Below are 144,179 nucleotides of genomic sequence, written 5' to 3' on the forward strand. Positions count from 1 at the left end.
TGGCAATGAGAATTGCCACCAACTCTGTAGTAAATACTGATACATGATTTGATAATATTCCCCCTTTACATATTTCAAATGTTTGTATATAATAAGCATATTCTGTTTTCCCAGATTTAGGGTTTTTTGATCCATCTGTGTACACCTGTAACGTATTCTTTTTTATCACAGTCCAGTTCCTTTATCTCAGTTTCCAATGTATTTTCATTTCTTGCTAAGTATTGTGGTTTATGGTTTACATGTTTTTGGTTTCTTTGTTGTGTATATTTATGTTTTTACTCTAAGGTCAAATCACAAAGTGGTTTCCTCACAAATTACTATTAAAGAACTTAGTCACTATAGTTCACCAATTATGCTATAAACTACAGCAATGCATTACTCAGATAGTAATTCGCAGTTTTGGCTTCATTTTAATTGAATAGATCATGAATGTTTACTCTCTGTAAAGTGTACCTTCACCTTCACCGTTTCAAACAAAAAACCACAGACAATTTAAGAAATAATGATTTTTAACTAGTTTTATTATATAGCACACATGGATAAGCAAAGACAACACATAATAGATATTCCAAATCTAATAGCTGTAGACAACTCTTGATAGGTTAAGAATTATATATTTACCCTTGTGAAGCTTGAAGAAAGGTTTTAAGAGCAGGAAAAAAGAGTAAAAGAGTTCATTAATTTGCAAAACTTGATTCAAGAGTCTTGGAGTTTTGTTGCAAATTATTAGATTTCCAAGAACAATGTGACAAGTTTTCTTTTAAAATCCCACATAGAAAGTCAATTGCAGTTAATCCTCTTCAAGGATATTGTCTTTTGGTTTCAGTTCAATTCAAAGTTTAGTTCCACGGCAGATAGAAGTTCTTAAGTTGAAGGTTTTCTCAAACAAGGCATCTTCTGTAGCTTCCAGATATATAGATGATTCCTCAAAGAATAGGTTCAAAATAGATCGTGAATTAATGGAAAAATCAAGACCCAGAAATCATTCAATTTCCATTCTTTTAAAATTGGCTGAGAGATGGGTGTTATGAGACACGCCAATCATTTGGGATTGACCCAAAATGACCCAAAATGTAACCTCATTGGCAGTTGTCCTTAGAAAAAGGTGTGTCCTTGATCTTCAAAGAATTCTTGTCCACGCCTTGGGTAAGGCTGTCCATCAAATATCTTCTTAAAAGGTAACTTAAGAAAAGTCTCTTTTATTAATAACTCCACTGTGGTCCTTCCTGTCTCTATAAAACCTTCACATTCATGTTGCCCACAAAAAGATAAATAACTCCATACCTTATTATATATGGCTACTCAGAGCCTGAGTAACACAAATTATATTAGGTTATAAAGTACTATTTGTTCATTTTAAATTATAACTTATTCTTTACAGATTTAACCATGTATGTGCCATTGTAAGGCACAAAAGAAATATTTTCAATCCTTAATATCATACCGACAGTTATCAAGATACAATTTGACAGACAGCAATCATCACAATGTGTATAGTGTTTGGTATTGTTAGTTTAAGAAATTTATAAACAAAATGTTAGTGTCAATCTTGTATTTAGAAAGTTTTAGGAAAATTATGTATACTCATCTAAACATTTTAAAGGTTTGCTGACTGGAAAAGCTAATTCAAAGACATTCTCTAACTCACTTAGAGTTACTCATAAATTTCAACAGACATTTTAACACCCGGGCTAGAGGGCATTTTATCAGAGTCTGACCATCTAGAAAAGCAGACACACTTTCTTGAGCCACTTGGCCTGGTATTCTTATCTAATCAACACAATCTTGTTCATTTCTTCCTGGCCCTGGCTAGCAGATCTGCAGACTGCTTTCGTAGTTTCTTTTGAAGCTTGCATTTTAAGTTGGGTGAGGGGAGATGAGAGAAAGAATGCATAAATAACTCAGCACTTACAAGAAAAATATAGACACATATTAGAATACATAAATTGTATATTTTGTCTATTTTGGCATCAATATTTAGTCTATGTTTTCCATTCTTTTTATTGACAATGATCAGGAAATTATAGTATTAATTTATTCAACGCCAATCCAGTGTTAGAGTGGGGGATGGACGCAGGTGGACATAGTCCACTAACTTTTATTTCTCCCCAACACTTCATCCTTTAATGTTCCCGACTCAACTTTTCCTTATATTTGGTGTGCGTCTGCTCTCTAAGGCACACACAGTCATTGGAGTGTTTGTACTGAAATTGATGTGACAACAGTTTTGGGCGAATATGTTCTTTTTTTGTGTGTGTAAAAAATGTAATCACATGATAACATGTTGAGTCAGTTGAGACATTTTTAAAGTAAATTAAGTGAAAATTAGCAAACCAGCTGATCTTGTTTTTTTTTCTTCCAAAACTGCCTCCTTCATTGATCCTGCATTCCTAGCAAGATCTCTCAATTTGCTGAAAATAATTGTGAAAGCTTATAATATAGTGAAAGTTATTTAATATCATATCCGTGTTTAATAAGACACTGCATGCCCATTTTTATTAGGCTATAATATAAAGCATTCTGTTCTTTAATATTTTACATACAGTCATGTATTTTTTATTTGGGACCTGCTATTTTGATCGATTTGTAATGTTTTTTTTTAATCGTGCATTCTGTTGGCTTGTTTCTTATTTCAGTGATCTGTGATACTATATGTAAAAAGCACACAAGTGTTTGGTTGTTTGTTTTTATTTGACATCTGCAGTTACATGGTCTGTTTTTTATGGCTTTTTCTTCGTAAAGAGCTTAAGATCCTTATAATGAAAGATGCTATCGAACATAAAGATTATGATGACAGATATATTATTATTATTATTATTATTATTATTATTATTAATAATATAATAATAATAATAATAATAATAATAATAATAATAATAATAATAATAATAATAATAATAATGATCAAAAGCGGGAAGGATGTTCTTCCTTACAGTGAATATGTGACTTCAATTCAAGGACTTGTTATTTGCCTCTCTCTTTTTGTGGACGATAGATATATCTTTATTCCTTTTCAATGGAATGACAACCATTACCGAATGGGAAGAGTCCTCTCTTACCGTCAATCACTGAGCATATATAAAAAAGCTGCCCTATCAGGGCCCTGCTGTGAGGGGGAAGTCCCTCCCACCTCTTGCTGAGGAGGGACGTCCTCACAGTAGCATATGGCCATTTTCTCTCTCACTTCACTGAGGATGCTCACCAGGGGACAGACAGTCACTGGAAGTGTCCCCTGGGGCACATTTCCTGGCAGTGCAGTTTCTTAAAGGAGCTGGAGGCTTCGTCCTCCCATGAAAAGTATAGTCCCCAAATGGGATCTAGAACTGGTACTGCGGGTCCTTATGGGTTCTCCATCTGAGCCCATGGCGTCAGTAGAACTGTGCCCTGTTTCATTGAAGGTGGCGTTTTTAATAGCCATTACGTCTGCCAGACGAGTAAGTGAGCTTCATGCGCTGTCCATTGATGACACATGCATGGCTTTCACAGGAAATGACGGGTGGGTAACATTAAGAACAAATCCATCCTTTTTGCCAATGGTGGTATCCCCATTCCATATTAAACAACCAATGCTTTTGGAAACTTTTAGACCTGCCCCGCACGAGTCAGAAGAGGACCGTAGACAACACATGCTATGCCCAGTTCGGGCTCTGCACTGTTATCTGGATAGGATGGAGTCCTGGGGACAATCCAACCAGCTGTTTGTCTGCTATGGGTCCCGCTCTAGAGGTCAGGCCCTATTGAAGCAATGTCTAGTGCACCGGGTGACAGATGCTATACGAATGATGTATGAACATATGGACTTCCCGTTACTGGGGGACATTACAGCTCATTCTACCAGGGGCCAGGCAACTTCGTGGGCTTTCCTTCAGGCACCTCCTTAGATGAACTATGCAATGCTGCTACATGGACAGGTAGTCAGACATTTGCATGTTTTTACCGCCTTGATGTTGCAAAACGAGCGAGACCCTCTTTGGGCTCTAGGGTGTTGCAGGCGGCATGCCCTTAGGCGTCATGTGGTGCTTTAAGGCTATTGCTGTGAGGCTGTACTGTCGTTAATCTGGAACCACGACAGCTTTGGTACAGCTTCCCATTCGGTAACGGTTGTCATTCAATTGAAAGGGAACGTTAGGTTATTACCATAACCTGGTTCCCAGAAAGAGAATGACAACTAAGACCCTTCGAGGTCATGTCCTCAGCTGACCTGTTTTCGAAAGAAAATGGCGATATGCTACTGTGAGGACGTCCCTCTTCAGCAGGAGGTGGGAGGGACTTCCCCCTCACAGCAGGGCCCTGATAGGGCAGCTTTTTTATATATGCTCAGTGATTGGCGGTCAGAGAGGGCTCTTCCCATTCGCTAATTGTTGTCATTCTATTTCAGGGAACCAGGGTTATGGTAATAACCTAACGTTCTCCAGTTTTAAATAATATTTGTGTAATCCTAACATTGTTTTTGAACACTATACCAGACATTTTATTGTAAATGTTTAAACACTTTTCTTTGGGACCAGTTAATGTGAATAGTCAGATTGTTTTCCAAATGATGTGGGCACAACAGGCATTAACATTTTTGAAAATCCAGTATTGGACCGAATATAGCCTTGCAGCTCAAAACTGTTTAGAGAGTGAAAGTCTTCTTTTCTTTATTCTGGGCTGGTAACCTTTTATAGACAATCTACCCAATAGTGAGACTGGCAGCATTTTACAGTTTACCATGTTCTACTATTAGTTCTAATTATTATACAGATTATTGGTAGCCTAAAACAGTTCCAGTCTTCACATAATATAATTCTTTACATGCAAATATTTTTCCATCCAATTAACAGTTTGATTTTTCATGGACCCAGGCTCCCCAATTATTAATATCGTCATCTTTTTAGGTTTAAAATGTACTGCACTAACAGTGGAAATGTGAAAGAATCTCCAGGGGACTTTACCCCTGGACCCCACCCGAGACCTTATAGCCTCGACCCCTTGCGCAAAGAAAAGGTGCACCGTTAGTCCACCTTGCGTAACCCTAGAATCTACTGATTGTTTTCTGTAGGAGTCTAACCCTGCGCCAACCCATAGTCCCCCTGCTGTCAGTCGTACAATGTGAAATACACCGGTGGTATTTACAGTCAGGCGCTCGTTGGCCACCCTCTTGGTTTCATCTACAGCAATGACGTGTTTATACAGCGCTTCTTCAGTGGCAGGCACACTCTGAAGTTTGAGAGCGTCGCAAGTGCTGGAGGAGGGTACATTTTGTGTCAGGTTTAAGTTTTGGTGTAAAAAGAAATGGCTCTCCGGGTTATTAGGCTGCTTACCCCTTCGGGTTCAGCGGCACTGAGCGCCTCGACTCGGATCGGAATCACAGTGCAAGCAGTAAGTATAGTCTCAGGATTAAATGTTTTGTTGTCATTGTATTTCTGTCTCACCTACAAGCCAAGGACATGAAACTATGTACATAAGAATGCCAGTGTCACAGACAGAGTGTGATAAAAAAGGTATCTTGCATGTGTTTTATTTTTTTAATTTAAGATAATTGCTGGTATACTGCTAGCGTATAGAAGCTGTTTTCCATTCCATGTTAAAACAATACTTCCAGAATATGGGTTCAATTACAGTAAACACTTTAAAAAAAGTATATTTACAAAAATAGTAACATATTCTGCAGGAATAGACTGTAAAGCATGACAGGATGATTGTCATATTAATTTTATGTATTGATTGCGTTATTAATAATTGCAAAACTTTATTGATACAAGGGGCGCAGATTCATACCACCTCCCTATTCATCATTTGTAGACAACAAGTTGCTACATTGTGCTTTTATGTATCGCGATGTACATCCTCTGTCACACTGTGAAGCATCACAGTTAGAGTAGGTAGTTTTCAAATGTCATTTGAATTGTGTTTTCTGTCAGTCATTCTGAGTGATCTGGGCTCTGTTTCTTCAGTATGGGGTTTTCAGATCTTCAAATTCTGAGCTGCTCTAGCCTTGTAGGTTCACTAAATTCAAGATACACAAAAGGTTCCCTGTGACCACACTTCACCTTAACAAATTTCTAACATACTTTAAGGAAATGTTCTTTTCAGTGCAGTTTGGAACACATTTGCTTGTAAATTCAAGTAACATGCAATACTTTGAGTTATTTAAATATAAAAGTAGCTTCTGCCAGTTTTTTTGTGAATCTGCATTTTATTTTAAAATAATAATAATAAAATGATGTATAGATAATCTCATACTGTAAAGCCATAAATATTTGCAACCAAAATATTTGGTGAATCACACCCATAAAATCTGTTTTGTTCAAGAAATGTTGACGACCTGTTGCAATGTATGAAGTAGGTTATATATGGTTAGTGGAATCTGATATTCATGCCAAAAATGTTTGCCTTTTTTCATATGCGAAAAACACATAATAAAAGGCTTGTAAATATTTATGGATTTACAGTATAGCATTTAATTTCTATTATTTAAACATTCGTCAGTTTTCATGTTTTAATAGTTTCAATGACCAACTAGGTTAGCAGTTAGCAGTCTTGAAATGTTTTTAAATAGAAAACTTCATGTGTTGTGTGTGTGTTTTTTTTTTTTTTTTCTTTTATAGACACCCCAACAAGCACACGCTTGACCACAAAGTAGACTCCACACAAGACCATTTTTTTCTAATCCATCTTAGTGACTGGTGTGTTTTTTTTTTGTTTTTTTTTACTTTAGTATATTGCTGCATTTAAATTACAGTATCATGTATTAAGAAAGCACTATCTGTTATTTGCTAATTTACAAAAAACTTAAATAATACCTTAAGTTTAAAAGATTAGTTTCTGCCTTGCCAGAGGCTCTGTTGGCAGCCATTTCCAGGTTTATTTGTAACCAGTGGAAGATCAGTTTTTTTCCACAGCCAGCCAATCAGAAGGGATTTGGTGGGATGTAAATACTTTTTAAAACGTTTGTGTATAGGTGCTAGACTTCTGTAATTCATTTTTCAGAAACGTGTGGTTCTCTAGAAATAGGCCTATACCTGGTGTATTTTTCTAGCAACAGAAAGTACATAAGAAAAATAAGTAAATAAAAAAAATATTTGTCCAACGGGCAAAGTAGAGAAAATATTGTTGTCCCGGGCTTCGGACAATGAGCTGCACACCCCTGCAACGTGTCTGTGCCCCACATCCTTCCTCATTCCATTCAAATCAACTGTCAGCCCCATGTAATCTTCATTGGTATAGGCAGAGCATAGCCTGGACTGACAGAGTGGAAAGGTTACACTGTCACATTATTTGTCTGTCTGTTTAGTGCATTGATGATCTCTAGCTCAAGTTCTAAGCCAAGTAAAAGTAGATGCACAACCTGTCATGATAGTATATATGAAGTATCCCAGTTATTCAGTACGTCAGGTAAGTGTTAAAACCATTTAGAATTTTTGCTAAACGTTTAACCATTGTTAGTTTTAGTGTACTGTGCTGGCCAACTTATTTAATACTCAAATATTGAATATTTACTATACAAATAAATGCTATACACATACAATCTTATGTTGCAGTAATTTTAAATTGTGGCTTTGCTTTACAAACATTGCCAATGTGTTAACATATAAACAATTTATATACTAAAGATTTTAGGAAATAAAATGGAATCTAGCACCCTAGTAGTTGTCAGGAGACAACTACATGGATTGCCTCTTTATAAACTGCCTCTCTGCTCCCTTCAGGCACGGATCCATGTTGGTGCCCAGAATAATCTGCAGTATGGCTGGTGGGCCTATGCTCTGGGTGAGAGAACCACCCCCAGGTTCAAGGAGAACAGCAAGATCATCACTATCGATGGGAACCTGGCCTCTGGGAAGGGAGCGATGGCACAGAAACTTGCAGACAAGCTAGGTAAAGTATCCAGTGACACTGTACAAACCCTGGGTATTGCACTAGCCTATAGACTAGGATACACCATTCTGGATTTTTACCTTTGAATGCATGTCAAGAAATGTTTGTTTGGATATTTGTCCCAGCCTTAGTACAGGATATGTCTTCCAGATATGTTTCAGATTTCTTTGCAACTAGGAGTGGGGCATCGAACAAAAAAATATTTAAGTTCCTGTAAGCAGAATTTTATTATTATTATTTGTGAGGTTTCATTCCAAGGTCAAAAACATTATGGGTTAATTTGTTTGTTTTTAGTGTTGTTCTTTGTAATCCTCATGCAATTTCCATTAAAATGACACCTAACACAAATCTGAAGCACAAACTGTTTATGACTAAAATGTCTTAAAGGTGGGGTGGGGGGTGCCAAAGTTTTGACCCCTTGAGCCGATCAGGCTGAAAACGTTTGCATTTTATTTGCTTTACAGAGCAGCACAGAGCTTAGGGGAGAGTGTATTACCTGTTGGGCAATTTGTCACGGAATGATCTGTGAGTTGTTTTGAAATAGTCACTGCACTTAAACTTTCCTGGAGAGCAATGATTATTTAACAAGTATAATAAAAGTAAAATGAAATATGTTTAAAGCTAAATTAAACTGCTAAATTCAAGTAATTAAATTAGATCAAGCTCTGAATCTGCTTTGCAATGTAGCCTAATTTGGATCAACAAAACATCACAAAGTTAATCCATTATGTTTTTCTTTTTTTTCATGATCAAACTGATTAAAGTAATCTCACCTTCAGAACTGTTTCTCTAAGTAATAACATTTTAAACCTTGTAGAAGTATTCCTGTAGCTCACCATTTTTAGAACGATAGAAAACATCCTAAAATAGTCAGGGCAATGTCATCTGTGCTAGCTACTCTCAAGTACTTCGTAGTAGTCATAGTAGGTTATTAATCTTCAAGCTCAATAATAAAACATTTTTGTTTTTAAATTGTAATGTTCCCATATTATTTTTTTATAGACGGTAACAATCTGCTTAAATCTGTGAAAACTGTTTTAAAAACTGCTACACTAACTGGCAGATAATTAGAAAATTGATTGTGGCTTTTAATTTATAATGGTTCATGTCCAAACAGTAATTAAGAATTTAACATATTTCCTTTATTTGATTCCAATATTCAAAAGTTACACGCATATTATTTAAACATCATCTTTATACAACATAATGTACTGTAGTACTAGTTATTAAAGAAGTAAAGTTAGAGTTCAATCCCTCTGGGAGCGACTCAGCCACAATTTTAAGTCCAGTGGGAGGACCTGGCGCGCGTCTCAGTTTCTCTGCTGTGCTGTATTTATATGCATTTATGAAGCTGTGAGCTATAAGCTTGGGGTGTTGCCAGCTGGTTATTGGTAACTTGATAATTGTAGTCAACAGCAGTGTTTCCTCTTGTTCAACCAAAGTGCACCCCCATCAGACAGACATTCACCTTAACCACTTCAACTCCAGATGCACTCCTTCTCAAGTACCAGATTTTGAAAATAATAATGTTTTCAAACCTGTAATTGCAATAAAATGTTAACATACGATGAGTAAAACACAAGTAAGTGAAATACACTGATTAACCCTCTATGCTCCTGTGTACTACATACCCATGTTCAATATAGAGAGAGAAAGTTTTTTTTTTTTTTTTTTTTTTTTTTTTAACAAAGAAAACAAAAGCGCTGCTAAACACTAATAACAGTAATTATCAAATAAAAATCAAACAACATCAAAATGTGTGCCACATCAAAATGTGTGCTCTGTGCCATTTATTGAAATGTTCAATACAACAGAACCCGGGGTTGCCTTCACAACCACTGCACATTTTTCTTGTGTCCTTTCTTTTGTTTTCATTTTCGTAGCAGACCCTGCACCTTTTATGCAGTCTCTGCTTCCCTTGTGTTGGAGCGATAGTCACAAATGCATGTACACAGCTACTTTGCACAGGGATTGTAATGGATCTGGCTGCCGCAGATGCCTGCTTTATTGCTTTGTACCCAATGCTATGTTGTGATAGTATTTCATTACAAACAGCTTCCCGTTTGCAGCTGGCTTACCTGTAAAGTAGCTGCATGCTCTTTTGTTTGTACAGTTTGTACTGTTCTTGGCTCCACATCCTCTTCATCATCATCGCTGAATGATAACTCAGCATCACTGTTGCTGGTATCGAAATTCTCCAAACCAACTTCACTCCTGTTGTAGCTCTCCACGTACGTTGCCTTATTTAGCTTTTCCTAAAAACTATATAAACTGCAACTAAAATAATAATTTAAAAAACACATATAATATATATATATATATATATATATATATATATATATATATATATATATATATATATATATATATATATAATTAGTACCAGTCAAAAGTTTGAGTACACCTGCTTGAAACCAGGTTTTTCATGATTATCTATGCTTTTAACTGTATAAACTTGTCTATAAACACTTAGTATTTAATTATATGATACATGTACTTATATAAGCTGATAATCATAAGTGAATTGCATTCAAAAATTTTATTTTTTAATGAAAATGTAAATCTTGTCAATTTCAGTGAAATGGTCACCCAAAGCAAGTCGGTTAAAAGTCTGAAATGTGTCTAACACGGTGTTAGAACACTGGCATAAAAGTATAAAAGTGTCTTTGTTAGATGTTCTCTGAGTTAACTGGCATGTTACCTAATTAACCCTTTGTCACCAATTATTGTTAACAAGTGAGGGTCCATGATTGCTGTAAATATAGGTAGCATAGGCACAAGTTTGTCATTCTTGAATGTAAGGGAACAGAAAATGGCAAAATACGCTCAGTTAAGCAAAGAATAATTACTTTAAGAAATGAAGGTCAATCTTTAAGACAGATCGCAAGAACTTTGCAAGTGTCTGTAACTGCTGTGGCCAAGACCATTAAACTATTTGAAGAAACTGGCACTCATGAGGACCAGGGGTGACCTCAGAATCAGAGAAGAAGTTCATTCGAGTCACAAGTCTGTGAAACCGGTGATTAACTGCCCCTGAAATACAAGCTCAGCTAAATGCTACTAGAAGTACAGATGTTTCAACATCAACTGTTCGGAGGAGATTGCATGAAGCTGGCCTAACTGGAAGAATTGCTGCAAGGAAACCATTGTTAAGAGTGCAGAATAAGAGGAAGAGACTTTTGCCTAGGCCAAAAAACACAGAAACTGGACGTTTGAGGAGTGGAAGTCGGTCTTATGGACCGATGAGTCAAAATTTGAAATAAGACACAGAGAGGGTGAGTGCATGAGTTCTGCATGTGTGGTTCCCACTGTCAAGCACTGAGGTGGCAGTGTCATGGTCTGGGGTTGCTTTGCTGGTGACAGAGTTGGTGATCTTTACCAAGTCCATGGCAAGATTAACCAGCATGGCTATCATAGCATACTTCAGAGGCATGCCATTCCATCAGGATTACTGCTACCTGGGCAGTTCTTCATTCTTCAGCAAGATAATGACCCGAAACACACATCAAAGTTGTGCAAGAACTATCTGGCCAAGAAGGAAAGTGAAGGACAACTCATTCTAATGACCTGGCCTGGCCTGTGTGGCATGGAGCATTGTCCTGCTGGAAAAACAAATCCTCACACAGCCAGGTCAGTCAAGGTGTGGATGGAGGACCACCAGATCAAGATCCTGTCATGGCCAGCCCAATCTCCAGACCTGAACCCTATTGAAAACCTTTGGAATGTGATCAAGAGGAAGATGGATGGTCACAAGCCATCAAACAAAGTCGAGCTGCTTGAATTTTTGCACCAGGAGTGGCATAAAGTCACCCAACATCAGTGTGAAAGAGTGGTGGAGAGCATGCCAAGACGCATGAAAGCTGTGCTTGAAAATCTGGGATATTCCACCAAATATTGATTCCTGAACTCTTCCTAAGTTAAAACATTAGTATTGTGTTGTTTAAAAATGAATATGAACTTATTTTCTTTGCATTATTCGAGGTCTGACAACACTGCATCTTTTTTGTTATTTTGACCAGTTGTCATTTTCTGCAAATAAATGCTCTAAATGACAATTTTTATTTGGAATTTGGGAGAAATGTCAGTAGTTTATAGAATAAAACAAAAATGTTCATTTTACCCAAACACATACCTATAAATAGTAAAACCAGAGAAACTGATAATTTTGCAGTGGTCTCTTAATTTTTTCCAGAGCTGTGTGTGTGTGTGTGTATATATATAATATATATAATATATATATATATAATATATATATATATATATCGTATATATATCTATACATATATATGATATGATGCGTGCGTAAATATATTCACACACCGCACACGCACGCACCAGACTCATAAGTTGAAATGTCGGAGTTGAAGCACATTATCCCATAGGAACAATGTTATAAATTGAGACTATGTTCCTGACTCTGGCCAGATAATATATTTTTACAAAAATGATCCGTTATATTGTACTCGTGAAAATATTTAACTCTTTACACTTACCCCGGTGGGTACGTGCATATTACTTAGGCATCTATATGGCTTGTTTAAAAGTACAGAGTAGAGGCTTTCTAATGACATGCTCAGTGTGTGTATGTATGCAATACTCCTAGCCGGAACTATGATCGCCTGAAGTTAAGCCTCTCCTCATGTGACAGAGTTCACAGCTTAGGTTTCGTTTGGTGGTACAATGGTGCTCCTCCCAGGGGTAGGACAGTGACAGGTGATAGACAAAGGTCTGAGTTGTTCAGGTCTGGAATTCTTCCATCTACTATGGAGCCAGCCTTGGATCATCCTCCCAACCTCCTTATGCCATCTGTGTCTTTGTACCAAGTGTTGCACCAGGAAGGGAAGGAAAGGAACACCTTATCTATTCCTGGTACCAGTGGGAGAGGCGCCACCTGCAAGAGACCCAGACATACAAAAAGAAAGAGGCCCCATGCTGCTGAGAACAGCATAGAAAGATTCAGTGAAGGCCGTTACTATGCAAACAGCAAAGTTCTAGGGAGAAAGTTTGAGAATGACATGAGAGAGTTTAAAAATATTAGGAATAATAAGAATTTAACCGACATACATATATATATATATATATATATATATATATATATAATGTTTAATGGCTTCCTGCAACATATCTTTTTTTCTAAACGCCCACCGGTAGGTTGGAATTGCTACATGACACGCAATTGGATACCAATGTCACCTGACCCACTCCCCGACTTTCATTTCACATTCCTCATTACTAGCAATGCCTTTAAGAATGAAACATGAAATGCTAGACTGAGAAACTGATCATAGAATAGAATGGGAATCTTGACGTACGCACGGCATGCTACTGTAAGTGGGTTTTCATTTGACGTGCGTGTGTACGTCACGGTGTTGAACTGGTTAAATGTCAAACAGCAACTTTGTTCTTTTCCTAAAGGATAGCCTGCATTCTTAATGTAGTTGTTTGCTACGCAGACAAAAACTATTTTCCTATGAAGACAACTTATGTTTGGTAAATTCAGTTTCCATTAATATGAACCCTTTCTTAGTTCATCTCTAACCCTGCAATGTATAAATTAATTTATCTTGCAAGTAGATCCAAGAGATATTCTGTAATATGTAAAAGTTGCATCTCCCCGTTTCAAGTAAGGTCCTGAAAAGAAACCAAAAGCTGTCTTTTCAGTGACCTCCTTTTTTTTTTTTATTGGTTCAGGCATGCTGTACATTCCCGAGCCAGATGCCTATTACTGGGACAGGAAGATGGGGGAGAAGGAGCTGCTTGACACCAGGTTTAATGGGAATTGCAGCCTGGAGAAGTTCTACAAAGACCCCAAATGTGCCGATGGGAACTCCTACCGCCTGCAGTCCTGGATGTATCACGTTCGTCTGCTCCAGTACTCCGATGCGCTGGAACATCTTCTCACCACAGGTACAAACCCAAAAAAATATGTGCAAGGTGGAGCTGTTCAATTGCTTAAAAAAAAAAAAAAAAAAAACCAAAAAAATTGTTAAACAAAACCACATTTACACACGTCCCATGTCAATGAACAGTGAGACTTTCATTGCATGATATATCATCTTGTAATACTGGTATGTGTCATTTTGTATTGTGATACAAGACCAAGAGCACAACATGGCTCGTTGTTCGCCAAATGGTACTTGGAAGAACAACATGTATCGTGATGCCCAGGAGCCCGTTTTCATAAAGAATTGCGATTGCAATTTGCTATGGAGCTATGTGCAAGCTTGCAGACACATGAGCTGAAAAATCAGTCACTTGGCAGTCGACTGTAAAGCCACTAAAGCGATCTGTGATATCACAATTCGCCCAAATGAAGCTGTTGTGTGTACTCAGAGGGCATCAAATGACAGCATCTAACAAGACATTTTGGCGTCTGAGATCACATGAATATTAATGGAATGAAAACCTTTCCTGCATACGTACAGGTGCTCATTCTCAGCAGGGGACATAATTTGTATCTGAAATCCATCTACGGCTCCAAGTAGCATGCTTTTGGCAAACTGCATGGTTTAAAAAAGTCAGTCATTACCCTCTTGACATACGCTTTCCTGTAAAACCCGACATAATCATCTCAGTGTGGTTAGACAGAGCTGTAGAAACTTTGAATATGCATCTAGAGTGGCCTTACTTATACCGTGACAGTCAGCTACTACTTCCTGAAAACTACCGTCTGTATAGAGAGCAGTTAAGACGTGTTAATGATATGTGTACCATATACCCGCTTAGAAAATTCCACCAACATGCAGCCATCTTTCCCTTCTATTAGCAATTCAAGGTGCTGGACGCATGTGCTGTTAAATACTGATCGATTGTTACCCCAATCAACAGCCTGTCCTGTGATCTGTGATGTATTTTTGACAGTGATTTCACGTTCTATCCAATTCCGTTATTTTTTGAGTCGTAGTTGTAACTTTGTAATTTGTACCCGTAGCTTTTGCATCGTACTCCTTTTTTTGATTTGTACTTGTAACTTTTTGATTGGTACTTGTATTTTTGATTTGTAGCTGTAATTACAATTCTTTTTATGCATACAAATATTTTTGACAGTGATCTCCCTCCATACCCGTTGAGCTCAAAGTTGATACCTGCAAGACTGGCCTTTGTCTTTCAGGGATCGGTAACTTGCTAATAGATGCTCTCAAGCTCCTGTCAACAGCCGTTTCTTGGTAGTGATCTGCAGTATAGTTGCGGGACGTACAGAAGAGCTTACCTCAATTGAGGTGTTAAACTGCTGGATACAGCTTTACATGAACTGCTGCAGGCACATTTTTTGCCTTTTTAGAGACATCTGTTTTCTTGTTTAAAGTGTGTAGTATTTTAATTTCTTGCCTAGATTGCATATAGTCACATGACAATCACTGCACAGCACTATATGCATGATGAATAGTACACACAGCAGAGCTGTACAGTTTCATTAATGTGATTTTTATTTTTTAAAAAAATTATTTATTAATTTTTTTAATGACATACAGATAATTGAACAAAAAGAATATTGTAAAAATCATGGTATTGGGCTGATTTCACGATTTCCGCATAGCCCCTGAAATCTTGATTTCCACAGGGCCTTAGTCATAGCACGTTCATAAATATTGACACATGGTTTTTGAGAGGGAAAGGCAGAATTTTTGGGGTAACAGACAGCAATGACTTTTAACCCCATAAAGACAGTTGCCAACAAAAACATTGTTAGTTTAATTTGTGACCATTTTAATCAAGTCTGGAGCCCTGTAGAGTATTGGTTAAATGTTTGCAATGTGGTCCAGTGGTTAAAGAGAGGAAATCCAAGCTCAGCCATTGACTCATTGTGTGACCCTGAGCAAGTCACTTATCCGCCTTGTGCTCTGTCTTTCGGGTGAGATGTTGTTATAAGTGACTATGCAACTGATGCATAGTTCACATACCCTGGTCTCGTATCTTGTAAAGCGCTTTGTGATAGTGGTCCACTATAAAAGGCACTATATAAAAATTATTATATATTATTATTATTATTATTATTATTATTACACCGTGTAACAAATGTATTTTTTTTTTTTTGTTCCTGGATAGTAAGTGTTATTTTCTAATTGCTTATGCCTCAAAAGTATAGAAAATGGCTATTATTCCCCACAAACTATACTGTAAATACAGTATAATCGTAAATCTCGAAAAACTACTCGCTTCTAAATCTTTTGTAGTCATTTTTGTATTACTTTAGTATAAATACATTTTAATTTGGATTCATATGTTTTTTTCTGACTTTATGTGAACGTAAAGACAGACATTTGCCCGTTTTCCCATTGGAAATAGTGATATTTTGAAATATCGCTGTCCTGGTCACAAAAGCAAAGTTTGTGGGGAATAATAGCCATTTTCTATATTTTTGAGGCATAAGCAATTAGGAAATAACACTTACTACCCAGGAACAAAAATTGTGTTACATAGTGTTATTACATCAGAAATACGCAAGTGAAATGTGATGTTTATACAGTGGTAAGTGCAAAGCTATTAATTTAATACACAGGCATGCATTCACGTTTGAACGAGTAAGTTTAGAGTTTAAACATTTAGGAAATGAAATTGAATCTTTATTCTTCTGAACATTTAATCTCCTGAGCTGTTGTAGGAAGTTGCTGCAGTTAGGAAACAGTTGGACATTTTAAACAAATGAGAACTAAAAAACAGGGTGAATAATTGGGCACACTAATGAACAAATTAATCAAAACCTTCATTATGTATGTGCTTTAAGAAACAGTACTAGTGCAGTAAACTGTTGTGTTTTTTTTGTACATGCTAGCTTAAATGCATTCTTCAGTATGTGTTTTTTCTCCACGATAGGCCAAGGTGTAGTGCTGGAGCGATCTCCGTTCAGTGACATGGTGTTCCTTGAGGCCCTTTACAAGCAAGGCTACATCAGGAAGGAGTGTGAGTCTCAATTTACACGAACCTCTTGTTCCATTATCTGTGCTGTTTAAAATCTGCAGAGCGGGGAAAGTTCTTGGTCAACATGGAGATGAAATCGAACAAACAAACCATTTGGGAAGTAGACATCTCTGTCTCTTTTTGTAAAGCATCATTCTACACGTATATTGAGGACACAAGCAGTTTCATTAGTTGGATACTCAATAAGAAGAGGTAGAAATTACAAGACACCTGTATGGTCATGTTCTCAACGTTCTGTTACTTCAGTTGTAAGTGTTTAAGAGATGTCAAGTTACTATAATCAATACATTTAATTAAAACCAAAAAAAAAAAATCACTTTTCATGTGATTCTTTTCTAGCAGGAATTGTGGCAAAAGCAGCTCATTTTAGTTGTGGGGCTTTGTTACTAACATAATTTTGGGCATTTTGAGGCCTTGTAGTTGCAGAACACTGACAAGTGTTTTAAAATAAGACGAGTCATTGTTACGTGGTTTGTTTTTTTTATCCACTGCGAGATGATATTTTCTAATAAACTTTTCTTGTTCCATATGATTAAAGGTCACCTCATTCCAAGTCCTGAGACGTTCTAGAATGTATGTTGCAATATTGGCACGGCACAAGAATGAAATGTTCTATACAAAAAATAAATTGAAATGTAATGGATTTTCACATTAATAAACATCAAAAAAACAAATGGGTTTACTCAATTCACAATGAAAAAAACTGGTCTCCAGTATAATTGTCAGTCTCAGTAGTTAATAATTGGGATTGATAGTGCCATTGTCTCTCACCTTTTTAATTTAGGGGTTTTAAAAGTCTGTACATCAAACTTGAGATTGCAAATATATCTAGAGACCTACTTTATACAATTATGATGAAACTTGCTAAGGATATTCCTAATTTTCCAGTGGCGTATAGGGGTGTCGATAATTTGCTTTTCTATGTTACTGATGTTTCTGATTTTGTATTTACAGTCGAGCTAGGATGAGTGCCACTGACATGCTGCTTTTTTTTTGCTGCAGGTGTGGATCACTATAATGAGATCAAGGGGATCAGTATCTGTGAGTTCTTGCCCCCGCACCTGACCATTTACATTGATGTCCCTGCAGAGGAGGTGCATAAGAAACTCCAGCAGTCTGGCAAGGTAGGGATACAGTCCTGCTTCAGGTCTTCACTTCAAATGCAAAAACGATTATGTATTGAACTTCATCATAATGGGTTTAGAATAGAAGTGTTAGATTCCATTTAATTTCTTAAACATTTAAACTCTAAACTTAAACTTGTTCAAATGTGAATGAATGCTGCGTATTAAATGAATAGGTTCAATTGAGACTGACCTGTTCTGTAAACCTACTGACATGCACCAGTATTTACACATGTCCTCTGCACATCCAATACACACTAAAAGGGCAATCCCAAAGTGTCTAGGAATAAGAATATTAAGAATATGCTCTAAAGAAAGTGATTCTGTAAAACAAAGAAATGTATTAAAAACAAATCTTAAAAGAGGATACAAAGAGAGAATTATAAAGACAGAATTAAGAAAAGTGGATAAACTAAAAAGAGATGATCTTCTAGATTATAAAAATAGATGAAAAGATCAAGAGTCCCATTAGTAATGACTTACTCTAAACTTTTGCCCAATATTTCTAAGAGTTTGGAAACACTTGTGGATTCTACATAAAAAAAAATAAAAAATGAAAAAGTATTTCTTAAGGCCCCAGTTGTATCATTCAAAAGAGAAGCTAATTTAGGTGACATTTTAGTTTGCAGTAAACATAAAATAATAATTGACAGAATAGGTTCTACAAATACTTGCACTAGTACATGTAAAGTTTGTAAATACATGGACAAAAGTAAAAATATAATTAAACATAAGAACAACACATATCCACGAAATACTAATATCTACTGTAAAAATAGCAGTGTTGTTTATGGAATAGCCTGTGAAAAATGTGATGAAATAAAATATGTTGGAGAGACTGGAACAACTTTATATAAAATAATTCAGAACCACCATTCATTAATTAGAAAAAAATAAAAATGAATGAACCAATAGTACAGCACTTCATCAGTCAAGGACATGACATAAATGATGTAAAGTTTGTAGTATTAGAACAGCTAAAATTAGACAATGCGACATATAGATGAATAAAAGAAAGTAAATGGATAAATAGACTGAACATGATTATGCCAGTGGGACTCAACAGAAAAGAATGAACAGATTAATTCCAATAAATATATGTAAAATAATTAAATAAACAAAATGAATTCAGAAGTTGGGGAGGCCAAGTTGGGGCCGATCCTCAGGGCCAGCATTGCGTTATAATATAAATATAAGTTTATATAAAATTATGTTAATTAGAATTAATATCAATTTAAAGATAAGTAAAAATGATGTCACAATATATAGAACACCATTACATCATGTAAGAATAAATCATGGATTTGAATATAAACAATAACAAGTAGTTGTCAAAAGTATCGTCTATCTATCTGTATATAATGTGTGTGTGTGTGTGTATGTGTATATATATATATATATATCCACACACACACACACCCATCTATATATATATATATATATATATATGATGTATAGAGACCGCATAATGATGTGTTAGACCGCGCCACCCTCAAATTAGACACCCATGTATTGTCGGCGCAGTCATATATCGGCTTTATAATAGAGGCCGTATGTGTGTGTGTGTCTATATATCTATATATTTATATACGCACACACACACACACACACACAGTGGTTTGGATAAGTATTCACCCCCCCTGCAAAGTTTTCACATTTTGTTGGCACCTGAGCCATGAGGCTTTCAAATTAGACTTTACATGTCAAATCAACACAAACTACTCTGTATTGATAAAGTTAAAAAATGCATATAGAGTATAAATAAGTAAGATTTACAGAGAAAAACAGATTAATCTTAGCTGCACAAGTATTCAAACCCTTTGCTACTGCAGCCCTAAATCAGCTCAGGTGCAAATGATTTGTTTGAAAGGTCACACATTAGTGAAATGGTTTCAGCCTGTGTGTACTCAAAGTGGTTTAAATTGTAGATAATTTCCCTCAGGTATATACAGACTTTCAAGCTGCAACTCACATAGTGATCCAACAAAGCAACCATGAAGACCAAGGAGCTTTCTAAACAAGTCAGGGATAAAGTGGTAAAGAGGCACAGAGCAGGAGAAGTGTACAAGAAAATTTCAAAGGCACTGATTATCCCTCTCAGCACAGTGAGGTCCAGACACTACACAGATCAGGTCGCCATCCCAACCTTAGCAGCCAACAATAAACCGGTCCCTACAAAAAGCTGGCCTGTATCCAAGAAAGAAGCCATTACTCAAAAAGCCTCATCTTAAAGCAATATGAAGTTTGCGATAAAACATGTAGATGATACTGCAGATATGTGGAAAAAGGTCAGACGAGACAAAAATTGAACTTTTCGGTATAAATTCCAAGTGTAACATCTTGCACAAGCCCAACACTGCACATCACCCAGTCAACACCATCCCAACTGTCAAGCATGGTGGTGGCAACATAATGTTATGGGAATGCTTCTATTCAGCAGGGACTGGGAAGCTTGTAAGTATAGAGGGGAGAATGGATGGTGCAAAGTACAGGCGAATCCTTGAGGAAAACCTGTTTGAGTCAGCCAAGACTCTGAAACTGGGGAGGAAAGTCACATTTCAGCAGGACAATGACCCAAAGCACAAAGCCAAAGCCACACGAGTGGTTGCAAGAAGATAATTCATGTTCTTGAGTGGCCCAGTCAAAGTCCTGACTTGAATCCAGTCGAAAATTTATGGCATGACTTGAAGATTGCAGTCCATCTACGATCCCCAACAAACTTGTCAGAACTGGAGAAGTTTTCCTGTGAAGAATGGGAAGAAAAATTTCACCATCCTACTGTGCAAAGCTAGTAGAGACCTATCCAAAAAGAAATTGCTGCAAAAGGTGCTTCTACCAAGTACTGACTTAAGGGGATGAATACTTGTGCAACCAGTAAATTTCATTTTGTACATTTTCTTTGCAAGTATTGTTGACATTTAACCTCCTCCTCATATAAGTGTTCAGTTTAACCGCTACAGTTTTAAATAAGTTTGAAAAACTGTGCATAAGTTATTTGCAATTCAACAAAATGTAACATTATTGGGAGGGAGTGAATACTTCTGCAGACCACTGTATATAGTTGTAGTCAAACATTTACAAACTCCAATCGAAACTTATACTTTTTCACAGCACTGTAGCATTTTGGAAGGTGAGTTAACACAGTTTGTGTTCTATGCCTTATCTAATCAGCTTTGTAGTAGATTTGGCAAAGAATGCTCTGGAATCTGTTAACAACAAAATTCCCACAGCATGACAATACAGACAACAGAATTAAATATCTGAGAAATGCTTATATTAAAATGAACTTAACCGTGAATTTCCTTGACAACTCTTTTGTCTTAATAAGAATGTGTATATAACCTATGCCTCCGAAACAAATCATTTTATGTTGCAAAACATCTGGAAACTGTATTGATTGTTTGAAAAAAGCAGTAACGCAAGAAGCACAGTTTTTTGGCATGTTCAGCAACCGTGTGCAAAGCGAAATTGATTAAAGAAAAAAATAACAAAAAAAAATACTTGAGGATCTGATTAACTTTTCATGTCAAACTTTTCCTGTTGGGTTGATTTGGGATTCTAGCTTGTTGGATTAAGATTTGGAGGCCTTTGAAACGATTCAAGTCAGATTGATTTTGAATAAGTTTAGCTTCAATTTAGTATTTTTCCTTTTTTTTTTTTTTTTTTTTTTTTTTTTTTTTTTTTTTTTTTACTGTGTTTTACAAATTAGATAAAGACAGAATACTGAATACATGAAATAAACATTTACATGCAACTGTACTTTTTATTCACAATATCATTTCATTAACTTGCTCCGACAGTTTTCCGTTCATTTTGATTGTCCTTTCGATGTAATGAACCCCTTGATGTAACGAACAAAAGGCTTGTTATAGTGAAGGTGTGCTGTACATCTACTCTCGCTGAGAATGATTTTCATGCAAACACCACCACTTCCTGTCCCCCCCCCCCCCCCCCCCAGAGTATTTAAGGTACGCAGCTTGCGTGCGTGTGTGTGTGTGTGAATACATAATTAGATGATAGAAAAGCTCTTTTATTCACAAAAATGTGAAAGAATTGGAACACGAAAAACCCTTGTTCTCACAGCACTAAATATTAAACTTAAACCTCTTGCATTCTACAAATGGTATATTTGACAGGAAACACATTATGGCATTATAAACATGGGATTTCAATTACTGGTGTAATAAAAAAACAATGTAGGGGAGACTTAGCCTTTTAAAACCTGTTATTTTATTATAAACAGACATTGTTCTGGGAACTTTTCTCCTCTAAAGAGTTTCTGTATATTGCTGTCGACTACGGCTTACTCCACTGCAGAAGCTATAATAACACTAAAGGGTGAAGACTCGATAACTTGAGCCTGAGTGTCAAATTTGAATACATTCAACCATGACACTCTGTATATCACTGGAATAGTATAAGTCTGTAGTTTTTAAATGTATAAAATTTTTTTAAAAAATCCCTGCCTCCCTCAAAGAAAATACCTAAAATGTATATAATTATACATGCCTGAGCATTGCAGATATGACCAGGAACAGTCCACACTTGCAGAACTGTGTTCCAACAAAACTAATCCTTCCCCTAGGTAGTTTACCTACTGTAAGCGGGTCGGTATAGTTTTTGTAAAAAGACAACCAATTGTTTTTTTCTCTTTTTAATACTGTCTAACAACATATTTGGTGTATTATATTTCATATAGCATTAATATTACATTTTATATAGATGAATTGAAATTGTTTAGTCTGCATTGAATTTGTATGCTGTTCTGTTTTTAAGCACTTTAAGATCCACCACTCCAGTGCTGAGACTAAGGGCGCAAGTCAATCAAACTACACCCTCCTTAGCATAGTACTGAAAGTTCCCAGTAAGAACTTCCTCTAAGTCGTTCAACCTTAAAAATAGTGGGGAGTTGCAGCAAAGTAGTCGCCCTCCCCCCATACAGTATAGCAGTGATACCCTTTTACAAATTGCATATGTGTAGAGTTCAGATTCATAAATATCGTCATAGATAAATTTTGCTCAAAGGCATCTGTACCATGTGCAGGGTTTGCACAGGTCCTTGAAAAGCGTGACAGTCAGTGAATTTTAAAGTAGCAAATCCAAGGCCATAAAAATGCTTGAAATTTCTTTACAAGGTTCTTGAAAGTACTTGATTTTTGTTTTGTAAATTTTTGTATTACTGCAAATTTGAAAGAAATGTCAATGAAATTTATTAAAATGCCAACTATTAATTATCGTTATATACTTCTCTGTGCGCAGTAACACTGCATGTATAAGCAGTATTGTAAGCTGCAAGGTCTGAGGGTTTTCATGTGACGTCTCCGGCTGCTGAGATGTTATTTTGGCAGGCAAGAAGCACTGTATAACTTAAGCACAGTACTTAATTTATATAAACAAACCACAATGCTTTTAGCAATTAAGGGAAACAAAAAACGAAAAAAGACTGGATCCATTACACGTTTGTGAAGTGAGCACTTCATAAGGTTAATATCAGTATTGGTAGTTGTGATATTGTACGTTGTTATTGGTAGTAGTCGTATTATTAAGTTTAACATGGTATGTGTTTTTTTTTCAGAAATATTAGCTAACTTACAGTTAAATGGGATTACACTGAAGCGGGTCAGTGATTTTACTGTTAACACAATATATAATGCTACATTAATCATCTTGAACTTCAATATAAAATCAGAAAGCCATTTATTGTTGTTTATAAGCACAATGAAAATGGCACAATGTAATGCTATAGGTTACTTGCATATTAAACTAGTGTTTATGCATGTACCTTAATTGATGCTATGCTCATTTTTGCCTAGTATTTTATAGTAACTAAGCTATCACATGTTGATTTTTACAGGTACGTTCTACAGATTTCAGTTACTAACGCTCCCTAGTTTTTTTTTTTTTAAACTTACCTAAGTTACATGCATCTATTTTTTATAAGTAGTACGAAAGTTGAGTTAACAAAAGACTTAAACGCTTATGTGACTGCAACCCCTCAATTAAGTGTGGAGCATGAGTGACCTGGCTCTGGTGGGTTCTGAGTGAAATGGCGTGAATTCATGAGGAGGTGCTGAAGAAAAATCATTGAGCATTTGTCCCGTCCTTTTATGTTTATAAGTGGTTTTTTTTTGTTGTATGTAGTGTGTTTAATGTTGGTGTTTATGTATAAAATACATGGAATATGGGTTGCAAGCACAAGTGTTTAAAATGTATGTTTTGTATTTAGGCATGAGGATTGCACAGCACTTCACGTGCAAGTAAAATAATATGTGAGCACGGGGAATTGCACTTTATTAATTCACGTGCAGTTGTATCGAGACTCCAATTGAATGATTGATTAGCAATCGAGTCTCGGTACAGCTGCATAAAAGCTGCATGTTTTCACTCACTCAGTGTTATGTGTTCGGTGAGTGGAGAACGGGATTGGAGACAGAGGTAATAAGAATAGTTAATATTTAAAATACAAGCTCACCGTGTTTTGTCTGTGTAGTCCGTTTCGTTTGTCTTTTTGTTTTGGCTACGAGTGCTGTGTCCTGTCTCTTGTTTATCTTTCAACCTTTTATTTTCTGTCTGTTTCGTTATTAAATACTGAGCGAGAACAATCGCTCAGCTGCACCAAAGCACACCTGTATTGTTTATTTCCTGGTTCTGGTCTGACGTCACCCACTGCAGCCGTCTTTGTGACTGCATTATATTATCGTATTTCTTTTTAGTTTCCCAGTTAAGCACATTTATTTAATCTCATCCACAAAATGTCGGGGAAATGTGTATTTAACGACAGGTGGCTGGTAACGGAAAAGTATAAGTCATGGTTAAAAAAAGATGTGACAAACCCAAGCAAATGCATTCCTTTCAAGAAAATGATGAACTTATCTGCGATGGGTGAATCTGCATTGTCATGCAACGCTGAAGATAAGCTTGAATAATATTTTTAGTAGAAGGAAACTATATATAAAAATGGATTGGTTTAATTTTCAGACAGACTTTTTGTAAGATTGGTTTCAGAGCTGTTGGTGGCCTTGACAAAATCAAATCTCAACTCAGCCTCTGATTACAAAGTAGTCATTTTTGTTTGACAGAGACTTATCTGTATAACTTACCTCAGAAGGAAAGGGTTTTTGTGATTTGCTATTATTGAGTCAGAGTTTTGATTTGGTCCAGACTTTTGAAAGTAACCTGTCCTAATAGCTTTCTTTAAGTACTGTGCTGTCTATAGAGAATAACACAAATTAAAAAGAATAAATAAATAAATAAATAACTGTTTACCACTGGAGAAATGTGGGGTAGATTTCTCGTAAGTGTAGTGTACTACTGTAATTTAATCATATTTCTTTATCTAGAATAAAAAACTAGAAATAAGCATTAGTTTTTTAAATAAGTTGTTTTACAGTTTGATTGTGATAAGCAAAACTAAGTTACTCGTGTTGAATTTAACAAGGCAACTATATTTATGTACTCCATTTTAAATACAGTTTTTAAAAGATTGCTAGGAAAGCCCACATGTATTTTAAAACATAAATGTTAACAAAACTATTTTATAACGTATGTTAAAATTATCGTTTTTGACAAGATGTCGCGCATCAACCAAGTGCTGTAAAAAACGTGTGCCAGACTTAAATCATAAATTGTCTGGCTTATAAAAATACCTGTTGTTGCTCATTATTACATTAATATATGCTATGATGTCTTGCTTTGTAAAGATTTGCACATTGTTTGGATGGGTAGCCTTCTAAAATTGTATCGGATGAATGTTTGAAATCTCCAAGTTATGAATAACGAGTGCTAGTTTTAATTCTTATCTGCATTCTGTCAAATAAATGTTCAAATTGGTATACAGAGCTAGACTCTATCATCGTTTATTGTTCATATTTCAGTACCGATATATTTAGCAGGTAGGGCTACTCGTCTGTCAATTTATGTACTTAAATGTTGTATTTTTTTGTTTTGGTTATTGTTTTATTTTGACGAAGATGGGCTAAACACTATGTTAATAATTAATCCTGGCAAAGTAGTCAGCTTGATGTGCTCATCAGATTCTGGAGTGAGAACTGTGTCCAGTCAAGATACCTGACATCCTACTTCATGGGTCATCATACATCTGAGCAGATTTATGAGAAATTAGAAACAGTATGTGGGGACTTGGGCTTCAGTAATCTTGTGCAACTCTCCATGAATGGACCTAATGTTAACTGGAAGTTGTACTCCATGTTGCAAGAAAATGCTGAAAAGCAAACAAGTAAGAACAAGGTTAATGTGGGGAGCTGTGGCTTAAATGTACTGCACAGTTCATTCAGAGTTGGATGTGCAGCAAAAGATTGGGAAATTGAGCGTGCTCTTTCAAGTCTGTGATGGACCTTTTAAAGATTCACCAGCTTGCTGTGAAGACTTCATAACTGTGACAGGTTGCACATCTTTTCCCCTTGATTTTTGCAGACACAGATGGTTTGAAAATGTTGAGGTTGCTGAGAGAGCCCTTCAGATCATGCCTTATGTTGAACAGTATTTCAGTGCAGCAAAATCTGAACAAGTTACAGAGAACAACAAATCATTTAGCCATGTCCAGACAGTTGTTAAAGATGTTTTTTTCAAAGCCAAGCTAAACTTTTTCTTGATTGCAAGAGGTCACACCATTCTTGAAACTTTCAGACAGATTATCCAATGCTACCACTTCTCTCCAGTGACATGACATCTTTCATCAAGAGACTGATGGAAAGGTTCATCAAACCTGAAGTAATGAAAACTGCCACGTCTGCATTTGAACGTCAACAAATTGACATCCAAAATGCACCAAACCACATGGATGTGTCCAGACTTAAGGTTGATTTTGTAACAGAAAAAATTCTGATGGAACTTAAAGGAAAGCAGCAAACATTTGACAAACAGCTTTTGGAAATTGTTTCTTCTGAAAATGGTCTCCAAAACTGGTAGAGAAATCCCCACTGAAGTGTGCTCTAGCGAGAAACTTGAACTTCCTTGATCCTAGCGTCCTCATCTCGAGTAAAGAAGCATGCAACAGAAAACTGACCGGTGTTCTGAGGTTATTAGCTGAGACAGGCCGCGTCCCAGAAAGCAGCTGCGATGAAATTCTGAAGGAATTTAGCAATTTCTATGATGCTTCACTTTCTGTAGATTCATCTTCCTTTACTAGCTTCAGACCTGAGGTTGATAGATTGGACACATTCTTCCATGACCGGTTGGCTAACAAAGCTGAGCTCAGACATCTTTGGGAGATTCTGAAGATTCTGCTTATACTGTCGCATCGATAAGCAACAGTAGAGCGTGGGTTTTCAGTGAACAAGGAAGTGATGGTGTCAAACCTTGCTGAGCAGTCCCTGATAGCACAGCGTATCATTCACAATCATGTTCACAATGTGGGAGGTGTGCTTAACATCAGTTACTCGAAAGAGCTGCTCCTTTCAGCAGCAAGTGCTAGACAGAAGTACCAGAGATACCTGGAGGACTGTCGCAGACAAAAGGAGGCTCAGAAGAATAATCTCCAGAAAAGATCTTTGATGGAGGAGATTGCAAACATCATGGCAAAAAAGAAAATAATGGAAGATGTCCAAGTCCTCTTAAAATCAGTTGACAAAAATGCAGAAAAAGCTGAAGTAACTGGAAAACTGAGTTTCATTTCCAAGTCAAACAGTTTGAGAAGAACTGCCAAGCAAAAGCAGGAAAACCTTAAATCTGTAGAGGTGGAGCTTGAGATAAAATTGAAGGAACTAAAAGAGTCAGTGTAGTTGATGGAATAGCTTAGTGTAAAATCTAATTAAGTGATTTATTTTGTTTTTATGTTATGTTCAAAATCAGCTATGCTGAACTGGATTTATTTTTATTTATTTTATTCTTTTGATTTGTTATACTGCATTTAAAGCACACTTCTACAGCAGCACTTCAGTGAAAAAGATGGGGGAAGTTACTTTCAAACACATAATTATCTGGCTCTAGATACTATAGAACTTAATACCACATAAAGGTTGTTAGTCCAAGGTTCCAACAGCAGTGTAGGACTGGTATGCAAAAACAACTGGCACATGCAACTGATCAAGGATTACCACTGCCCATTCCAGCAAAGAAGTGAGGTTCATGCACTTGTCAAGAGAGAAAGTTTACTGGTCCACATGTAGAGACACAAGCATGGAGACCAGTCAAAAGTAATTTTAATGGAGTGTCCAGTTTCGGATTCAGTCACCCACTTGCAGTTGAGAGTAGTAGCCAGGCCACCCAGGGGAGCAAATAAGTGCCCCCCGCACGGTGCTGCAAGGGACAAGAGAAACCACGGGTAGAAGCATCTCTCTTACAGTACAGAAAGCTTCCAGCTAGAGAAGCAGCAAAATGTCAAATTAACTTGTCTTTTTTATATGTATATATAGTTTGTTAAACACACAACACACAAAAAAACCCAGCAAAAACCAATTCACACCAATGTGTTCATATAGGGCCTTTAATGAAAGGATACATGTAAGGATATATTCAAGATAATTTTGCTAATAATTCAACACTTTTAATAATTATACTGTTCTAGTAGTACAATAAGGGTATTCATAGAAAAAGGCTGCATATAGGTAACTTTATTATTGTTCAATTGTATCGTTAGTGTTCAAGATTACCGTCTGTAGTGAAAATGTCTGGGTTTTTTTTAGCCTCTAAGTATATTCTAAATAAAATTTTTAAAAAATTCTCTGCTTGAAAGGTGAGCTTAATTTTCTTTAATTTGCTATACTAAAGTGTTGTTTTTAGAGTTGGTTATATTACTTCACTGACTCTGGAATTATACAATGAAGCCGTGAACAGCCTTGTCAATGCTATATTAAATAAATAAATCAATTATTTAAACAAACATAATGTACTAAATCCGTGATAAGTGATGTATCATTTTACAATAAACTTAATGTTAATCAATTACATTTAATAATTCAGACAAATGTAAATATAGCACGTTGAAAATGTGTGCTATGCTGCAAGGTTTGTAGAAGACATTTCTCTAAAAGCTACGTGTGACGTCAAAAAGACAGTAGCTAAAAGCAGCCGGGGCAGCAAGCTCTAGGTAACAGAACGCAGCAATTGAAACGTGTATTCTGTGTCATTGACCGTTTCCTTCAAAACCATTATCAATATAGTATCAGTTCACAAAAAGATCTTCCTCAGACAATTTGCTAAGGCTGCAAGTACCATCGCTTGATTTAGAAGAAGTGTTTTTGCAGTTGAAAATTGCATTAACCATTGTATAAAGGAATTACAATAATTGCAGTGTAGAATTAAAGTAACGGCATTAATACCGTAATGTACCTAAACCGAAAAACCGGTATACCGAGCCATCCCTATTGCCTTACCCTGCATCATATACTTTTTTAACATTATGGTGCAGAGAGGTTGACAAAGGATTGTGATGCCAAATGTGTCGTTCAAGTTGATCCAAAACATGCTCCGTTGGATTGAGATTGGGGGATTGTGGTGGCCATGGAAGATACCTGGGGTCTCTGGCAAACCGTTTGTACGCAATTCTGGGATGGCTGATTGGTGAATTTCGTTTTGAATGTAGCCAACCCCATTAGAGGAGTAGTGCAGCATTGCTGGGTGGATTTAATCCTCAATGATGCTTTATTAACGTTCGTTCAGGCTTCCAGAGAAATCAAGGGACCCGGGATACACAAGGAGAATGTGCCCTACACCAGGACAATGCCAAATAGTCGTGTAGAGTGGTCCTAATAAAGTGGCCAAGCAGCACATTTCTCTACCCGTTTAGCAAGGGTTAAGGTACTTTTTGGAGGGATTGGTTTTACCTCCTCATCTGAAGAATGTGGTCTCTGTTTGGATATCCTGGGTAAGGAATGTCTTGGATTAAAAAGTTTCCACCTGCCTGACTGATTTACTGAAGTGGCTGATCACTTACCAATGTATAATTACATTGAGAGCAAATGGGCCGGAACACCAGTTGTAATTATTTGCCTAACTGGAAACTGTTGATCAGGAAGCTTTCATGTAGCTTTTGTAATTAAATAGCTGAACAGATTTTCAAGCAAGATTACATTGGGGCCCCCATTTGATATTTCCTGGGCTGTGTGAGGCACACAAGGTAATGTACAGCTATGGCCAAAAGTTTTGCATTAACTTCGAATACACACAGCTCTGGAAAAAATTAAGGGTTCTCTGGTTTTACTATTTATAGGTATGTGTTTGGGTAAAATGAACATTTTTGTTTTATTCTATAAACTACTGACAATATTTCTCCCAAATTCCAAATAAAAATATTGTCATTTAGAGCATTTATTTGCAGAAAATGACAACTGGTCAAAATAACAAAAAAGATGGTGTTGTCAGACCTCGAATAATGCAAAGAAAATAAGTTCATATTCATTTTTAAACAACACAATACTAATGTTTTAACTTGGGAAGAGTTCAGAAATCAATATTTGGTGGAATAACCCTGATTTTCAAGTACAGCTTTCGTGCGTCTTGGCATGCTGTCCACCAGTCTTTCACATTGATGTTGGGTGACTTTATGCCACTCCTGGCGCAAAAATTCAAGCAGCTTGGCTTTGTTTGATGGTTAGTGACCGTTCATCTTCCTTTTGATCACATTCCAGAGGTTTTCAGTGGGGTTCAGGTCTGGAGATTGGGCTGGCCATGACAGGGTCTTGATCTGATGGTCCTCCATCCACACCTTGATTGACCTGGCTGTGTGGCATGGAGCATTGTCCTGCTGAAAAAACCAATCCTCAGAGTTGGGGAACATTGTCAGAGCAGAAGGAAGCAAGTTTTCTTCCAGGACAAACTTGTACTTGGTTTGATTCATGCCAAAGCTGCCTGATTCCAGCCTTGCTGAAGCACCCCCAGATCATCACCGATCCTTCACCACATTTCACAGTGGGTGCAAGACACTGTGGCTTGTAGGCCTCTCCAGGTCGTCAACTAACCATTAGACAACAAGGTGTTGGGCAAAGCTGAAAATTGGACTCATCTGGGGGTGCTTCAGCAAGGCTGGAATCGGGCAGATTTGTCTTTGTGAAGGACGCATGAATCAAGCCAAGTACAAGGTTGCCCTTATCAGAATCTAGGTCATGGTCTTGCTGGGTAATGAAAACTGTGGGCAGTATTCAGTCTCAAGTATGCACATTCTTTCACTGATTTCCAATGAGTTGCTTGCAGACAGTGCCCCCTGTCCTACCAGGCAATCACCCCACCACACCTTTGCCCCCATAAGTCCCTGTCCCTTCCTCAAGACCACTACCTGTTAACACCTATCCCTGTAAAATGCCACAGGAGGAGTTTTATTTAAGTGTTTAATACTTTTATTTTTGGGGGATCAATTTAGTATATAATTTTTTCTGACCATTTTGAAATGCCCAATCTGAGCTTCACCTCACTGCTGCAACAGATTTACCGGTCAGGAGCACTGACGATCTCACATCCCTCTGTTAAGCCAATGACTTCTTTTCAACTGTGCACTGGAAGTGAGGCCCAGCCATAAAAAAAGTGTCTACTTGACTTTCTTATAAGTTTTACCTTACACTAATTGTAGCTAACAAAATAATTATGTAAATTTTGCAATTGCATTAGTTACATAGGTTGCAAATGTACAGCTTTTAATAAACCACATGTTATAGCAAACATGCATTTTCATTTTAAAACACCTGGTACTTCACTAGGTTAAAGAAAGTTTGCAAACAGAATTCTTTAACCAAGTGTAGTACCAGCTTGTACCATATATATATATATATATATATATATATATATATATATATATATATATATATATATATATATATATATATATATATATATATATATATATATATATAGATAGATATATAGATATAGATATTAGTAGTCCACTGCATAGCATAGAAATGTACCCCTCACTTCAAAACACTCCAATAGAGTATAAGCTTAAACTTAGTTACACTGTTCAAGGCCATAAAGTTGGTCTGCTTGACTTTTCTTACAAGTTTTGCATTAAGATATTTACCAGTCTTATTTCAGTGAAGCAAATTAGTTCCAGTCTGTGCCAGTGTTCTGAGATAACAATCAATCAAATTGGCAAGTGGGATTTCTTTTGTCGGGTTTAGAATTGAAATTGTGTTGCATGAAAAGCCTAAAAAACAAATGGAAAGTTCTGGTTTTGACAGATGCCCTAAGTGAGGTTTGACTTTAAAAATGTGCCAAATGCTCAGTAATTGGTCTCGGATGTTAGAAGATGCTGGGGGAAGAAGGGTAACTCAGTGAAGTTTATCTTGTATCCTGCCTAGTCCACTCCTTTGCAGTGCTTTTTCAAAGTGTTTAAAGCTTACTGCAGGATTGACTTTTTTACGTTTCTGGTGGGATCGTCTTTGCTGAAAAATACACCTTTTTTGTATTTATTTTTACTGTGAATAACAACTGGTGATCTTTTTAAACTGATTTGTTCTTTCTTTCCTTATTCTCGTTGTAATTAGTTTCAGACTGACCTGTTTAATATCACTTAGTGCTACATGCTTCATCACAGAAATTAAATATCCCAGAGTTAATGGATGAAATCTCCTGATCATTAGGGTAAAAAAAAAAAAAATATTGACTATTAAAGTAGATACATTTATCTGTACATTTATATGCAATTCAAGATATCTCTAAATGATAATTTGGCTTTCCATACATCCACACACAAACCTTGCGCAGAAGGTGACCATCTCCCGAGTTAATTCATTGATTAATTGTTGCTAATCTGAAAGCCTGCCGCTTTCTCTGTTCCGGGTGGGTTGGTCGGAGGAGGAACTTGTGTGAGAGAGAGAGATGGGAAAAGGAAAGCAAAAACATACCCCAACGAAACGAAAATAAAAACAACTGCTATGAGTGCTGGAAGCTCCAGCACCGTATTAGCCTAATTAAGATTATTTTGTGTTCGCGACTTGTGTATTATTTTATTTTTGCTCTATGAGCATTTTTTTCTGTTACAACCTTTTATTTTTGTGTTTAAATAAACCTGGTGCCGCCACGCCTTTGCAACTCAGTACCTGCCTGCTTGTTTGTGTGTCTCTCTGGCCTGACGTCACCACACAGCCATCTGTGTCGCAGGGTGTAACAATTCATTGTGTATTGATGAATCGCAATACTTTCTTTAGATGATATATCGTATTGTAAGAGGTATGTTATTTGTTGTCGTAATACAAGACCAAAAGCACATTGTAGCTTGCTCAGTTTAAAAGTGTTTTTTAGTTGGTATGAATACATACTCGCCCTAACTCCTTTACTTTTGTCTTTTAACAAAGTTAGATTTGATCTTAATATGCATTATACAAGTAGCCTGTGCCTCCACAAATGTCATAAGCATTTTCACTGGACCATTTTCATATTTTAATTTTTAAGGAACATACTTTCAATCTAACCTGACCCAAGTTAGCTGCAATATTGGGATCACATGATATGTTTCCTGATCCTAATGCTTCGAAATATTGACTTCACAATTTATTTGTAAAAACTGAACTGTCAGTACACTTGTAGAGGGGTGGATTTCAATGATCTGTACAGTGGAAAATCTAAATACAATAAATAAAAATAGGAACAACTCTGACATTTTACTTGATTTTAAAGACAAAAATACACTAGAGAGACACACACATACTGCATAGTATTATTTTTCACAAAGTCCCCTTCTAGTTGTAGTTTAAACAGCAGTGTCTTTTAATTTGGTACACAGCTGCATTCTACGATTCTTTCAGTTACCATTACTGCCCCTTTTATTTTAACTATATCAATGACAGATTTTTTTGACATATGTATGGTACATAGACTTGTGCTCAACAGGGTAGTGGAGCCTTAAACTCGCAATTTTTATGGATTTGGGAGAAAGTACACATTGATGCGCAGGTATGCAGCTATGGCCACAAGTATGCTTAAAGGGGAACCCAAACACCTCTACCTAACTATGCTAAATTACTCTTTTATACATCTAAAAACAGAATTTATAAGTAGTTTTCAAATTTAGTATTAAGAAATGGTTCATTTTAAGGTTAAAAGTACATTTTTCACACACTGGTATTTCCGTGACCAATCGGTTCGATGATGTCATAGAGTGAACATATTTTCATATTTCTGACTGTTACCATTTATTTCGTGGTGTAGAGTGTGTGAGAGACAGCTAATTAAATTGATCATTGTGTTCTGTCGATATGTCGCAGGTGGTTGTAGCAATGCAAATGAAGGCAGATTTAAACTGCACAAGGGGCCAAAGGCTGCCAGGGTTTGGACAGCATTTGTCCAGAAAACGTGAGCATTCTGGAAGAAGCCGACAAAATGGTCACATTTGTGCTTTGCACATTTTGAGCAGCAGTGCTACGAAACAACAGATTGCTTGGTCCTGTGGTATCCAGCCTCGACTAAGAGTGTCGATGCGTATCCCACAATTCAACTAAAAAGGCATCAACGGTAGCGAAATCAATACCATCTCATCATAAATGTGTGAGCCTCTTGACAAAACACGGCGGGCTGAGCGGGTCTGATTTTGATACCAGTGAGGGCTTGTCTGCGGGTATGCCTGCTTGTCTGTCACCATTAGATTTACTGGCGTAAGCTGCCGTTTCTGTGACCCACAAAGAGGAAGGCAATATGAATCTGGACCCCAGTTTTTCCACAGTATTCACTTCCACCCCCAAATTAAAGAAAAAATTACTAGGTGGAAGATCAGCATTTTGAAAGAGAGAATAAAATGGTATTACTGTATTGCCCCTTGCTTTATGTATATTTATGTAATCCGTACTTTAAATATTATATATTAATGATTGTAGCCTATGTTCATTTTTACTTTATTGTTTTATGTGTTTATTTACAATATTTGTCAGCAGACACGGCGTGTATATTGTATTAATATTTTTAGATAAGGATACGGTATGCAGAACGTTAGAAAACAAACAAGCAGTACTGTACAGCACACTATCACCTGATTGCAATGTAAAATGTACTATTAATGGAAACTCATCATTCATTACATCATTTTTTCTTCTATTTCTGCGTTTGTGTTATTTGTTAAGTTTAAAAAGACATTTATCTCCAGACAGAACGTGTTTTACGAAGTAAAATGAAAATGAAAAAGAAAAAATGCAGAGTGCAGCGCTTGCGTCCTTCACAACGAGAGTAAAGCGATCAATTATCTTTTGTATAGCTAGAAAAAAAAAAACCTCATTGTTTCGACATCGACAGATATCCTTGATTTAATTAAGAAAAGGAGATAGACTAATACTGCTAGTTACAGTTTTAAAGGGAGGTAGAGGGAACAGAAATAAACGTAGAAAAGTAACAAGCCTATAACGAGTATTTAAAAGAAAGGCATTTAACCAACTATGATTATTAAACATAATATAATAATTAATAATAATATATATAATAAATTAATAATAATAATAATAAATCATAATTTGTTTTGTAATCCATCGTTATAGGAAGGGTTTTATCCAAAGCTGTGTACCAATTTATATAGCTGGGTATGTTTCACCTACTGAGCAATCTGGCTCAAATTGATAAGGCTGTATGCCACACACCAACAACGAGCCCACTGTCATCAAGAAAACTGTCCTCCCCATTACAGTCATCATTTTCATTAACTTCTGAAAAAGTATAGTCAGTGAAATCACAGCTTCTCGCCAACGTATTTTCAATAATATTCGACATCTTTTCCCCACCGAGTTCACTCCGTGATGTCAAAATAAAAGCATGTTTTTTTTTTTTTTTTTAAATAAAAATGCAAAGTAAAAATGTTAATTGATGTTTCCCTGCTACAAAACAAACTGGTGTGAATTGTTCTCATACTTGACTGATCTTTTTCATGTATTCATATTAAAGAACGCTATTTCTTATCTAGGTGTGTACCCTATTACCTGTACTGCATGATTCTCTAATTTTGCTTAGGTCATGATTTGCCGTACTTTACATTTAAAAAAAAAAAAAAGAAAAAAAAAAAGAAAAAAAAGTAGTCTTGAGGCTGTGGGGGAAGCAAATTGTTGTTGCACTATTCACAGAAGCTCATAGGTAAGCTTGCAGAGGGTAATATGCTTCCCCATAATTAGCCTTGAGGAGATTATACTAGAAACATGGCAGTAACATTTTTAAGTGGAATCAATAGAGAATGATGCAGAACACACACAGTAGGATATAAAGAGTGGCGGGCAGCTACATGTCTCACTGCAGTGTTATTGTTAAAGATGTCTTCTCTTCCTTTGCCACAACAGAATATCCCTGTGGCCTACCTGAAGAGCATAGAGGATGCCTACAAGAAGACCTTCCTCCCCCAGATAAGGTAAAGCATACAGCCAGCAAGGCTGACACATGCTGGGCTGGAATAACGTGTCATGGGGGTATATCCACACATGCTGTGGCTTTTCTAGCCTATGTAGAGTGCTGAAAGTTGGTACTGGCACAGAACAAGCCTTAGAGAATAGAGCACTAAAAAAACAAGCCCAAATGTTAATTATCTGTAAAAGTAAATTGTCACCATTAACAAAACATTATATATATATATACATACATACACACACACACACACAATGGCTCTCAAAAGTATTCACCCCACCCCCACCCTTGGACTTTTCCACATTTTATTGTGTTACAACGTGGAATCAAATTGGATTGAATTAGTTTTTGCCACTGATCAACACAAAAAAGTCCATAATGTCAAAGTGAAAAATAAAATCTACAAATTGTTTAAAACTAATTACAAATACAAAACAGAAAATAATTGATTGCATAAGTATTCACCCCCTTTGCTATGACATACCTAAATAAGCCCTGGTGCAACCAGTTGTCTTTAGAAGTCACATAATTAGTTGAATGGAGTCCACCTGTGTACAATTAAGGTGTTTCACGTGATTTCAGGTTAAATACACCTGTCTTGGGAGGTCCCACAGTTGGTTAGTACATTTCCTAACAAAAACTACATCATGAAAACAAAGGAACATTCAAAGCAAATCCGGAATAAGGTTCTTCAAAAGCACCAATCAGGGGTAGGATATAAGAACATTTCCAAGGCACTGAATATCCCCCGGAGCACAGTAAAGTCCATTAGTGAGAAATGGAGAGAATATGGCACAACTGTGAATCTGTCTAGGCCAGGCCATCCTCAAAAATTACGTATCCGGGCGAGAAGAAGCCACCCAGAGGCCTATGGCAAATCTAAAGGAGTATCATTCTTCCACGGCTGAGCTGAGACACTGTGCATATGGCAACAATAGCCCAGGTGCTTCACAAAACTGGCCTTTATGGGAGAGTGGCAAAAAGAAAGCCATTGTTGAATAAAACTCACATCAAATCTTGGCTAGAGTTTGCCAGAAGGCATGTGGGAGACTCTGAGACCAAGTGGAAGAAGATTCTATTGTCTGATGAGACCAAAACAGAACGTTTTGGCCTCAACGCTAAGTGGTATGTTTGGCGCAAGTTTAACACCGCACATCATCCTGAGAACACCATCCCTACCGTGAAGGTAGGGATTGGATTTGGCAGCATCGTGCTATGGGGATGCTTTTCTGCATCAGGGCCTGGAAAGCTTGTGAAGATAGAGGGCAAAATGAATGCATCAAAGTACAGAGAAATCCTGGAGGAAAACCTGCTGAAGTCTGCAAGAGACCTAGGACTTGGGAGAAGATTCATCTTCCAGCAGGACAATGACCCCAAACATACAGCCAAAGCCACACTGGAGTGGCTTAAAAACAAAAAAGCCAATGTCCTGCAGTGGCCCAGTCAAAGCCTGGACCTCAATCTAATTGAGAATCTGTGGAAAGAGTTGAAAATTGCTGTTCACCAAAGGTCCCCATCCAACTTGATGGAGCTTGAGCAATTTTGCAAAGACGACTGGGCAAAAATTGCAGTGTCCATATGTGCAAAGCTGGTAGAGACTTAACCAAATAGACTCATGGCTGTAATTGCTGCCAAAGGTGCCTCTACCAAATATTGACTCAAGGGGGTGAATACTTATGCAATCAATTATTTTCTTTTGTATTTGTAATTAATTTTGAACAATTTCAGATTTTTTTTTCACTTTGACATTATGGATGTTTTTTTGTGTTGATCAATGGCAAAAACTCCTAGAGCCACTGTATAAATATATATGTATGTGTGTCAACCTCTGTTAACTCGACTGGTGGATAACTCAACACCTTCGCTTAATTTGACAGTCTTGAGTCCGAATTTTTTTCATGTAAAATATATGCATCCTGCCTCATTTTTTATTTTTAATTCGACATGACACTTTACCCATAAGTACACAGTATACAACTTTGTATATTCTTTTTGTAAATAATGCAACATAGTTCTCAAATATTGGACATTTTGACGGTCTAGCAAGTCTAGTTTTTCCCAGGCTAATCTAGTTTCACCAAGGGCTTCTCGGCGAATCCCAAAGTTAGCACTTTTTTTCGGTACTTACCCACGTCCAATCAGGTGAATCTAGATTGGCCCAGAATTTGAAAAAGAGAACTGGGCAAAACTACTCTAGTTTCGCCCAGTGCTTTAACATTGATGTTGGGCCAATCTAGTTTTGCATTTATACACTCCTCTGCTAGCTTCCAAGTGCATGCCAGGATACCTGCCTCGCCCCCACTTCTAATAACAACGTAGCGACTGTGTGCTGGGTGCAGAAAAGGCAGGTCACCGGGTCTGTTTTTAACAGCGATTTAAAACCAATCTTTTTATTAGCTCTCTCTCCCAAAAAGTTAAAAGTTTTGCTCCTCCATACATGCAGGCAATTTACAGTGCGATCGTGAGTCAGGAGGCTTTAGACAAATACAATCTAAAATACACTTATTTCTTAGCAGATGCCCTTATCCAGGGAGACTTGGTTGTTACAAAGTATCACATGACAAAATATCACATTTATAGATAAGCATGACCGACAGGTTGCCACCAATGCCAGCAATATGACAAAGGAAGAACAACGTTCTTCCATCCAGGGGTGCAACCTCCAAGAAAAGGTATTAAAACCAAAACCCTTCTAGGACAACTGGAAGCTGCTATAGACTGGAAAATGCTGGCAGATGTTAGACAACAGCTTATTTTCCCATCTGAGATTGCCACTACTAACCTTCAACGTGATATTGTCTTGTGGTCTGGATTAGCACTCTTTGTTCAGCTGGTAGAGTTAACAGTGCCATTGGAGGATGCTATGAATGAGGCGTATGAAAGGAAGAAACTTTGGTACGCTCAACTGGCTGCTGAAGCAGAACAGTGAGATGGAGAATCCAGGTTTACCCAGCGGAGGTGTGTTGGGGATTTGTGGCACACTCCACAACCCGGTTTCTCAGAGACATCGGATTCAGTGAAGAACTTATCTGAAGCAGCAGAGAGAAGCAGCAACTGGCTCTGGTTGAGATGAAAAGATCATAGTTGGGGACCTCAAGTACATTAGAAATAAAAAATGTTGATGTAAAGGAAGGTAGGTAAGCTAGGCTTAGCTGAATGGGGGACAGAGGGGGGGTGATGCTGGGATTCCAGAATCACTGTTGACCCCTCTTAACACTAGAAATACTGGAGCTGTCTTTTTGGAGCATCACGTTTTCTAAATGTATTTTTCTCCACTGATTTGGTAGCTAGGCACCTGTGCTTTTTGACTTTTCCTAAATATACAGCTCTGGAAAAAATTAAGAGACCACTGCAAAATTATCAGTTTCTCTGGTTTTACTATTTATAGGTATGTGTTTGGGTAAAATGAACATTTTTGTTTTATTCTATAAAGTACTGACAACATTTCTCCCAAATTCCAAATAAAAATATTGTCATTTAGAGCATTTATTTGCAGAAAATGACAACTGGTCAAAATAACAAAAAAGATGGTGTTGTCAGACCTCGAATAATGCAAAGAAAATAAGTTCATATTAATTTTAAACAACACAATACTAATGTTTTAACTTAGGAAGAGTTCAGAAATCAATATTTGGTGGAATAACCCTGATTTTCAAGCACAGCTTTAATGCGTCTTGGCATGCTCTCCACCAGTCTTTCACATTGATGTTGGGTGACTTTATGCCATTCCTGGCGCAAAAATTCAAGCAGCTCGGCTTTGTTTGATGGCTTGTGACCATCCGTCTTCCTCTTGATCACATTCCAGAGGTTTTCAATGGGGTTCAGGTCTGGAGATTGGGCTGGCCATGACAGGGTCTTGATCTGGTGGTCCTCCATCCACACCTTGATTGACCTGGCTGTGTGGCATGGAGCATTGTCCTGCTGGAAAAACCAATCCTCAGAGTTGGGGAACATTGTCAGAGCAGAAGGAAGCAAGTTTTCTTCCAGGACAACCTTGTACTTGGCTTGATTCATGCCAAATCTGCCCGATTCCAGCCTTGCTGAAGCACCCCCAGATCATCACCAATCCTCCACCACATTTCATAGTGGGTGCGAGACACTGTGGCTTGTAGGCCTCTCCAGGTCTCCGTCTAACCATTGTTGGGCAAAGCTGAAAATTGGACTCATCTGGGGGTGCTTCAGCAAGGCTGGAATCGGGCAGGTTTGTCTTTGTGAAGGACGCATGAATCAAGCCAAGTACAAGGTTGTCCTGGAAGCAAACTTGCTTCCTTCTGCTCTGACGCTTCACCAACTCTTCAGCTTCACCAAACTCTACATCTCTCTCTCTGTTTATTTTCCTGTTTCTGGTCTGACGGCACCCACTCCTGTCGTCTTTGTGACAAGTACCCTACTCAGTTCAGTCGAGACGATTATCATGTTGATACGCTAGGGAGGCTGCACTGTGGTTGATCCCTGGAGCCAGCATTACACTTCAGCCATCAAAACCAAGCATAAGGATATCTACATCATCAGATGGAAGGAAACGATCACATTAGTTTACAGTAAAATAAGCTATTTCTTAGTTGGTGCTTATCTTGGCTAGAGCAGAGTCCAATATCAGCATGACGTTTCAACACCTACTCTCATGTAATGGAAATTAGAGTAGTTATAAAATACATTAATCAGTAGAAAACAAGATCAAATTCAAATAACAAAATAAAGAGCAGTTAACTTATATTTGGTTATATGAATAAAGTCCATTAAAAGCACAAAGTATCATAAATGGTTGAGAATTATTTCAATTAACAAAAACGTGAATATGGATACCTGTAAGAGTACAATCAAATACAAGATACAGGAAGTAGTTATAAATAAGAGCAGTGGTAGAATATGGCAAGTTATGGAGCAGTTCAGTGCAAGTATAAGCTGATGAAAGTACTGGTATAGTTGGGTGCCATATAGTCCAGTATTGTCGAGAGTTGTGAGGTTTACAGATGTTGTATGAACAGGTGTCTTGAGGAGGTGCCAGAAAGGGTTAAGGGACTGTGCAGTCCTGATATCTGTTGTTAGTTTGTTCCACCACTGAGGGGCAAGGGTGGAGAAGGAGCAGGCTCTGGAAGCGGGGGAGCAGAAAGGGGGTACAGCTAATCTGCCAATGGTGGAGGAGCGGAGTGGGCAAGAGGGACTGTAGAGAGAAATGATGGTCTGGAGGTAGGGGGGAGCAAAATGGTCGAGACAGCGATAGGCCAGAACAAGAGCTTTGAATTGGATGCAAGCAGTAATAGGGAGCCACAGAAAAATCAATTAATCAAAAATAAACTATAAAATAGTCTGAGTCAGTGTGGACATTTAGAGAGTCCTGTAAAATATTCACATAACTTTAAGCATGAGAGTTTGAAATCATCCAGTAAATCATATGGAGCTCAATCCATTAAGAGTAGCCAGAATCTAGATGAGAGTTACAACATGTTTTTTATCACTGTTTTGGAACACTTCAGTAACAGTCCTCCAAGCGAACAAAGATTGAATGTGAGAAACAATATTAGTAAGGTTATCTTGTAGTTTTATGTTGATATCAAAACAAGATGAGCAACTGAACACTAGCACTAAGTGGCAACCATCTAGTTTAGCATATACAATACAGTGGTGAGTATGTTTTAATGAATTGTAAGTTTGGAGGCATCTTTTTTGTTGCATTTTAGTTTGAGTAACCAATAATGCAGACCTTTATACAGGACTGGGAAAGAGAACTCCACTCAACATTGCAATCTGCTCTAGTCGTATAGTAAAGATACTGTAACTTCACTTGAAACTGCAGAGCGTTCCAGTAGTATAGGAAAGTGAACTCCACTCAACACTGCAGAGTGCTCTGTACTGCAACTTCACTCGAAACTACAGACCAGTAAACTAATCTACTAAAGTGTACTGATCATCATTTATATTTATTTCCAATTTAATAACCTGAAACAATTGAATTAGTTATCCTTGGATAATTTTTCTGTAGCGTTAATAAGCACAGAAAGAGCTGAACGTTTAATTCTGCATTTACATACTACTCCAGTGTGGGTAATGTTTCTTTTCATTTTGCATTTCAGTGAGACATCAGAGGTTCTGGCGTACGATGGAACTCAGTCCCAAGATATCGAGAGGGTAAGGACTTAAATGCCCAAACAAGGCAACCTAGTAGTTATATCTCGTTCTGGTTAGCTTTTCATTGGAAGTAACTGGGAGACGGGGGGGTTTGGAACTTACACTGGTAAAAACATTGTTAGCCAGTGATTTGTCTGCTGGACTTTAGTTTCTCATTGTTTTACTCAAACTTATTTTATATAATATACCAACTGGCAAATATTGAAGACTGCTGCGATGTTCTCATGTGTATTTTCACATCCTCTATTCAGTCTGCCGTGGTAAAAAGTACAAATAAACATTCTTAGGTAGCAACACTCAGTGCTGCTAAACAAAACGCAAGGAATGAAGGGGAGTTTAGATGGATGAGGTAGGGGCGTGACATGGGTTAGACAACACCAAATAACAGGCTTGAATAACAGCGTGTAACGTATATAATGCAGCATTATTGGCCAGGACTTCTCTGGCATTTATTTTGCCAGTATTTTTTTTTCTATTGACACCACCTTACTATAGAAATTACAATATACACTACCGGTCAAAAGTTTTAGAACACCCTCCATTTTTTCCAGTTTTTATTGAAATTTAAGCAGTTTAAGTCCAGTGAATAACCTGAAATTGTACAAAGGTAAGCGGTAAACTGCCAGAGATTAAAAAAAAAAAAGTTTAGGTTACCAAAAACTGAAAAATAATGTACATTTCAGAGTTATACAAAAAGGCCTTTTTCAGGGAACAAGTAATGGGTTAACAACTTACAGCTGTTCTGCAGCAATGGAAGTAAATTAAGCCTTGAAAGTTGATGCTAACAATTCCTACAGGTGTCTCATCTTTTGTTGATTACTTACAAATCCTCTGTCTGTATAAAAGCAGTGTTGGAACAGACTGTGTTACTATACCCTCTTAAGCATTATTTGGACAGTATTGTACTGCAGGAAGTAGTATATTGCTATCATAATGGCAAGAAAAAGGCAATTAACAAAGGAAGACAGACAGACCATTATAACCCTTAAAAGTGTAGGTCTTTCCATTAGAGAAATTGCAAAGAAAGCCAAGGTGTCAGTAGTACAGTTTCCTACACCATCAAAAGGCACTTGGAAACTGGAGGAAACTCTGACAGGAAGAGGTCTGGCAGACCCAAAGCCACAACAGAATAAGAAGATAAGTTTCTGAAAGTCGACAGCTTGTGTGATAGGCGACTCACTGGACAACAGCTTCAAGCACAGCTTAACACTGGTCGAAGTAAGCAAGTCTCAGTTTCAACTGTGAAGAGATGACTTCGAGCTTCAGGTTTGACAGGTCGAGTGGCAGTAAGAAAGCCATTGCTAAGATGGCAAAATAAGAAAAAGAGGCTTGTCTGGGCCATAAAGCACCGCCAGTAGACTACTGAAGACTGGAAGAAGGTCTTAAGGACAATGAATCAAAATTTGAAATCTTCGGTTCATCGCGCAGGGTTTTTGTACGCCGTCGAGTAGGCGAAAGGATGGTTCCTCGGTGTGTGACACCAACTGTCAAACATGGAGGAGGAAGAGTGATGGTCTGGGGCTCTTTTGCTGGATCCAGAATCAGCGACTTGCACAGAGTGAGTGGCACCCTGAACCAAAACTGCTACCACAGCATTTTGCAGCGCCATGCAATACCCTCTGGTAAACGCCTAGTTTGTCAGGGGTTCATGCTAAGCAAGATAATGACCCAAAACATACCTCCAGGCTATGTCAGAACTACCTTAGAAGAAAAGAACAAGACGGTAGGCTTCAAATCATGGAATGGCCAGCACAGTCTCCAGACTTAAACCCCATCGAGCTGGTTTGGGATGAACTGGACAGAAGGGTGATATATCTGCAAAAGGTGGCTACTTTGAGTCAAAAATTTAGATTCAATTTTGTTAAATAAAAAGATTCCATGATTTATTTTTTATTTCCAATTGTTTATTTGTTCTATACTTTTAATTTTAGTGTACATTGAGACATTAAACTGCATTAATTTCAATAAAAACTGGAAAAATGGAGGTGTTCTAAAGCTTTTGACCCCTAGTGTATGCCAAACATGTTTTCCTAATTTACAGAGATCAAATGGATAGTTATCAGTTCTGTATCACTTTAAAATGACTGTCAATGGAGAACAAACTGTTTAAGTGAGTTTTTATTAGAAACTCAATTATGGGCAGCACACAAACAAAATGAAAATCCTTGTTTTTAGTTTAAATAACACGATGTATAGGTGTTCCCTTGTACTGTAAGCAAATCCTTGTCAGTCCTTTCATTGGTTCACAGTATTTGATAGACAGTTGCATGTCAGACAAAAAAGGTGTGTTAGAAATGGAATGTATCCGCCTATTTTGTCATCAAATGATTTTACATTTATCATTTCAACCTCCTATTCAATATAACTTTAGTTACATTCATTGGAGAAGCATATGAATTTCACTTCCATTTTCTATACAAAATTACATTTACAAGCATATAAAATACATCATAATGCAATCAAAGGATAAGTTTTAAAAAGTTATTTTATAATATTCATTTAAAACACAATAAACACTTCAGATTTATTGGGAAACTTACTTAAAATAACTATTAAACTTGTGTCAACAAGTTATGTAATTAAAAATGATTCTTAAAGCATTTAAACTAACGTTTAACACAATAATGGTACAACTGTATTGTAGCTATAGCTTGCCTTGGTAAGTTTTATGACCCCTTACAATCAGATAGCATTTTGGAAGGTGACCTTCAAAGAGTTAACAGTTTGTGGCTTGTGCCTTATCTAATCAGCTTTGAAGTAACAACTCAATCCCCACAGCATGACACACAGACAAGAGTCTGAATTAAATATCTGGAAAATGCTTATATTAAAATTAATTTAACCATGAATTTCCTTGACATCGCTGATGACAGTGATTCTGAGGAGGACACTGAAAGCAACAAAATAAAATGTGAGCTGGACATGTACATGGCGATAAAGCCTAAACCGCTGGATACAGATCCACATGATTTTTGGGAAAAAAAAAAAACGAAGCTGCCTTCCCCAGAATGGCTGATTTTGTGACGAGGCGCCTTTGGGTTACAGCCACCTCTGTATGAAAGACAGTTCAGCCCAATTAAAATTTGGACTCTTAAAGTTCCCCCCCTTTTTCACCCAATCACAATCACCAAGACTCTCCTCCAAAAACACTATCCAGCTATAAGGCAATTGCAGGATTTTTGATGCAGCACCAAAGGGTCCCTTCTGAATCCCTGTAAGTTACTGTCAAGTTGTCGGTAAAGTAAATAGAGTTGCCTGTTAGATGTGATAAATGCGTTAAAAAATAGCATTAATAGGAAGTGTTACTTTTAATTGTCTTTCAGTACAATTTAATGCAGTTTCACTGTAATTGCATGTTATACAAGAGGAATAAGATTAATCAGTTGTGATTGATCAAAAGAAAATGCCACGATTAAAACCCCTAATTTTATATATATGTGTGTGTGACACACACCATGTGTAGTTGTATATATATTATATATATATTATATATAAATATATATAAGATAATAGATATATATATATATATATATATATCTATATATTATACAGTATACATAATGTACATACAGTGTAGTTAATGCATAACGATTATCCCAAGGGATGCTTTGTTTTTGTTCACAAACTCCAATTTCTATTTGTGTAATTTAAAGAACAAGGGTCCAAAGATGGGGATTTTGCCTACAAGTGACAGCAAAAATGAAATATCTACTACGGAAGTCGCTTCACCTTTAATGGATCTACTATGTACATGTAACTTAATGTTTTTCCTGAAACATATGTAATTTAAATGAGAGTGACATCTTTACACAATACCATCCTTCTTAACAAACTCAGTAGTAATACACAATGATTACCTCTCTGCAATTCATTTAAAAAATAATAAAAAAAAAGCATTTGGTCATATTGTGTAATTACACAGAGCTTTTAAAATGAATGGGGCGTTCCCATATTGTGCTGCTCTGGCATGTTAAAATAGAGAAAAAAAAAAGCCTGTGCTTTTATAACAGAACGCACCATTATTATCCAACTCATTTTTTGTTTTTGTTTTCTAATGGAAGTTGCTTTCCTTGTAAAGAGACGCTTATGTTAAACTGTTTTTGTGTCTGTCGCACTTTGAATTTACAATTATGAACCAATTCCAGAAAAAAAAAGGATGTCCACTTACAATTAGAGACTCCTGACTCTGGTTTCAGTATTAAACCTTTGGGAACCCTGTAGGCAAAAAACTGTTATTTTACACAGGCTTTGTATGAACTGGTTACTGTTTCTACAAGAGTCAGTGCATTTAAATGGTTTCTATGCTCTTATGTTACCATTATGAGGGGAACAAAAAATTGGGGAAGTTTGCCTGGATATAGCAAGCTAACCATTTTGATTAATTTTCTTTATTTTTCTGAAAACCCTAATATGTATCGCAGTTCACGAAATGAGAACCAAACGGGCATAAATTAATTCTACAAAAAATACACATTCATTGGGTTTAACTATTGTCTTCTCTGGGTTAAATAAGTAATAACCAGGGCTTTTAAAAGCCATTTTCTTTCATTATTATTATTATTATTATTATTATTATTATTATTATTATTATTATTATTACCACTATGACTACTGTAGTTTTAACAGTTCAGCGATACAGAGCTTTTTCATATATCCATTTTAGTTCATGTTTATAAACCATCGGATGTGACCCTTTAGATTATGCCCCTGCGGATGCTTTTGTTTTAGTTCACAAGGTTGCATTTCCATTCTCACTTGGTAGGATATGTCCCCTGTGATTCAACTATTTCCACTGGGATCCTGTGGGACAGCGGTTCATTTATGTTAGTTAAACAATGCAAAATGCAATGTAAAAGCTAATATTCAGTACTGCAATGATCAGTTAAATTTTTTTAATAGTTGATTATTCGAAAAATAGGACCATGGTTATTATTGAAATGTGTCAGTCGGGTGCATGTACAAAGGAGAATGTAATCTGAAATGGCAATTCAACGATTCCTGAATGTGATTCCCAAGATAGTGTGACATGTTAAAGAATGTGTACGTTTTAATAAGAACTAGATTCTTAAGATACAGGACATGTAAAAATGTAAGTGTGACAACAAATGGACACCTCCATATACTCCACCCTAAAATCTGATACTCCCAATTGTGCTAAATAATGTTAGTACAAAGTTTCATCACAAATGAAAATCTGGTTTACCAGATTAATGGAAAATTGCGATGTGTGACATTATGCATACGTGCGTACAACCGCCTTTACTATATTGCAAGGGGCTCCTTTCCCTGCTGAGGATTACAATGATGGAGTTATTCAAAATGTGTGCTGACTTGCTTTGAAATGCAATGCTATTCTATACACTGCCAAAAAGCATTTCTGAGAATTTGAATATGTGAATTGAAAATTAAAGCAAATGCCAATTTACTCTTTGCCATGTTCAATTTCTTGAAGCTTCAAACACTAACTTATAACACAAATCAGATGTGTTTTATGCATTCCACAGAAAATTTGGTGAGAACTAAAACTGCTAGTCCTTTGCTTCTGTTGCTGAACCTGTTGCTTCAAAAGACATTAGAGGTGCAGCATGCTGGAGTCTATTCAATAAATGCAAATGGTGGTCTACCTAAGTATTGTTGCTTTAACAGTGCACATAAATTCACTGAAACAGAAATTTGTGTCAGTTTGTCATGAGAACTGCTTGTTGCTAATAGAGATTTTACATAAACCGTGGTATAAACTGCTATGGTTTTGAAACCGCAACCATTTTTCTATATCATAATTACTGAGATCACGTGGTTTAAGGTGATATGGGCGCGTTTTCTTTATTCACTCTTTGTCAATCGGTGAGGCACTGTGTTCATTGCAACTAACTAATGCAGCATTATTTTGCTGAGCCTGTGTGAGCTGGAGTGAACACTACTTCCAGTGAGGTAGTGCCTGATAGAACTGTAGTACCAGTGTGTTGTGTTTGTTTTAAAACTTTAAAGTTATTTTTCTTGTTAAAAAATTACTTGACTTGAGTGTATTTCTTTAAATAGACATTTAAAAATTTTAAGCAATGCAAACTTAATTTAACAGTCACCGTTCCAAGCAGGTTATCAGTCAGTCACATTTTACTACTGCTACAACTACTAATAATAATAATAATATGAATTTACGATTGTAAAGTGGCCCCAGAGATTGGATGTGCCTCCATGATACATCAACAGTCACTTGAACAGTTTGCATTCAACTCTTATTTTGGTCGTCTGGGCATTTAACAAAAAAAAAATCCCAAACAGCAGAGGGGTTTTGAGATGACATTTCTTTCAATACAGATTACGCCATACAGCGCTTTGCTGTCGAGATGTTGAATGAAGAAATTTGCCTAGGTTTAACACGAGCTGGAGGGGGAAGGGAGGGAGGGATGGACGGTGCTCAGTTTTTCAAAATTAAAATTATTAGTGTTAGCGTATATTTTGTTTGTTTTCAAACATATTCTACAATAGCACTTGTACACTAGGGATTCAGTACATATTTTACTGAAGCACTACAACCGCTGTAGGTTCCCCCCTGCAGTGCTTTAGATAATATGCCCTGCTCCATACACGGCAGCGGCACCATGTAGAGTTGCTACGATATGGTTGGATTTTAATACAACTTTTGTTTTAGCAACATGCATTGTACAAATAAAAAGATCGGATTTTGCATGTGAGTGACATTTAATGTGGAATTTATAGTAGTCACACATTGTCAAACAATTTCTGTTAACAAACCTTCTAATACAGCCCTTATATATATAGACACATACACACACACAGTGGCTTGCAAAAGTATTCAGACCCCTCACCAGTTCTGTCATATTACTGAATTATAAATGGTACATTGAAATTTCATTCTGTTTGATATTTTATTTTAAAACACCTGAACTCAAAATGAATTATTGTAAGGTGACATTGGTTTTATGTTGGGAAATAATTTTAAGAAAAATAAAAAACTGAAATATCTTACTTGCATAAGTATTCAACCCCCACACATTAATATTTGGTAGAGCCACCTTTTGCTGCCATAACAGCTTTAAGTCTTTTGGGGTAAGTATGTACCAGTTTTGCGCACAGTGTTGGAGTGATTTTGGCCCATTCTTCTTGGCAGATTTGCTCCAGGTTGTTCAGGTTGGTTGGTCGACGCTTGTGGACCGCAATTTTCAAATAGTGCCATAGATTCTCAATGGGATTGAGATCAGGACTTTGACTGGGCCACTGTAGGACATTCACCTTTTTGTTCTTGAGCCACTCCAATGTTGCTTTGGCCTTGTGCTTGGGATCATTGTCCTGCTGAATGGTGAATTTCCTCCCAAGCTTCAGTTTTTTAGCGGATTGAAGCAGATTCTCTTGCAGTATTTTCCTGTATTTTGCTCCATCCATTCTTCCTTCAGTTGTAATAAGATGCCCAGTCCCTGCTGATGAGAAGCATCCCCACAGCATGATGCTGCCACCACCATACTTCACTGTAGGGATGGTGTGTCTTGAGGCATGGGCAGTGTTAGGTTTGCGCCACACATGCACTTTGAGTTTTGGCCAAAAAGCTCTATCTTGGTCTCATCTGACCACAAAACCTTTTCCCACATTGTAGCTGGGTCACTCTCATGCTTTCTGGCAAACTCCAGATGTGCTTTCAGATGGTACTTTTTGAGTAACGGCTTCTTTCTTGCCACCCTCCCATACAGGCCAGTGTTATGCAGAGCTCTTGATATGGTTCACTAGTGCAACATTACTCCACTCCCAGCCACTGAACTCTGTAGCTCCTTCAAAGTGATTGGTGGCCTCTCTGTGGCTTCTCTCACAAGTCTCCTTGTTTGAGCTCTGAGTTTTGAGGGACGGCCTTTTCTTGGCAGTGCCTGGGTGGTGTGATGCAGCTTCCACTTCCTGATTATTGATCCAACTGTGCTCACTGGGATATCCAAACACTTGGATATTATTTTGTACCCTTTTCCTAATCTATGCATTTGTATTACTTTATCTCTAACTTCTGTAGAATGCTCTTTGGTCTTCATTTTCCTTCAGATTCACAGCCTTACCAAAGATCCTTCAACAGTGGGGTCTTTATCCAGAAAATGTGACAGCAACTTTAATGGTTCACAGGTGGAGGCCAATGTTAAGGTAATTGTGCCCTCATTAGAGCAATTTCTTTCATTGGTGCAAACTGAGACTTTCCACAGCACAGGGGTTGAATACTTATGCAAGCAAGATATTTCAGTTTTTTATTTTTCTTAAAAATATTTACCAACATAAAACCAATGTCACCTTACAATAATTGATTCTGAGTTTCAGTCTTTAAAAATAAAATATCAAACAGAACAAAATTTCAGTGTACCCTTTGTAATTCGGTAATATGAGAGAATTGGTCAGGGGTCTGAATACTTTTGCAAGCCACTGCAGATCTTTATTATTAAACCTTAACCTTAACTGAACATTTTTTAGCCACATGGAAAACCTTTAGTCACTTAACAATACTATAAACAAGTTATAAACATACTGTTTCAGCAAGGGAAAAAGATGTGTATTATATCTGAGAACATCCAGATATTTGCCAAATAACGTCAGACCTTGCCATTTACAATAGACATAAATATTATATTTAATTTGCAGTAGAACTCTCATTCCCATTTAATAAATGCCAAACTTAGTCCCACATGTAAAAACGTTACAGATTTCCTAAATTCTGAATAAGTTTGCATTGATATTAATGTACTGCATAATCCTTTACATTATTTTGATTGTGATTTGTTTTTCTTTTCACTACAGAATGGTAAAGCAAAATTAGTGCTATTAGTGTATGTCAATATTAATGCCTCCCTGACCAACCGCAGCTCTGGTGACACAAGATTGTACTAATGTAATTAATAATATTAGTAGGATTGTACAGACTACTGACAGTAAAATATTGCACAGATTCTGACATTAAAACTCAATAAATCATAGTGAGACGAATCTTCTTTTTAAAATAATAAATGTGTTTATTTTATTAAATTATTCCTTCCTCGAATCCACTTTGTTACTATTTCCAAAATATACAGTGGCTCTCAAAAGTATTCACCCCCCCCCCCCTTGGACTTACATTTTCATTCCATGTTGGATTGGATTAGGAGTTTTTGCCACTGTCCATAATGGCAAAGTGAAGAATAAAATCTACAAATTGTTCTAAATTAATTACAAATATAAAACAGAAAATAATTGATTGCATAAGTATTTACCCCCTTTGCCATGACATACCTAAATAAGCTCTGGTGCAACCAATTGTCTTTACAAGGGGGTGGGGGGGGGTGGGGGGGACTTAGCTGTGATCTGGAAGCTGCTTGTTTCTGGCTTTTTCTGGCTTGCCTTCTGTGAAAATGTTCTTTTGTGACCAGAGTGTATGTTTGAAACCATGACTGCTTCACCTTCCTGTGACTAATACCACGGTCATATTTTAGTTGTGTGTACATGGGTGACTGGTATTCCTTGGGCTGCGTCGTTTGGAACGTGATTCTGGTAATTGGTCTGTATAATTAGTTTTATAACATTTTTTTTTTCCCGTTTGGATGCCATGTGGGTTTTTTGTTTTTGTTTGTTTGTTTTTTACAAGCAGCCCAGTCTGCTGATTGTTTCTATTAGAGCCTCTGTCCTCCCGTTTGTGGCATGCATATGTTAAGTGATCAAGCTAAAGAGCCTTCATTTGGCAAAATTAAATCAAACTAAACTAGTCTATATTGACTCATGTACCAATGCACGCTGAATGTGCTGGCGGTCTTACATAAGTACATATTTCAACCACCTTCACCATTGTGGTGAACTTCGGAAAATAGTTGAGCCACAATGGAAAACGTTTCGCTTGTGGCGACATGGCGAGCGGCTAAACGTAGCATAACAAGCTGGGTTAAATAAATAAATCATTCAGACAAAGAACAGGATGTGTATTCCAAACAGTTTTGAGATTAAATCTTCTTTTTTTTTTTTTTTATTTTAAGTTCGGAAAAAAAATACAGTTCCACAGTTGTACAAAATCCCTTTGTCTGACTTCAGTTTCCCATAGATAGATTTTCATATAGTACGTAGGTTTTAAAATATAAAGTATGGGGCATAGTACATGTCCTGTTTTACTTGCGATAAGTGGGGAAAAAAACGTTTGTTGTATATTCCTTTAATTATGGAACAACAGTGACAAACAGGTTTTCCACTTATTCTAGCAAGCCCAAGTGTAAGTTACGTCTTTTAATGGTGCAACAACCATATATATCGGAACAACGACAACAAAAACAAAACTCCACAATCACATGATCACAGTAAAGTTGATTAGAATATTTAAAATGTGAGATGATTCACGTTATTAGTATAGCTTTTTTTAGTAATCAATAAGTAACTTAGATTTTAATTAATAATACAATACAACTCACATGCAGAAACTATTACTATGCAGTAGGCTACGATTGAAAAAAAGTCATGAATTAAATAAGAGTTTAGAAAACCTAATATTTATGCTATTTTTGGAAGAAGAATAAAAATAGCACTAATTATAGCCACATAATCGGAGGCCATTTTACTGTTTTGAAAGGTAAAAACAGGTTTCTCAGTCAAACAGAAACTATAACACTATGGCAAAAATCTAGTTTCCCCTCAGTGGAATGGCATACATGCGTTCCTAGGGAGTATGTCAGCCTATGATGCAGACTCTGCATCAACCTACTTACAACCATAGATACAGAATATTATCCTGACAACTGCTTCCACAAAGCGTAAACATGTACATGACTTGTCCTGCCTCGTCTGCAGGAGGTTGCGAGGATCTCAGTTTCTTGCCCAGCCCGCTGCTCCTCCCACCACCACGCTGTGAGAACACTGTGTGTGTGTGTGTGTCTATATGTATATATATATATATATATATATATATATATATATATATATATATATATATATATATATATCATATATATATAAATACGGTATAAAGACCAGTTATATATAATATAGTGTATTTTATTCGACACACTTTTTCTGCCAGTTCTGTGTTTGTGTTTTTCATATCACACTATTTTGCACAGCTGTGTGTATTTCCATGCACTGGGAAGCATAAAAAGATAGCTTGTTTAGAACCGTGGCCTCATGTCTTCCTTTTATGTCAGCTGGCTTGGTTAAGACTTTAAGATTGTTCTTAATAATCTTTCTTTTATAAAAGTACACTTGGATTGGTCTTAGTGTTTCAAAGTGTTTCAGCATGCCCCAGTAGTTGCTGCCGACATTCTCTGTCTCTGTGCTGTGAAGACTTGCCAATACATTGAGACTGTACCGCAGGTTGTTTGAAGCGAGGTGGCTGAGCTAGACCGTACCTGTAGTACTGATTTTTAACTTGGCTACAACCAAGAGGAATACTTTTTGTCTGCGCTGACTTTCTAATTTGTTTTCTTCAAGCTGTTACTTATTTTACAGCCTCTGTAGTAGCCTTTCGTTTAATATTTGATTCTGAAACTAAATAGCGATCAATCAGTATTTTCTCCAAAGTCACATTACAAGATGTGCAAAACAATTTACCTGCATCTGCATGTAAAGTTTCTTTTGGAAATTTCTTGACACGATCAACAGTCGAAATATACTTTTTTTTTTTTTTTTTTTTTTGCCTTTGTCGTCCGTTTTTTGGTATTTTACCTCCAATGCTGAAAACTAGATTTAAGATTTAAGTTAGGTTGCTTTTTTATTCTCCGTACTTGCCCAGTTGCATTGGCCCCTAAAGGAGGTGAATTTTGCGGTGGCCCCTCAACTTCAAGAACTCTACCCCAGAGTGATGCCTAATCCAATTGATCGGTCCTGCCAGTGAATATCTAGGGAAGTGTTTATTAAATTGTGATGGAACTTTGTTAGAACATCTTTTTAACACAAATTCAGAATTTGGGGGTCTGCATACAGTGGATATAGTGTTATCTACTTTTTCATATTACTGATGTTACTGATCTGTAATGTTGTATGTATAACCGTGTCGGTTGATTAGTTTGATTTAAATTTATTTATTTTTTTTTTAATTATGGATTTTTTTTGTAGTAGTAGTAGTACTGTAGTTGGATGTAGCTCTACAGTACCTCCAAACTATAAATTTAAGGATGTTGGAAATGGTGGTTTGTGAATAGTTATATACCAAGCTAAATTACTCAATCTTAAATTAATACATAAATAAAGCAAATTATTTATCATTGTGGCATCCTCTAAATGTGAACTACAACATGTGAACTACAAGAATTTAGTGATGGGAGTGCACCAGAGAAAAATACCCTTAACTCATCCCAGTCAGTCTTTTCTTTTACTTTTCTTTCTTTGATTTCGTCTTTGTGTCAGTCCAAACACACACAGTTGTTACTTAGGACTGCTTTGCTTTTTATAGTGTGTTCAATTGTTAAAGTTCCTGATTGCACCACTAAATAAACCTGGTTTCAGTGGGTCTTGACACAGAGCTCAATTGTTTATTTGGGACCCCATCAGAATTGCTTCAGCGAATGTGTTAATAATGGGGCAGGCGCTCGAACGGGGTAAGACATGTCTTCAGGATACCATTTCAGTGCAGTATTTTGTTTTTTATATCTTTTCTCCATTTATGCACCACAGAATCGGGTACACATTTGTGCTGTGATCAGAATACAGCCCTAAGAGTTTTAGTTTGATAGACAATAATAGTTTAAGATGTTTGTGTTAATAAAAGGTTCTTAACTTACTTTTCATGTCTTTTCCTTTAGAAACTATATAAAATAGGTAGTAAATGAAAAAAAAAAAAAAAAAAAAAAAAATCAGCCAACCCTGGTTACTGGCCATACTTGTTTAAAAAAGCAACACATTATTAGTGGTTATAATTTTAGGGTTTTACCCGATTATACCCCAATTTCTGCACCCTAATTGGAACTTGATTTTCATCCAAAGAACTTCAATCCACATGCTATGACCGGTAAAGGATCAATATCCCTTTTGATAAAAAAAATGAAATAGTAAACATTGTAATTTAATTATCTGAATAATCAAAGCAAGTATGAATAGATTTGACTATTTTGATAGTCAACCAACTGTTCCCAAAACAATACAGACAGTTGCATTTAGAACCTTAATTATACAAGTTGTTACACATCACATTATAAAGTTGCAAACAGCTGCAAGATAATTCACATAATGAGTGGCAGGATCATGTGGTGTACATTTTTTTATGGTTTCTTTGCACTTGACAGATTCAGCACGCCTTACTATAATGCATAGTTTCTTGTGGTATGGGGAGGGAGGTGGAGAAGAGGTGTTTATACTTGGCAGACTTCACCTGGAACTTGGTGGGCAGTCAAGTGAAGTTTACAGCAGAGTTATGGTAGCAGTAGCTCATACAGCTAGCATATACTGTATGGGAACAGTTGTGTTTTGTTTGGGCAGTGATGTATTTTTTTCCCCAATGTATCTGCAATTACTTTTTTGTCCCCTTTATGACATTTATTTTTAACATGTATGCAGTTGATTCTTGGAAAGCTGCTCTCCATTGAAGAAACTCAATGTAGTGATATTGTGCAGAACAAATATCCCTTCCAGTCTGTTCTGCATTGGTTGTTAAGGATATGGAAATGCAATGACTCCTGAGTGCAGGACCTTGATGAGAGCTGTTTGTACTAGTGAGGGAGGCATTTTTAGCATTATAGCTAAGGATATGATTTTGTCACGGAGGTCACATAAAATCATGATTTTGAACTAAAGCCATTGAAATCTTGGAAATGGATGTAAAAACACATTTGGCTATGTACTGCCTTTATTTACTTTTAAAATGCAGTATGTCACACACTGAAAATACAAATATGTGAGTATCTGTGAATTGTTTGGTTCTGTCTGCACACAGCATTTATATGTAGGTTAGCAAATGAGATTTGTGTATTTTAGCTGAGCGAGCATATAAATGAACAGATCGTATTTTACTGTAAATTCTCGGTTGCGATTGTCACGTACATACAGCGCTTGTTGTTTATTTTTTTTAAACTAAAATGTGGGCTTACATCTTCAAAAAAATAATCATGACATTTCTTGAAACTTCATACAATGTAGCTGTAGTCTGTTGAAAATAAATACTTACATTTTCTAAAACTAAGCATTGCTAAACTAAACAAAATACTTTAGATTGCCATTGAACATATGTTTTTATTTCGTGCAAACTGCAGATAAAACGAGAGGTTTATCTGTTTCTGGTCTGTTTTTCTGATCTTTGTGATTCCCTTGTTTCTTGGACACGGTGCTGCCTGTGTAATTTGACCTTTCAACTCTTTTTGTTTTTATGTTTAAAGGGGCAGTGCTCTTTAGACTACTCAGAAACAACCAATTTAGAGAATGTTGGTTAAGACGTCTTAGACCATATTGAATTATTATATATATATATATATATATATATATATATATATATATATATATATATATATATATATATATATACACACACACACACACACACATACATACATTTACGCCGGACGCACACAGAGAAATAGGAGCACGGTTTATTTCAGACAGTCTGTTTCGCTCCACGGTGTGAAAACCTGCATTGTACAGTATTCTTTTAAAAAAAAAAAAAAGTTTGTGTGAAAGGACCTTTACTAAGTTTTGTACTCTAACATTTCAACTTGCCAGTAAAAGCAGTAGTCTTCATATTATTGGTTTATGTGTATTGTTTAAAAGCTCTTGTGTATGTTGATGTTGCTAAACCTACATTATTTGGTGGCCTTTCCGTGACATTTCTGGGAATTCTTGTTTTTTTTTTTTCCGCAACTTGCTGGTGAAATGTACTAAAAATCACAGTGACAAAATCGTATCCTTAATTAGCCTATAGCATTTATGTAGCAAGTGTTTTTTGAGCCTGGCAACTGTAGTCTCTGACTAAGCCGTAAGTAAAACGCAGTGTGTTTTTGAGTTCTAAAAAAATGGGCAAATGTAGAAATATAGCCATTGCTGACAATTTGTAATATTCGAGCAAGCACAGAATAATTAATTACATTTTTTTTTTTGAGGAGCACATTTGTATTTTCAAGATATACCAGGATACATTCCCAAACAGCAAACAGAAGAATTTTTTAGACCAAGTTACTGATCTAGTGTCTTGTGTTAAATGGAGGCTATCTGTCTGCCTGACTGCCTGTTCAGGTCAAACTGACATTTCTATATTTAACCTATAGAACCTCTGTATGTCCAGTAATGATAACCTTCAAAGGATATTATTTTGCAGTTATTAGACGTTTCGAGATCAGTCTACCTGTTGCATTCCATGTATCTAGAACAGTACTTGACTTGTGCATGTAGGTTGTGGTGTTCAACTTTTTGATGTTACCGATAGCTGAATGTTGCATTTGGCATAGAGTGAATGGCACTGACATAGTTGACAATTGTATATGTTTTACATACTGTATTTGTAGATAACATCTTATATAGCAGTGAGAAAACTTGGTCATGTCATTGAGAGTATCAGAACTGGGGGATATAGTGCAGTATATTTCGGTGCATATGTCCCAGTTCACATTTTCACATGGGCGTACTGTGTGTGTAGTTCACTGAGATTGTATGTAATATGCATGTACTTACTAACATATTAAAGTAATATTCTGCAGAATGAAAGAACAACAAAACATTTGCATGTGATGAGTTAATAAAGCCATTGCATAAGTGAAGACAGTATGTGTCCGTTTGTGTGGAAAGTGGAACGGTTGACAGTACCTGGGAGTTAATTCCCTGACAGTTGATGCCCCTTCAAGGTCAGGGATTGTGTGTTATGTTCAGTGTCATTTAAGAACACTTTAAATACTTTCATCTGCAGTCAATTAGATTGGCTCCCAATGTTGACATGATGTGTGGGCCTTGCAGACACAAAACAATATACAAGCACAGAAAATTTATGATTGCCATGAAGTTCAAAATGCATAATTCTTAAATGTGAATGAGGAGCCAGATATGTTAATGAAGATCCATTGTTTGTTGTGTGTTTTACTGCCGAGTAAGATGCATCATGATGGTGAACTACTGTACTTTATAATTGTTTTCTAGTAAAGATCTGGTGGATTCGGGGACAGGAGGATGGTATGTGATGAGTTGTAACAGGTGTCTGGAAGAACTGTTTAACAAGAAGAATGTGAATGGTATACAGTAGTTGTTTTTTTCTTTTAAAGCATAAACTCGACTTAAATAAATTTGCCAGTTAATTTGCTTAAAGCACTAACTTGGAGGCATGGGTTTTAATAGGAGTTCCTAAAATAAATACCAAATATTGGATAGACGTAGAGACCCACTATCCCCTTGAGGGTGTTCCATCAAGTCCAGGGCAAGCTTGAGGCATGAAGAGTGAACTGCTCCCTCACCCCCTATGAGAAAGGGTGCTCCCTGCAGTCCAGGGCATCCTTGGTGCATGCTTTCTGTGTTTGGAGATGCTTGCATTCCCTTCTCCTGTGTTATCCAACTCTGGATAAATTCTTTGTCTCGGCACATGATACTGCCAATCCTTTTGTGAGCATCCATTACAAAATTAAAAACAAGTGCAGCTGATCAAAGTGAATGTATGTGAGGCCGAAGTCTTGTGTGTTCCTCAGGCCCATTGACTTGGCAAAGCTTAAAAGCTCAGCACAATGGCAAAGGCATTACTGCTGGCTCTGTATATTAACAGCTGTTAACAGAAGTGTTTGTGCCATGCATTTGACATCATGCAAATTCGGTAGTTTAAAAATAATTTTTTTGAACTTCGCTAATCATGCAAACTGATATTTTGATTTTAATTTGAAAGAAATTTTAAGATACAGTTTTGTGCAGATTTATTAAAACACCCAATTTGCTTCTGTAGTTTTGATTTGTTGTGCATATGAAATAAAACTGTGTAACTAATGTAACTGAATGCCTTGTAAAATTGCCAAAATAGGCAAATAGTGGTTGTCAATTGAATTGATGACTTTAATAGTCCACACATGCAATTCATTAAAAATAGTAAGAAAGAAGGAACACATAGTTACTAGGGATGTAAATATTGTTTAATTAGGTATTCGATTATACTCGTGTTACTTTGATAGTTTAAGAACATAAGAACATAAGAAAGTTTACAAACGAGAGGCGGCCATTCGGCCCATCTTGCTCGTTTGGTTGTTAGTAGCTTATTGATCCCAAAATCTCATCAAGCAGCTTCTTAAAGGATCCCAGGGTGTCAGCTTCAACAACATTACTGGGGAGTTGATTCCAGACCCTCACAATTCTCTGTGTAAAAAAGTGTCTCCTATTTTCTGTTCTGAATGCCCCTTTTTCTAAACTCCATTTGTGACCCCTGGTCCTTGTTTCTTTTTTCAGGCTGAAAAAGTCCCTTGGGTCGACACTGTCAATACCTTTTAGAATTTTGAATGCTTGAATTAGGTCGCCACGTAGTCTTCTTTGTTCAAGACTGAACAGATTCAATTCTTTTAGCCTGTCTGCATATGACATGCCTTTTAAGCCCGGAATAATTCTGGTCGCTCTTCTTTGCACTCTTTCTAGAGCAGCAATATCTTTTTTATAGCGAGGTGACCAGAACTGAACACAATATTCAAGATGAGGTCTTACTAGTGCATTGTACAGTTTTAACATTACTTCCCTTGATTTAAATTCAGCACTTTTCACAATGTATCCGAGCATCTTGTTAGCCTTTTTTATAGCTTCCCCACATTGTCTAGATGAAGACATTTCTGAGTCAACAAAAACTCCTAGGTCTTTTTCATAGATTCCTTCTCCAATTTCAATATCTCCCATATGATATTTATAATGTACATTTTTATTTCCTGCGTGCAGTACCTTACACTTTTCTCTATTAAATGTCATTTGCCATGTGTCTGCCCAGTTCTGAATCTTGTCTAGATCATTTTGAATGACCTTTGCTGCTGCAACAGTGTTTGCCACTCCTCCTACTTTTGTGTCGTCTGCAAATTTAACAAGTTTGCTTACTATACCAGAATCTAAATCATTAATGTAGATTAGGAATAGCAGAGGACCTAATACTGATCCCTGTGGTACACCGCTGGTTACCACACTCCATTCTGAGGTTTTTCCTCTAATCAGTATGTTAACCACTCCCTAATCCATGTACATGTGTTTCCTTGAATCCCAACTGCGTTCAGTTTGAGAATTAATCTTTTGTGCGGGACTTTGTCAAAAGCTTTCTGGAAATCTAAATAAACCATGTCATATGCTTTGCAATTATCCATTATGGATGTTGCATCCTCAAAAAAATCAAGCAAGTTAGTTAGGCACGATCTCCCTTTCCTAAAACCATGTTGACTGTCTCCCAGTACCCTGTTACCATATAGGTAATTTTCCATTTTGGATCTTATTATAGTTTCCATAAGTTTGCATATAATAGAAGTCAGGCTTACTGGTCTGTAGTTACCTGGTTCAGTTTTGTTTCCCTTTTTGTGGATCGGTATTACGTTTGCAATTTTCCAGTCTGTCGGTACCACCCCTGTGTCAAGAGACTGCTGCATGATCTTGGTTAGCGGTTTGTAAATTACTTCTTTCATTTCTTTGAGTACTACTGGGAGGATCTCATCCGGCCCAGGGGATTTGTTTATTTTAAGAGCTCCTAGTCCCTTTAACACTTCTGCCTCAGTTATGCTAAAGTTATTTAAAACTGGATAGGAACTGGATGACATGTGGGGCATGTTGTCAGTATCTTCCTTTGTAAAAACTTGTGAAAAGTAATCATTTAACATATTTGCTATTTTTTTTTCTTCCTCTACGATTTTGCCATTTGTATCTCTTAAACATTTAATCTCCTCTTTGAATGTTCTCTTGCTGTTGTAATATTGGAAAAACATTTTGGAATTGGTTTTAGCTCCCTTAGCAATGTTTATTTCTATTTCTCTCTTGGCCTTTCTAACTTCCTTTTTGACTTGCGTTTGCAGTTCCGTGTACTCTTTCTGCGTACTTTCTTTTTGGTCCTTTTTTAATGCTCTGTAAAGTGCCTTTTTTCGCTGAATATTTTTTTTAATTGATCTATTAAACCATTTTGGCAATTTAGTTTTACATTTAGATTTGTCTACTTTAGGGATATAATTGTTTTGCGCCTCTAGTACTACATTTTTGAAGAACAACCATCCTTCTTCTGTGGGTGTTTTCTCTATTTTACTCCAATCTACTTCTGTTAGTCTCTGTTTCATACCTTCATAGTTTGCTTTTCTAAAATTGTAAACCTTAGCTTTAGTCTTTACTTTTGGGGATTTAAAAAACACTTCAAATGAGACCATGTTGTGGTCTGAGTTTGCCAGTGGTTCTCTGACCTCTGTTTTAGTTATTCTATCTTTGTTATTTGAAAAGACTAAATCAAGGCATGCCTCCCCTCTAGTGGGTGCCTTCACAAATTGTGTTAGGAAGCAGTCATTTGTGATTTCCACCATTTCTGTTTCATCCTTCGCGCTACCCACCGGGTTTTCCCATTTTATCTGGGGGAAGTTGAAATCCCCCATTAGTATGGCTTCTCCTTTGCTACACACATTTCTAATGTCATTGTATAACAGATTATTGTGCTCACCGTCTGAATCTGGCGGTCTATAGCATGCTCCTATTATTATGCCTTTTGAATTTTTGTCTGTTATTCTGACCCATATTGATTCGGTTTTATTTTCTTTGTCCAGGTTTAACACCTGGGCTTCAAGACTGTTTCTTATGTATAGCGCTACCCCTCCTCCTCTTCTGTCCTGCCTGTCTTTCCTATACAGTGTATACCCACAAATATTATATTCGTCCCCATCACTCTCAGATAACCACGTTTCTGTAACACCTATCACATCATAGTTACCTGTTAGTGCAGTAGCTTCAAGTTCTAGCATTTAGATAAATACATTTAATGGTTGTCTTACCTGAGTTGTTGTTCTTGTTTTGATGCGGTCTCCCTTCTGTTTTTTTGTTGATTTCTCCCCCCTTCCTTTCTAGTTTAAATGCTTCTGAACCTGCTCGAGGATTTTTTCTCCAAGTAGAGTGGTTCCCTTGTTATTTAAGTGCAGTCCGTCCCGTCTATACAGATAGTCCTCGTTGTAGAATGTGGTTAAGAAAATATTATAGTTTAAATGATTTAAATGTTTATACTAGTACACCCCTAATAGCTACAAATGGTAAAACGTATGACACTTTAGAACTTTTGGAACCCTCCGTGAATTTTTCAGTACAGTCTGAACTTTGCAGTGATGTTACATTTGTGGGCACATCTAGTCAACTAGTCCAGCGGATAAGCACTTTTACCAAGTAACGTGAAACTTTGCATACTTATACAACTTTACTGATCAGAGCCCCGTTGCAGCCTGTAGCGCCATCTGGTGACCAGTATGAGCAAGCACTTTACCAGTTGAAATATTTTTGACTATAGTTTAATCAATAAAGGCTCAAGATGTCTGTGAATGTTGGTATGAATGTGGGGCTTATCATACATCAATTAGTAAAGCAATAGCTTGTCAGCTGTTGAATTAATTGGCAAGCATGTACATTTTGGCCTGTGGTTTTCTAGGTTATGGATCTTGGCACTTAAACTATAAATCTGCCTTCATACTTGTGGATTAATTTTCTCTCTCTCTCTCTCTCTCTCTCTCTCTCTCTCTCTCTCTCTCTCTCTCTCTCTCTCTCTCTCTCTCTCTCTCTATATATATATATATATATATATATATATATATATATATATATATATATATATATATAAACAAGTAGCTTTTGAGTTAAGGTGAATGAAAGCAATACATTTAAAAACAATGGGTTGTAGGGAAATATGAAAATAAAAGCAACTTTCACACGATTTGATTGGCTCTTGTAATGCTTTATTTGCATATTTCCCTACATCCCATTGTTTTTAAATGTATTGCTTTCATTCACCTTAACGTGAAAGTTACTTGTTTTTACTTACTCTCCTGAGCCTTTCCGTAGGTAAAGTACTGTTGTGCTGTACTGATAAGCCCCAAAAAGTGCGAAACATATATGCAGCTACTGGATTTTGACTTTTAAAACACTGTGACTGTAGAACACATTAGGCAACTTTTACATGATTTGATTGGCTCTTGTAATGCTTTATTTGCATATTTCCCTACAACACATTGTTTTTACTTGTATTGCTTTCATTCACCTTAACTCAAAAGTTACTTGTTTTTCCTTACTCTCCTGAGCCTTTCTGTAGTCAAAATACAGTTGCGCTGTACTGATGATCCCCAAAAAGGGCAAAATTTGTGCAGCTACTGAATTTTGAATTTTAAAACGCTGTGACTATAGAAGCCATTAGGCAACTTTCACATAATTTGATTGGCTCTTGTAATGCTTTATTTGCATATAGATAGATAGATATAATAATCTTATTTCAAAAGTTTATGCACTGAATCGGAATTGAAAAATATCAGAGCTACGTAATTTTTTAAACGGTGCTAAGAACAAATAAAAAAAGGTAAAGATGTACACATCATATGAGTGGGAGTTATTATATTTAAATACAAAATTTTAGTATTAATGGACTGGAATTCTAATTGAATTCAAATTGATTAAATTGAACTGTCATTGGAATTGGAATTGAATATTTATGGATTGAATTAAGGTGGAATTTTAATTGGAGTTGGAATTAAAAATAGGAACTGATCCTGACTCAGCATTGCAGTTTTTATAGTCCTGTACTTTTATCAGTCAGTGATGCACTGCCTATCACATGCACAGAGGGCAGTACACTGAAGTCCTGCTTTTGCACAGCTATATCGGCTGGAACACCCTTTTATGCAACCACAACAGACCAGTTCCTGGCAACTCTTAATTGCTTCAGCTAATGTTGTCCAGAAAAGGCAATACATGTTCCCTTCAAGTTTCCATCCCCAGCAAGCAGGGTGGGGAAATATTGGTTCAGTAACAGTACTTTTCTCCCCAGACGTGACCACCTTAATATATCGCACGCCTAACATGCTGTACCAGTGCCGCTTGGGTAGGAGGGATCCCTTCAGTAGATCTCCCTTTCTTTTTAAAGAGGTGTTTCTGGGCATCATTCACTTGTAATGTCAAACATACCACAATTTTACAAGTTATAAATTAATAGATAACAATGCAAATATGAGTGTGCGTGTTACAGGAATGTTTTTTTTTTTTTTTAACTTTCCTATAAGTGAGTGTATACAGTAAAGTCATGCTTACTTTATCTAATTCACTAGTACAATCATACAGAAGCACAGTGAATCTCTCCAATACAGCCAGGGAGTCATCCGGAGATATAGATGTTGCTTTATTGTAAGACATCCAGACATCCCATGCAAAGTATCTGAATTTATTTCCTGTCCCAATTACAATCCATCATTCCTGAACAGGTAGCTGCTGGTATGTGGCAATGGCAAGCACAACAACATCAGTGTCCACTGTTCTTGTCATTATGTACTTGTGGCCTTTGTTAGCAGCACCTTTACAGTGCAGGATGATTCGTGTATCAGCCTCCTCATGTGAACATGGCGAAAGCTGCTATAGGTCCTTGCAAGCTGGTGTACACAAGACATCTTGGCCATATGTTGAAAAGTTTTTTTTTTTTTATCATCATGGATCTGGATGACATTCTGTGACTGCAGATGGAATAGCTCAGTTTTGTTTTGCCAATTGCAAGACAATGGCACCAAACACAACACTCTGCGCTTATAACCTTCACCTCATTTTTCTCTGGTTGATGATTTTAGCTGTCTTGCTTGTAGATGTCCCAAACCAAATCCACTCTGTTCACTTTTACCAGCCACCATGCGACACAAGGCACAAACATGTTCACTGTATTCTTAAAATGTTTTTGGTTTGAGAATCTGCACCATTGCAGACCCATAAATGATAATTAGCTCTGGCTCATCCTTTCTGGTCGTGTGAAGATTCTCAAAGCACTGTAGAAGATCAGATTTAGATGTCTGTCATAGTTTACCACCATAAGCAGTGGAAGGAGGGCATGCCTGGTTTTCATTGGAAAAGTCGTCATTAACATTGCAACCTCAATTTTGACACCCTGTATAAAGCCTGGAGAACGATTGACAGTCATTCTTTGCAGATCGGACCTTCAGCTTACCATCTGGATGTACTGAATTATTTGGCCGATCTATGAACATTGCCAGCTTGTACATTCAATGAGTCTCTTTTACAAAAGGTTCATATTGCTAGAATCCCACCGCTTTGATTTCTTTAACGGTCTTCAGCATCTGACACATCAGCATCATCATCAGTGATGAGAGTTCTTTGCTATCATCCGAGAATGTGTTGCCAAGAAACCATTGCCACCGTAGAATGCCAAGAATGGGTTGCCACTGTATAATTGACATTTGACGTTTTGAACCTTGCTTGAAAACCAGGTACTTGCTCATGGTGTTTGGACTGTGCAGCACTACCTGCTGCTGTTTGCAACATGTTTGCATAATATATATATATATATATATTATATATATATATATTTATATAATATATATATATATATATTATTGCTGTTGTACGTTTGTCGCACGTTTTAAGAATTCTAAGATGGCACCGGTGGCAGTGGTTTCTCTCTATATTTTTTTTAAATTTAGTAGTCTCCAGTTTTTTACCCCAGTTTTCTCCCCAATTTAGTGTGCCCAATTTTTATCTGTGTCCTCGGCTCACCGCTCACAACCTCCCTGCCGACTCGGGGAACGGAGGCTGGAGCACGTGTCCTCCGAAACGTGCTCCTGCCAATCAGCCATTTTTTCGCACTGCGCCGGAGGACAACACAGATCTGGTGGCTCCACTGCAGAACCACAGGTGCCCTATCGGCCACAGGGGTCGCTGATGTGCGGTGAGCTGTGGATTCCCCTGCTGACCTAAGCCCTCCCTACCCGGGCAGAGCTCGGCTAATTGTGCGCCACCTCCTAGAAACTCCCGATCACCGTGACATAGCCAGGACTCGAACCTGCGATCCCCACGTGGAGTGCTTTTACTGGATGCGCCACTCGGGAGCCCAGAATGTTGTCTTTAAATTTAATGTACGAGTTTTGCAATTTCTGAACCACCAATCATCCACTTCTGAACAGCTTGTGGGCTTTCTATTAGGCCAATTGCCCTACCACCCCCTTTCACCATCTTGTTGTTTTGTGCATGGGCCTGATCCAATGGCAGTACCGAAAAATGTATGGTCTGTCTTTCGAAATGTGAATTTCCCAGCTTCAAATTCTTTTGCAACTCTCCAATCTTATGAAAACTTATTAAGTCACCTGCAACAGTGTTGTAACCTGAACCAATATCTTTACGATTTGACTCAGCTGGACATATTAGTCTCTTATTTTTGGATTCCTGGCAGAAAATGCACATTGACCAGCCTAGTGTATCAACCACATTTGAACCACTGTTTGTGCAAGCCAACATCAGGCAAACATGTGGCCTCCATTGTAATGCCTGTTATGTAAAACTGTCAAACATCACCTAGGTTCAACTGCAACCTGAAAGACATAAGAATATCCCTATTCTGTCACTCTGTCAGTCTCTTTCTCTCTCTCTCTCTCTCTCTCTCTCTCTCTCTCTCTCTCTCTCATTGCTATGGTAGCTGCCCAACAATTTACATTATATCAAAACACAGTACACTCTAATTTGCTATTTCTTTAATACATAAACAAGTAGGATGCAGTTTAAATTTTACATATAGGAAACTGTCACTGAGACAATAATGGTTTTACAGTTTTTCACAATTGCATTTTTAGGTACTACTGAAACAGTCAAGTACTGTATGTGTTTGAAAACTCCTCATACACTTTGTGGGGGAAAAAAAAATCAATATATCACATGCAGCATCCTATTGCATTTAAACCCTCAACCAAAACCCTTTAAATGCTTTTTAACCATTCCAAGTTCACACCAGGACTGTATTTTACAATTACATCATTCTGTATAATTTCCACTGTCAGGCTCTCATCTTTGTCTGGCCACAATATTTCATCCACATCGCAGAGGATGTTCTCTCTCTCTTAATTCCTCATGGGAAGAAATGCCCTGTATGCAAATCCACCCTTGTCAGGCTTCTGTCCCAATTATTACCAGTATCACAACCTTGATCCGTTGTGTAAGCGTGACTTGGTCATAGAATAATTAAAAATGGTCATGTGACTCAAACCATTGCAGCACCTACATAGCAATAGCATGATGGAAATTGGCAATACCACTTTTTATCACAAGGGAGATGTGTTTGATTCTGTAATTACAGTAAAGTAGAAGTTGACCATCACAAGTTTAAAAAAACAACAACAACAACAAAAAAACAGGGTCAACAACTGTGTGTGCATTTCATTTTAAACACATGTAGAGCTTGTAAATGGTTTTGCAATGCATGTGTTAATGAGTGAAATCTGACTAGTTTGGGAGTTGATCTGTGTTCTCTCTGTGGTGCAGGGGCTATGTTTATTGCTCAGATCCGCCCCTTTTTTTTCAGCTCCTATCGGTCTCACTCAGCCATTGAAAGGTTTTCTCTGCTTTTTCCGGAGAAAAAAATGAGTAGAGACATCGGACTGGAAAGGGAAAATTGTAATGTCGGACCTGGTCCAACATAGGATCGCAAAGGGTCAGGGTTGGGCAGAATACTCTGGAAATGTATTTTCAATACAAAATACTTAGAAAACAATGTATCAAAATACAAATTACTTTGGAGTCACTGTATTTTCCATACAAAATACAATTTGAAATTACAAAATATAGTTAATAAACGAAACAGATTTTTTAAAATATATTATTATATATTAAAAAGAGACAATTACTGTTCCAAGCACCTTTTATTTTTTTGCTGTCAAGCTGCAGTTTTAAAATAAATACCAATTTTCAACACTGAAGTTTTAGAACCTTTTTTGTGGTGGGGGGTAGGGGGAGTAATTCTATAGCAAGCAAAAACATTGGAATATTCATGCAATATTTATTTAATGTCTAACATTAATGTAGTTTTCAGTACATATTGAAATACTGGACTGATGTGTGGAACTGTATAGTTCTCTATCGGTTCTCCTTCAACAAAACAAGTTTCTGGAAGAGGTCACCCGACAACCGATTTCTTTGGAGGCTGAAAATCAGTACTACATATGTCTATCTAAATCTGTCTATATATCTATCTGTTTGTACTGTATCTAATCTACCTATCTAATAATAACCTGTCTCTCTCAAACTTTCACCAACATCTACGATTTCACTAGAATGTCTTGTTGATTTAAAGTTAATCCCAAGACGAACTAGCGTGTGCTTTTTATTTTTTATTTTTTTAATCGAATACGCAATCACTATAATTAATTGTCAAATGTAGCATATAATCTCAGCAATTAAAATTCTATGTGTTTTTTTATTTATTTATTTTTTAAAACAGCTTTGCTTACTACTAGGCTACATGACTTGCACTGCTGACGCTTGGGAATCTGAATTATATTTATAGATATTATTCATTATATAAACTGAAGCAAATATATCAATTTGACATTTAAATACTACAAACAGTATATTCATATTGGAGTAATGGATTTTTACATGTTTAACATTTCGTGGCATTTTGAGAATTTTGATGTTGAATGGGAGGGGGTTTTGGCAAAATGCTCAATGCAGAAACTTTTAAAATGATAATATTACATATTATTTTAACCCACAAGTATTCATCCACATTCATAGTTCTTTACAAGTACCAAGAACTATAACCTAGAAAACCACAGGCCAAAATGTACATGAAACAGATATTATGTAGCAATTTTCACTAATTTTCGCCTCTTTTGCTTGCCAATTCAAGAGCTGACACAATTGCTATATTATAATCCCCACATTCATACCAACATTTTGAGCCATCTTGAGCCTTATTTGGACAGTTATTGATTTAAACTGTGGTCAAACATTTCAACTGGTAAAGTGATTTCTCGCATTGGCCACCAGGTGGCGATACAGTCAGCCACAGGGCTCTGATCAGTTGGCACTATAGCAACTTAATTTGTATAAGTATGCTAAGTTTCACATTTCTAGGTAAAAGTGCACAATCTTGGCAATTTCTTGTGCTTATCTGCTGATACTCTATGGTGGCAAATTTATGTCAATTTACAAGATACATTGTATTTATGGGACATTTCCCTGGAAAAGTTATTTCTTAACATGGTAATAAGACAAATTTTTACATATATCAGAGTTAACGGTATGTTGATATATATCTGAAGAAAAAAACACTTAAATTTCGAATTTGCCACGGCTTATCTTTGGTAACATAAATAAACATAAAAAACTAGAAATCCCTTATATTAAATGATGTTGCGATTTTCTCATATTTATGTTTTAAGGAATATAAAAACTACATTTTCTAAAGCTGTATAAATACAAAATTCAAACCACTTTTGAAATGACATTATTTTGCTTGGAATAAAGTACAAAACAAACTGAACATATACATTTAAAAATTTTAATTTGTATTTTTGTTTTCCTTTATTCTGTTTTTTATATGTACCCTCTGCACATACTAACACCCAAGGAAGTTTGGAAAACTATATACTCCACTGAAATGTAGGGAGAACGTTACAATGGTACTAGACTCAAACATATTGTAACTTAAAAGTAAAAGTTTTAATCTCAAATGGTGGACATGCTAATATTCCGAATAAAAATCAAAGATTCCAACCTCACATTATAAAATGTTTTTCATCTTTTTCAAAGGTTGAACTTGTATTTTTCAAAAAGTTTTACAGAAACTAGAACATGTTATACTTGTTCAAAGCTTTTCTTGCTCTAAAAGGGCAGAATATTGATGTTAACCATACAAAAAAACAATATGCAAAAATCACAAAACTTAATATTTACTCCCAATGTTGTGCCACGAAAGCTAGATACATGAATTGCAAATGTAGATTTCCACGTTCTGCAGGTTGTAAGGTTTGCAGGGATACCAAACACGTTTTAACTTTTATATGAGGTTCCTGGCTGCAATAAGCCTCAAAACAAGACACACCTTGGCAGGCATTTTCCATGATAATTCTGCCAATGTTGGCATGTGGCACCTCCCCACATTTAGCATGGACATTCCATAGGGTCCCTATTGTATGTAAAAGTAATTAGGGGTGTTTATACATCTTAATTCCCTACACATTGTAGAATTTTGGATGTGGGGGATTTCAGACACCCCTAAATTGTTAGAGGCTATAATCCGATTTTATGCAAACTACCAATTTTTACTGTTCAAATATAAATCGAGGTGTCAACACGGGTTTCCACATTGTGCCCCCAAAGGATGTAACATTTCCACGTTCTGCAAGTTCATATAACTCAAAGGTTTTGGGGGAGGGGGTTATTTTTTTTTGGGTAACTTGCCTATCACTTCCCTATAAAGGAACGAAAACCCCTTGACACCCCTGAAACAAGGATTTCCTTAAGTGTACTGGATGCTAAAGCCGTTGTTCCTCGGGATGTCACTTTCTGGATTAGTATATGGCCTGCCCCACACTTATCTCCCATGTCACATACCACAAGTGGCTTGAATAGCATCCGGTACAGAATGGAAATATCCATAATTTTGAAAGTCAAGCATATGCCACAGCATTAGTCACTGGCGTTTGAAATACAAATGGGATCGTGCAAACTGCAGACTCTTTTGTCGTAATAACAGTTATCTGGAAATGTGTTGTCCTTGTCTGTTATCCAATATGTTATGTATATATACATCGGTTTTTTAAATATAAACCCAAAAAAATATTTGGCAGATAATACGAAGGATAGTATGCTTTCTTATGTAATGTTGTTGTTTTTTGTGTCGGCAGAATCAGCACGCTGCACACACAAAGAACAACGTATTTATTTATTTAAATAAATAAAATTTTGGGGGGGGGGCCCAAGTGAGGCAGGCTGTGTTTTAAAACACCTTGGATTTCTTGAAGAAACCCAGTTTCAAAAGCTGTTCGATATCAGTAAGTCTCACAAGGCCAAATTGGAACTCAGGCACAAACATAGTGCCTCCCTTATTTTAATATGAATTACTTTATTTGTATTTGAACGAGAATTTCCCAACCTTGCTCTTAAAGAAAACTGCACAGAAACACACACAACCCAAAACTACAACCCGAAAGTACTACCAAAATAGAGTGAGAAAAAAGGTGAGACTTATTTTTATTTTTCCATGGAGATTGCCCCACTGTAACCCGTATAAACCTAGGTCATTTCCTCCTGTTGATTTCTCTCCAATGTATTTTCCGAAGTACTGGTACCTTCACATACATTTGTTGATATTGTATTAAAATAGTGTGTCAGCGTTGGTGTTTTGTTTAACATATCTTCCGCGATGACATTGTACTTGTTGTGTTTCTGCTTTTCAGCATCACTCTCATACTTCCTAGGTGCTGCTTTGTCAGATATTTACAGGTTCTGATCTGCGTCATGTTCGCGTCACAGCACACTTGATAAAAGTGGCACGTGACTTGATTTCATGTCAAGCCCCAGCCTTAATCCGGTCCTGGTCTTTACGTATACCTTTCTTTGCGCACACCCTGCATCTGTTTTGGGCCTGTTCTTTTCTGTTTTTTTCAGTTCTGGGACATTTTGTTTCTTTCCATTTGTGGGCACAGCAGTGAAGCCAGCAATATCCACCTTTGGACCTGGAGTACATTAAAGCGTGGCATGTCTGGCTGTACATTATTTGTACATTATTATTACTTGGTCTCCTGGGGCGTGCAGGCTGTGCCTCAAGCTCACTTTCTGAGTGACTGAAAAAGGTCCATTTGGGACCCTTGCCACCTACTCTGCAAAACCATTTTGTGTGAAAATGTACAGGTGCAGTCATTATGATTTCCCCCGACAACACTATTCTGTGCGTTTCACAGTATGTTGTCACTGTGTTGGGGCTTGTTAAGCATCTTTCATACCACTAGAGGGCAATACCTAGTTAGAAACTGTTTTGACTGTAGATTAGTAGCTGGGTTGAGGTCACGTGCCAAAACTAACGAATAGCAAAAGGGCAAAGCTAACTTCTAGTAATAGCAATAGTCCAAAATAAATAAACTGTACAGTAGCATGTATCAATAAGTTAAAGCGTGCTTTTTCTTAAATGCACGTTAAGGTGGTTTTACGTTTTCCTAGTTTTTATAAAAAGTAAGTTGTCTTTTTTTTTTTTTTTTTTTTAAGAAAACAAAATACTATGGTAGGCTACTAAAACCATTCCACAAGTATTTGCTTATATCACTAATAGCTAATAAAACAAAACTTGGGGTAGCCACAGTTTGACACGTAAAAACAGAATTTGACTTATGTTTTGCCAGGACATTTGGCAGCGTTAACTTAAAATAAACAATTCAAAGGTTTGTACTTACTGTTTATAAGCCACTTCTCTTGCACGTTTTTTTAAGAACATATTCTGTGGTAGAAAGGTAATCCTTATGCAGCAGTATTTTCTTTATGATGCAGTAGCAATATTACAACCTTGGCCAAACCGAACATGCAACACAATTGTTTTGTTTTTACACTTTGCAGACAAAAAATACGACATCAAATAATAAAACTATGTAACACAGTTTTTGTTCCTGGGTAGTAAGTGTTATTTCCTAATTGCTTATGCCTCAAAAGTATAGAAAATGGCTATTATTCCCCACAAACTTTGCTTTTGTGACGGGACAGTGATATTTTGAAATTTACCTATTTCCAATGAGAAAATGGGCAAATTTGTGTCTTTTCGTTCACATAAAGTCAGAAAAAAACAACATATGAATCCAAATTAACATGTATTTATACTAAAGTAATACAAAAATGACTACAAAAGATTTAGAAGTGAGTAGTTTTTCGAGATTTACGATTATACTGTAAATCACTTTCACGAATCAGCCCCCAAATGTAGTCTCCCATCATGTTCTTGTTATACTGTCCTTGGTAGCGGCGTTCAAAGTCCAGTATATCCTGGTGGAAGCGCTCGCCTTGCTCCTCCGAGTATGCTCCCATGTTCTCCTTGAATTTATCAAGATGAGCATCAAGGATATGGACTTTGAGGGACATCCTACAGCCCATTGTGCCGTAGTTCTTCACCAGAGTCTCAACCAGCTCCACATAGTTTTCGGCCTTGTGATTGCCCAGGAAGCCCTGAACCACTGCAACAAAGCTGTTCCAAGCCACTTTCTCCTTACTAGTGAGCTTCTTGGGGAATTCATTGCACTCCAGGATCTTCTTTATCTGTGGTCCGACGAAGACACCGGCTTTGACCTTTGCCTCAGACAGCTTAGGGAAGAAGTCTTGAAGGTACTTGAAGGCTGCCGACTCCTTATCTAGAGCTCTGACAAATTGTTTCATAAGGCCCAATTTGATGTGCAGTGGTGGCATCAGCACCTTCCGGGGGTCCACCAGTGGCTCCCACTTGACGTTGTTCCTCCCCACAGAGAACTCAGTCCTCTGTGGCCAGTCCCGCCTGTGGTAGTGCGCCTTGGTGTCCCTGCTGTCCCAAAGGCAAAGATAGCAGGGAAACTTGGTAAAACCACCTTGGAGACCCGTCAGGAATGCCACCATTTTGAAGTCTCCTATGACCTCCCAGCCGTACTCATCATACTTCAAGGCGTCCAGCAAGGTCTTGATGCTGTTGTAATCCCCTTTTAGGTGCACCAAGTGAGCCAGGGGAAGAGACGGGTACTTGTTAGCATTATGGAGCAGCACGGCTTTGAGGCTCCTGGATGAGATGTCAATGAAGAGGCTCCACTCATTCTGGTTACAGGCGATTCCGATTGCCTTGAACAGACTGGTCACATTGTGGCAGAAGCAGAGCCCATCTTCACGGGTGAAGAAGCTGGAAAAAGGTTGGTGACGCTTCCTCTGATCTGCGACTTGCACACTTTCATCCAACAAGTTCCACTGCTTGAGCCTAGACGTCAAAAGCTCGGCACTGGACTTGGTGAGACCAAGATTTCTAATCAAGTCGTTGAGGTCTTTTTGGTTGGGGTAGTATGGGTTTCTCTCCTCAGCTCCACCTCTGAAATTGTCATCTGGATCTACAACGTCTTCCTCGCTCTCTGACTTGCTGCTCTCTTCTAAAGACGGCTGCTCTCTGTCCCTGGAGGAGTGGGTACGGGGAGCTCATGGCAGTGTTGCACCGGGGTGTGGGTGAAGGAAGGTCCGGATACATGATAGCAGGTGCATTCTTGCCAGTCCGACGTTTGGAAGGGTCCACCATGCAGAAGTAGCAGTTGCTTGAGTGCTCAGTGGGTTCCCGCCAAATTTTTGGGGTAGCGAACTTCATGGCTCTCTTTTCCCCTCTGTACCATCCTACAAAAATACATTTATTTCACCCATGACTAATGTGTAAGAGATTCTCGCAGCATTTTTCATATATGATTGTGGCAGAGCAAAGCTCTGCCCTTTTTTAATTGGCAGGGATGGGGTTAATTTCCCCTACCTGCCTGGGTTTGTTATGTTCAGGTGGCTGTGGTTGATTAGTTGGTTAATTAACGATCAATCAGCGCCCAGCCACCTGACATAAAAGGAGGCCTCTGCTTCTCATTTGAGAGGAGGGAGCTGAGGAAGCAGGTTGGTGTTTGTGTGTGATTTTTTGAATTTTGCTAAAACCAATGAAGGCATTGCCCAGCCTGGAAACCTTTATTTTTGTGAGTTTTTGTTTTTGCTTTATTTGTGTTTGAGTATCTGTTATTTTGCCCTTGTGCACCCTTTATTTTTGTTTATTTATAATAAAATTAGTATTTTTTTGAACTGCAGACTGTCTCAGGGCCTCTATTCACTCGCCAGCCTGCCAAATTGATATATTTTTTCAATAACATTGAAAATTGTAAAACATTTTAAAATTAAAACTTTTACAATTTTAAAAATTAACACATTTTATAACATAAAATTCCAAGTAACAATTGTCCATCTTACCTTCCAGAGTTTTTTTGCAGTGCTCGCAGGTGAAATGAGGTGCCCAGGGTTTGTCTTGATCCCCGACAGGCATGCTGAAATATGCCTTGTAGGCCTCACACATCTTAGCAGATGCTTCCACGGAGTACTTTTTCGCTCTTGTCTTGATAAATTGGCTGCAGACATAGCAAAATGCGTCTGCCGGATGCTTGCAGCCTCTTGATGCCATCTCAGAAAAATCCAGATATGTATCCACCTAGGCAGCTGGAACTAAACTGAACTGGTGGGCTTAAGGCCCCTGTATTATACTACTATTTATATTACTGGAAAGTTCTAGAAGTTACTGCAAGTTTACTCAGCACTGAATATATCTGGAATGTTCTGGAAAATAGGTACATTTCAAAATATCACTGTCCTGGTCACAAAAGCAAAGTTTGTGGGGAATAATAGCCATTTTCTATACTTTTGAGGCATAAGCAATTAGGAAATAACACTACCCAGGAACCAAAAAATATATATATATTGTTACACGGTGTAATCATTTGGATATAATTTCGGTATCTTGTGCTGTTTACAGTTTGCTTCTATCATGTGTGCATCCAAAGTTATTAAACTTTTTAAAGTTGACATTTGAGCTTTTATTTGAACTACAAACCAGAGCTTGGCAATTTGCATCACTCAGTACGTTAGATACCGTAGCCAAAGTGTTGATGTTTTTGTTTTTAAACACATTGTCTTATGTGTTTTTCACATTTCCACATTAAATGTCCCATTATGACTCATTAGTTGGCTAATCTTCTATCTAAAACTGTCATTGAGACTGTAAAGAGATATTCAGGGTAAAAACAATAACATGATTAAATATCAAAAGAAAATAACATTTTGATGAATTAATCCCTTAGTCTTTTTAGGCCCTGTACCCCTTTCCAAAAAATGTAGTCTACCGCGTACCCCATCTGAGATAGGGTCATAATATACATATACAAACAGAAAAAAATCGAATTACTAGGTTTAAGTACTTACTGATGTTAACTGAATGATGTGTGTGTGTGTGTGTGTGTGTGTATATATATATATATGTGTGTGTGTGTGTGTGTGTGTGTGTGTGTTGAATGCTTACCTACCATTGTGATGATGTGCCTGCTTTTTATCACAGATTCCAGTAAAGCTACACCCTGATTAGTAAACAATGCAGCCCCTAGTCAAGGGTATGTTATTCTGTGTTTTATAATGAATGAATAGGAATTACAAAAGTCCTAAACAAAAGTTACAAAAAAATGTACGTGGGTCAGTAAAAAAGTAAAAATAAACAGGACTAGAGTGACTAGAGTTCAGTCAATTACTGTTAATGGAAAACTGCCGTTAAACTAATTTAAATAAAATACAGTTAATTAAAAATGCTATGTAAAATTATTTCAAAATCCAGACCAACAAGTGGCAAAACGAGTCGAAAAACAGGTTATGCTTTTGAAAACAAAATAGGGTTCTAATTTAAAAAAAAAAAAAATCAGAAAGCAATTCGCAACAAAAGTCACGCATTTCTTCCAACAAATGCAGAAGTGTAGAGAGAAAACAGATGGGGCATTTTGCATAAAAAATTTTAAAATTTAAAAAAAATCTGGTAGCATGCGGAACTGTGTGAATATTGAATAACACTTTGAATATGTATGTTTTCTTTATTTATTTAACTCGAATGTTATGGTTTAACACTTGAGCTGGACATTTAAAATGCTATGTGTGTATTGTGCAGTATCGAATCCAGCCAGTATAAGCACATTGTTTTGAAGTGAATATTTCCAAAAGCTAAATTTGATTATAGTAGAAAGGTAACATTTATATCATGCAGTCAAAAATGCCTTTTAGCAAAATGCTTACATGTTAGTGTTTAGTGCAATCATCTGTTCATTTTAATCAGCTGCCAGACAGCTTGTTGATGGGCACTCTGTAATGATCCCCCGTTTAGTGGCTGATGGGTTTATAACGCTACCATCAGCATAAGACACGTATTTTCCTCTCGACTAGAGCTTGCTCTTTAGTTGACTGGTAAGGCGTTCCTCTTTTAACCACAGGTTCGCGTCCCGGTCCTGCCGTTCCATGCAGTTCAATGGAGTGTAAAACCCAAAAGTTACAACTTGCTATGATATGAACACACTCAATAGGTCTGGAGTAGGGAATCCAATTTCAGACACTTCCCAATCCAGGAGTTAGTGATTTGATTATTTTATTTTTTTTACATCTATGATTCCATTTTTATAATAATAATAATAATAATAATAATAATAATAATAATAATAATAATAATAATAATAATAATAATAGTAATAATAATAATACCATGCTTTTGCTTTTATTAGCCTAATAATTAGCACTGTACATGTGTAGGCTAATGGAATTACTCGACAAAGGAGTTCTTCAACAAATTAGTCATAGCGAAAAAACACAAAGAATTGCAAGTAAAGATAATGAAGTCATGCCGTGATTTCACTTTCTAAGTAGGGCGGCACAGCTGCCTGGTAAACTCAATAATACTGTTATTTAAAAACAAACTTAGGCAAAACACACTGAACTGATTAAACTAATCTACAAACACTGAACATTTAAACTCCAGGAACCAAAAGTACCTAGTAAATTCAATAAAAAAAAAAAAAAAAAAAAGTGAAACGTTTTAATTTATTAACAGATGACAGAAAATAAAAGTATTTTACCAATTTGTTTAATTGCAGGTTTTTTTTTTTTTTTTTTTTTTGAGAGGCTTTCTAATTCCATACAGTTTAAAAAAAAAAAAAAAAAAAAATCTAGTTTTTCTATCTCCAAATTGTTTCTTCTCTTTCAGGATTACATTTCTGTAGTGTTTAAGTATCATGTTGTAAGTGACTGCAGCTGATGCATAGTTCAAACACCCTAGTCTTGTATCTTATGAAGTGCTTTGTGATGGTGGTCCACTATGAAAGGCTCTATATATAAACAAATTATTATAAAGTTATTATTAACATGGTGACACCCCTCTCTCCCTTCTCTTTCTATTTCCATGCTACTGTCAAAAAACTGCTCCTGTTCCTGTTCATTCACTTCTGTAACTTGTTCGAATACAATAATTGGTTTAAATGATAGAATACTAAGGTGATTTAAGATTAGCAATTAGCTTTAAGGGTTATGCTTTTTGAGCTAAAGGAATAATAATGTGTATTATTTATTTACAGAGTATAAAGCGAAGGTTTAACAAAACGAAAAAAAATTGTGTGTGTGTGTGTGTGTGTGTGTGTGTGTGTGTGTGTGTGTGTGTGTGTATATATATATATATATATATATATATATATATATATATATATATATATATATATATATATATATATATTTCCCTTTTAACCCTATTGTCTCTATGTTCTTACTGCACTTGCTTAGTCATTATTTATTTCTTAGCAGTGAATATACAATTAACCTACATGTAATATATGATAGCGAAGGCATGCGTCAATGAGTAACAAATTAGAATTGGCATTCAATAAAGTTGCGTTTTACACAGTAACAAATAGCTGTTTGAAAATAAAAATAACAGCGGCCACAAATGTATTGATTTTAAAACATTCTACCTTTGTCTGTCTGATACATCTAAAATAACAGTAACACTGCTGGCAACAGTTCTTCTGAAACTGAATCTGTTACGCCCTCCTGAGCAACCCCACTCTCTCGTGTACCCCAAGTTTAGTTGTTCTTTTCAGATTGGTTGGAGGACCACCATCAATTTTTGAAATTTTCCTCTTGATTGATTTTTTAGCATTCTGCTCCATATTTTTGTGTCCATATTCTGCACGTCTTTTAGACTGCTTGCTCTGTGGATTAACGTTATTCATGTTCTTGGTAATTCTTCTGTATGCTTGGTGTTTGTGCACTTGTTAGAAAATGTCCCTAACAGTGTTCATTCTTCAACATTGTACTCCTCTAAAAGACATAATTGTTCAGCTGTGGTGAACTGCATACATCTTTCTTTTCAAATGTTGGCCATTGTTTCTTTCTCAGTCAGTGTCTTAAATTACCCAGAACACTCTGTTGGTCTGGCTCGTTACACTGGTCTTAGGTAAGATGCCTTTATGCAACCGGCTATTAAGTCTATCTTTATGCAACCGGCCCATGGACTAACAGTTCTGTTTTCATTCTCCTAGGTGGCAGAAGATATTGAATACCTGAAGTTTGAAAAGGGGCCCTGGTTGGAGCAGGATGATGTCACCTTTCATTACATCCGGATGCTGTAAGTCATATTGGAAAGGTTTCAGGTGTACAGTTTCCCATTGTATCTGTTTTCTCGGCTGTGTTGAAGTAAGCTTTCTTTCACAAGCATATTTTTTTCATGTTGGCAATCTTTCTGAGTGGATTTGCATTATGTTGCTTTATTATTGAATTTTCTTTTTTGTTTAAATCAGATTTGTAAAAAAAAAAAAAAACAACAACAAAAAAAAAACAATACTAATGTTGTTTCAAAGCAAGCTGTTTGGGTAGTTTTTAAATAATACAAGTAACAACATTTGACCAATGACTTTGCTGACATCTTGTGGTTGGTTTGTGGATGGTAAAGATATTTTTATAAAAGTGGTAACCAACTATATTGTATGATTTAAAGGTCAAGTTCAGTTGTGGTTATGAGAAAAAATAACCCTTTTGTGTCATTTAATCTTGGAGATCATTTGAGATAGCAACATCATATTTGCAGGATTATATAAAAACGAAAAAAATCCATGCAGAATGTCTGTATCTCTGGCTGCCATATTGAGATCCTGTGTCTTTTTTTTTAGGTTTTAGCAGTATGGAGTACTTTTGTATTTTGTACTCACTGTATTCATCTTTTTTTGTTATGTCCCAGGGATACTTTATATTGTTCCCTTTTCAAAAATGGGCCTTTCCTCATTCACTACAGGGACCATTTAGTAAGTGAATACACTTTCCTGGTCCTGGACGTTAGAGGGAAGGGTTAAAAGCAGGCCCCTTGGGAAGGAGTTTATTGCTATGAAATGTGCAATGCTCGGTGTGTATCACTACCACAACTATGTACAGACCAAGGGAGGGCATAGCTGCTGAGATTTTATATATCAGCTGCCTGTATATTTAAAGTTTGATACAGTACTAAACTGCCTAGTTGGTGAGGCATCAGCAACCCGTACTGTACATTTTTTAGTTTGCTCTACTAAGCTGAACCCAATTTGCGTGTCTGTAGGGATTTTTTTTGTTCCATTTCTGACCCAGACTTACTGAATTTGAATCCCCCCCCCTTTGTTTGTGAGACAGCAAGAACATGTTAACGACCCCGCAATAAATCAGAAGTGAGTTCATCCTCCAATTAAATCTATCCTCTGATTTTAATTTTAAAGCTTGGACTCTGGGTGAGGATGGAGAGGAGTCAAACCGGCAGTAGAAATGAGTATTGAGAGCAGTTCCATATAAATACAATGTGGGTCAGTGCAAAGTGACATTTAAAACTGTTCATTTAAAAAAAATAGCCAGAACTTAGAAGCCCTTCAATTTGAACAGTCTGGTCCTGTTCACAAGGCTCTTTAAGGAATGTTTTGTTAAGGAATGTTTTTCAAAGCCTGTTTAGATGATTCATGATATATGGACCATTTAGGCTGCTGTACCTTGTCACCATGTAAACTGTCATACATACTTTACCATGAAACATGTATTTATTGATCAGTCCATAATTGGATAAAAAAAAGAATGTTACCTTTGCATTAAACAAATGTTAATATATTAGACTTTATGCAGGGCAGAAGAATTGTTGGTGCCAGTGTCTTTCTCTATAGCGCTGTACCTGTATTGGTGTTGGCACTCAGTTTACACAGATAGTCCCGTAGGCTCACCCTTGTTTGTTTGGATTCTCTCTAGGGTTGAGGATAAGCAGAAGGTGGCAGACCTGACCTGTATCCCCCGGTATCTGCCAGAAGTGACAATCGGCGCCCATGACTATGACGAGGCCTATTATGCTTTCAAATCGGTAAGGCGAAGAAAATAAAATGCACCTTTTTTATTTCATTAACACACAGCCATCAAGCTTGCAGATGGTTTCTCCAGTTTATAAGAACTTTTTTTAAATATAATTTAATAACAAAAACTTGATGCTACATCATATGACTGAACTTAAAAAAGCTGTTGCAGTCATAATTCTACTGATTGATTAAAAATTATGTCTGAAATAACTTCACAATTTAGAAAGGGGGCCTCCATATATCTCCAGATTCAGATACACTCAATAACTTTTGCTAAAGAATGTCCTTGCCAAGTTCTATTACAACTGGATAATCAGTTACCTAGAAATATAGGGTAAAAGTATGATTAGTGTGGACAGGCATGTCTCTTTATCTACTTAGAGTCTCACAATATCTTGTGTTAAAGAATGTACTTAGCAAGTTTCTTCACAATTGAATAAGCGGTTCTGTAGATTTAAGTAAAAAAAAAATTAAATTGTATGTACTTGGTGTTCACGTATGTGCCTTCTGGACACTGACCCATATACAAACCAAAATCAAAATGGTTGGTTGGTTAGTTGAAGGATTTCCACAGCACTGGTAAGCCTGTGGTACCTTCTAGCAGCACAGTTCCTTTTAACTTCGTACAGGGATGGTACCGAGCCACCTTTTCTGCAGCACCTGCTTTCAGCATCAGAGCTCGTAAGAATCTTAGGCTCCAAGGCCATATGGCTGCAGACAGTAATCTGGGCTGGGAACCCCAGCCAGTTTGCTATTAAAAGGACTGTTCCACTGCAACACATGTATATAGTTTTACCTTGGTGAGCATTTTCATAAATGTACTGTACAAATAGGCGCATATGTTTATGTTGGGATTGCGCATACATACAAGAAAAGCTCATGGGCATGTTTTTAAGGAAATAGTTGAATGCAAAATAAATAATGTAAATTACAAGACTTTTTACTAAAACAACACTGTTAATTTGTAAACATCTTGGGTCCCACGCTTTGCATATGCAGTCATCGTCAACCAGGGGTGTCTATACTCGAACACAGATGTGTTAGCATATATATGAAACCAAAGCAGTAACTGCGTCTTACCCAAGTATAAACCTGTATGCCCATTTACATGATCTTATGCTGTGTACTGTGGTGCTGGAGTGGAGTTACAAAGTGACAGGTTCTGCTCCTCTGCAGCCTGGCTCCCCCCTGCACTGCAGCCCCTTCTCTTGCAGGGCAGGGTTTGGCTGCTGTCAAAGTTATTTTTGTTGTTTTTGTTTTTTTGATGAAACAGAGCAATCAGACTGGGGCTCGGATATTGGCTAGGATTTCAGAAAGTTCTGTAGTGGGCTAATTTACTTTAATGGATAGGCCTCTCATTGGTTTCCTTTATAGAACTAGTAATTTGCACTAACAGCATTTAAAAAAGATATTTAGGCAACAATTACCAGAGATTACAGGTCAATTTGTTCACCTATTATACTGTTTGTTATCTGTGTAGTACTTTTAAGAAGTCCCTTTTAATAGTTCAGTATAAAAAATAAAATAAAAAAAACACTAATTAAATATAATTATAATTATACATTTTTAGATTTAAGATACCCCAAAATAGATGCTGTATTTAGCTTGTTTTGGCAGCTCTTGATAGACACATTAATCAAATGGAAGGTTTGCTAAAAACCTCACTACAGTCTGTTTCCTTTTGAGTGATTATGGACTGTTTTTTAGAGTTTGAAATAAAACCCATGTTATTTATAGTGAAAATGTGAGTGGTTTAATCTGATGAAATAGTTCCATAAATCTTACTTGTCATGCTCTTTTATTTGTGATTTATTTCTCATATGTACAGTTTTGAAAGAAGCACATGTTTTAGTAAACGCATTTTCATTTTTAAAAAAAGTATATCTGCTACCATAGTAGACACAGTTGTTAGTACCTGCCTTCCATGTATTCTGTTACTGTTTCACTTTCTGGATCATTTCTCCAGCAGGTTAAAGCATGTCAGTAATTAAAGAAAACAAACGGTTGGTAAATAACCGGTGAAGTGTAGGATTGGTGGGGGCGATTTCCAGGTGAAATAACAGACAGTACAAGACCACCTGAAAGTAAAGCATGCAAACAGAGCTTTTATAACCTAGTTTAGCCTAATACAGTACCAGATATTCATGTCAAATCTTGTTTTGTCGAATCTCGCTTGTGGGCATGACGCAACAAAGATGAGCGAGAAGCGACACTCAACATATTTAGCGGTCGCCACAGAGAACCTATGAAACCTATACAAGCTGCATCTCCCTGGTGCAAGCCAGCTTCAGTCATGATGGGCAAGACAGAATACCAGACAGATTTTAATGGAGGACTGGCAGCAGGGCCTCTTTTATCAGGTACAACTCTTTTTATCATGTCCAACTGCAGCTCTGAAAAGTGATAAACAGAATGTGCTGCAGATTTTTAAAACCAGCTTTTCAAAGAAAGTACAGTGTTGCAATGATACTAACACCTCATGCGCTTACCTAATGACATCCAGGTCTTAGATACCATTCTTTTCATTCAACTATTCATTGCCATTTCTTATTCTATACTAATACTGTACGTCATGGTCTTGAGTGTTTCCGTCATACCGATGGCTCTGATTTTGAATTTACAGCGATGGCACAAGATGTATATTATTGATATAGTAACTTATTTTAGACATCTGCTTACATTTTTATGACTAAAAACAGAAATTATTTTCCGACTGTGGTATTTTTATTTATTTATTACATTTTTTTAATGTGGTGTGTTCTTTCAAACTAATGAGTTTTTTGTTCTATTTTTATTTAATTTTTTTTACAAGAAACTAGAAACCCACAGATATAAGAAACTATTCAAGCTACTTTAGTCTAACAAAAAGCATAAGGTGCAGAATGAATATAAATGAACAACTGTAATTACACTCACACAATTCCAATGTATTTGTTGTGTTTTGATCCCTGTTATAAAAAGGATGCAGCAGTTAATCAGATCCGAGACCCATTTAGTGACTAGTCTTTGAAACATTGGTTGGATGTATGCAGGGCTTGCATTTGGAATGTGCAAAGAAACACGGATCCTGCTTAATTACTGATGCTTTTGAAAAAAAGCTTGCACTTTATAAGCATTTAGTCACAAAAACAGTTAAACAACAATACAAAATAGTCAATCGTAGAGCTATAAGGATTCGTTGTGTATCGATGAATAGTGGTACTTTTTTTACATGATATACCGTATTGTAATAGTTATGCATCGTTTGCATCGTGATACAAGACCAAAAGCACAACCTGTAGTTTATTGTAGTCCACCAAGTGGTTCTTGAATGAAGAGGAAGTGTGTTTTTGAATGTAATTCATTCTCTCATTAACTTAATTTCATTTTTGTCTTTTAGCAAAGTAGTCCATTTTTAAATGATCATCTGATCTTCTGATCTTCTTATGCCTCATACTACAACCCCGTGAGGATCATCGCATACATTGTGATATATCGGTGTAATTACAGAAATGTAACGTACGGCATATTAACTGTTTTGCTTTTCTTATCTGTCTGATCGAGTGGCTATCTTAAACCAAGCAAAAATAATTAGAGCAGGTAGCTTCCAATGACATTGTCTTGTTTGTGTTTTACTTGTTCCCTTATTTTATGATGTTTGCAGTCATGCTGAGTTGTTCACATTGAAATTGTTTACTCTGTTTAAATATATTTTTTACTTTTCTGCTCTAGTTGCCTGCCACAGACTGATCTAGTCTATGTAGCATAGGCTAGATTAGCCAAAGTCTTTTATATTAGTAACCGCCAGCACCCTCTAGTGCAGAGTAGTGTATTTGCAAAAAAACTAAATGGCAGATCATGCTGTTGCTGGCTCTAACTTCTATAAAGACACTTTGGCAGATCTATCCTATGTTGCATATCTATGGCAGGCAATTAGAACTGAAGAGCAGCACCTGACGCAAGTGAAAGCACCTGAACAAAGACTCATCAAAAATAAACAATGCAATAAATGCAGTTAAGAATGATTTGCAGATATCTCAAAACGCTAATAAGACAGTGACATTTGGGGCTGTAGTCTGACAAGTGCAAGTGCAAACGGCACTTGCCCCCAATTCTGTGATGCAAAAATGGAGTGGAGACATAAAAACACCCCACTGCGCTGAAATGGTATTCTAAAGACATATCCTGCACCGTTATATAGCACCTGCCCTATCGCCACATGTTGGCATAAATTTCATGGTGTGGTATCATTAACATATTCGCCAAAGAGATTCTGATGACGGCACAATTAGGTCCCAAATAGACAATTGAGCACCCCATTAAGACTTGATAATTAAAGCCCTGGTTTGGGCTCCGGGAAATATTCCATGATAATTAAAGCCCTGGTTATATTTAAACTCTAGTACATTACAAGTTCAGAGGGAACTTGATGTGACACTTCATGCCCTGCTAGGAAATGAATCAGCTGCTGCTACTGTAGACAGGTCAGGGAGGATAGTAAATATTTTACACTTTACATGTAGTGTGTCAATGCCATGAAATAATGCACCTTGTATAATTATTATAAATAATAAATGATTGCCCTACGTGCCTCTACCTCGTCTATTAATATAGCCGTTAATGTAGTATTAATATAGTATTACTTGCTGTTCTGACTTGCACTGTTTTTTCTTGTTCTGTGCTACTGGTCCTAGACATGTTCACCACTTCTACATTTAAAATGGGAGTCTTGCGGTGACACAAGCGCATTCTGTCTCTTTATTGTTGCCTGGCCCAGATTGGACAGCAGAATCCCCAACCTACTCAGCATTGATTGCCTGGGTGATGTCACTGCGCCACTAAACACGCTTGCACTGTGTTTTTATTTTGATTAGCATCACATTTTTGGAGAAGCCATGCCTTACAGGGCAGATGCGTTTGACTTTTAACCACCGCATAACCACTTTCATCAGAATCGAGCCCTTGAAATGACTTCCTCTTTAAATCTGTTATTCTCATCATCTCTTTGAGCAAAGGGCAGACACACACATAAACAGGAAACAAAAGTTTGACTAAGGCTGAATACCCAGCAAGGAAACACTACATTACCAGATTAATCATTTATTGGCATACTCATTGTATGAGTGGAGTTTGTTAAAACTCTCTGGTTCAGATACAGTTTTTACTGAACCCGTTGGATCAACAGAACCTTATATTTATTGATCCTGCACACATTTTACTGTTTTGGATCATTGCAAGAATGCATTTATTTCCAGCCCTTGGTGAATGCTGGAATGTACACACCATATTGAATAGTTTACTGTAGATTGGATATTGGATTGAATACTTCATATTCAAAGAATGAGGGATTTGCTGCCTTAGGTTTACAAATGTAGAACACTGTGGACAGGGCATTGGTTGGGAAAATTGACTATTTGAATGTCAGTGCACCCCAGACAATAGCATGCACCTCACAGTGTTTTCTCTTTTCCAGCTTCCTGGTAAGAGGTTCAGCCCAGGTTACAACGAGGACGTCGGAGACAAATATATCTGGTTGAAATGAAATAAGCAACTGTTTTGGAAATTCGTTGAAAGATGAGGACTACTGGAACAGATGGATGACCCAGGATCAAACTGGGGTTTTGAATAGGACCTTAAAAGGGGGGGGGGTTCAGTATACTCCTGGTTGTGTCGTTTCAGATTGTATTATATCTCTTAATAAACTTAATTATTAAAATATGTTGATGTATTAGCCATTCTTTATGAGCATTCTTTCCATAATGGTGAATTTAAAGCCCTTTAGTCTTCAATGTGTTTCTTATCATTATGAGAAGTGATGAATATTAAAAGATGATACTTTTTAAAGGTGACGCTTACATTAAAGAATGGAGCAAAGTAATACACATTACCTTAGAACTGAGCTTACATAGGATTCTATACACAACTAACATTATCTACAAATACACCCTTTGCGGTCCTATGTCGGACCTGGTCCGACATCGTGAAAATCCCTTTCCGGTCCATTGTCCGACATTGATGAAAACCTTGATCTAAGACAGCATATGTTGCGTTTAAGCCAGAAAAAGCCAAGGCGAGGCCTTCCCTAATCGTCTCTGATCGGAAAGAAGGCAGAGACAACCGAATAGACCATATACAGGTTGAGCAAAGCCGAATTGAACAGACGGAGACTGAGATGCACAGAGTGAGAATGGTGCAGAGAAAGTCAAGCCAGCCTGAAGAACTTGCACTGATGATGGATGAGGCTGAAAGTACAAATGAAAGCAGTTTGGATGATGATTTTGATCAATCTATTAATGAGGAAGTAAATATTTTTCTTACTGAGGTCTCTGAGGAATCTGAGGAAAGTGACCACGAACCAGATGCGCAACCAGAAGGCGAGTGGAGATGCACATCGGTAAGTGCAGATGCTTTCACAAAACTCCCATTTACTGTGGTAGGGGATATCAAGGGAGTACTACTTTGAGGACTGCACTGGAGTTTTCTCAACTTTTTTTCACAAACGCATTGTTTACTGAAACCAATTGATATGCGAGTGTAAAACTAACAGGACCTCTGCGTCAAAATTCTATTTGGAACTCCTGGAAACCTGTTACGGTACCAGAGATGAAGGTGTTCTGCTGAATATGGGACTGAATGTAAAAACGGACATTTCTCAGAGGAATGGGACGACAGAATGCAGTTTTTCAAAGATGTATTCGAGATCACGTTTCTTGCAGATCTTTTGGATGCTACACCTTTGCCCTCTCCCACCCAGGTGCCTTAGGCTGCTTTTGTTAGCAGAGGACAAAAGGTCAGGAATGTGGTCAGCTACATAGACACAAAATGCCGTGAGCCATTTATCCCCGGTAGAGACATTTTCATTGATGATAGCACTGTTGGCTTCAAAGGAAGGATTCAAGTGCTGCAATCCTCAGAAGCCTACCAATGGGGGATGCATGTGTTTGTTTTAGGTGACTGTGAAACTGGTTGTCTCTGCTATTGTTGCTTACTTTGGTAGCCCACCAACAGACTCCATGTTGAGACCTGACATGCCATTTTCATCAAGAACTGTTCTTCACCTGTGTGAAACATTGCTGGAGATAACAAATGGACATGGCTTTCATTTGTTTACAGATCGATTTTACACAGGTTACAACCTGGCCATATTTTTGACACTGAATGTTATCAGATCTTCAACCAAAATCTAATATTAGATAAAAGGCACCCTGAGTGAACAATAACGCAAAATTCTGATACTTATTTCATTTATTTATTAAAGAAAGTTATGCAACACCAAATGCCCCCTTGTAAAAAAGTAATCACCCCCTTAGACTCAATAACTGGTTACGCCACCTTTAGCAGCAACAACTGCAACCAAACACTTCCTGTAGTTATTAATCCGTCTCTCACAGCGCCGTGGAGGAATTTTGGCTCACTCCTTCATGCAGAACTGCTTCAACTCAGTGACATTTGTGGGTTTCGAGCATAAACTGATAATTTCAGGTCCTGCCACACAACAACATCTCAATGGGGTTTAGGTCTGGACTTTGACTAGGCCATTCCAAAACTTTAAATGTCTTGTTCTTCAACCATTTTGATGTAGACTTACGTGTGTTTCAGATCAGTGTCTTGCTGCATGACCCAGCTGCACTTCAGCTGACAGACGGATGGCCTGACATTCTCCTGTAGAATTCTCTGATACAGAGCAGAATTCATGGTTCCTTCAATGATGGCAAGTCATCCAGGTCCTGATGTAGCAAAGCATCCCCAAATCATGGCACTACCATCACCATGCTTGACTGTTGGTATGAGGTTCTTACTGTGGAATGCAGTGTTTGGTTTTTGCCAGACATAACAGGGCCCATGTTGGCCAAAACGTTCCGTTTTTGACTCATCTGTCCATAGAACATTTTTCCAGAACTCTTGAAGATCATCCAGGTGCTTTTTGGCAAACATGAGACGAGCATTCATGTTCCTCTTAGTGAGCAGTGGTTTCCGCCTTGCTACACTCTCTTGATACTCTGCCATGAATCCTATTTTTGCCCAGTGTCTTTTTGATGGTGGCGTCATGAACACTGACCTTAGCCTAGGCGAGAGAAGCCTGCAGATCCCTGGATGTTGTCTAGGGTTCTTGTGACTTCCTGGGCAATTTTATGCCTTGCTCTTGGAGAGATTTTGGCAGGACGGCCACTCCTGGGAAGATTCACTACACCCAAACTTTCTCCATTTGAACGATATGGCTCTGACTGTGGTTTGGTGGAGCCCTAGAGCCTTGGCTTTGAAACCCTTTCCAGACTGATAGACATCAACAACATTTTTCTGGAGGTCTTCATGAATTTCTTTTCATCGTGGCATGATGTGCCCCTAGAACAGTGGTACACAACTCAGGCAATGGAGGGCCGGTGTGCCGCCTGGTTTTTGTTCTAACCATACCCTAAATTAGTTAATTGGACCAATTAAGCTTCTAATAAGGTCCAATAAAGTACTTTAGGGTGCAGTTGGAATAAAAAACATGCAGGGACACTGGCCCACCAGGACTGAGTTGTGCACCACGGTAGTTTAAACCCTCTGCAACTGAATTATATATATATATTTTTTTTGTTTGTTTATTAACCAAATGCATCTGTTTTTCTTCATCAGTTTTTTCAGTCCTCACGGATATTTGGCAAGCTTAATAAAGTCACCAGTGAGGTGGAATTTCTATTATTAGGGGTACACAAAGGAGGGCACTGGGAATTGTTAAATATGTCCCTTTGCTATTTTACATGTGGAAGAGAGTAATGGCCGCTTGACAATCTCACAAAAGGGGTCGAAACCATCTCTAGTCAGTAAACTGACAGGAGAATCAGGCAGGAGCACTCTCAATAATGCTCGAAAGCGTGATTTTACCGTCAAAGAAAGCACAAGGCAATCTGTGACCTGTTTCAGTGAAGTGAGAGAGAAAATGGCGATATGCTACTGTGCGGATGTCCCACTTCAGCAAGAGGTGGGAGGGACTTCTTCCTCACAGCAGAGTCCTGACAGGGCAGCTTTTTTATATATGCTCAGTGATTGACAGTTAGAGAGGGCTCTTCCCATTCGGTAATGGTTGTCATTTCATTGAAAGGGAATGTGGAAGGCAGACACACGTTGTCTTTGGACATAGTTGGGGTCAAAAAAAAAAAAAAAAAAAAGGACAGGAATTAATTGTTAGGCATTTACGCAGCAAGGGCATTCTCAAACAGCTGCATTAATACTATAACATAGGCATAACGCAGTTCATGGTAAGTGGTTTTATACAGAACTGTAAAACCACAAGAGATGCACAACATGACAGACCAGACACAGGAAAACACAATAATAAAAAAAAAAAAAAAGTCGCCGGCATTATCATTAAGGTGAACTACAAAACTGCTAACCATAAAATCACCCACTACTGCCCACCTTGAAATCCACAGTAACAACTGACCTGCTCCCTTGCAATATTTATAGTTAACAACAAACATGCTCATCAACATTTACACGTGAAATGCGGGTTTCCATGCGAAACTGGGCGTGGATTTCCCGTGTGTTTTGTTATTTACACAAGTAAATTACATTTACCCCATCCCTCTCTGTGGCAGTTTTTTTTGGCCACAAACTTGATTTACTCAAGTAATTCTCCCAAACGTGCATGCGCATTGCCATTTCACATGTAAATTGACCCGCTTGGAAACCCCATGATAGTCAACATTGGTAACGTGTTTTCCTGCCTGAGTTATAACAGAAAAGAACCTGAAATACAATATAATAGTAAAACATAATGGGATTCAACTGATGAGTAATAATTCCTTTCTTTTTTTTTTGTGATCAATTGTTTTTTTTTATTCTTAATAACATAAACAAAGCATACAAAATAAAAATAAAATTAATTATTTACAACATTGCCGATGCTTGCCCATTAAAAAAAAAAATGTAAAAAATAACTAAGAAAAACTTACTACAATATTGTTATCTAAAAATAAAATTACATACCAAAAATAGAAGCTAGTGTGAAGGTAATGGAAAGGAAGCCCACCTCATTTAAGGGTCTATCCAAACCTGTAAAATTGATTTGTTGGCTGCAGTTAACCCTGCCAGAAGTATCTTGCTCTAGTGTAGAGAAGGGCCTAGGGAGGAGTCATTATTCAATAGAAATACAACCAGATTTTTTTATGATTTGAACCTCCGTCAGCTCAGTAATAGTTTGAGCTACACTGTCCCAGAACGCAGCCACAATCGGACATTCCCAAAACATGTGTAGGTGTGTGCCCACTGCACCAGCCTGACAAACTAGGGGATTAGGGGACTTTGTCGTTTTAAAAGGTATGTATGGAGTAGCAAATACTTTATGGATAAGTTTAAAGTGTACTAATTGATGAACTGGGTTCTTGGAAGGTAAAAACCTATTGTTCCATACATTGTCCCAATCAGGAGAAAAGCCCAGCTTTTCCATTTCACGCTCCCAAATTTTTGTAACTGGCAGAGTATTATATGCTTGTTTTACCACCTGTCTATAGATAGTTGAGACTGTCCCTCGTGAACAGCTGTCTGTCAACAGCCAGTCTACCAAAGGATGAGCACATACATCTGAGTCTCAAGGAACCCCATAGGCACGTAAAGCAGACCTTAGTCTTAAATATAGAAAATAAGAGAAACCTGGGAAAAGAAGTCTTCCTTGAGTTCCTGGAACGTTCAAAGACCTTTACTGTTAAAAATATCTTTAAAACTATGCACACCGCTATTTGACCAGACAGGGTATATAAAAGGCTTACCTCCTGTCAGTAAATGATTATTATTCCAAATAGGAGACGAATGAGAAAACTCAAATGAACCTCCCATAAGTTTTTCCACATTGTACCAAGTTTTTAATGAATTTGCAACAATAGGGCTAAATTTAAAATTTAAGTTTTTCTTGGGGATGTCAGTAAATAATAAGTAGTCTATGTGGGTGAACTATAACTGCTTCCACATTGCATCAGGCAACCTTTGAGTCTATGTTGGTCCATGTTTTTAAGGCTCTAACTTGAAAAGCCCAATAGTATAGTTTAAGATCAGGAAGAGACAATCCACCACTGACCTTTGTGCATTGCAGTACTGTTAGACGAATGCAGGGATGTTTTTCATTCCAAATAAATTTAGATAGAATAGAATTGGCTTCCTTACAAAAAGTAAGATATGGGGATAGGGGTAACATAGAAAATAAAAAATGAATTCTCTGTAATATGTTCATTTTAATCGTGGCTATCCTTCCTTGTAAAGATAAATGCAAGGGAGACCATCTCTGCAGGTCTTTTTTAATTTTGTCAAAGTAGTGTAATTAACTTTGTTTATAAGTTGCAGTGAGGGGTGAATCTGTATTCCCAAATATGTAAATTTATTATCAGTTGGGACTGTAATAGGGAGTACTGCATTCTTTGCAGCTAGATTTAGAGGCATTAAAATGATTTAGCCCAATTAATTTTATAACCAGACATACTGCCAAATTTAGTAAATAGTGCTAGACAACGAGGAGTTGATTCTGAAATATTTGAAAGATATAAAAGAATGTCATCTGCGTAAAGAGAAATGTAATGTTTTGAGCCTGTGGTTGTTATTGGAGAGATATCTGTACTTTGTCTAACGGCTTGAGCTAGCGGTTCCAACGATAGAGCAAATAGCAATGGGGAGAGAGGACATCCTTGACGTGTTCCCCGTTGAAGTTTAAAAGGGGAGGATTGACAGCTATCAGTCATCACAGATGCCAAATAATTGTTATATAGTATTTGCACCAAATGAATAAAACCTGGACCAAGCATTCCAAGACCAACCAGAGGTAGTGCCACTCAATTCGATCAAATGCCTTTTCTACATCCAGGGAAATAACTGCACAAGATTCAGAGTGGGAAGCAGCATCACAAATGACATGTAGTAATCTACGAATATTGTCAGAAGCTAGAGCCCTCTCACGAAGCCTGTTTGATCAAAGTGTTGTCACATATTCAAGTGTAGATGAGATAAGAATACAGTCAATCCGAGAATAGGTTTTGTGTCGAGTAGAAAAGAAGGTATAGTCCCTTACATTATCATTCTTCAAACGCCAAATATCCCGCAAATTAGTATCTCTAATAAAATTATTAAAAACCACTGACGAATTCAAACCATTATCAGCTGAATTGGGATTAGATTGATCTAAAACCGGATTATTTATTGTATTGAAATCTCCTCCTATTACACTATGTAACACAATTTTTGTTCCTGGGTAGTTGGTGTTATTTCCTAATTGCTTATGCCTCAAAAGTATAGAAAATGGCTATTATTCTCCACAAACTTTGCTTTTGTGACCAGGACAGTGATATTTCAAAATATCACTATTTCCAATAGGAAAACGGGCAAATATGTGTCTTTTCGTTCACATAAAGTCAGAAAGAAACAACATATGAATCCAAATTAACATGCATTTATACTAAAGTAATACAAAAATGACTACAAAAGATTTAGAAGCGGGTAGTTTTTCGAGTAAATACAGTATAATCGTAAATCTCGAAAAACTACTCACTTTTAAATCTTTTGTAGTCATTTTTGTAGTACTTTAGTATAAATACATGTTAATTTGGATTCATATGTTGTTTTTTTACTGACTTTATGTAAACGAAAAGACACACATTTGCCCGCTTTCCCATCGGAAATAGTGATATTTTGAAATATCACTGTACTGGTCACAAAAGCAAAGTCTGTGGGGAATAATAGCCATTTTCTATACTTTTGAGGCATAAGCAATTAGGAAATAACACTTACTACCCAGGAACAAAAAAATAAATAAATTATTTGTTACACTGTGTTATTAACCGGTGCTCGGAGAAATCTAGACAAACATTCGCTATACCAGGAAGAACGTTAATATCATAGTCATTAGGGGCATAAATAAAAACAAAAGCAAATTTAACATTGTTCAAGGAACTAGCAAATAAACAAAACGCCTTGATCGTCACCCCCAGATCCTTCAACAGAAAGTTTTAGTTTCCTATTTACCAATATAAGAACCCCCTTAGTTTTATTATTTGCAGAAGATAATGCTGCAACATGAAAGTGTTTATTTTGAAAGCGGTGAATATCCTCAGATTTAAGATGAGATTCCTGTATTAATGCAATCGATATCCTTTTACGGTGCAAAAAACTCTAAACACTTTGTGCGTTTAACAGGAGTATTTAAGCCACGGACGTTCCAAGATAGAATATTAATATTAGCCATCATGGTGGATCAACAAACAAAAACCTCTCTCTCAGGAAAACAAAAAAAACTAAGACAGACATAGGGTGTATTCTACTAGTTGCAGCAAAGAGCACATTGTGTGAAAAGATACTATACCAGTTAAAATAGATAGATATCGGACAGATATGGTATGCAAAAAAGTACAATATAATCGTAGGCATGCACTGGCAAATTGAACAACAATAAAAGAACAGATTTGTAAAGAACAGATTCGTACACCTAGCCTCGAAGAAAAAAAAAGTCACTTTACAGTATAGCACAGATGCAACCACATTAACAAATAATTTGTCAATAAGCAATGAGCAATCTGTAATGTCACTGTTGTCAAACCTTAAGTCCCGGTTAACTTCAGACATCTCTTCACAGTTCAGATCCCTTGCTGAGTTGCTTCCATTGCTGAAATAGGACCCACAAACTCCAAAGAGACTGCAAAATCTTCTTCAACTTCTATAGGTGTTTTAAACAGCCAGTGTTTCCTCCCCATGAAACACCTTAACCAGAGCTGGATAAATCAGGAAAGACTTGATCCCCTTGTGCATCATACATTTCCTGGCTTGCATCATGTCCCATCTCTTCTGAGCTGTGACATTGCTGTAATCCGGGATAAAGCGAACAGCCACCTTGCTGCAGGGTGGAGCTGGTCCGAGCTCCAGAGAGAACGGCCTGGAGGTCGTTGTAACGCAGCATGCTTGAAAATCAAAGTGTGCGGCCTATTTCTACAGCCTTCCTTTCCGCTGTAGATGCGGTGGGCTCTTTCGATCAATAGATCTGCTCTCCAAAGTCAGAATCCATTTAGGAAGATTACGTTGGAGGAATTTGATAGGGTCATCCTTCTCTTCAGCCTCGTCTAACCCAACAAGCCTTAGATTATTTTGCCGCTGTTTGTCCTCGTACTGGACCAGTTTCTCCTGCAATCTATCAACCGTGAGTCTGCTTTCAGCTGACTCCTGTTTGACCACCCAAACAGTTACCTGCATATTGTCATTTTTTTTTATTTTCCAAGGATCTGAACCTCTCAGTTAAACCGTGAAGTTCTTCCCGAATCACTTGCCTCAATAGGGGCTGCAAATTCCTGAGCTGTTGTTTCAGCAAATCCACAACAGTAGCACTGTCGTAGAAATTCTAATAAAAGGAAGAGACTGCGAGTTTCAAACACACAGGCCTTTATTTCTTAAGTTTGCAAACTGAAAACACTCTCAAAAACACACAGGGTGCTAGATAATCATCGAGTAGTGTTCCAACATACAGAGTTAGATCAGTTTCTTATATACCTTGAAACTGTCAGCACGGCAGAGGGTTAGCCATTGTTGATTCAGATATTAGCATATAAAGGAAACAATTTATAACTATGCATACGTGGCATATAGCTAAGCAAGCAGATAACAGAATGGCTGCTTTGGGTGTATATGCAAAGCTCATCCTATTATCCATTGTCTCACAGCTGCAGTGTAGGCAAAACTTTAACTTAAGCAAAGCATACAAGGTTATGCAAGCAAGGTTATAGGAGTGCGTTCCATATCGAGCCAATCCTATTTTCTATAACATTTCTATTACAGCACGCAGCAGTGATCGGGGAGGTCGGTACTCATACTCATATCCTTTAACTTAAATAGAGCTACTACGAAGACAAATGCTTGTTTGCTTTTCTGTTTGCAAGAGTGACAGACAGCAAAAGCAGGGACGTCAGAGGTGTCAATTTCACGAACAAACGGTTTATTGTTGTAAACTGTAATGTAATAAATGAAATATAAGGACAAAAACTTATTGCAGAGAACATTTAGTGAAAGGTACAGGTGAGTAAGAAAGTAACATGAACTAAACAAACATCCAAACACACACAAACACCACACCAATACAAAACCAACACACCGACAGGAAAAACATACAAAAGGTGAATGAGTAAGTATATGGGGAAAACAATTACAAAGACAGTCTTGATAGCAATGGATGATAAATAAAATTTAGGCCTAACAAGTCCAGTGAAGCAATGCACATGAAATCCAAAGTAACAAAAGAACAAAACCAAAACTACAGGAACCAAAGTATCAAAGTAGAAGAAAAAACAGCAAACAGAAAAGGAATAATCTCACCAACAAATAATGAAGTCTCGAATAGAGTCCTGTACTGATGATGATGGATGAAGATTGACGACAAAATAGCGATCGTAGAAAATGATGAGTCTGTCGAGTAGGACCGGGTTGAGTGGTGAACAGACGTTTGGAAAATACCGGGAGAATAAGGAACAAAATGGAGACTGAACATGCTAACAAAAACAACCAAAAACAGACCTTGAACAGCAACTAGACTTAAACAAGTACCAGTCTAAACAAAAAATGAAGGTTTAGACAAAGTACAAGATTAAAAAAAGAGTAAATGGATGCACCTGTATTTAATCTAAAATAAAGTTAAAGTTACACTGTAATTAAGTAATGTGCTGTTTGTTTGTAAATAGATTACTCAAGAGAAAAGGGAGTCATTTCCTGGCTTAGCCAGCCAGCTTTAAACAGGAGATTGGAGGAGTGGATATCTGAATGAGCCAATGAGGGAAAGGATGAACAGAGGGTGATAGTAAAGAACTATGGGAATTTGAGTTTTAACCTGGCCAGGCTACTGACCCTAATAAAAGGAACAGGTGGGTGAAACTTACACCCACTTTATGGAGCAAGTGAATTGCTAGATCCTAGCAAGTGAAGGCACCACTGTATTCTGGACGTTGTAGTTTAGTCTAGGACCATGTCATCCAGGCATGTGAGATATCATTTAATATACCCAAGTCTCCTGTTTCATTCATTCATTATATATATATATATATATATATATATATATATATATAATATATATATATATATAATATATATATATATATATAATAGAAATTTTCTCTCCAATTCAGAATGTCCAATTATTTTTAGGCTCAGCTCACTGCTACCACCTCTGCACTGACTCGGAAGGGGTGAAGATGAACACACTCTGTCCTCCAAAGCGTGTGCCATCAGCCATCTGCTTCTTTACACACTGCAGGCTAACTGTGCAGCCACCTCAGAGCTACAGCATCAGATACAGGTAAGCCCACAGGCACCCGGCCAGACCACAGGGGTTATTGGTGTGCGGTGAGTCAAGGACCCCCTGGCCAACCTACATTGAAACCGTAACGCCATCTGTTGAGGTGACCAAGTAATATGAAACAAACGAAACTTAGGAACTGACTCATGTCACATGACTCAAGCCTAAATTTCAGTTCGCTATAATTTTACTTAGGAATATGTGTTTAGGACACACGATGCATCATTGGAAAGCTCCAAATCTGTACTTTAAAACAAACCAGGAAGCTAGCTATTAAGGTGCCGGAGATATTCATGGAAGAAGGTCAGGCCCGTCAATACACTACTCCGGGGGTCCATACAGACCCCAAAACTAAAACAATTTGGGAAATTCAACTAGGCTATCTGGACTAGAATTATCCTTTGCATAGTGTAACAGGATGGGTGCCTGAAAATTACCTAAAAAGGAAACTAAAATCAAGTCACTAGATCCACATAATAACTGATACTAAAGCACTGTGGGGTCTTATGAGGGTTAAACTGGTATAGCTAAATGTTCTTAAAAAAAACAAGGACAGTAATATAAAATGTACATGTGTTGCCATTCCTCAGGGGTCTATATTTTAGGTGGATGGTACCTCCACTTGTTTGTAGAGTTTTATGCTTTATGGGTTTTAACTGGGTTGGGCAGACGATGGTTTCAGTCAACCCATACAGAACTATTTTGCTTAAAAGTTTTTCCATTGTGAGTTTTCCCAACAAAATAAAAACTAAAAAAGTTATTCTCTGAGTTACACAAGTGGTGGAAAGATCTAATATCTACAAAAGGGGCCACGTTACAAAAAAGGACCAACCTAATACAGACAGTTGAAACAGAGTTTATATTTCCACACAGGCAATGGGACATTCTATATGACAGGCTTCACTGTGAATGCCTAACACTACCACTTAACACAGTTCTGCTCTGTCCAAGAAATATTTTCACAATTCACTTTTCATGTAGAAAATAAGTTTCCAGCAATTTGTACAAATTAGTCTGAAATCAATCCAGGGCACAATAGGGGGGCGTTCCCCATTAGCTTCAGCACGTACTATTCATTGATTGTTGTTTCCTGCAGTGATGTCACCTGATTGATCTACACCCTAAACTCTCAGCAAAGTTCATCACGTCCACACTCATCGTGTTAGCTTGTAATACTGACTCCACGTCAGGCATGGCATGGCATGGAATTTCTTCACACATCAAGCTTGAATATAGAAAGCCCAAAGACAATGCTGCATGCAGGCCATATCAAAGTATCTGCTCTGTGCTGAAGAAATGCAAACTCTTATTATAGAATTTTAACTTTTTTTTTTAGACTTTGCTTTTACTTTGAAAGCATATTTTTCGAGTGCTACAGGTTCACTTCCTGTGTTACAGGAAATAAAAGCTCATTGGTGTCTTAAACTCACATCCTATGCTGCACATACCATAGGAATCTAGTCAGATGGGGCCCCATTACTGGTAACACCGGATGTGAATCTGCTGCCTCATTCAAAGGAACAATATTCACAAAGCTCATGCCCTATCCCACGAGTTTGTTAACCCTATGCTGCCAGAGCACTCTAATTTCAGGACTTAAATCCTGATACCGCAATCTGTCTTCCGGTAATAATAAGTCGGGGGACAATCGAATCAGTCTTTCTGAGCCTGGTCATTGGATAAAGCTATGCACTAGGAACAAAAAAATAGTATTCTCTACATGCTCATTTTGATGATATACTTCAAAAACGCAGACACAGGAAACGTGTCTACCAGCACGTATTTTGAAGTGGCAGAGGAGGACAAGATCGAGAGCAGGCTTGTACTTGACAGTACATACACTGCATCACTTTTATTTATGTATTTGTTTGTTTGCTTGCTTACAGGGGTGGCCACATTTATTGTATCACCCCATTATCTTTACAATTACTGTTTTATGATCACCACATAGTTAGGGATCTACTTAAATCGTGATAAATTTACGTATTTTTCACGAGTAGGTTATGGAATAAAATTAGGATTTTATGCATACATTGAGACTGCACGTTCTGCATCCACTGAATTTGTTGGACATGTAAAGCAAATCTTTGCCAAGTTATACAGATGTGGAAATTGATTGAAATTGAAACAAGGGCATCTGGCATACTTTAATAAAGGCAATACATGCAGCATGTTCGTTGTCATGTTATTTGTCCCATCCAATAATCTGTTGTATTAGTACCGAGTGAAAACAAAAAAAAAACGTGCCTATTTGGGTCTACAATACTAACTGTGTTTAAAATGCAAGCAGCAGGTTGTTTGACACGAGGTGGCTGTGCTAGATCATACCTGTAGTACTGATTTAACTTGGCTACAACAAACAAGAATACTTTCCAGTTTGTTTTCTGAAAGCTGTTTATTTTGCGTTCTGTTCAGCAGCCTCTGTAGTAGCCTTTCATTTAATGTGTGATTCTGAAGCTAAATAGCAATCAGTCATATTACAAGATATGCAAAACAATTACCTCCATCTGCATGCACAGTTTCTTTGGGAAATATCTTGATCATCAGCTGAAATATATTTTGCTTTTTTTTTGCTTTGTCGTCCATTTCTGATATTTTACCTCCAATGCTGAAAACTAGATTTTAGTAACCTAAATCAAAACAATGCAGCACTGCCTTTCTCCCTCCCCCTACTGTACAGTACAGGTCATGGAAAAGCCAGTACAGACGCACTGATAGGCTGATTAAAACATAATTGTCATTTGAACAGTAAACAAGAATGTTAACCGCTTTGGAGTATTTTCTTTAAAATGCTATTTGTCTAAGGTCGACGAAGGAATTAAAAAAAAAAAAAAATCTACAGAAGGAAGATATGTAGTTTGCGTCGCTTGCATTGTGCAGTAGTTCATTTAAACAAGGTTTCTTTTTTTTCTCGCCGTACTTGTCCGGTATGCGTTGGCCCCTAAAAGAGATTAGTTTCACGGTGACCTCTCAATTTCCTGGATGTTCCAACGCAACGATGATCCAAAGGACACTACTTCCAATGATCCAAAGGACGCTAAATCTACTTCAGAATGGTTAAATACGAATATAATTAAGGTTCTGGAATGGCCTAATCAAAGTCTTGATCGGAATCCGATTGGGAATCGTTGGTATGAGTTGAAGAAGGCTGTACACAAGAGAAGTCCATGGAATTTGATGAGCTGGAACAATTTTGTTTTGAATGGTCAAAAAAATCACTAAAGAACCATGCTAAAAGCTCATTGACAAATATCCTAATCATTTTAAAGAGGTTATTATTGCCAAAGGTGCCTCAACTAGCTATTAATTTCATTTTCCTTGTCAGGGTATGAATACTTTTGAATTCGATATTTTTGGAGTTTTACAAAAACAATTGCTGAGATAAATAATTGTAGTCATCTATTTCTTGTAACTTTTTTCCCTCATTCATAAAAGCAAAACTTTTGCTATAAAAAAAATGTTCCTAAAATTATTTGTTTCCGAGAAATTTCTAAAAATTATAAAATTTCCATTGGGGTATGTAAGCTTTTGGAATCGGTTATATCGGTTAAAAGGCACAGATCAGGGGATGGGTATAAAAAAAAAATATCAAAAGGCCTTAAATGTCCCTTGGAACACGGTCAAGATGATTATTAAGTATGGCACCAACAAGACCCTGGATCCCAAATCAGGCCATCCCTCCAAACTGGATGAAAGCAAGAATGAGACTGATCAGAGAGGATACCAAGAGGCCAATGGCAACTTTGCAAGAGCTAAATAAATACAGGCTTTTATGGCCAAGACTGGTCAAAGTGTGCATGCGACAACAAAATCCCAAGCACTCCACAAATCTGGCCTGTATGGTAGGGTGGCAAGAAGGAAGCCATTACTCAAGAAAGCCCACATTGAAAACTATCAGGAGATAGTGTAGCTATGTGACAAAAAGTTTTGTGGTCTGACGAAAATAAAATGGAACTTTTTGGCCTAAATGCAAAACGTTATGTTTGGCGCAAACCCAACACAGCATATCAACCAAAGAACACCATCCCTACTGTGAAGCATGGTGGTGGCAGCATCATGTTATGGGGATGTTTCTCATCGGAAGGGATTGGGGCACTAGTCAGGATAGAAGGGAAAATGAATGAAGCAAAGTATAGAGAAGTCCTTGAGGAAAACCTGCTGCCCTCTGCAAGAAAGCTGAAACTGGGAAGGAAGTTCACCTTTCAGTATGAAATGACCCAAAGCGCACAGCCAAAACTACACTGGAGTGGCTAAGGAACAAAAACGTAAATGTCCTTGAGTGGTCCAGTCAGATCCCTGACCTAAATCCAATCAAAAATGTGTGGCTTGAAGATTGCTGTCCATCAATGCTCCCCAAGGAACTTGACAGAGCTTGAACAGTTTTATAAAGAAAAATGGTCAAATATTGCCAAATCTAGGTGTGCAATGTTGGTAGACACCTATCCCAACAGACTCACAGCTGTAATTGCTGCCAAAGGTGCTTCCACCAAATATTAATTCGGGGGTGGACACTTATCCAATTATGATCGTTCAGTTTTGTATTTTTAATATATAATTCTCAATAAAAACATCTTTCCCATTAACAGTGTGGAGTATGGTGTGTAGATAAGTGGAAAAAAAATCCTCATTTAAATGCATGAAACTCTGAGGCACTGTGTGGCGCAGTGTCCCGCCCCTTTATGTTTATAAGTGTTTTGTGTAGTGTGTTTAATGTTGGTGTTTATGTATAAAATACACGGGATATAAATATGGGTTGCGAGCACAAGTTTTTAAAATGTATAGATTTGTATTTAGGCACGAGAATTGCACAGCACTTCACGTGCAAGTAAAATGTAATAATATGTGAGAACAGGGAATTGCACTTTTATTAATTCACGTGCAGTTGTACCGAGACTCCAATTGAATGATTGATTAGCAATCGAGTCTCGGTACAGCTGCATAAAAGCTGCATGTTTTCACTCACTCGGGGTTGTGTGTTCATGAGTGGAGTGTGTGGGGAGAGAGAGCAGGTACTTGTCTGTTCGTCCACTGTCTTGTTCAGTGTTGTCCGTTTTGTTTACCTTTTTATTTTGGAAGTGCCAGCACGGTACTTGTTATGTCTGGTCTGACGTCACCACTGAAGCCATTGAGTTCTTTCTTTTTTTTTTCTCACTATAATATATATATATATATATATATATATATATATATATATTTTATATATATATATATATATATATACACACACACACACACACACACACACAGAGAGAGAGAGAGATGGATCCAACTGATCCACCACAGAAGAATTGAGTTCTTTCTTTTTTTTTTCTCTTTATCCGACAAGGCCCATACCATTTTGGAGCATGTTTGGCCGCAAATACTTCAGTACCTTTAGATAACTAAAATTTTCTTACCCACACTCTATAATTTATTTGGTAATGCATATCATAATACTTTTTTCTGGTGCCATTGGGCTTTGTCATATTTTGCTTTAACAACTGACGAATACAAACAACTTGATCCACATACTGTTGGTGATCCACAGCCCTAACTAAGTGACATTCTAAATATCAATCCACAGGACTTCATAACATCTAGTGTTTTGTTTAGCAGAATTTATAGCAAATCTAAACTCTGCAAGCCACTGATCCCAGTTGGCATGTTGATCATTCACATAAGAATGCATCATACCTTTTAGAGTTTGATTCACTCGTTCAGTCAAATTTGATTGATGATGGTAACTAGTTGTAAAGTTTTTCGCCACACTCCAGTCCTTACACAACTGCTTCAAAATATTACTCGTAAGCTACACACCCCGATCAGACAAAAGAAATTTGAGAGTATGCCATCTAGTGAAAATCTCATGTATCAAAATGTTTGCAATTGTTGGAGCAGTGGCTTGCTTCAATGGGAACAACTCCACCCACTTCGTAAAATAATCATCGGCCACCAACAGATATTGATAACCTTTCTTACTCCGGGGAAGAGGTCCCATCAAGTCAATGCCCAACATCTGCCATGGTTCCTGCACCTCTGTGGGAACCATTAAACCAGAAGGTTTTTGATTTGAAGATTTAACCTTCTGACATATTTGAAAAGTTTTGACATCTTTCCTAACCCTTGGCTAGCAGGAACTCTCATATCAATAATGTTAACAGTTTTATAACATAACTGTGAAGCCAATCTTGGATTTGCATTTTTCAAGATCCAAGACATAATCTTCTGTTCTGACATTTCTGGATCTAATTTAACCCATAACTCCCACACTTGATATGCAAAGTCTCAATTTTCTGTTGGATATGTTCTCTCAACCTATCTGCCATTTCTTTATAATTCACAGACAAGAAAGCTTCCAAAAACTTATCTTTGAATTGATCCCATGTCCAGATCTGGTCTCGACCAACAAACCACCAACTCCTAGCAGTGCCCCTAAGGACAGTTCAAAGTATTGCCAACATCTCACGATCAGACATAGTTCTGAAGGCAAGATAATCTTCACAAACTTAAATGTAATTCACGGAATCATAATTATCTATATCATCACCAAAATAGGAAAACTTCAAATGAATGGGTAATTTACCAGTTGGTATATGAGTGACTGGACTGGTATGCAACTGCACACCCTGTTTCAACCCTTAATTAGTACCCTGTTTCACTTCTTCAATTAAGTGTATAATCCTTTCAAACTTCATCCCATTTATTTTGACATTTTACAATTTCTGTTTCCACAGCTATGAACTCCTGGTCATTATTCTCTCTCCAAGCCTGCATTTGAACCTTAAACAGTTTAACTCCAGAGTCAAGCTCCAATAATTTACTATAATTAGTCTGTTCATTTGACTCTACTGCAACAATTTTTTTCAAACTATCTAACAAATTAACTTGATCGCTCCCATCAGCTACACAGGTTTCCCCTGGAATTCTAATTTGAAAAGCCTAACATTAGCCCCTTTTCCAAACTGAGTAATTTCATACTTAGGTTGCAAAAACACAGGTGTCTGAATCAAAGCTGTACGAATTGTTTTCTTCGTGAAGCATTAATGCTTCTAAAGGACTACACAAACCACTTTTCCTACCCTCCATTATAGAGAATTCTATATTTATAACAGTTTCTCTTTGAACTGAATCATCACTGTTAATTGAATTCAGGCTTACCTCAATAGTTTATTTTAATTGAACCACCAACGTTGTCCCATCTGGGGTGCTAATTCTGTAACTGGCCAAAGTTGTACTGATAATTTTATTTATTATGAAACCAAACAGTTTAAGTAGTTATTTATAATCATCAGCACTGGGTATAGCCAGAATAACACATCTTTAATTTGGACAAACCCTCATGTTCACTCACGGTTCCTGGCTTAGGGCAATCTCTTGATGCGTCCAAAGGAAATCCTGTTTAGTGAAGCAATTCAGAACTGTTTCTGTAACTTACTTGTCCTTCTATTTGTAATCCACGGCTTGGAAAAATAACAACCTCTAATTGGTTAAACAGCATCACATGACTGTGCATATATATATATATATATATATATATATATATATATATATATATATATATATATATATATACAGTACCAGTCAAAATTTTGAGTACACTTGCTGGAAACTAGGGTTTTTTTTCAGAATTGATGTTTTACGTTGTATATGTAAATACTTGAAAATGAAAACACACGTTACAATATACAAAACAAAACATAAAGGGTATCAAAGCAATGTTCAAGAAAATGGAAAATTGTCTCTAAATCTTGGATTCCTCAAAATAGCCACCCTTTGCCTTAATAACAGCCTCACAAACACGAGGCATTTGGTTAACACGTTTCAGCAGGAAATCGCCCGACATGTCTTCCCAGCTCTTTTGCAGCAATTCCCAGAGATGTAGGGCACTTCTGGGTAGCTTTGCTTTGACTCTTCTGTTCAGTACATCCCATACAAGTTCTATGGGATTGATGTCTGGAGACTGGGCAGGCCAGGTCATTAGATTGAGTTGTCCTTCACTTTCCTTCTTCGCCAGATAGTTCTTGCACAACTTTGAGGTGTGTTTCGGGTCATTATCTTGCTGAAGAATGAAGGACTGCCAAACTAGCTGTAATCCTGATGGAATGGCATACCTCTGAAGTATGCTATGATAGCCATGCTGGTTGAGCTTGCCATGGACTTGGTAAAGGTCACCAACTCTGTCACCAGCAAAGCAACCCCAGACCATGACACTGCCTCCTCCATGCTTGACAATAGGAACCACACATGCAGAACTCATGTGCTCTCCCTCTCTTCGTCTTATAAATACTCTGCGTTTGGACCCAAATATTTCAAATTTTGACTTGTCCGTCCATAAGACCGACTTCCACTACTCAAACGTCCAGTTTCTGTGTTTTTTTTGGCCCAGGCAAGTCTCTTCCTCTTACTCTGCACTCTTAACAATGATTTCTTTACAGACACTTGCAAAGTTCTTACGATTTGTCTTAAAGATTGACCTTCATTTCTTAAAGTAATTACAGTATTTTTTTCTTTGCTTAACTGAGCATATTTTGTCATTTTCTGCTCCCTTACATTCAGGAATGACAAACTTGTGCCTATGCTACCTATATTTATAGTAATCATGGACCCTCACCTGTTAACAATAATTGGTGACAAAAGGTTAATTCGGTAACATGCTAGTTAATTCAGAGAACATCTATCAAAGACACTTTTATACTTAGGCCAGTGTTCTAACACCGTGTTAACACATTTCAGACTTTTAACTGACTTGGGCTTCAAACTGAAATCCCCTTGCTTTGGGTGACCATTTCATTGAAATTTACATGATTTACATTTTCATTTCAAAATTAAATTTTTGAATGCAATTCACTTATGATTATCAGCTTATATAAGTACACATATCCTATAATTAAATATTAAGTAAGTATGTTTAGTTAAAAGCATAGATAATCATGAAAAACCTGGTTTCAAGCAGGTGTACTCAAACTTTTAACTGGTACTGTGTGTGTGTGTGTGTGTGTATATATATATATATATATATATATATATAATATATATATATATATATATATATATATATATATATCATATGGCTTGCATACTAATGAGCCGCTTTACCCTGAATAAATCACTACTCACCACTACATTCTAAATTCCATGATAAACTACAATTTTATTTGTTATTAGTTACAAAACCACAGCCAAAAATGAGTGGCATTTCACCTATTTCCTTTAATATATTTGGGGATGAAACTTCACATAACTGGTATAATACCAACTTTCTGAAAGAAGACAGCAGTCCATTTGAAATAAATAAATAAGTGCACCCTCAAGAGTAGACACATAACAGTAGATGAGGAACAGCTAAATGAAATAAAAGAAAACAAAGATTGAAAAAACAAACAAAAAAAAACTACAGCATGGGCGGGTTAATGTACTTAAAGAAAAAAATCGCAACAACATTAAGGGAATTTTATGCCAGTGAAAGAAGTTCAACTGGGGACCAGTATTCAGTCTCCAGTTTTATAACGCTGAGCTGGACTAAATACATATTTTAACAGTAGAAACTAAGGTACTGTCCCCCAACACCACGGTCAGATTGGTGCGTAAAGTCTGCTTCAATCATCAACTTAATCTGGCATGACTTGGATACAAGGGTGTCCGACAACTAACAAAAACATATTTTGAGATCCAAAAAGATGAAAACATACTAGAATGTGTGTGTCTCACATATAACAAGTTCACAAACTCACTTCAAAAAAGGCTTCAGTCTCAATTGCAGCTGCTCCCCTTACTTCCTTAATGCCATTTGAAACTCCTCCCATCATCACAGCTTGTGCTCAGTCCTCTAGTTTCTAAGGTGAGATTGCACTTTTGATGCAGAAATTCACAGTAAGCGAACATGTGCAATTTATTTTTAATAAGAGATCAATAAAAGTACTGAAATTAAAGTTGGGACTATATTACACTGTAGATGTATACACAATAAAAGTTTCTGGTTTTGTTTATTTAAATGTGTTTTAATATTGAAATAATTGTTCTTCCCACAAATGAGAGGTAGCCGTGTTGTAAGTGGTGGTAGGAAAGCCCTGCTGTTTCAATATATTGTTTGTTTATTTTTAGAACAGGGTCTCCTCCTCTGCCCCTTTGTTATTTTATATTTGTTTATTATTTATTTATTGTATATGACAGCGTGTTGTTTATTTGTGTATATTTGGTATATATGACAGGGAAGCACTGTATGTTTTATTGCAATGTGTTCTGGCAGAACCTCATGCAGCAAGTGGCCATCTCCCTAATTAAGGGATTCATTTGTTGCTAAATCGGGAGATGGTCACCTGTATAAAACTCCATGTTCGAGAGGCGGAACGAGAGCGAAGAGCGAGAGAGAAATTTAAGAAGTAATATATAGGAACAGTGAAGGCAATCGCCCAGCCAGACCTATATTTGTATATTTGTGTTCGAGACTTTATTTTTGTTTAACTTTTAATTTTTGTGCTCTGTGAGCAGTGTTTGTTTTTGTTTACATATTTTATTTATTTTTGTTAATGAAAATAAACGCTGCACCACGCGTCTCTTTTTCAACTGCAGTAGTTACCTGTGTGTGTTCTTCCTTATTCTGGCCTGATGTGACCACTCAGCCATAGCCTGTCACACGGGGTGTTCAGAAGGGGAGAACGGGAAAGCGAGAGGAGAGAGAAAAGAAATTTAAAAATAATAAAGAACAGTGAAGGCTACTGCCCAGCCTGATCGTATTTTGTGTTTGTGATTTGTTTTTGTTTATCTCTATTATTTGGGCACTGTGAGCAAGTGTTTTTTTGTTCAACCTTTTATTTTATTTTTGTGTTTGAATAAATAGTCCACAGCACATCTTTTGGACTGCAGTTACTTTGTTTTCTGTTCTTGCATCTGGCCTGACGTCACCACTCAGCCATTGCCTGTAACATGCATGTATTTCTTTGCTTTACAGTGGTGGCCACATTTATTGCAGTAGTCCAATATAGTTAGGTTTACTGCTTTGTCACCATCTATACTATAGTTAGTTTTTCTATATACTTTTTGTTCTTATTATAGTATGTTTTTCTATAGACTTCTAAAAAAAAAACGTTTTGCTATTTTTAAATATATTGAAATCTATGGAAGCCGTAAAACTGCCTGGCAGTTCTAATTATTATTATTGTTATCATTATATACTGTATACCTTTATTTCACAAATAAACAAATTGAAATGCATTTAATTGATCACAGATTAAAAGCATTTTGCTATATTTGAATTCCATTGGCCCCAGGATGAAGCCTACCAAGTTAGGAGTTAGTTGGTTAAACAGTTTGCAAACAGAAGCAGTTTGTTTGTGTGGCTTTTGGCAAATTTGGTGGCAGCCATTTTGATAGTAAAATTAATTGCAGCAACTTCTGCTTCGCAAACTTGAAGCGGGTTTGGTTGCTGATGACATATGCAAAGTTTCAGCTCAATCGCTTCACAGGTTCCCAAGAAGATTTTGAAAGTTTTTTACAAAAAATACATCAAGCCACCATCTTGGTTAACGCCGGAGAGTTCATTTTTTGCATCTGAACTGTGATCTACACGGGATGATACCTGCCAAGTTTCATATTGATTGGTTACACCTTGTGTGAACATGAGCAGTTTAAAAGTTTTGGGAGTAAAAACGACAATAATAATAAAAAAAAACTTGAACTGCCAGGCAGTTTTACAGCTCCTAAGCCCCAGTATCAGTACCCGTCTAAGCGTGTTTAGTTTTCAATGTGCAAAGTTTGAAATCAGCAACTTCAACAGTTCCACAGAAGATTTTGAAGGCGGCAAGCTTGTTTAACGCACAAATGCAATTTTTGAAAATATAAGTTTTACTGACACAGGCATGATGGTTTTCAGGTTTGGAGTTAATCAAGTGAACCATTTTTAAACTGAAACAGCTTTAAATATAAGAAGAAAATGTAGGAGTGGCAGCCATATTGTTTCATGAAACATAACCATTCTGACATATTTGTATTCCACTGTCAACGGAACAATGCCTACCAAGTTTGGAGTCTGTTGGTCAGACGGTTTTCAAATAAAAGCAGTCTGCTGTTAAGGGCACATTTCGGTGAAATTCGTGGCAGCCATTTTACTATTGAATTGTATCACAGCAACTTCTGCTTTGCAAGCAAGTTTGGATGGTGACAATATATGCCAAGTGTCAAATCAATCACTTCAACGGTTCCACAGAAGATTTTGTGAGGTTTCAAGTGTCATTTTGAGAGGTTTACAGTGTCAAGGATGATGTGAAATTTGAAGTCAAGTAAAACGTTTGTCAACTGAGGCAGTTAAAATTTCAGATGTAAACACACACCTGGTGGCCATCTTGTTTATAAAACAACCATTTTGACATATTTGTATTCCATTGTTACTGGGACAATAACTACAATGTTTGGAGTTTGTTGGTCAAACAGTGTTCAAATAGCAGCAGTTTGATGTTAAGGGCACATTTTGATAAGATTTGTGGCAGCCATTTTGACATTAAAATTTATCGCAGAAACTTTTGCTTCGCAAACTTGATGCGGGTTTGGATGTTGATGATATATGCCAAGTTTTAGATTAATCGCTTCACCGGTTCAAAAAGATTTTGAAAGGTTTTATTGAAAAATGTGTCACGGTGCCAATTGCTAGGAAGCAGCAGCAAATTTTTTTCAGCATCTGACAGCCAATGTATCCAGCTTCTTACCTGCCAAGTCAGAACCTGATCAGTCACATAGCCTCGAAGCAGCAGCAGTTTAAAGTTTTGGGGAAAAAAAACACAAAAAAACCCCCACTTTAATAGGCTTCCCAGACTTTGGCTAGGAGGCCTAATAATAATTTAAAAAAATATTTTTACAATAACAATAAGCTTTCCAAACCAGTACTAAATAATAGTAAAATCAGTTCAATTTATGGTGTTTTGCTGTAAAACAACTAAATGGGCTTTTAAATCTTCTAAGTCCTTACCTTCGTATTGTGATAATGATAGAGGTAGAGTAATCAACGGGAGATATGTGACGGCAGACATTTTGGGATTGTGCCCTCATACAAAATGGCTGACGATTAAACAAAATGGCTGACAGGGAAATCTGCCCAGAGACAGGTGTCTTGGGAAAGGTGTGAATGGGGCAATTAAACTCTAACCACCTGTATAAGTAGAGCAGGAATAACCACAAAGGTGTGTGTTTGGAGGAGAAGGTTGTTTTGCTGTATTTGTGTATGGAGACAAGGAGAGTTATTGTGCTGTGAAATCTTGATCACCTGCGTTTGACTTGGAACGTTTGGACTACACTGCTGGCTGCAAGACCCTGTTATATGAAAACCTGTAGTGTGTACTGAACTTTGCAACTTAAACTGACGATCCCTCTACCTGGAAACAGGGAGAGAATAAAGAATCAGGCCTTGCCCTGTTTGAACTGAGACATCAGTATGTGTTACCATTCTCATACCAATTGGTACACAAGACTGCTGTTGTGAGCCCTGCTTTGCTACATGAGGTGGAGAATGCGGGCAATGTAAATAGGACAATGCACACAAACAAGGTCATGGATGCACTAACAAAAGTGCTGTCACAAACAGTAACAGCTCAGCAGGAAACAAACAGGATGCAGTTATCGGCTCAACAGGATGCGATGCGGATGCACCAAGAGGCTCTGCAACTACAGCATGAGACCAACCAAGCGATCCGGGAGGAACAGAGATTCACTGCTCAGGAACTGCGAGAGTCTCCGGGAACTGGGGGCCCGGATTGGAACTGCACCACTAACATCCAATGTGGCTTGACGGGTCAATCATTTTTTACAAAAGATGACACCCCAGGATGACCTGGAGGCCTTCCTAATGACCTTCGAGAGGGCCGCCGAGTGTGAGAAATGGCCGTGGGAGGAGTGGGCCAGTCTGTCTACCTTGCCGGGAACGCCCAGAAGGCTTACCATGACCTGGAGCTGGACAAAGCCCAGGATTAGAAAAAGCTGAAGGCGGAGATCCTGGCCCAAATGGAGTCACCCCCACCATGAGAGTACATAGTTTCCACCAGTGTAGATATACCATGGACAGCCACCTCGAACCTAGATGTTCGATCTAATACACTTGGCCAGGAAATGGCTCCAACCTGAAGCCCGTACCTCGGCTCAGATTGTGGAGCTTATGGTATTGGATCACTACCAATGGAGTCTACCCAAGGAGGTTCGGCACTGGGTCGGGCAGAACGAGGTACTTACTGCAGATGCGCTGGTAGCCATTGTGGAACGGTACTACATGGCTGGAGCAGGAGAGACCTTACAACCAACTGTACCCCCGACCCAGGAGAATCAATGGACCTGGTAAGAACAACCAACTTCTAAGTGGGGAAACTGAGCAGGGGGGGGGCTGTAAAAAAAAAAAGAATGGGACTGGGGTCAGTGAGAGCTGACAAGGGATTGTACTCTAAAGAGATAGGCCCCCGTACAATAATTTGTTATCACTGTAACAAATCAGGACACATTTTGGCTTACTGCCCCTGAAGGATGAGCCCATGCAATGTAATATGTGTAAAAGGCCAGAAACCTATGATGTATTTTGTGCATGTCCTGTGGTTACTGCAATGTCGATAGATGAACTCCCAAGGAGTAAGCATATGTATATGGTAATTGTAGCTGGAGAAAGAGGTAGCTGCACTGCTTGATTCAGGAAGCATGATAAGAGAATGACAACCATTACCGATTGGGAAGAGCTCTCTGTCTGTCCATCACTGAGCATATATACAAAAGCTGCCCTATCAGGGCCCTCCTGTGAGAGTGAAGTCCCTCCCACCTCCTGTTGAAGAGGGACGTCCTCACATTAGCACATTTTCTTTTGAAAACAGTGGTCAGCTGGGGACACGACCTCAAAGAGTAATTGTTGTCATTCTCTTTTCAGGGAACCAGGGTTATGGTAATAACCTAACGTTCCCTTTCAATTCGAATGACAACCATTACCAAATGGGAAAGCTATACCAAAGCTGTCGTGGCTCCAGATTACCGACAGTACAGCCCCACGGCGATAGCATCAGAGCCCACATGACACCTAAGGGCATTCCGCCTGCAAAACTCTAAAGCCCAGACAGGGTCTTGTTCAGTTTGTAACATCAAGGCGGTAAAAACGCACAAATGTCTGACTACCTGTCCATGTAGCAGCATTGCATAACTCATCCAAGGAGGCTTCATGAAGGAAAGCCCACAGTTTCCTGACTCCTGGTAGAATGGGCAGTAATGTTCCCCGGTAACAGGGAGTCCGTCTGTTCATATGCCAAGCGTATCACATCTGTCACCCAGTGCGCTAGACGTTGCTTCGATAGGGCCTGACCTCTAGAGCAGGACCCATAGCAGACAAACAGCTGGTTGGACCGTTATGTTCCACATAACAGCGCAGAGTCCGAACTAGGCATACTGTATGTTGTCTACAGTCCTCCTCTGACTCGTGCGGGGGAGGTCTAAAAGTTTCCAAAACCACTGATTGGTTAATATGGAATGAGGATACCACCTTTGGCAAAAAGGAAGGATTTGTTCTTAATGCTACCTGCAAGTCACTTGCAGTGAAAGCCATGCGTGTGTCATTGATGGACAGCACATGAAGCTCACTTACTTGTCTGGCAGACGTAATGTCTATTAAAAATGCCAGTTTTAATGAAACAAGGCGCAGTTCTGCTGACGCCATGGGCTCAAATGGGGGACCCATAAGGGCCAGTAGTACCAGTTCTACATCCCACTTGGGGACCATACTTTTCATGAGAGGACAAAGCCTCTGAGCTCCTATAAGAAACTGCACTGCCAGGAAATGTGCCCCAGGGGACACGGCGTCAATTTTGTCATGGCACACTGATATTGCTGCCAGGTATACCTTGAAAGTGGATGCTGATTTTCCTGCATCAAACAAGTGTTGTAAGAAGGTTAATATCATCTCAATTGGGCAAGTCACCGGATCGTGACCTTCGGCAAGGCACCAGTCTTGGAAAACTTTCCATTTGTAGGAGTACTGGGCTCTAGTGCTTGGCGCCTAGCAGACTGTAGTGTTTCTACTAGTGCATCTGGCAAACCTTGTCTGAATAGATGGCTCCGTTCAATGGCCAGACCCAGAGTCAGAGCTGGGCAGGGTTCGGGTGCCATAATAGCCCCTCCACTTGGCTCAGGAGGTCCCTGCGCAGCGAAAGCTGCCACGGCTCATCCGACAACATGTCGGAGAGGAGAGCAAACCATGGACATCTCGGCCATCAGGGTGCAACCAGCAAAAACTGTGCTCTCTCCACCCTGATCCTTTCTTATGTCAGGGGTAGTAATGGTAGCAGAGGGAACGCATACAATAGTCCCTGTGGCCTGGGGTGAGCTAATGTGTCTACTCCCAAGGGGCAAAGAGGTCGACTCGTGCAGGTTGAAACCTCTCCCAAATCTGTTTCACCACTTGAAGGTGCAGCCTCCACTCCAAGCAGTCTGGAGCTCTCTGGACAGGAGGTCTGCTGAGCTGTTGTCCACACTGTGGAGGTGAACTGCCCTGATGGAACGCAAGTCTGTGCGCTGCTTGGTGAAGGCCCTGTGAGTGCAGGCAGCCTTCGTGATTTATGTAGGCTGCCACTGTGGTATTGTATGTCCGGATTAGCACGTTTTTGTGCACAAATTGCTGTCAAAAATGGATAACGCCAGGCTCACTGCTTGCAGCTCTTATGCATTTATGTGCGCTTGCTGCCAATGAGGCATCTGTAATGATTACTTCCTTTCTGTGAGGAGATCCGAGGGGAGATCCGAGGTGCAGATTGCCGGGATGTAGCCACCACTCCAGTGTCTTCCGGCACTATCTGGACACTCATACCAGCCGGTACTAATCTCGGGCCGGGTGCACCTGGAGCGTATTCACCCAGGCTTGAAGCGGGTGCATTCTCAGCAGCCCTAATGAAAGGATTCTCGAGGCGGCTGCCATCAGCCCCAACAACCTTTGATATATTTTGACCTGTAGGACAGCATCCTGTCTGAATAGGGAGAGTGTGGTCTCCAATGACCAAATCCTGTCTTCCGCCAGTGAGGCAAGCATGCTCACAGAGTTCAGTTTGATCCCCAGGAACACTGTGGACTGACCTGTTTTGTGTGCGCCTCTGCACATGCTTTTGACTGCTGTGGGGCTTCTAGGTGTATCTCCGGTCCTTCTAGTGTTAAAGCACATTAAACACCCATGCTGAATTTTTTTTGTTTGTGTTTTTTTTTTTTTTTCTGTTTCTTTGTTTGCTTCTATTTCGTGTATCTGTTCCTCATCTACTGTTATGTGTCTACTCTTGCTGATGCACTTATTTTATTGATTTATTTTTTTCAGATGGACTGCTGTTTTAACTCAAAAAGTTGGTATTGTACCAGTTATGTGAAGTTTCATCCCCAAATATATTAAAGGAAATAGGTGAAATGCCACTCATTTCCGGCTGTGGTTTTGTAACTAATAACAAACAAAATGGCAGTTTGTCATGGAATTTAGAATGTATTGGTGCGTAGTGATTTATTTAGTGTGAAGCGGCTCATTAGTATGTAAACCATGCTATACACTATATATACACGTACGGCCATGTGATGCTGTTTAACCAATCAGATGTGGTTATTTTTCCAAGCCTTGTTAAGTTTTTATTTATTTATTTTTTTCTGAATGGCTCAGGATGCAAATATAGCCTTCATCCATGGATAGAGATCTCTCTCTCTCTCTCTCTCTCTCTCTCTCTCTCTCTCTCTCTCTCTCTCTCTCTCTCTCTCTCTCTCTCTCTCTCTCTCTCTCTATATATATATATATATATATATATATATATATATATATATATATATATATATATATATATATATATATATGCCCATGGACGACACCTGCTGTCTAACAGATGCTCAGGTTCTCTTCTAACTCTTTTAAAATATGCCCCTGGACACTTGACAAAATACAGCAATAATAATAATAATAATAATAATAGACTGTGATTAGCTTCAGTTGTGATATTTTCTGCTTCCCATGAAATTCAGTATCCCCTGAGCCTGATCAATAATTACACATGTTTTACTGTCTTGACATGGCTTAAATTAAACTAATTATTTTGTTTCTGTTTAAATTAGTTTTTTGTATACAGTAAATTATAGCCTACCAGATATATTCAATTAAACAGTGATATAATTACCACTGCCATTTAAAACAAGTAAAGTTAGTGAAAAGGTAATGAAATGGAGATATCACAATCTGAGTCTCTTTAGTATATTGTCATTGAAAGTAAGTAAAATGCCAGGATAAGTATTAGTTTATTATTTTTGATAAGCCACTGTATGTATTAACTGTTTTGTTTAGATTTTTTTTGTATTTAATATTCCATTGTGTACACTCCAGCATGTGTATATGAGTCTATTTCTATACCATTGGTGGTCTCATATGAAGTGCTTTTTAAAATCCAAAAAGTAATGACTAAAGCAAAGGTTTACAATTTTAGAAAGGCAAACAGTGAAGGTATGAAACAGAGACTAACACAAATAAATAAGATTAAAAGAGAAAACACACAGAAAAAGACTGGCTGTTTTATTTAAAAAGGTAGTACTAGAGGCACAAAACAATTAGATCCCAAAAGTAAACAAATCTAAATCTAAAAAAAAATAGATCAATTGAAAAAAATATTCAGCAAAAAAAGCCACTTCTCAGAGCATTTGGAGACAAACACAAAGTACACAGAAAGAGTACTTGGAACTGCAAACGCAAGTGAGAAAGGAAGTTAGAAAAGGCCAAGAGAGATAGAAATGAACATGGCTAAGGGGGCTGAAACCAATTCTAAAAAAAGTTTTTCCAATATTGTAACAGCAAGATAACATTTAAAGTTAGTAATAGTAAGCAAACTTTAACGCAGGCAATACAAATGTGCATTATAAATACGATATGGGCGATACTGAAATTGAAGAAGAAATCTATGAAAAAGATCTAGGAGTCAGTGGTGCAGTAGAAGGTATACGCAGGTAAACAGTGCTTACCCACTTTAAATATGGGCAATATAGCATTTACCAACTTCTTATATAAGGGTTACAGAGTTTACTCATTCTTAATCTCCTGTGTTAAAAACAAGATATTTTTTACTATGTTATGTTGTGCGCGAGACAGACAGCAGAGAGCTCTGTCAGAACTGCAGCGTGACTAGAGGGGCGTGGCAACTGGACTGCTTGTTCTGATTGTGTGTGTATGAGTGTTCTGTGATTTAGTTGTTTATGTTCTGTTAATATTGTCTTTAGGGCTGTAATCGCAGTTAACTTCTGTGGTAAACGCATTCATTTTTTAACACACATTAATCGCCCTCAGTCTTGACCCTCTCAGCGTGCCGTAATTTATTTTAACATACTCGTGCATGCAACTCGAAGTCCAGTCACTGTTTGAATAGAGTGCATGTTAATGGCTTTAATTTTTGCCCCTGATGTCCGTCAAACCCAATAAAAAAAAAAAAAAACAGAAGCAATGGTCAACCTAAGTTCCTACCATCCCACTGCTTGGCCTGGAGCACTAAACAAGGGAGTTTACCCACTTTTTTATTTATCACTAGGCCACTGCTAGGAGTTTTCATCTTCCGTTTGCCAGAGTGGAACGAGCTGTGGTGCATTTTACTTAGCAAAGCAATAGCGTTCCAGGTATTTGTTCTTAGTGAAAGTTAGCACACCGAGTAATCTCTCTCATCTTCCCAAGCACCATTTGTAATTACAGTTTTATAGGATTAACAACCCAAACCCCTAACCATTGTCACCATGCTTAACAGTAGGGATGTTGTTCTTTGGGTGATGCACTGCATTTAGGCCAAAAAGTTCCATTTTAGTTTCGTCAGACCACAAAACTTTTTGCCACATCGCTACAGAATCTTTTTACATCACGTGAATCACTACAATTTAACAGAGGTGGAGGCCACTTAACTTGGTGTGTGATTTTGAGGGCGATTGGTTACATCTGAGATAATTTAGGATTGGTATTACAAGGGGTATGGACACTTATCCAGCCAAGCTATTTCAGTTTTTATTTCAACAGTAAATGCAGCTATAGCCTGTTGAAGCTCCCGTATTTGGTTTCTTACCTGACAATCATCATCTCTATTTTCCACGAGAGCAGGGGCTAGCCTTACTCTTTCAGGTTCTATCTCCTTTCTTGGGGGATTAGATTGGGTGAGCAGGGCAATCATCCCTTGCTGCAGATCTTGGATAACCCCTGCACCGCTGTAGCATTCAGGCTGGAAGCTGGGGTAGTTTGAAGGGCATGCACAGGGAAGTCTCCTGCAGCTCCTCTTCATCCCTAAGTTCTTTCAGTAGTGTCAGATAGGAAGGGGGTTTTCCTTTCTTTCACATAGGCGAAGATGAATCAGTATCAGATCAGACTGAGGGGCCCCTCGGGTTAGCTGCTCCACTCTCATACGGTCCATACGGCTGGCATCCACCCCTCCTCTTTGAGCTGCTTTCCACATCAGTTGTTCAGTTCCATTAGAAACTTATAACCTATCTTTGGGTAACTGCCGAGTGAAATGGAAATGGAAGTACAAATCCTTGCCACTCTCCGAGCACCCGAGTGTTCTCTAATGCCTTTAAATAATCTTGGGGTGTGGCATTGGGGTCAATGTCTAGTATAAGCTGTATTCCAACGCCGGACTCTACAAACTCTCTCCCAAATGCTTGTGCTTCTCTCTATGAGACTAATCACACTTACGGACCATCTGCTTGGCCTGGTCCATCCAGGCCAAGCAGATGTGTATGCACAAATACATACACAGAGATGTGTATAGCAAATTAAAAAAAACTAAAATATAAAACTTTTTTACATACACTGCCAGCTCTACAACAGATGTTTGCATTTACACTCAGGATAGTCAAAACAAAACAAAACAAAAGTCTATCAGTGCACTAACTGGTATCTGGGTTAATTTACTGTCACAGGCTTGGATCACAGCTGGCGTGCGCTCACCGTGTTTGTTTAGTATAGTCCGTTTTGTTTTGGTGAAAGTGCCATGTCCAGTGTGTTTTTGTTTGTCTTGCAACCTTTTATTTTCTGACTGTCTGTTTATTTATTAAATGCTGAGCGGTACCAATCGCTCAGCTCCACCCAACTCCACCTCTCTGTCATTTATTTCCTGGTTCCTGTTTCTAGTCTGACGTCACCCATCTCCAGCTGTCTTTGTGACACGTGGTGTCATCGCGGGATTACCAGCACCTTCTAGACGCAGACCAGAGTGGAAACCGCAGTTTAAAAAAAAAAAAAAAAAAAAAAAAAACACCAAAAATGAAAGCCTGGAGAGATGGCTGCACGGAGCTAGAAGAGCTCCTCAGTAGTCTGGAGGACCAAGGCTGGTGCCTTGTCTGCGGGGTGTACTGGCACGTGGTGCTGTCTGCCCTTACCAAGAAGGAGAGGAGGAACTGGCCCAGGAGAGGTAGGTGAGGAGAAAGTAAGTTAAAAGTGAGGGAGAGCCTCCGTCACCAGGAGACTACATGCCTCCGCCACCTCCATCGGCAGGAGCAGAGCAGCAGGAGCTGCCTCTGCCTCCGCCACCTCCACAGCCAGGAGACTACACGCCTCCGTCACTTCCACCAGCAGAGGGTGAATGATTCCTGGGTCACTGTCCACCAGCAGAGGGTGAATGCCTGCTGGGTCCCCGTCCAGCAGCAGAGGGTGAATGCCTGTTGGGTCCCCATCCACCAGCAGAGGGTGAATTCCTGCTGGGTCCCTTTCCACGAGCAGAGGATGAATACCTGATGGTGTCACTTCCACCACCAGCAGAATGAATGTCTGCTGGTATCATTTCCCCCACCAGCAGAGGATGAATGCCTGTTGGTATCACTTCCCCCACCATCAGGGGGAGAGGAGCAGGAGCTGCCTCTCCCTTCACCAGAAGGACCAGGACTAGATGCTGGCTGTCCTCAGCAGCCTGTGCATAGGCTGCTGAGGGAAGTACGGGGAAGAACTGCCCGGCCGCAGTGGCTGAGAAGAGGACCAACACCCGCACCCCAGCTTGTCCTGACTCCCAGTCTCGCTTTGCCCAAGGATGCCTGACTCGCTTTGTCCAAGGATGCCTGCCTCGCTTCGCCCAAGGATGCCTGCCTCGCTTCGCCCAAGGATGCCTGCCTTGTTTCACTCAAGGATGCCTGCCTCGCTTTGTCCAAGGATGCCTGCCTCGCTTCGTCCAAGGATGCCTGCCTCGCTTCGCCCAAGGATGCCTGTCTCGCAGCGCCCAAGAATGCATGCCTCACTTCGCCCAAGGATGCCTGCCGCTCCGCATAGCCTGGGGTTGCCTGCCGCTCCACATCGCCTGGGGTTGCTAGCTGCTCTGCATTGCCTTGGGTTGCCAGCCGCTCCGCATCGCCTGGGGTCGCTGGAACTGCTTCGCCAGGGTTTCAGTCAGCTCTGCTTGGCCGCAGGGGTCAGTGTGGCCGGAGCCCCACCAGAGGGAGCTGCCTGGCTACTGGCAACATTGCTGTCCATCAACCCCTTAAAGTCCCTGTTCTTGGCCCAGGACTTTGAGCGAGACTTTTGGGATTTTAAGGGAGGAGGTGGCCATTGAGGCCATGTGTGCTTTGCACAAGGGGGGGTATATGTGGCAAAGTTCCCAACCCTGTGTGTATTTTGTGTTGTATGTTGTGTGTTAATGTTGGTGTATTGTCATTGGTACACGGGATATAAACGGATCTGTGGAACACAAGTGTTTCAAATGTATATTTGTATTTAGGCACAAGGATTGCACAACACTTCACGTGCAAGTAAAAAGTAATAATATATGAGCATGGGGAATTGCACTTTATTAATTCATGTGTAGTTGTACCGCGACTCCAATTGAATGATTGATTAGCAATCAAGTCTTGGTACAGCTGCATAAAAGCAGCATGTTTTCACTCACTCGGAGTTGTGTGTTCAGTGATTGGAGACTGAGGTAATAATAATGATAATAATAATAATAATAATAATAATATAATAATAATAATAATAATAATAATAATATAGTAATAATAGTTAAAATATAAGCTCACCATGTTTGTTTAGTATAGTCCATTTTGTTTGTCTTTTTGTTTTGGCGAAAGTGCTGTGTCCTGTGTTTTAGTTTGTCTTGCAACCTTTTATTTTATGACTGTCTGTTCATTTATTAATTGGTACCGCTCAGCTCCACCCAACTCCACCTCTCTGTCGTTTATTTCCTGGTTCCTGTTTCTGGTCTGACGTCACCCACTCCAGCCGTCTTTGTGACAGAGGTTTATACAGAACATACTTTAAATAAATACTTGCAAAAGTAGTTGTCAAGGCTCGCCATTACCATAGACATGGTTTGAAGTAAAACGGAGCTCTGACTAGCACTTGCGCAGATGTATAATTTGAAGCGAGTCATTTGGGAATTAAAATTGTGATGGAAGAGAAGTGACGTTTGTTTCTAAAATGCCTAAATCATGCATAACAATTAAACAATACTGCAGAGAATTTGAGCATGAGGGAGTGTATGCAGCTGACGGTGACAAAATAATGATGTGAAGATTTTGCAACTGTCAGCTGGAATGGGAGTCGAAAGATACCGTCGTTAAGCCTTAGCTATTGTATTTTTATAGAGGGCATGGGCAGTATTTACTGTAAATAAGCAGTTGATTGAAAAAGGTGGGGGACTGTACATTACTGTTACTGTCGCTAATGAGAAACTATGGTAACTAAATAATTTTTCTGTGCAAGGTCTGTTTGTCAAAATGTTTTAAAAAATCAGATGTTTAATAAAAAATATGTATGTAGTTAAATCATCATGCATACTATAGTATCATTGATATCTAATTGAATTGTTTTATTAATGTGTATATGTACTAAAATGACATTTGTGAAAAATAAAACAAAAAATTATAAAAAATAAAAAGAATTTCACGGGGCTCTAGTTATATACATTGCTGTGCGAAAGTCTTAGACATGTTGCATTTTTCTACTCTGATGCATTATGAGCATCAACAATTTACTCAAAGCCTCCACTAGTGTTTTCTACTATTATAACAACCTTGACTTGCATAAAGAAGGAAAAACATTGAGTGAAATACAGTGTAACCCACTTAATATCCCCATTAGCGTGCAGAGTTATTTGGGGATATTATGCGGGTTGGGATATAAACAGGGTCTCATATTATCCTATGGCGTCACCACGCAATAGAAAGTAAGGGATATTTAAGCACTCCATATTCAACTGTTTTACATATAAACAAAGACAACTGAATATAATCCATATCTGTATGTCTTTTATTGCAATATTGTACTAATATTACAGTATTTTAACATCAAATAGGTTTTTCTAAAACATCATCTGTAATTGACAAACCCAGGACTGGAGACCCCAAAAGCTGTCTTGCTGTAGAATTGTAAAATTTCTTTACACACTTTTCTGTACTTCTCTGTAGGTGGGCTGATAAATGAGGACAAGAGGAATTCTGTTCTCTGTGTGTTTTTTTTTTTTTTTTTTTTTTTTTTTTTTTAAATTGGTGTGTAAAGCATGTTTTCTGTCTAAACAATACATAGGATTTTGCATTATTGATGATCTCATCTGGAAAACCACAATTTGCAAAAAATTCCTCACCTTTCGACAATTTTAATGAAAAAGTCTTGATCATCACTGCAAATACGTCTGAGTCTTAAAAGTTGGGAAATGGGAATTGAGTCACAGCAAGCCTTTGGGTGTGTGGAGTCATATTATAGATATGAATGAGAGTTGTAGGTTTGTAGTGAATAATGATGTTGATAGTGAAATTCTCAGCTGTGATGAAAATGTCTAAAAACGATATAAAGGTGCCGGACTCTGAGATCCCATGTGTATTCTAAAGCTGGATAGGAATTTGATGCTGAGAGAATTAACTGTTTCAGATCTTCATAAGAGGTAGTTGTAATTCCAAAAATGTCTTGAATGTATCTTAGGTAGAGTTTCGGTGTGTTACCATTGTATTGCTGTAAAAATGATTTCTCAACTGATCCTACAAAAAGGCAGGCATATGACGGCACCATTATAGTTACCATGCTGACACCTCTTACTTGAGTGTAAAAATTTCCTGTGGAAGGGTGGTGGGTAATTCACTGACACAGGAGACAGACGGGTGTACTTGAAAAAAACACACAGGTGCCCAGTTTTATTTTCTGGGTGTGGTTTTTCTTTTTAGCCTACAGAAGGCGCTGTTGTCTGTGGTCTGTTTACCATGGTAAACAGAACCACGGGAATACCAAAAGACGGTAAACAGTTCAGAGTGCAGGTGCACTTACAGGCGCTCCAAAGAATAATCCAAAAACAGAAGGCAAAAGGAAAATAAAACAGTAATAAAACTACAAATAAAAGGTGCTGAACTTGGCAGCGTTATCCCGGTCGTCTCTACCCGCACGACCTGGATCTCCAACCTACTCTAGCGGCTCCCTCAGCCTGCTATATACACTATTTCAGGGTCTGCCCAAGGTTTCCCCACTGTCTCAATCTTTCTCCCGGCTGGTTCTCGGTCCTGGACCAGCGCTTCCGCACACTCCACATGTCTAAAAGGGAAGACCTGAGGAAACAGTAGAGTGTTATCTTATAGGGCTACCAATCTCCCCAAGACCCACCTCCCAGCTACTCGGAGAGAGGGAAAGTCCACACACCTTTCCCACCTCCCCGTGTCACTGCCATGACAGGCGGGTATTGGACGAATGCTGCCCTCTTCCTGCAACACTATGAACACGCCAGCAGAGTCAGCACAGATCTCCCCCTGCTACTGTTCCATTAAAAGAAAAACTATTCAAAGTGAGCACAAGTTCAGCTAGTCTCAAAAGGATATCTGCTGGGGGGCTCCTTCACTGTCCGTTCATTAAAAAAGTTTGTTAAAGCTACTAAACCTTCACTGTTGTGGATAACAGTGTAAAAGCTTTTAAAAATCCACAAACAAAAGTTTGTTTAAAGCACAACTGGACGTTCCAACACAACAACAATCCAAGCACACATCAAAATCTACTTCAGAATGGTTAATGGTTAATTCATGCTTCTGGCATCTCCTAAGTGCGATAAGAAATAATCCTCATAAGCAGCTTTGGAAAATCTGTTTAATAAGCGCTTTCTTTATCTGGCTTTCTACCATTTTGATCACAAACCGATCACCATTCTGGTATCTGTGGCCATTTATAAGATGTATGTCCTTTGCTGGAAAGGTATGTCAGCATCCTTAACACAAAGAAACATTTGTGAAAATATTTATTTTATTATAACTCACGTATGAGAAACCCTTTATTATCCTGTCTATAGATGTCATCCCATCATTATGAAAATGTTTCTAACAGTAGTTCTTGAGTACATTCATTATGTAATTTTAGAATAAGTTAATACTGTATCTCATTTGTATGGGGTCTCTCACGGATTGAGAACTAGAACTGGTTAGCTTCTCTTTGTTATCCTCTCACCCAATCTAACATTTCCTACAAAACTAAGAGACACCCTGCACACAGCATATTACTAAAACTTTGAGGTAGAGACTGAGGGTCAAACCAGGTCTTTCGCTTCAGCGACCAGCTGCTGAATTCCATTTGCAGAGTCTAATCCAGGGGTCTAGAAATTAATGATTAAGAGTTACCTATAAAACCTGTTGGACTGTAGCTCTCCAGGACCATGGTTGGCTGACCCTGACCTATTGGCTTCCAATTTAAGGGGGATCTTAACTAGCTGAAGAATTTAAGAATCTGTGGAACAAACCCAAATAGAGGTAAACTGTTTCATATTTATAATGATGGGTTTACATATCTTCATTTAACTCTTATGTGGACACATATATACTTAATGTATGTCTATCTATCTACATGGTGTTTCATGCATAACTAAAAATCTTAATAGTGGTACACTTTTAGGATTTAATGTTTGGACTATAAGTCTGTCTCAATGTCTTTTAGCTGTTTGTCACTGAATTCTACAAAGTTTATTTTAGTACTTCGAAATATTTCCATGTTGAACACGATAACTGGTCTGTGTGTCTGAATATACTTTTTTTTTAAACGCAAAGTAAAAAAAAGGCACTTTTTATTTACAGAGTAACAGGAAAGTGTAGTGTGTCCTAATAAACCTGTTCAAGGTCATTCAGAAAAAAAACATTTTTGAAAAAGATGAAGCAGTGTCTGTGTAAAGAAAACAATGTGGGTCACTGTACTTGGCTCCATAAAATAAATGGATTTTTGAAACAGAAGGAGGGACAGTCTAAAGTTTAAAACATTCATTTTCTGAGCCTCTTTAAATGACCTGCATTGTTCGGTCTATATTACATTGTGGTCATCACTTCATCATTTCCAAATCTGTTCAAAGGATATTTAGCCCCATTTTTCACTGTACTGTAATAAGGCATTACATATTTCAATCCGTAAGGTCAAACACTATAATATCACTGTAAGTACACATTCTTTTTATATGGTCACACTAAGGGCCCTGACACCCCCCCCCACCCACACAGAAAAAAAGGAAAAGCAGAAGACATTCTCAACCAGGAGGCACAGCCCTAGGTGCTTTCATTCAAACCAGCTTCAGGAAAACAGTAAGGAGGCTAGATCCCCACAATTTCATTTGAGCAGGCTGCATTACAGTGCTTTAGACCTGGAGAGCATTGGTTGAGACTCTGTCAGTTTATTCAAACAAATGGTCTCCCTTTTAGTTAATTTCTTTCCCCACAAGTAAACCCACCCTCAATTACTATGTTTACCTTTTGTATCAACTTTTGGACTGCCTATCTCTCCCAAAAAATCTGTAATTTACCTGCATTCTTTATTCAAACTTGGCTGGATTTGCTACCCTGACTCTCAATACAGGCAGGAGTTATACACACAGCAGAGTGAATGGACTTTGCAGGTTTGGGTCTGTTATAGAACAACAGTGCTATATGCAGCACCTAAAATGGGAGGAATCTGCCTGTTTTCAAAGTCACAAAGATTTGTCGTAGTTTCATATGTGGAGCAGTTTGGATGAAGCATGACGTATTAGCTTTCTCTCCACTGTTGGGTGCAATGTAGGTCATAGAAGACACTGAAAAGGTGAATTATTGTAATGGAAACACATACTCTTCTTGAGGCAATTCATAAGGGTATCAGAAGTAACTCTTTTATTTTCAAGGTACCATCCCATTTAAATAACATATTTAAATAACTATATACACATAATGCAAAAGCAGCCATTTTAAAGCTACATTAAAACCCATTAAGATAATAAAGCCATTTTATAAAAGTGTGTTTCTAGTCTGTAATGGTCCCAGCTTCCCTGATAACTGAAGGCACAGCTTTCCATAATTTAGGAGCGCTATAAGAAAAAGCCCTAGCTCCCATGTTTCTTTTGTTGACCCTAGGATTAACCAGCAGCCCCTCATCCTGTGATCTCAGAGTGTGGTTTGAAAGATACGGGGTCAGTAACTCCTGTACTTAACTAGGTGCTAATCCATTCAGGGCCTTGTAAGTTAAAGCTAAATCTTAAAATCAATTCTATACTGCACAAGGAATAATATAAAGAGGCCAAAACGGGTAATATGTTCACTTTTCCTGGTTTTAGTCAGAATTCTAGCGGCGATTAGAAATTAAGTGGAGACTGAATTTGGACAGATGATAGGAGACACTTCTTTACAAAGAGAGTGGTGAGAGTATGGAATGAGCTTCCTAACAGTGTTGATGATGAATAATTAGTGATCCTTTAAGACTCAATGATTCAGCATGGGATCAACCATCCCCTAAGAACCGGGTGAGCAAGTTCAAGTTATTTATCGTAGATAAAGACTAGTGAGATGAAAGATAGAACACTTGTCTGTAGGCATAGTTGACATACGTTTAACAATAGTACAGTTAAAAAATGAAAACAAAGAAAAAAAACTTTATAAAGAAGCAACGATATAAAGCAGTGATAGAATCATGCAAAATAGAACAAGAAGATAATTGCTTAGTGATAGCAGTTGAAAGTAAGAGATTGGCTTGACACAAGGGCATCTTGCAGCATCATTTGAAGTGGTCACTTCAAATTGGGCAGAAAAGCAGATGTACAATTCATAATCAGAGAGACAAAATGTAAGTACTAAGTGACACCATCGAGTGGCAGCAGAAGTATATTGTGATGGAAACCGTCCAAGATGTTATTTAAATGGGTAAAGCTTGTGGGAATTCCACTAGAAGTTATCTCCATTGGGTAATTACAGAGGAAGATAACAGTTCTATTACATTACACAATGATTGTGTTATATTATCTGACTCCTGTTTGCTCCTCTGTAGGGAACTCTTTCTAAATTGTGTTAGTCACACTGCTGTGGGTAAGCATTCACAGTTATTCCCTCCAGCCAGTAACATGCTTTGTCCCAGAAGGAAGTGTAATAGATTTTCTGAGAGTAGAACTTTCTTTAAGCTAATGTAGTACTAGTAGTTGGTATGACATGCATTTCTTTCAAAACTGCACATTTCAGGCCCTATGTGGTATATGGAAGTGCAAATTGATTTTGTTAATGTCCCACTGGTTAACCATTGCCAGGCCATGACGCTTCAGAACACGGTAGTACACTGCAACCAGCCATTGCTATACCATATATAAATTGTCTTTTTTGTGGGTGAAAGTGCAAAGGAACAAGGTTCGGACTTTACGGTGATCATGAGTATAAACACTCAGGATTCACCATTCATGTGACATTTATTTCACTGCTTACTAATTGCACATAGTCCAGGATTTTTCTGGTTTAATACAACACTCATGAAGTGGATAAACTTAACCAACCAGGCTTGTTACAGCGCAGTAGTCCTTTACCCTCCATCCTTACCATATCATTATGATGCTTTATTAACCTCTCTCAGACTGAGCTGAACTGTACCATCCAGTCCAGAGCAATACAAAGGGACAAGGCTTAATAAATGAGGTCTTATAAGAAGCCTTACACATAGGTTCCACTGAAACAATCATCCGATCTCAATGTTGTGAACCCCACACTTCTGCATTTCCAGCTCAATCAAAACACCACTGCAAACTGGAAACAGTGCTGGCTTCTGCCTATCAAGAGCGGGAACCAGGGATGCAGCTTTTTTCTCATGTTTTCTTTTTCCAGATCTGTTATTCAGTTCTGTATTTTCTTTAAAAGGACGGCTGTACTCAAAATGACCACAAAGGGACACTGTTGTTCAAATGATGCAGAGCTATGAAGATTTTAGCCAGGCAACCTGGAAAGTGCATGATGAGAATGCTTGTTTGCTACATCTAACTGGTACCAGCAGCCTAGGTTTTTAACACAACTGTCAATATTTGCCATTTTTAGGCATCTAAAACTGCAAAGAGCAGCCCAAATCAATCCAACAGCAAACATATGTCTTAGGGGTGCCAAGCGGATCAAATACATTTTGAAATTAGTATTAACAGAATATAAAATAAGACATTTAAAGCATGTATATCTGAGATACAGTAATTAGACAGTCACCCATAACATCAGGAACTCTTAGAAAAATTCCCAGGAGCTGAAATATCCATCTAATGAAAGGAATGCTAACGATGGGTTAAAATCCTTCTAAGCATAAGTAGTATTATCACTAGTCCCTTTTTATTCCTGTTGAAGATATTTGGGTTCTTTGCTTTTTTTTAACTCCAATTTGTGTAGATATTCCAAAGGCAATGCTATAGGTATCCTTTCTTTTAGGGGGTGAGGGAGCAGTTCAGTCATGTCACAAGCCTGCCCTGGGCTGGAGGTAGCACCCTTTATCTTGAAAAGTGAGGCAGTAGTACGCATATCCAAACTATCATTAAAGAACACTAACTTAAGACCATTATTTGGGCTTTGAGACTTTAAATCATTGCTCTATCTCTCACTCTGCCAAAGCTATGGTAGCCCTGTTCCACGACTAAACATTAGTATTAGCCAGCCAAGCCATTGATTACTTTCTAAGGTCTCAGAGCTTTTATCCAATAAATCAGGAAGCTTCATTGCAGGACACGACCATGTGATAGAAGACCACGGAACACTCAGATAGAGTGACCTGCTTTACAAAGAAAAACAGAAAGAATCAAAACACGAACAGGTAAATAAAAACTCCACATACATGGAGGCATACCTAAAGTGAGATGCTTCAAACGAAAAAAAAAAAAAAAGATCCTGATGATGTCTGTGCTGCAGCAAAAAAGGGCAACACTCACGCCTTGCAGCAATGGCACTCTGGAGCCAAATTCCATGGTTTGTATGTGGGTCTCTTTGGGGAGAAATTAAAATTGAGCTACACAAACATCTGGAGCGGCTGCATTTAATGTCTGGCAGATTGTTACGTTGCCAAATGTGCCTTTAAGCTAATCAAGGGAAACAAAAACAGAATAACATCAACCCTGTTTTTTGTAATTGTTGCCTGTTAACTGTAAAAGCAATTATGATCGTATATGTGTGAACAATGGAGACAAAGGGGCTTGTTAATTTGTTCCACGGAGTGTAATTTGCATCTGCTACTGTTAGACTATTCCATATTGTTAGACTATTTCATATTCCAATGGAATTGCATATAATACTATTTTTAGTCACCTTGTCGGCACTCACTATGTGCCTATCATTCTTGGCAAGTCTTGTATTGATCAAATGTAATGTTGTAGCATATCATTGTGGACTAAAAAACACTGTCCATTCCTGACCTAATTACATTCTCATTTTGACTGTACTGTGTTATTTTAAGTACATTGAGCTAACAAAACAATTCTAGTAAGTCTTACCATCACTTCTTAGATCTCCCATTTTCCTGTATGAAAGATGCACACATTATATATTTCATTAGATTTTTTTTCACAGCTATTATTATTTGAAAATTGGCAAAAGTCAATGCATTTTTTTTAATGCTGCATCTCTGTGATGGGTTCATGTTCTGTGTTATTTTGTATTTGTTGTTATTATTTAAATGTACTGTTTTGTATGTAAAAACATGTTTTGTTATTATTGTTTACAGCTTGGATGGGGTTAAAATGCCCCATCCAGATAAAATCGCGAGAATGCATGGTCAGCGAGTGAATATTGACAAACTGGCTGTTGACCACCATATGAGAAAACCCGAGCTGAACCTGGTCGAGGGATAAACTAGGTGATTGACAGCCAGTGAATCCCTCTGCCCCAATATAAAAACAAGCAGCTTTGGCTAAACAGAGAGTATATTCAGAGGCCAATTGAGAGACGTAAGACAAGAGAGTCTATATTAGAAAGCAACAGCTACCTGTGCTGTTTTACACCAGCATGATACTCTTTTGTATCTGTCTGTTTTGCGTTGGCCACCATGACATTTTGTTTTGTTTAAACCTTTTATTTTTCAGAAAATCTGTGCACCATTATTCATCAGTGTCTGTCTCCTCCCTGGTCTGATAGCACTCACACAGAACAATCTATGACAACCTCCCAAAAGCTTCATGCATTGGCAGACATTCCCAACACCTGGAATGTGAGATCAAGCTAACAACTCATCCGCAGGATGGAGCACAAAGAGATGAAGTGACTTGCTCAGGGTCACACAATGAGTCAGTGGCAGGGGTGGGATTTGAACTGGTGACCTTCTCGTTACAAGCCCTCAACTTTAACCACTAGACCACACTGCCTCATTATGCCACATTGTAAGAATCGTCATTCTTACAATGTAATTTGAAAACTGCATCCAATAGATTTTTATAATAAAGGTTAATGGGTGCATAGTTTTTAACCCTTCTCTTTCCATAACGTTTACAGGAGGTTCTGAGTTGGGGATCATCTTAGGCACACTTAGTAAAGGCTTTGTGGTGTGATTACTCATTTTAGTGTGGTTTGTATGCCATTGGCACAGATGTGCTTGGCATGGGGCACACTGCATTGGGATAGGGACCCAGTGAGTGCATGAGGAGGCTAGGTTCAGACAAAAGAGACATTTGACTTGACTCCTGATAGTTAAACTGATTTCAGCAACGATGGAACATCAAAGCCAGCCATTTTAATAAAAAAAGATCAGTTCCCTTAATAATCTAAAAGGATTTAAGAGGATTTCAATGCTAGCTGTGGACTGCTAAGTGAGCCCCCTTTTTTTGTTTCCTCATTCCAATTTGTGTGATTCTGTGATCTTTCAATGTTATATTTTTGTATAATAATATCATCATCATTAGCGAGGTAATGTACCAGTGTTTTGTCTTAACTCTTATCATGGCATTGAAGTTTTGTCAGGGTAGTCGTGAGATTGCCAATGTTTTTACCCACAGGGTCCACTCTGAAATGAACTGGTTGTTCATTACCATGACAACTACACTTTCCATTGAATATCTTATGTATTTTCATTTTATTTGTAGTGATTTTGAAAGTGCAGTAGAAGTAAATTATAATAAAGGAAGCACCTCATCTAATCTGCAGTGGTAATCTTATCTTTCTAGTGCTTAATTTTAACTTTTTTGCAGATATTATGTCTTTATATTGCTCTTCCCTTTATTATAGTGTATTTTTTACCTATAAATTGAGTCTTAATCAATGTATATTGTGTTATGTGCATCTTTTTATAATTCACTCAGGGATTTCATTTGCATGACAATGTGAGGGAGTATGTGTAAGGAACGAGCTGTTGCTGCTGCAATCTGAGCTGCAGCTCCTCCACCTCCCCAACCTCCACTTTAAATGCAGGCAGGCCCTGATTAGTCACAGTCTACCCTGTGGCCCTGACCTCATCAGATCAATTCCTCTTTCAAAGAGCGGTGGCTTCCTTCTCTTGAGATGCGTGACTAGCAGTCAAAACTATAAGCACTATCATCACCCATACCTCAAACAAGCAACCATCACCCAGACACAAGATTGTTTCAAATAAGAACTTCCCAGTCTTGTATACAGTATTTGATTGTGTTATTTAGTTGTAATGTTTTGCTGTCAGGGTGTCTCTGTATCTCAGTGGGCAAATAATTAATACTTTTCCAATAAATAATAAATGTATAACATGTATTTTTAATTTGACAAAAGGCAAGTTCAGATTGGCCTGCTTCCAAAGAAAACCACCCTGTCTTGAAATGTAAAGGTCAAAGTCAGTGAGGTTCATCCCTGCACGGCTGTAAATACAAAATCAATAACATGAAAAAGATCATCATGGCCTACATCCATTGTATTCACTGTACAAATGTTTGACACACAGACAAATAGACAGATGTCTCCAAGAGGATTCTTCTCTGAATACCTTAAGAATTTTCAAATTGTTGTTAAGTACCAGAGCCAAGAGTTGGTGGAGCCAAAGCAAACCAAGTTTCTTCACAATAAAAGTTGTTTTTTGAAGGCAGAGCTGACATGAAGTCTGTCCCTCTTATAGATACACACAAATAAAACACAAACATAATTCCATCACAATTGAATAAGCACTTCTCTAGATATATGTACAAATCCCTGCAGATTGAGATATACTTACATGGATATACTTTTTACATAGATTTAGAGAACAATGCTACAGTAAGTGTAAGGGCTTAGTGGAGTCACATATCTCACAAACCAGAATACTTTTGTTTTGTAATTATTTAAACCTTTTGTATGCATCCAAAAAAAAAAAAAACACATTATAATGTGTGGTGGGGGTGGGTGGGTTATAAAATACAAAGACAAGTTCATATTGTCATCAGAATGTTTTCCCTGAGAAATCCGTTCAATAAAGCATACAGTTCCACAGCGAGCGAGTAGTATGAGCGCCATAGTATGTCCTAAAACAGTATCTGCGATGGAAATTGCTACTTGAAACTGCTGTCTGAAAATCTGCGATGGGGCTTCTCCTCCACGTAATAGTTTCTGTGGTGGGGAGGGGGTGATAGTGTTTGGGTGGTAAGTCTAGCTTATGTGTTTATTGCAACCGGCCCCTGGTGTCGAGAGGTAAGTACATATCTGATGTTTGTATTGTTACCTCATTAGCCGCTAGGAGGCGATCCATTAGATAATTCTTTCTCACAGGCTATTGATAAGTAATAAACCATCTCCTAAACGGCCCTTAATAAAACATTCCTTAAAACATTTTGTGAAGAGGGTCCAAAGAATAACACTTTTTTTTTCTTCCATGCAGTGCTTAAAACTATTCTGGAACATAGAACATAAAGAAAAAGTTTCATTTTTAACAAGATCGAATGGCAGCATCAAACACAGGCTCTTAGCATTGCCCAAACAAAGGCACACTAAACAGCTTCTGTAGTGCTTAGGCAACAGAGTAAAAAAAAAAAAAAGATAGTAATATCTCCCTTTTCAGTTTTTTTACAGCTCCTGAATTCAGCTTTTTATTTATATACAGTAGATACTGCTGGTAGACATCAAAAAGTTATCTTTATCTGAACGTTGTTAGATGCAAAAAACCGTAGGATAGGATTGGTTCCTTTAAAAATGTTAATAACCAAAAATTGTCTTTATCAGAGTTGTTATAAGCGGTATTTATTGTATAAATGCATAATTACAAACGCACCGTCTATTTACTGTCTGTATCTATTAATTAATAGCAACTGCTTCATTTAAAAAGATGTATTTCTTTAAGAAGCTTGTCATGAAATCTGTTTCATATCCTTGTCATGAAATCTGTTTCATATCCTTTCTCCTTATATGTATGATCCATTGTTTACATATTATTTAAAAGCGTCTATTATTTAAAATGCAATCTCTATTATTGAAAATAGTGTCTTTTATTAAAAATACTTTGGATATTTATGTCATATAAATTAAGCAATTGCTTCATTTAAAAATATGTAAATTGACGTATTTTTTAAATTATGATCTTGTATTTATATTCTTATCTCAGTTCTCAGTTACGGTTGCAATTCATGACTGAACAGTTTTGAATACTCTAACAATAGTATTGTTAGTATGTATTTTAAATTAAACTTTGTATTTGATTTATGGATATCAAAAGATCATCCCGAGGAAAAATGAAAAGAGAAATATTACTATTTTTTTCAATACTGCCACAGCCTCCGAGGCATTATACTGTAGTACTAGTTGTTGTCGATCCTTGGCAACCAAACCAGGCCCCTGTCTTGATTGCTCATGAATATACATGACAGTGGCAATTTCTGACAGCACTTTGGTGATAAAGAGCTTGTCAGGCCAGGTGAAAACATTGATCGTAGAAATAACAACACATATGTGTTAAGCAGTGGTATCTCTAAATAAATCTAGGTGAATCGTGTTTAAAAATGCAGTCATTTTAAAAAGACAAGGCTTGGAATAGGAAATTTGGCAGATTTTACATTATATAGATAGCGGATAAGTTGCTACCGGAACTCTTTGGATTCCCATGATGCACCACTTTGACAGGGACAGAAGAATCTTGTCTATGTAGAAGATCTTTGATAGAGTGTCGGAGCTTACACCTCCCATTGGTCCTCCGCCGCACACCTCAAGCCAATGGGAACACACGGAAAACGTGCACACACAGTGACTCACAAACAGGGACAATCACAGGGGAGACACAGATCACACGCAGCACGACTGACATGGACAGATAAGGACCAATCGCAGGGGAGACACAGACCATGCACTACAGTACTGATACAGAGGGACAGGGCCAATCACAAGAAAAACACAGAACATGTTAAGAAAAACAAATACAGAGTGAGGAGGGAACACAATTACAATGGGAGTTACAGTACAACAACGGGAATTAAAGTAAAAAACAAATGCACAGATTGTTTCACTATGAACACAGACACAATTTTTTTTTTGTTATATGGTAACAGTAGTCTGTTCCCATGAGAACAAGATGGGATTCTAGACATTTTTTGCTGCCATCTACTTGTGTTTTCATATTGTTCTGCATTCCAATAAGAGCAACAGCATCGCTGAGTCTTTTAAGTGAAGATTCTTCACATACCACACTGCAGTACATCTTGCCGTCTCGATAAACAAGCCACGGATACTCGTGCAGTCAGAAGTAGATGTCTGAGATGCAGATGGGTGATCTGTGAGAATCCCCTGAAGATGCTGACTGCTTAGCAAAAGAAACTTCCAATTGATAGCTTAATACTGGTATAGCTGTGTGCACCCTAAGTACAATTTATTTATTTATTTATTTATTTATTTATTTATTTATTTTGTGTTTTAATGCTTATTATGGCAGGTTATTGATCCACTGATATTATCAATATCAATTACAATAGTGACTGGGAAAGAAACCTGTCAGCACTCACCCAAGGCTGAGGAACAGGAAGCATGGACTGAAAGGGAGATGTAGCTGAAAAGGAGGCACGGGAGGAGAGAAACGTTACTACCGAAGTATGAAGGTAGGTGCCAGCTTTATGTGATTGGGGTAAACCGTTGTGGGAAAGAAGAGGGTCTGTTGCCTGCATGGCCTCTAGAAAAGTGGCAAGATTTTAATTAAACTATTTTTTCCTATTTCAAAGCATTATCAAGCTATTTATTGAACACAATATTTTAATGGGAAATAAGTGTCCCTGACCACTAGTTGGGGTACCACAGCACTTGACGGCTTGCTTTTAGTCATTTGAACATATTTAATTTTCGAAGATATGTATTTAGTAAACAAGGGGTCTAAGTGCACCTTGCAGGTTTTAATGTTTTTGGTAGGCATGATTTATTTCCTTGCCAAACCAGGACATAAAGAAAAACAGAACAATATTACATATGGTATATGGCTGCCTATTGGTAGGTATTCACTGAGCTCTCTATACCAGAGCTGCTGATAGGCCACTTCCTGGATGGGTTAAAACCATCACTCCACGGAAGCCATTTCTCTTTTTGCCTCTCAAGACGGTAAGGTAAGACCTCTGTTGAACTAAGCATTTTGTGTAAAAGAGTGTTTCTGTGTCGACTGCAGTTCCCCCACATTCGTGCTGAATTCCTGGAATCAGTGGCTCCAAAATTGAGAATCAGTGGCTCCTTCTTTCAGCAGCCTGCTCGCTTGCATTGCAGGCTGCCTTTCCTTACTGTCTATCGTGTGAGAGTGACTGCCTGTGCATATTGATTTAAAGGAGTGCGTGTGTACATCTTTTCAATCTACACTCTTGGGATAACACAGTTCCTCCACCGGGGCTATGCCCTGCCGCATCCCTGCAGTCCAGTAATTCCACCAGCCGCCGCCTGGGCAGCTGGACTTGGCCCTGTTTGTTTGGTTGTCACTGTGTATCCCCTGTCTGTATACCAGGCTGCACAATCCTGCTTGTCTGGGTCATGCTCTGGGTTAGCTGCAGTTGTTTTAAACAACAACAACAGCCAACCAGCCGTGTATTCCTCTACCAGGCCGTGTATTTTATACACCCCGCTGTAGAGTAGACCTCGCTGGCTGCGTTGACCCGCCGACCTCGGTGTGTTGGGCCTTGACAACAACAAACAACAGTGTGTTCTCCCCAATTGTTTTTGCTGTGTTTTGCCTTTCAGCTCGCCCGCCATGGTTTCGGCCCATGTGTCTCCGTGGTGTACGCTGCACACTGCCCAGGTGTGTGACCATGCGGTTAGGGTAGGCACTGTTGCATAACTACCCCTATGGTGCTTCGGTACCTCAGTGCATGCTCAGCCCCTGGTACTTCGGTGCTTCGGTGCGCACGCTACTCATAGCACACGGTGCCTGGTCACAGTGCTCAGTGCACTCGGTGCTCACGGTACGTCGGTGCCTTGGTCACACAGCGCCCTAGTGCACGAGGTGCTTGGTGCATGTACATGCGGTGCTGCACGGTACTTGGTGCACGTAGTGCATACAATACACTTGCTGCACAGTGCACACGGATGCACACGGTACGTGGTGCAAACAGTGCCCGGTGCACTCTGTGCACACAGCCCTCGCGGTGCCCAGTGTGTGCAGTGCGCATAGTTTTAGCGCCTTAGTGCGGTTTATGTCTGCAGTACACACTTGGTGGATGTGGTGCTTATTGCACTAAGCAAGCACAGTGTTCGGTGGTAATGCGGCACTAGATGCACGTGATAGCCCAATGTAATTTCAAGCAAGGCAGGGTTCCACACTTGCACGTCCTGCAGGACTAATATCCCTCAAGACAGGCATACCCTGTGTGTGTGATGCTTAGGCATCCAACACACTGCTTTGGCCCTTGGAAGTGAGGTGGCCTGCGACATCTGTGTGGCTTTTCAGCCCCAGGTGTGCCAGAAAAGTCTAAAAAAGGCCACAGAGACGGGTTCTGCGTCCCCTGTGGCTGGACCATCAGTGGCCCTTGGAGCCCCAGAGTCTCCTGAGACTGTCCCAGAGCCCCTCACAAGGCATCCCCTCCATGCAGGCTCCGGTGGTGACTCCTCGTAGCCGCTCCCTTTCTCCGCAAGTGAGATGGGTGAAGCTCTCTAAACAAGCCAAGGACATAATGTACCTCAAGGCATAGATGGCCCAGATCCTGGAGCTCCTTTCCAGACAGCAGGTACCTGCAACTCCAGCCTCAGCCCTGGCTCCACTGCTGCCAGAAGTACCGTACCCTCCCTCCCCCAGGGAAGATCAAGGTGAACCTGAAGACTAGGAGGGGAGCCCGAGCTCTCATCTGAAGCGGAACCTAGTTCCAAGGTTGCCTCGGAAGCTAGTGTGCCACCGTTATCAAGCTCGATATTGGCACTGATGGGACACTCTGCAACGTTTCTGCAGGTCCCCTAGATGACTAAACACCACAGACTTTCCAAGCCTTTCCGGACTTCATGGAGAAGGTAAGCTCCTCCTGGGATCGTCTGATCTTGGTAACAAGTGTGCTGAAGCAAGCCTCGTGGTGGATTTCCCAAAGATCCTTTGTGCACAAACTCACAATGCAGGGTTATGGAGACACAGTTTGAAGGGCCTATCCAGCGGAAGCAGAGGTAACCCACCTGGCAAACACAGCAGGTATACTAATGGCATACTCATGCTACTGAGTTGCGCTTCTTGTCAGGCAAGCCCTGGGCCGGAGCCTGTCAAGTCTAATAGTGGCTCGCAGACAACTGTGGTTGTTGCAAGCGAGGGTCCCCGATGCGAATAAGGCTGCGCTACTAGACAGGCTGATATCCCCAGGGCATACTTTTGGACCAGCTATGGAGGACATCCCGCAGTGGTCCCACCAAGAATGCAAGGTGTATCGGGATGTAACCACGCTGCTCCCTCCCTGCGCTCCAGCGTGGGGCAGGTCGAGCTGTTGCAGCCTCAGACCCAGTCCTTTTCACCACAACAGCTGCATTACTGGCGTCCTTTCACCTCAAACACCTGGGTGCTTGCCACCGTGCACAAGGGTTATGCACTTCGGTTCCGCTTGGGACCTCCTCCCTTCCGAAGGGGTCATGAATACTTTCATGACGACCCTCTCCAGATCTCGGCATTCCAAATGGAAGTTGCTGCCTTGCTGTGCAAGCGAGCCATCCAACTCATAGACCTCACCTCCCACAGAGAGGGGTTCTACTTGGTTTGGAAAGGTGCAGGTCAATCTCTTTGCCTCGGCGGAGACGACACACTGCCCCCTGTGGTACTCCCTCCACCGATTAGGTGGTCCACTCAGTGTCGATGCCGTAGCTCACAAGTGACCCAGGACATTCCTTTACATGTTCCACCAATACTATTGCTCCCAGACTTCCTAGAGAAGGTCCAGTTGGAGAAAGTGGCCCCCCGGTGGTCCAGGAGAATCTGGTTTTCGACCCTGTGCCAGCTTTTACAAGGCCAGCCCTGGGAGATCCTGCTTCGCCTGGATCTCCTCAGTCAAGTGAGAGCCACTCTCTTGCACCAGGAACCGAGCAGGTTCCAGCTATGAGTCTGGCCCCTGAACTGGACTGCTGGTCAGCCCTAGGGCTATCAGATATGGTTGTGGGTATGTTGTAGAATGCTAAGACGAACTACACTAGGTCATTGCACGCCTGCAAGTGGAAGCATTTTCAGAGTTGGTGTCTGAGTAAAAGTCATGACCCAGTCTCTTGCCCCATGTCAGTTATCTTACAGTTTCTGCAAGAACTTAATGCTGGTAGGTCACCTTCCACAATCAAGGTTTATTTAATGGCTATTTCTGCATGCCATGCCCACTTAGATTCGATATCTCCAGGTGCGCAGTTTTTGGCTACCCGGTTTCTCAGCAGTTATGCCCTCCCAGGAGGGCCATTCTCCCCAAATTGAGCATTAGATTGTACTGGAGGCACTCATGAAGGCCCGTTTGAGCCCATATACTCCATAGAGTTGAAATATCTGTCTATGAAGACAGCCTTCCTCTTGGCTATCACCTCCGCTAAAAGGGTCAGTGAGCTACAGGCGCTGTCGGTGCACAGCTCCTGTACGCTTATTTGGGACAATGGCAGCAGGGTGGCACTGTGTACAAACCCTGCTTTCCTCCCCAAAGTGATCACAGCCTTCCACATGAATCAGTATGTAGAACTGGAGTCATTCCATCCACCCCGTTTTCTTCAGAGGAGGATAGGAATTACATAGAGAAGACAGTAGCTCTGCGTCATAATGACAAGCTCTTTGTCTGTCATGGTATATGGACCATAGGACAGCCCCTCTCAAAGCAATGACTGTCGCATTGAATTGCGGACACAGTCTCGACTGCGTATGATGGTGCTGACTTACTCCCAACTGGGAGTGTAGCTGCATATTCCACTAGAGGGTTGGCTACATCTTGGGCCCTCTTTAGAGCTGCCTTGATGTCTGATATATGTAATGCGGCTAACTAGGCTACTCCACAAAAGTTCTCCAGATTCTATCGCCTTAACATGATAGATCCTTCCTTGCCTTCATTAGGCATGAGGGTCCTTGAGGTTGCATGCTCGCACCACTAACCTTGGGTTAGGCGGATCTGACGTGTCCCTTGTATGCTGCTGTTCCTTCTCCCTCGCGACAGCTCTGGTATACATTTCCCATATGTAACATTAATCTTCTACATGTAAAGTTTTGTTATTTTGTCTAAGCTTCCAGACATCTAAAAGGCTCTTTATTCTCAGTTTTTACTGATTTTTACTGATGCATTCCCTGGTTTTACAAAAGCTATAGTCGGTACAATATTTATTATCAACCTAGATCTGTCCTACTTCACTTAGCTTTACATTGTTTGCCTCAACAAATAAGTTTCTGACCATCCCTGAGTAGTACCACTAACATTTACCTGCAAAACTGAGATTTTTTTTTTTCACAGATATACCCTGACTTGTCTGTGCCTTGCTATATTACTAACTGATGTAGTTACAGCTCCCAACAGTGCCACCACACAATACGTCTCACACTGGTTAAACAGTTAACAGAGAGAGTACAGGAGGATTTCATTGCTTTTTGACTGTGTGGAGCTGTAAGGTTCATAAGAACTTTTTACTTATTTTGCAGAAATTATTAAATATTGTTGGTGATTCATTTCAAGTGTGTCTCATATTTTAACGAGCCAGGAAGCCAGGAGGAGTGATCATCAATCCGGTTTGTCCAAAAGTTTTGAGTGTAATAGTGGCTTGCAAATGCCTTTGGAACTGTAACATAGAGTGAATTAATCCTTGTCAACAATCTCCCTCCCGACCTGTTAGGAACAGTGTCCCCCGGCAGTTAATTCTAGGGTCAGTCTGAAGTCAGCCATCCAGAAAGGGAATGGAATCACAATACCAGAAGTCATCACCTTAATGCTGGCAGTCTGGGGTGGCTGTCTAGGGCGTTGGCCCTGGAAATGCCTCCTGGGACGCTGGTGTGTGGGCTGGCCACATTCTGCGTTCCCTCTGCCTACAGGGTGGGTCCAGTTGTTCACTGTTGATGTATCCTGTAGGCGATGCCTTAGGTTCAACTGGCCAGAACACCTCATGTTCACTGTGGGATCTCTGCAAGATCTCCTCCATGGCTGGCCCAAAGGTATGTCCTGGGGATATAGGCGTGTCTAGCAGCACGGCCTTATCTGCATCAGGAACTCTGGCTTGTGACAGCCACAGCTGTCTATGAACCACAATCAAGCTAGCCAAACGCCGGCCAAGAGCTTGTCTTTGGAGACCGGAGATCTGCAGCTGCGAGACAGACATGAAAAGTAGCTCCATGGCCATCAGCTCACAGTGCAGGGCATCACGCAGTATTCTGTCCATATAAGCCGTGAGCATGCTCGTCATGTTTGACAGGCGAGTTCCTTGTGCCTCTGTTGCATACGCATCCTTGAGATGCGTTTCCGTCACCCTGCATTGAGGGCCGCGATGCAGGAGTATACTTGGGAGAACCCTGCTGGGCCCAGCTTTTTTGTGCCTTCTAGAGAGGCAAGCGGTGCGGTCTGTTTTAGCACAATAGGACCTGAGGCTGGACGATCCGACGCGGAGCGTACCTTCTCCATGAAGTCTGGGAAGGCCGGGAACTTTTGAGGGCAAGGAGCCATCGTCTGCATCTGGAAGATGGACCAGCGTGGTTCTGCCACTGGTGTCCAGGGGACCTGCAGGATAAAATATATGGTTAGTGTTTAAAAATACAATTAGCAAGCAATACTATTTGAGGGAAAGTCAGAACACAGCTACAGGGAGAGAGACAGGTTTTGTCTTACTGATCGATGTGCTTGCTCTATTGCCATCTGAACTTCATCTGCAAACAATCCACTCAGGCAGTCGACTGAGTCAGAATTCGCTTTCGGTCCTCTGGATGCCAAACTGCAAGCGTCCTGGTTCAAACTTTCAATATGCGATGCACTATAACACGGGTCTCACAGCCCCTTTTCTCTGCTTCCCCATGGAGCGCTCAATACAGTGCTTTAGTTCCTGCAACACCACTCCCTTTCTCCCATTTTTCCTATGCTTTTATTTTCCCTTAATTAGTTAACTTGACAGGACAGTTAATACAAAACAGCCAGACATTATACACATGCACACGCACACGCATACACAGACACACAGTAACTAATGAACTGTTAACACAACTTTCAAGAATTATTTAAATGAAGAGCTTAGTTTGATATATTTTTTTTCTACACCCAAAAAAAAAAACAGGACAACAAAATTTCCTTTGTACAAAGATATATAATTTATATCAACCATTTCTTCTGTATACTTAAAAAATATATATTAATAATGTATGTAATACGACAGGGAGGGGGTTAAAATCCTTCCCTGCCTAAAGCATGTGAGAATGCACATTTGGGTGTTTAATGGTTTTATTGTTTAATTATTAGTTGTCCCCCTGCAACTGGTGTGTATTGTAAATTAGAGCCAGGTGCAGGGTATTTAAAGAAAGCAGCCATTTCCGTGTCCTTGGTTTACTTTTTTAAAGGGGCAACGAACCTTGAGTTGAAGGATCTATTACATGTATTAACACAAAACATGCCGAATATAACTTTATATAACATTTACAGAATATTAACATAAATATGTTAATATTCTGTTAATGTTATATACAGTTAAATTCTTCATATGTTTTGTGTTAATACATTTGTTCACAGTTTAAGTTCATACAATTAACTGTTCACTATTGATCTATTAGGACTTCTCGACCTAATTCAAGCATTCAAAATTCTAAAAGGTATTGACAGTGTTGACCCAAGGGACTTTTTCAGCCTGAAAAAAGAAACAAGGACCAGGGGTCACAAATGGTGTTTAGACAAAGGGGCATTCAGAACAGAAAATAGGAGCCACTTTTTTACACAGAGAATTGTGAGGGTCTGGAATCAACTCCCCAGTAATGTTGTTGAAGCTGACACCCTGGGATCCTTCAAGAAGCTGCTTGATGAGATTTTGGGATCAATAAGCTGCTAATAACCAAACGAGCAAGATGGGCCGAATGGCCTCCTCTCGTTTGTAAACTTTTTTATGTTCTTATGTACAGGAATATCTTTGGCATTTCTTGTTAGCAAAGCCTCTCTAATTCTTCCCAACACATATTAGCTGTGTGTTCAATGTCATGGATGCTTCCCGTTCCCGTTCCCGTTCCCTTTGCTTCCAGTCCAACGCCATTTGCCTCTCGCAAAAGTCACTCTCAGCCTGCATTTGCACGTGTATGAAGTCCATGTACTTTGTATCATACTCTCTCATGGCCTTAACCAGTTCAAGTACTGGAGTAGGTGCATCAACCCTTTTACGTTTTTTCCCTGAAAAGAAATGAAAACACAAATTAGTTTCGTTGGTTTACCTGCCACAGACCGTGAAACAATTTATTTTCTAAAGTTGATTCAAATTAAAAATGAAATAACCCTCTATAAAAATGTACCATGGTACTTGTACCACTGGATTTTGGAACAGGGTATGATGGCATCAGTGTGAAAGTACAATGGTATTGTATAATATATGTAGGCCTATATATCCTACCTATACCATCAATGTACAATGAGCTATTATGGTACTATAATGCAGTACAAACAAAACAATACAATGCTATAGAGCTACACTATACCATGGTACTAGAAATAGTAATACTATTAGCGAGTGTTGCAATTATGATACTTATAACAAAGTAACATTGTTCAAAGACGTTTTTTAAAATATAAAGAAGACGTAACAAAAACAAACAGAGGTGGTCTACAACATCGCAAACTGGAGTGCAAGGGAGTCGTTGCATACGAGAACAACAGCCTTGACAGATGTGTGGTGCGACTGTATGAAAAATATACATTATTATTATTATTATTATTATTATTATTATTTTAGTTTTTAATTAATTTATTTTAACTATTGGGCTGTTGCGCTATGACATTATCATACATTGTCACGTGTTTATAAAAACTAGTGGTAAAATAATAAGGATGTTTTTCTTTATTTGTAAAATCAATTGACCCAGATTATTGGGAAAATGTGTAAAAAAAGCTTGGTTTGAAGGATTTTATTCTAATCACAGTGTAATGAGTCAAAGAGGTTTCGATCTGTGATTCAGCCTCCCGACAGTAGAAGGCATCACACCAACTCGGGACTTCCCTTACCAAGATCTCGTGACCATCACGAAAGTCATCTTTATGAGGGGCGGCCCTTGGTGAGGGGCGGAAGTATGAGTATGTAAATTCCAGCCATTGGAGTCAAGTGAAGGATAAGGACACTTGTCAGTTGGGGATTGGTGTTCCACTGACTACAGAGGCGGGACATTGCATACTAAAGGGAACGTACTACTGTGTTCGGGGTTGGTCCAAAGGGAAATAGGTGGAGTATAAGGTGGAGGGAAAGACAAAAATTGAGTAGTGGGTTTTTTGAAAACTTTTGAATATTTCTTTTGTCTTTTTTTTGTTTATGTCCGGGTACGCCGAGAAGATGAATAAGGATGAGTTTCACTACCTGTTTTGGATTTTTACTCCAGCACTCCCTCCCTCACACCGTTTTGTTTTCTTTTGTTATCTATCTTTTTTTTGTGTATAGAAAATAATAACAAATCAATTTATTTCTGTACACATAAATTACTGCCTGGACATTCCATTAATACACTCTCGCCTCACACGTTGTGTCAGAAGTGAGACTGGATCCAGCTACAGTTTTGGCAATTTTTAGGGAGCAGGAGGAGAAGCGAGAGGAAAGAGAAACACGGTGCCAGGAACAGCTCACCCAGTGCTTTGGACAGTTGGTGGAGAAACTATCAACATCTCCATCAACATCAGAGATAGCGATTGCCCGGATGTTTGCAGCACAGCCAAATCTACAGAAAATTACCTCGGAAGACGATCCAGAGGCTTTCTTGATTACCTTTGAGAGAGCGGTGGAGGCTGAGGAGTGGCCTAAGGATCACTGGGCCATGAAATTGGCACCCTGCCTGAGAGGGGAAGCTCAGGCAGCTTATCGAGCCCTGACTGCCACTGATGCAGGGGACTATGACAGAGTAAAAGAAGCCATTCTCTCACGCCTCGGGATCACGGAGGAAACATACCGGTGCCGTTTTCGGGAATACCAGCTGTCCAAGGGGATGTGGCCCTGGGTTGCGGGACAATATCTTTTGGATCAGTGCACCCGGTGGCTGTGGCCAGAAGAACATACACCCCAAGAACTGGTGCAGAAGATAGTTATAGAACCGTTCGCATCTATACTACCGCCAGGGAATCGAGAGTGGATTAAGAGGAATCGACCTACCATCTCGAGGATGCCATCCTCCTGGTGGAGGCATATGAAGACGCGAACGAAGGC

The 144,179-nt window shown here is 38.3% G+C and overlaps 1 protein-coding gene across 1 annotated transcript; it reads left to right on the top strand.

Moving 5' to 3' along the window:
* The first annotated feature begins 5,181 nt into the window (after nucleotides 1-5,181).
* LOC121322016 (NADH dehydrogenase [ubiquinone] 1 alpha subcomplex subunit 10, mitochondrial-like) lies at nucleotides 5,182-86,755 on the top strand. Its single transcript, XM_041261446.1, has 10 exons — nucleotides 5,182-5,361; nucleotides 7,692-7,860; nucleotides 13,552-13,767; nucleotides 16,675-16,761; nucleotides 17,782-17,903; nucleotides 36,101-36,168; nucleotides 42,236-42,290; nucleotides 79,244-79,329; nucleotides 80,958-81,066; nucleotides 86,511-86,755. Exons 1-10 carry the CDS (start codon nucleotides 5,275-5,277, stop codon nucleotides 86,577-86,579), a joined length of 1,068 nt encoding a protein of 355 aa, XP_041117380.1. The 5' UTR covers nucleotides 5,182-5,274; the 3' UTR covers nucleotides 86,580-86,755.
* The last annotated feature ends 57,424 nt before the right edge of the window (nucleotides 86,756-144,179 follow it).

The sequence above is a fragment of the Polyodon spathula genome, chromosome 10 (genome assembly GCF_017654505.1).
Source record: "Polyodon spathula isolate WHYD16114869_AA chromosome 10, ASM1765450v1, whole genome shotgun sequence".
Classification (NCBI taxonomy): Eukaryota; Metazoa; Chordata; class Actinopteri; order Acipenseriformes; family Polyodontidae; genus Polyodon; species Polyodon spathula.

Excerpts from the sequence above, each read along its gene's own strand:
- LOC121322016 (XM_041261446.1), top strand. The coding sequence starts at position 5,275 with ATGGCTCTCCGGGTTATTAGGCTGCTTACCCCTTCGGGTTCAGCGGCA. Across the intron at positions 7,861-13,551 it reads GAAACTTGCAGACAAGCTAG|GCATGCTGTACATTCCCGAG; the intron begins GTAAAGTATCCA and ends TTATTGGTTCAG. Across the intron at positions 36,169-42,235 it reads ACCTTCCTCCCCCAGATAAG|TGAGACATCAGAGGTTCTGG; the intron begins GTAAAGCATACA and ends TTTGCATTTCAG.